This window comes from Macrotis lagotis, chromosome 1, assembly GCF_037893015.1.
Source record: "Macrotis lagotis isolate mMagLag1 chromosome 1, bilby.v1.9.chrom.fasta, whole genome shotgun sequence".
NCBI classification, from domain to species: domain Eukaryota; kingdom Metazoa; phylum Chordata; class Mammalia; order Peramelemorphia; family Peramelidae; genus Macrotis; species Macrotis lagotis.
The window spans coordinates 298,679,314-298,804,545 of NC_133658.1; the positions used below are offsets into that span (position 1 = coordinate 298,679,314).

Here is a 125,232-nt window from a genome sequence, read left to right on the forward strand (position 1 = left end):
GTTGAACAATATTAATCTCCTGCATTCCAGTTCTGCAGGCCTTCTGACTATTCTGACTATTGTTTCAACTTCCATCATTGGGCCTTAGTATAAGTTGGCCATTATGATTTTAATGTCCTTCTTTCTCCCTTCTGTTTCTTAGAATTCCATTGTCCTTTCTTCCAGCTTCAGCTTAAGTAGCTACCACTTACTATTCTAGGCTTCTCCTGATCTCTTAATTTGCCAATATCTTTTCTTCCACACACATGAAAAATTTTATATTTCCTTTATATAGTTTTTGTAGCATACTTTCTAGACTATTTCTCCAATTTATACTTGGATAGAACAGTTCAGGTTTTCTGGGGCTTGCTACTTTAGGTATTCTATAGTTCTGTGATCCTAAAACTATAAATCATGATCCTTCACTAGTAAACCTGCCTTTAATAATTGGCCAATAGACACAAGTAACTCAAAATAAAGTAAAATAAAGAAAAGAACCATAAGAATATTTGCAATGAAACATTCCCTCCATAAACCTGGGATACATTCTACAAATATACACAGCATTAGTATAAAGTATACTAGGAGTAAAGTACACATGTTTAAGAATAAATGTGACCAATTTAATTCAGGCTTCTGTCACTGGGGGGCTTTGATTATCTTTCCATGATATTCCCATACTTCTTCCTTTTGGGCATAGCACCTCCACTGGTCAGGTTATTCAGCCAGATTTTCCAGAGTAATTCTTTATCACTCTACTCCCAACAGTTAGGGTTTCTTTTCTTGATTCTGTCTACTACATCAGCTTATCATTGTCTATTCATTTCTCAAGAGCCCGAATTTCTTCTGATACTGTATTTCTGGCTGAGGTGGCAATGGACTAATGGATTAACCCAACCAAGGATTATATTTGCTTGTTGTTCAGTTGTTTCAGTCTTGTCTGACTCTTGATGACCTTATTTGGGATTTTATTGGCAAAGATACTGGAGTGGTTTGCCATTTCCTTCACCATTGCATTTTACAGATGAGACAAATAGGATTAAGTGACTTGCCCAAGGTCACACAGCTCATAAATGCCAGATTTGAAGTCAGGTTTTGACTCTAGGTCTAGAGTTCCATCCTTAGTTCTACCTAACTGGCCCATCTTATTAATAAGAGTATGTATATTTATATAAACATGGAAGTATATGTATATTATCATGTAAACACATAGCATGTGAGTATGTATTCATGCTCACTTTCCTCATAATAACCTGTGAAATAAATAGTAGGGGTGTAATCATCTCATTTTACTGAGAAGGAAGTTGTGATCTAGAGAGGAGAAATGATTGACAGCTCAAGGTCACTTAACTGATGTATGACAGAGATAGTTAAGTATTCTGAAGTAAGATCAGTGTTCTCTCTACTACACCAAATTGCCCATAGAGGGGAAATTTCTCACAGAGGTAACTTTCCAAGTCTTAACCACAAATGGTAAAGTCCATGTACTTTGAGACATGGGGATCCTAGATTCGGTTCTGGAAAGGATTTTAGAGCCCATCTAGTCTAACCCCTTCCCTCTCATTTTACAGGAGAGGAAGCAGAGACTCAGACAGATGGAATAATTTGCCCAAGGAAAATATGCATTCCTGTTCCTAAGCTGTTACTCTTCAAAGTAATTGGGAAGGTGGAGAGGTAGAGACACTGGGAAGTCAAGCTAGCTTGCCTTGGATACAGAGAATGTACCACCTAGCCTGTGTGTTACCACTGAGGAGGAGGGCAGGCAAGTAGGGATAGAAGAAGGGAGTGTCCATTCATTTATAAGGCCTACTTACTCCACATCCTTACTTCTTTAAAACCAAAACTCCTTTGAAAGTGAAGAAAGTACATAAAGAGGTGGCTATGAATTTAGGCTGATTTTTATATCTGGTTTGACCTAACTAGATGGACTGATTGTTCCTTTGTTGGAAAGAAATTAAATAAGTCTGGCTAGAAGTCAGGCCTTCTAGTCTTACCCCTTCTTTGTAGGAGGAATATAGTATTGAACACAGAATATGTTGTCAGGCTCTTTTGGATGTCTTAGTTAATTTCGTTGAACTATTTCCCTTCTTCCTCCTTTTTTTTCCCTATCCTTTCACATAATGACTGACTGACTCTCTGTGAGGGGGTTAAGTAAGGATATATTAGAAATTGTAGATGATTAAAAAAAGATTGTAATAAAAATTTACTTAAAGAAAGTAAGATGACTGGTGGAATACAGAGATTTAGAAGGGATCTCCTATCAAAAGGGAATAAAAAGACTCCAGCCAAGTCTGGGAGAGGCAGTGTGCAAAAGGTCTTCTTAAGCTATAAATGGCTCTCTTGTTTACTCCAGAAGCAGTTGGCAGTTTATTAGAGTTTATTGGAGTTTTGGACTTAGACTGGGAAGGGTTAGGCATGGAAAGGTAAACAGGAAACTAATCCACAGAGAAGAATGAGAATATTTCCACAAGAAGCCAGTGTCATGTCACTCCTTCACTCAACCCTAGAACCATAGGCATTGGCCCTATAAATGACCCCAGTCTACACTTCACCCTGAATGGAACTCTGAAAACAGATACACAGAATCAAAGAATTTTTGTTGTTATTGTTTCAATCCTCAGGCAAAGGAAGGACCATAAGGATTCATATCCTCCATTTGGATCTTTTTTCCTCTTGTAAAATGAAGGGTTTAGACTAAAGAGTCTCGAAAGTCCCTGCTAGCTCTAGCTTTTCAGGGACTTAACATCTCCTGAAGAACAGGTTCATGTGTGTTAACTAAAGTTCAAAAGAAAAGGAGAATGGAAGATAAGGAGTCTCAGATTCCTATCTTTTCTCCTATAGGATCCATCCCTGTCCAAGAGTCTCTCACAGTCATCAAGCCTGACTGTGAATTAAGCCCCATTAGAGCTGTCCAGAGGTTTGGCACGTGGCCCTGAGGTACTTTCCTCTTTGAGCCAAGTTGAGGGTATGCCAAAGACACCAAAGGTTAGGACCCAGTCAGCAAATTAAGGCAGAGAAAAAAATATAAGGAAGAGTGACATCAAGATTGAGCAGCTTCTCTAAAAGAAATTGATTCCCAGACAAATACTACTGATAAAGGTCTTTTTGTCCATAGAAGGGAGCAGAAAAATATCTGACAGTTTAGAGAAGTCTTGGTTTTCTTCAAGGCATTGGGTTTAAGTAGCTTGCCCAAGTCCACACAGCTAGGTAATTACTCCAGGGCCGGTGCTTTATCCATTACACCACCTAGCCGCCCCTTATCTGGCAGTTTAGAAATGAAATTTTGATCCTTTGTTTTAATTCAAACAGTTAATTCACAAAGACTTGGATTCAAATCCTACTTCATACACCTATTAGCTGTATGACCCTGGTCAAGTCACTTAACCTCTAGTTTCCTCATCTATAAAATGAGGGAGTTAGACAGGGTCCTTTCCATCTCTAAATCTATCTTTCTTTGAATTTCTTAAGTGATTCTCCAACCTTCATGCAAACATTTTGCAAATCACTGGGCTAGAGAGCTCTCCCCTATGGGCCACTCAACACATAGCCAAATCCTCTCCTGTAATTTCCAACTCTTTTTCAGTCAAGATTCTTTGTTGTTTTCTCTCTTGCCAAAAAACTGAATGAAATTTCTCATTCAAAAGTTACTTAGACTTATTAGTGTCAGTCTGTCATCTAGTGGTATTTATGGAAACTACATCCATACCATTGCAGGTTTCCCCAGGAGCACAGTTTGTTCTACTGGCCTAAGTCAATGGGAGAGGTTGTCCTTTCAAGCTTCATGGCACCTCAGCCACCCCATGCAGTTGAGGACTAGAGCTCTATAATTTTTCTCCTCTCTTTTCAGGTTTATCTTCTAACTCCCCATTTAATAAATGCTTCCTTAGTTTTATACACTGTCAGAACTGGAAGATAGAGTTGAAATTGGTTGAGTTTTATGTTTTTTGAACCTCTTTCAACAATGGAAAAAAGTGTTTTGAACCCCTAGGGCATTTTAATATACTACTTATCATATTTTTTAGTCTTACTTATTAAATATGGCCAGCTAGATGGCCCAGTTGATAGAGTAGTGGCCCTGTAGTCAGGAGGACCTGAGTTAGAATCCAGCCTCAGACTTAATGCTTATTAGCTGTCTGACATTGGGCAGGTCACTTAACCTTGATTGCTTTGCACCCAGGGCTATCTTCAGTCATCTTGATTCATATTTGGCCACTGAACCCAGATAGCACTTGAGGAGAAAGAGAAGTTGGTGACTTAGCACAGCACTCCTCACTCACATCCAATTCATGTACTTGTTATGGTGTCATGATCTTCAAATATGAAGGATAACACATTATCATATAATAGTTTAATATTGTAATACCCTGAATAAGAAAATGAAGTTTTCTTATAAGTAAGTTCTCTCGAGCCTGTATGAGGATGTGCCTTCCTCACGAATTTACCTCCCCCCCCCACACCCCATAGGTGATTTGGCTGCATTCCAAAGATTCCAGGAGCCAGCCACTCCTTGGAATATACAGGTAGTACTGGGGAGAACTGCCTATTCTCACAGTATTGACCTTATTCAAAGTAAAATCTTTAGTCCCCCCTATGGCATTTCCTTGAAGTCTTCAAACTGGTAGACTTGTAGACTTTTCCCAAAGTTCTGTTAAAGGAACTAAGGGAATCCCTCCCAACTAGATTAGCAACTACCCTTCTTTGTTCTCCACTGATAAACTGGTATACTTGTAGGCTTTTCCTATATTACTGTTAAAAGAACTCCCTCCCAACTAAGGGAATCCTCCCAACTAAATTAGCAACTAGCCTTCTTTGTTCTCCACTGATAAATACTCTGAGGCTCCAAGCATTGGCAGGAATCTCACCCATGGAGAATTGATTCTGCCTGGGGCTCTTCTCTCTCTCTCTCTCTCTCTCTCTCTCTCTCTCTTTCTTCCCCAATCAGGACTCAAAAAAAAGACTGAAAAGAACACGGGATTCCCCCAGCCATGGACTGTTCAGAGTTGGTGCTCCCCCAATTGGTGATGTTATCTTTATCTTTTTCTTCTACTTTGATTATAGTATTACTAACCCATTGTCTTTAATGTATTAGTTGCTGTATTGGATGTTATTGTAATCAATCTATTCCTTGTGTTGTGTAATTAAAATATTTTCATTCTCACGAATGTCAGCAAGAGTGTCATTTGCAGAAAGAATCCGAACCTCATTTAAGATCACAATACATACCCTTTGTCCCCAAAGCTCTGAATTAAAATTTGTTATATAATCATAATTATAAAATGTAAACTTTTATTTTACCTATAAGAATGAAAACAAGTCTTTATTAAGTACCTAGGCATTGTTCTAAGCACTTTATAAATATTTCATTTGATTCTCACAACATTCCTTTATAGGAATTGTTATTAGTATCTTCATTTTTCTGTTGAGGAAACTAAGGCAGATAGAATGTAAGTGATTTGTCCAGGGTCACACACAACCTATAAGTACCTTACCTGGGATTTGAATTCAGATACTCCTGCTTCCAGACCCAGTACTCTATCCACTCTAATTCTCTAATAATTACAAATATATTATGTGCTACCTTCTGTAAGAATGAAAAGTAATCTAATGAGAATCATATTATCTGCAAGACTTCATACTAAATTTTTTTCCTTGAATATAAAAAGCATTTTGGATTAAATAAGTTGGTAGCCTAAAAGAATTTTGACGTAATCACATATAAACTTAATTTTGACTTCAGATTTGACTTCAGATTCTTCATTTGAACAAAAGTTTTCAGTTTTTGACTCAATATCAAGTGCAATCTTAAATCTGACTTTGCATTGAGTTTATTTATACATTTTTACTTCAAGCAATTATATAACTCAGTTCATTTGCATAAGGCTCTCCTCTTTAGTAGAGGCTGTTTACTTAATGCTCTAGGCTTGTGAAGGGAGAACTTGATGAGAGTTTAGGAGGAGAGATCCTGGTATTCTGGCTTTCAGCTTCAAGAGAGATTCTGTTTCCTTTCAGGAGAGCAATACGGAACTATGCCCAAAGAACAATAACTGTTCATATTTCTTTGCCCCAGCAATTCCAATTCTAGGTCTATATCCAGAAGAAATTGTAAAAAATGAGAAAATCGTACATGATCCAAAATATTCATAGAAGTTCTTTTTGTAGTGGCAAAGAACTGGAAATTGAGGGGATGCCCATCAACTGGGGAATGGCTAAACAAGTTATGGTACATGAATACTATGGAATACTATTGTTCTATAAGAAACAATAAAGGGTCGGACTCTAAAGAAGCATGGAATGACTTACTGGATCTGATGTTGAGCAAAGGGAGTAGAACCAAAGAAATAATGCACACATCAACAACATTATGAGATGAACAACCTTAATGGAAGCAACTCCTCTCCACAGTCCAGAGAGCTAGGACAACTATATTTGACTGGTTATCGACTATATTATCCCCAACCAGAGGAAGAAAAACAAAATACACAGAAAAACACCCAAGCCTTCAGAATCTGATGAACACTTTATAAAAATTACCTTTTATGAATCTCTTGCCCTCAATCCTAATTCCTCATGCCAAAAATTACTAATTTGTGAATATGCTTAACAAAATATGTATGTAAAATACTAACCTGACTATTCCCTGTTGAGGGGAGGGAGGTGGGAAGGGAGGGTGGAGGGAAATTTTGTAACTTAGAAATATGCATGTACAAATGTATGAAAATAAATAAGTAAAAATTTAAAAATAGAGAGATTCTGTTCATATTGTCTTTATCCCAGAGTCTTTCTCTTCAGGGACCTCTCCTTGAAGAGAATTTAGAAATATTTGTCTTCTCTTTTGAAGCCAGAAAAAGATCAAGATTTCTGCTTGTAAGTAGTAATCAATATAGGTATAAAGCATCACTCTCCACCAGTACAGGTATGAAGTAATAGTCAATACAGGTATGAAGCATCATTCTCCACAAATAAAAAAAAATCACATGCAAAGTGGTTTGAGATGAGAATTATAAAAAAATGAAATGAAATTTCTTGGTTATATAAATATGTGATAGAAAATGATAAAATAATTTTACAAGTTCTCTTATAGAGATAAATTCAGTTTTAGATTTTACCTCCAAATTTACACAACTGAAATATTTCACTGATGTCTGTAGTTCATTATCCATTGATATGTCAATTAAATATTTTTCATCCATTGTTAATTGAGCATCTAGAAATGTGGAAGGCATATCAAAGAAGTTGCAAATCCAAATCTAATATATTGAAAATTCAGGAAAATATGCACTGAAAGTAATTTCTAAAAATTTCATGTGATCACTGATTTTTTCTTGACAGCTTAATGAAAAGATTGCTTCTATTCTAATAAAAATTATGCAATGTCACAAGGCACTCAGTATCATACTCAGTTATGTGGTTTCAAGATTTTAGTATTTTAATCATACTTTTTACTTTGTCATGAACATTGAATATGTTTGCATTTGCACTTGGTAATGATGTGTTGAATTGGTTAAGTTTTGAAAAGATATATGCTAAATGTACTTATCTTTGTAGTCATGTCATATTATTTGCATAATTATTTTGGTGAAAAAAATGGTCAGTGAAAAAGACAACTAGCTCTTTTCTCACTTCATAACTCTAGCATGGGAAAACCATCAAACAACTCTGCTCACTGCCTATCTGCATAAAATAGTAAACAATTAAAAGAGTTTGTGGGTCTTTCTTTTACAAAACTAATTATTTTTGACAGCATTATCTAATATACTTTTAAATTTTGATGGCAATTTTTAAGCCAAAATTTGTTTGCATGTGTTGTATAGTATATTTACATAAAATTTTTTGATATATGAAACAATGTTTTCAAATTTCCCAGATATTGATTTTGTTCCATCTGTGCAAACTGATGTGGAACAAGAGGATAAATTGTTTTCCTTCATAGTATGACTTAATTAGATAAAAATGCCTTCCCTATTTGTACTTCCTGACAAATGATGACCAAATACCATTTTTTTTTTGGCTTTTTTTTTGCAAGGCAATGGGGTTAAGTGGCTTGCTCAAGGCCACACAGCTAGGTAATTATTGTGTCTGAGGTCAGATTTAAACTCAAGTACTCCAGATTCCAGGGCGGGTGCTCTATCTACTTCACCACCTAGCCGCCACTAAATACCATATTCTTTTTGCACTTTACTGAAGCAAATCTCTTACAAATATAATTAAAATGGCTGCTATAAACATCAATTATCTTATTTCAAAGTGTAAATGATACTTTTAAAAAACATTCCTATAATTACTGATTAAAAACCACTAGACATATTATATGTATTCAGAGAAACAGGCATTTTTAGAGGCAGGCATCTCTAATTTTTTTTAAAGCATCTTGATTTTTTAAAGCATTGATTACTACTTCATATCTGTATTGATTACTTCTTAAGAGCAGAGATCTTGATCTCTTTCTAGCTTCAAAAAAGAAGACAATTGCTTTGGCAATTATTAATGGCAAAATTAATATTTGATAGTGTCTCAATTTTTTTACAATTTGATAACTTACAATATATGAAGCTTCAATCGCTTTTTTTATTTTTTCATTTATTCACAGAAATAAATGAATTGTATTTTTTTTAGGTTTTTTTTGCAAGGCAAATGGGGTTAAGTGGCTTGCCCAAGGCCACACAGCTAGGTAATTATTAAGTGGATTTGAACTCAGGTACTCCTGACTCAAGGGCTGGTGCTCTATCCACTGTGCCACCTAGCCGCCCCAATAATTGGTTCTTAATATAAGAGGGAGATAATCATCTTTCTCACAAGCACGAGCTGAAAGGTCTCCTGGAAGATCAAGATAGAAGTCTATCAACCAATGAGACTGAATTTTATTTTTCCTCTTCTATATCATCTGTGTATCAGACATGAAAAAATAGACTTCCAGAAGAGGGGGCATCTCTAAGACCTTTTAACAAAGTGATATTGGCTTGGAGTTGTGCCTCAATTTCTTTTATTGTAGACTGGACAATTTTGTATCCTTTGTCCCTGCCCCCCCCAAAAAAAAACACACCTTAGGACTCAACAGTTTCCCAATTAAGGAAATAAGAGATCATCCATTTCTACTTTTAAATGTCTTGGTTTTGAACTAATTGTATTCTCTGGATGACTAGAAGAAAAGTAAGCACATTGATAGGAACTTGTTTTGCATTGATTATAAGATTTAGAGATGAAGGATCTTAAAGATCATCTAGTGGAACTCCATCATTTTATAAATGAAGAAACTGAGGCCCAGAGATATTGTGACTTGCCCCTGGTCACAAAAATAGTAAGTTGTCTACCCAGAAGTTGAATCTTATCCTGAAAATCTAGCATGTTTTCCACTATATGATGGGGGTACATCTTTAGAGTACCTAGAACCTAGGATGGTTATTCTAGATACTTCTTCAAGGTGAATCTCTAGGTGTAACACTGAAATAGTTATAATTATAATTAAAATTCTATTTTTCCAGTAGAATTTAAGTTCCTTGAGGTCAGTGCTTTCCTTATACTAGGGTTTGGTTTTTTGTTTTTTTTTTTTTTGAGCCTGAGTCTATCTCCCAGGCCCAGTATATTGCCAACTGGCACAGAAGCTTTGGTCTGCTCTGTTTTCAGTTTCCCCTTTGGCAGAAATTCAGTACTTTCAGAGACTCACAGTTTTGGTACTAGACTAAGTGGGGATATTCCTTTGGCCTAGACCATTATAGCTCATGATTTTTGAGGGCAAGTTATCTACCAATATGTACCTCCCGGGCAGAGGCATTTCAAGTGTGTGCATCTCAACCTGGATTCCGCTTGCATTTTAATTAATTAATTATATCTGTTCTGTTTTTGTACTTCCAGATCACTCAACTTTCAGAAACCATTGAAGGATGAGAGCTGGGACCTAATCTACTGAATTTTGCTTCCTTCACCTCAGGGCAGAGCTCTCTGGGTGGATGAATTATGTGTTATGATTTATGTAACAGTTTCCAAGCCAGATCATATTTCACATACCATCCACACAGCATCTTCATGTCATCTATTTTCCCTGCCTGACTTTCTATCTCTCCCTATAACTGATAATCAAACTGATATCACTGCCACGTTTGGAAAGGAATGTCGATGTACCCCATTTACCATCCTTGTGACTTCCCAGAAGTGGTCATTCTTGGCCTCTTGGCCTCATATCATAGACATTACCTTAGTCAACCTGTGACTTGGGATAGATTTAGCTTTAAAAAGCCAAGATCTCCCACTACATCCATGTCATCTCCAGGCATTCTGATTCATATCTCCAGTTGTCCTGATTCATATCTTATTCATATCTAGTCAACCATATTCATATCTGGACCCAGATGACTCCAGAGGAGAAAATGAGGCTGGTGACTTATCACAGCACCCCCTTATTCAAATACAACTTACTTGTCATGGCATCAGCTTTCTGATGTCACAGTCTTCTTTTGAAATGAAGGATCAACAACAACAATAACTTCCCAGGCCAAGAATAAATATTCCAGATGTTGCCTACCTGCTCCAGAATGTAAGTTCATTATAAAGAGACTCTCTTGTTTTTATATTCAGATCTCCAGAGTTTAGCTCAGTGCTTGTGGCAAAGTAATGACTTAATTAAAGCTCTTCATTCATTCCTTTATTCAATCTATCCTTTCATTCATTAGGAAACATTCAGAAATCTTTTTTGATTAATTTTTACCCCCTGGTGGTGACATTAAGGAGGGGGGAAATCAAGCCTACTGTCTTTGGTAGCTGCTGGTCATCCATTGTCAAAACAAAAGATAGTTGATGTGTTTGAAGTTTCATGTTATATTACCTTCTACTGGGAATAGATGAGAACCAGGAATCTAGCAGGATGAGATAACTCCTCCCCATGCAACCTCACCAGTAGTGGGGATCAGCATCTGTAGTAGGACTGTTCTCTTCACCAGGGGTGTCAGACACTATACCTTCAAGCACCTTTTCAGACTTCACCCTTGGTCATATTGCCTTCTAGGTCTGTCTTTCTCTCTCTCTCTCTTTTATTGACATGGCACAGAAATGTTCACAAAAGGATATTGTCTGACTACCAAGTGGCAAATAATGACAGCATTGTCACCAAGGTACTATCCACCTCAGAATTAAAAATTAGAAATTTGTGCTCCTAATGTTGCCTTTTCAACTACTCCTGAATTAGAAAATAGGACAAAAAGTCAGGAAAATGGTTTGAAGCAGGCCATCAGGTCTTGAGCATTCTTTTTTTTTTATTTTTTTATTTTTTATTTTTTATTTTTTTTGAGCATTCTTCTCAGGTTCTTTCACAGATGGGCCAGTGCTAATCTGACTAGTGGGCTTTGGAGTCACCGCTGGCTTTGGGATGGATGCAAAGCTGTCCAGGCTCTCTCTCTAGTCTTATGGAGATGATTCTAAGTCATGCATATTTTTGTTTAGAATATTTGAAGAGATGAAACTTGATTTTTTTTTTTGTTTTTGCAAGGTAATGGGGTTAAGTCACTTGCCCAAGGTCACAAAGCTAGTAATTATTAAGTGTCTGAGGTCAAATTTGAACTCAGGTTCTCCTGAATCTAGGGAAGGTGCTTTAATCTAACTGAGCCACCTGGCTGCCACCTGGAAATTTGATGATGAAAGTGACTTGGGTTTTCTCATTCCTAGTGCAGACATGGTCATGATTTTGCTTATTCCCAAAGATGGCTGTCTTGTTGAAGTTCCTATAATACAGGGAAGGTGAACTTGCATATTATCCTTGTTGGTCACTTCTGACTCTGAGGGATCTTTTCCCACCAGTTTTAGGTACAATAATTTATCAGTGACTCTTGAGGTTACATTCCCTTTCTAAGGTGGAAAAAGCATTCTTCCCATGCTTGGTTAAATATGTAGATTTCTTGTTAGGATTATCTTCATCTAATGATATTGGTGAATCTGGCTGCTCTGGCTGCTTTTCTGAGTTTTCGTTCTGGGCACTTTCCTTTTTGGCATTTTCAATTAGTTTGTTTACAGGATCTTGTAAGTTTTTCCACATAGTGAACTCTGTAATTCTTATGGATGACTATCATGATACATGAAATTTTCTCCAGAAATAAAGGTGGTCTGATACTTCATTAACACATGAGATAGCAGGTCACATCTGCTTCCTTGAAGAAGATTCATTCTTTGACTCACACCATTCTTTAATTTGTCAAATTTGAGCACACTTGGGCTTGGACTTTCTGAAACTTTGCCATCTCCTTGATGGGTCAAAGTCTTGAGACATGACTTTCATGCTCAGTAAAGCACTCTGTATTCTGTCCAGTACTGTCCCATGCACTTATTTAGTCAAGTTTCAAGGTTGACTCAGTACCAAAACATCTTCATCTCCTGGCAGATGTGACATGAAGACTACAAGGCCAGATTGTGCAGAGAAGAGAAGTAGAGGCTCTGTATCTTGCACCATTTTTCCCTGCATAAGTTTTATCCTACGACTTCTGGGAGTGAAAAAATCTCAACAATTTGTTTTCTTTTTTTTTTAGGTTTTTTTTTTTTTTGCAAGGCAAACGGGGTTAAGTAGCTTGCCCAAGGCCACACAGCAAAGTAATTGTCTGAGGGCGGATCTGAACCCAGGTACTCCTGACTCCAAGGCCAGTGCTTTATCCACTACGCCACCTAGCCGCCCCTAACAATTTGTTTTCTATGACAAATCCTGTTCTGATGTAGTTCAATTATTTTGAGAAGCTCTATGCAGGTCCTCTAGATGGAGAGAAACAGCTCAAGCTTGGTATCCAGGGATTCATTCAAGACCATATAACATGTTCATCTGCATTTTTCCCCCCTGTTTCTTTGATAAGGGCTTACTTTGTTTTCCAATATTTCTGATGCATCTTATTTGCAACTGACTTGTCTTTTTTATTATTTTTATTTTTAAAAACTGATTGTCTTGACTTTTTAGGGCACATTAGTAATAAAATTTCTGGAATAACATTTATATCCTTCCATTTTCTTTCTTCCTTTTCTTCCTTTCTCTCTTTTTTTTTCAGTTGTTAATTGAAAGTCAGGCAGGAAAATAGCAGGAATGGATAAATGATATCACCTGGCCAGCCCTATGCTGCTCAGTCTTCCATTCCTCTGTCAGTCCTACTGGAACTAAAGCAGTATGTAGCAGCAGCTACAGCAGCCCCAGGTCCCACATAGAGAAGAGAGGGAGGAGGACATGAGGAAGAGGAGTAGGAAGAGAAGGAGCAGCCCTGGGTTACTCTTTTTTTTTCTTTAGATTTTTTGCAAGTCAATGGGGTTAAGTGGCTTGCCTAAGGCCACACAGCAAAGTAATTGTCTGAGGGCAGATCTGAACTCAGGTACTCCTGACTCCAGGGCCGGTGTCCTATCCACTGCACCACCTAGCCATCCCTAGGGCTACTCTTTTGATGAATATCCTCCTTCTTCATTCACAACCCCCATACACTCCACTAATTGGTTCTGGTTAAGTCAAATAGGATTTAATAAGCACTGGGGTTGCATAAAGAGGCAAAAATAGTTCCTGCCTTCAAGAAGCTCACAATCTAATGGGGAAACCACATGTAAACTAGTGTGACCAAAAAAGATTATATATATATATATATATATATATATATATATATATATATATATATACATACACAAATACATATATATGTATATGTACATATATATGTATTTGTATATACATATATGTGTGTATATATACATACAGGATAAATTGGAGATAATTTCAAGGGGAAAGCACTGGGTTCATGGAAAGGCTTCATGCAGAAAGAGAGATTTTGCTGAAACTTAGAGGGGAAGATGAGGAGGGAGAGGCTCTAGGAAGGGTGCTAAGAATACTCAAATGGATCTGGGATCTCATTGATAGGAAGGATCCCTCCAATGATGCAGATTGAAACCTATTCATATCTGATCATTTTATGCAATGCTTTTCCATATGCTCCTATAAATTAGCTACTGGGGACTCACCCATGGTATTAGGGACCTTGCTTGACTTCCCTGTGTGTCAAATACCATATGTGCTATCAGTCATCCCTTGGATCTTGCCACATGATTGGTCCATCTTTTTCTATCTTACAATTCCTTGATGACATTGTGTTGCCTCTTCATCCTATCTTAAGCATTATGTTTAATTCTTCCAAGGCAATAGTGTTCTATTCAACAGATCTTATAGGGTGTTGGTACTCAAAAAATGAGTCTTTCTTACTGGTAACTAGGACACAAAGATATATAAAGCAACTTCTGCCCTTATGGGTGTCACCCTTCAGGCAGTTTCCCTTACATCAGCTCTTAATGAATTTCCTTTCTCTGAATCTCTGCCTCACAATATGGTACTCACTACATATTATCTTGTTATTTTTCACCTGTGGTTCTGTGTGTGTCTTATCTCCCAAGAACAACCACCACAACTTAAACTTCTCATTACACTTTAATGTTTACTTACAAATATAACAGCAGCCCTTTGAGGTAGGCAAAAATGAACAGAGCTCTAGAGCTAAAGAAGAACTTTGAGATCATCATGTCCAGCCCCTTCATTTTACAGATAAGACAACTGAATCCCACAGAGGTTAAATAACTCTTGACCTCTGACTTCAGTATCCGTGCTTTTTTTTCATTCGATCGAATTAGTTCAAGTAGTATAATTTCTATTTTACAGATGTTAAAATGAAGTTCAGAGAGGGCAGCATGCACAATGAAGTTCACAAGGTAACAAAATAAGTTAAAGAGTTGGGACTTGAACCCAGGACCCCTCCTTTAGGGAAAGTTTACATTACTGGAGGGTTTACAGTGACAGAGAAAGTCAAAAAATAATGCCTATTTTTTATGACTTTACATTTTCCAGAGGACAAGCCAAAATGATGTGCAAACAAGATATTTATAAATGCTTAGGAGTTGAATAAAAGGGGAAGGGGAAGCCTAGAAGATGCTAGGAAGAAATCTAGATTCATAACTTAATACTATAGAGTAACAGAATTTCAGAGGTAGAAAGGACCTTAGAGATCATCCAATCCCCTTATGACAAAACATTTCTTGAGCAGCACCTGGGAGGAAGTGACTTGCTGGAAGTCACATGTGTAAATGGATGAGAGCATTGGGTCTAGAACCCTGGTCCTCAACTCAGCAGCCAGTGCTTGTTTCTTTATGTATATCACTTACTAGGATCAGTGCTTCCCCCAACCCAACCAAAAGGTCTAGTTCTGAGGGATGGAGTGTTTCTCAAGTTCAGTCATTCTAGGAATGAAGTAAATGCATGCCTAATAAAATAATAATCATAATAGTAAGACAGAGCCCAGATCAAATGGATGGCAACAAGAAGCTGGTTATGTCTCTGTCCCTGAATTGCATCATATTTTATACTCCATGTTACACAATGTATTAAACACAATGGGATTATGTAGCACTTCCTCCATTGCAAACAATTGGATCATAAGTGTAGGCGAGGAAGGGAATCTCTTTTTTTTCCTTTTTTGTCTTTTGTGGAACAAGGGGGTTAAGTGACTTGCCCAAGGTCACACAGCTAGTAATTGCCTAAGATACAGTATTAGAAGTTAGATTTGAACTCTAGGACCAGTGTTCTTTCTATTTAGACTTTTAGGCCTCCAAAATGTTACAAACTGAGGCCAGAGAGTAAGAAAAACTTGCTGAATTTCACCCTTAAAGGCAAGGTGCCTGCCTTGTCCAGTCCAAAGTAGATCCCTTTCTTTAGGGATGTTGCAGGAGTGGAGGGGTCTGTCTGGTGAGTTGCATACATCAAGGACATTTCAGGACAAAGAGAGGATGCTTTAGTAACCTGGGTGGGGGACAGTCCTGTAATCTGCTTGACTCTCCCCACCCCCCCTGCAAAAAGGGCATCCATCCACCCTAAGTGGCTCTGATGAGTCTAAGGGAGGAGTCTTGGAGCTCCATTGAGATTGGTTAGGAGAAGTTCAGTCTTGGATCCTGGTCCTGGAGCAACTGGGCTGTGTCCTTGGGGACTGGATTCTTCCAGAGGCTGCAAAGAAGATGGATGGGGAGGGAATCAGAGGCCACTGAGTTCTATATTGGCATCCCCCAGAGATCAACATAGAATCAAGCCTAGAAAGGAACCTATGGGTCTCCCTCATTTGGGGGCCCAGAGAGGTTATAAGGTACTTGGCCACACAGCTAAGTGGCAAAACCAGAAGTCAAATACAGGGCCCCTAATTCCAAGCCTGGGGTTCTTTACACCATACTTATCCCTAGATGCTAAAAATAGGGGCTATAATGTTCTTTCAGTGGAGCCTCTCAATTTATCCCTTCTGCCCCATTTTTTCCCTTCTCTAAGGACACCATTTTTCTGTGGAGCCTGACTTTCTCTTCTTATTTAGTGGAGTCCTTGTATTTTTCCCAAAGGAACTTCCTTCTATTTGATAGTCTTCTCCAAACTCAAAAGTCTTATCTCACATCAGGCCCTAGGAGGAAGGATGACCAGGAAACTAGAACCCATGCTTACCATATGACTTGAATTCCTGGACTCTTGGCTAGCCCCTTTGCCAGCAGTTGTGCTCCCAGGGTTCTGATCTGATTGCCCTCCAAACTTTCCAGAAAGTAAGAGAAGAAACAGAGATAATGGGGTGAGGGCAGAGGACAAGAGGTAGGAGAATGAGGTTATGATTCCTATGTATCATCCTAGACTCTGGACCAGCTAGGAAGGATAAGGTTCTTCTTCTTGGTGGGTTCCTTCTCTGACAAGCAGACCCCTACAGAAACAGGGGGCTTCAGTGGGATAAAGAATACTATAACAGGGGTGGCTAGGTGGCACAGTGGATAAAGCACTGGCCTTGGAGTCAAGAGTACCTGGGTTCAAATCTGGTCTCAGACACTTAATAATTACCTAGCTGTGTGGCCTTGGGCAAGCCACTTAACCCCGTTTGCCTTGCAAAAATCTAAAAAAAAAAAAAAAAAAGAATACTATAACAGGGGAGACCTGCCTAAGTGTCAAGGCAAAGAGGCTATGGGACAGTGACTCAGGGAGGCTGAAGGCACCTTTGACCTGGGAGATTTTCTTTTCTTAGAGGCAAGTGGATAAACCTGAAGACCCTTCATTCCAGCCTATCCCAGGGCCCTGCTCTTTCAATTAATCTTCTCTGCCTCTCTCTGGTGAATTGGACACTGCTTCCTTTCTCCGGTACTGCTTCCCCATACTTACTCCAGTTTCTTTAACTGGTTCATCTGAGGCAGGACATAGGCTAGCTCAGTAGCTCCTTCATTCCCAAGGGAATTCCAGGCCAACCTGTGGAGAACCTCAAAAATCAGGGGGAAGAGGGAGGGAAGAAGGGAGCAAGTACTCATTGGGAAAGGGAGTCTTCTACATGAGAAAGAGTTCTGATGCAAAAACAGAAAGATGGATTTGGAGAAAGAAAGGTGGGGTGGAGGGTGGGGCAAGGAGGGTTCAGACCCAGTAATCTGAGGTTCAGGGGATCCCTCTCTCTCTCTGTTCTGCTCCTCCAAGTTTACATTAGCAACTTAATAATCACTCATAACATAGGAGTTAGTAAAATCCCTCTACAATGATGTCCTTAATGCATTCTTACACCATCTACACTAGGGAAGCAAAACAGGGTTTATTAGTTCCATTTATATAGGTAAAAAAATTAAGGTTCAGAGACAAAGTGACCTAACCAAGATGCAGTCAGGGTCAAGAGGCAGGCCGAGCACTCAGGTCTCATGCCTTCCAACTCTGGATTTTTGGTACTCACAATATCTCTTCAAGGTCATGACAGAGCACCAAGCTGCTGGCCAGAGGTTTGGTCATCTGGTCATTAATCTTGCAGGATGTGAGGCTGGGAGAGAATAGGGGGAATTTGATGGGGGAAGCCCTGAACAAGGAGACCCTATCAAACTCCTCTAGGCCTGCTCACCCACCCTATCCCCCACCCTAGTCTTTGGAAGTCACATTTGGGATGCTGGTAGGGTTCAAAGCAGGGTAAGCTTCTGGAATTCCTGAGGGGCTTCCCCTCTGAGCTAGGCAGTGCATGGGGCTCATGGTCCTCAGGCCTTGACCAGAGTGAGAGAAGAAGGGATCCTGGACTTATGACCCATACAAGGCAGGTCTAGGCCTTCAGGATAATAATAAGGAACACAGCCTTTCTATCTAGAAGAAGGCAGGGAGACTTACTTAATCTTTCTGAGCTTCAGTAGTCCCTCCGAGAGAGGCAGAATCCCTTCAGCAAAGATATTGTCTGCCAAGCTGCCAGGCAGATGAGAAAGGTCAATGAGCAGCTGTACCTCAGCCCATCTCCTCTCTCTCTTTCTCTCTCTCTCCCTCCCTCCCTCCTTTACCTGATCTCTTCTATCTGCTGCCACCTGGCAAGGGCCTGACCCAAGCTTAGTGTCCCCTTGATGCCAATCTGGTTGGAACAAAGGCTGAGTGGGTAGAAGATACAATGTATTAGAGTCACCAATGGGACAGCTTGTAGGGTGAGGGATGTCCAAGTGCATGATAAAGGACAGCTTATGGGCTTTTCCACTTTTAGTTGTCCATCAGCTAAAACATTTACTGCCCCCCCCCCCCCCAATGAAATCTCCCAGACAAGATGAATCCCTTGTGGAAATTCCATAGACATAGTCCTTTCACCACGCCCCTCAGGTTCCCCTCCTCCCTCTCAGGCACACTCTTAGGGCCGAGGAGCTCTGACTGCTGTGCCCCACTCAGGCCAAATAAGGAGGTGCCCATAATTAACTAAAATCATCTAACTCACATTTCACCACTTGTAACTAGTATTTCCACCTGCAGCACTCCCCACACCCTCCTCACCCCACATGCTATTTTTTTTTTTTAGGTTTTTGCAAGGCAAATGGCGTTAAGTGGCTTGCCCAAGGCCACACAGCTAGGTAATTATTGTCTGAGACCAGATTTGAACCCAGGTACTCCTGACTCCAGGGCGGGTGCTTTATCCACTATGCCACCTAGCCGCCCCATCCCACACTTCTATCTTTCATGCCACTTTCCCCAGGAGTTGAAGAGTTTCCCTTCCCATTCCCCCCAAATACTCACTATAAGATTTTCAGATGATATGGCAGGTTCTGGGCCAGCTTTATGGCCACCAGGTCCCCTATTTTATTGGCCCCTAAGCTGAGAGGGAAGAAATAACTCCAAGTTACACAAATACTCTGACCTTTCCACTCTGCCCCATCATAAGAAGCCTAAATCACAAAAATCAGGAGGGGATGGGAGGAAGGGGCAGACTGGGTTGGGGATGCTGGTAAAAGAAATAATTTTCCCATTCCCCCATTTTCCAGGTGTCAAAACTTACTGTAACTCCTCCACCTGGAAACAGAGTGCCAGTGCCTCAGCTAGATCCTTGCCTCCTGCTGGGCTGATGCTGTTCCCTGAAAAGCTAAAATGTCCAGACCCCACCCCCCAGAAAGAAGCCATGTCACATCTATGAAATCATACTGCATAATTTGGAGAAGAGAGGACTCAGGAAACATGAATCATTTCTTGTTCCACTCTCCCCCATCATCCAATCTCTTCCCTATCATCTCTTCCAACAAGGAAGTTGGATCTTAGGGTAGAAGGTTACTTTCTCCTCCAACTTCAGGTTATTCCAGGCACACACCCCAGGACCCTTAGAGATGTTCATCTTAGCCATCATACTGTCCACCAGTTACCAACCCCTCTATCACCAAACAGTTCTCCTGAGCTCCTTAGTCAGATTTCAGTCTTGAATTCCTGTAATTAATCTGGGGTGATATCCAGGCTGTTCCCTGGTGCAGATCTCAACAGGGCTCTCCTGCCAAGAGTCAGTCTGCCTGAGTTCTGGGGAAGGGTCAGGATAAAAGAAATGTTCATGTTTCCCCGTGAATCTCCAGGTTACTCACTCAATCTTTCTGAGCTGTGGCAATGTGGGCAGGATGGCTGATAAATGCTGTACCCCAGCATCTTCCATCTGGTTGTGACTTAAGCTTGGAGATAAAACACAGTACAAAGGTAAGGACATGTCATGAGCTTTAGCTCTACTGTGGTACTAATTCTATTCAGTAGAAGTGTGCTGTTGGTCACCAGAGGACCAGGAGCTTTAAAGGTTATATAGAAGAATAGTTACAAAACCTGTAATGTTATTAAAACAGAGTATTTCAGGGGTGGCTAGGTGGTGCACTGGATCGAACACTGGCCTTGGAGTCAGGAGTACCTGAGTTCAAATCCAGCTTCAGACATTTAATAATTACCTAGCTGTGTGGCCTTGGGCAAGCCCCTGAACTCCATTGCCTTGCAAAAACTTAAAAAAATATGAAAAAAACCCCAGAGTAGTTTCAGGAAGGAAAGGGGGAGGAAGGAATGAGGAAAGAAGGAAGGGAGGAAGGGAGTTAGAAAGAAGGGAAAGAGAGAGGGAGAGAGGGGGAGGAAGAAAGAAGGGAAGGAGGGAGGAAGATGGGAAGGTTGGAGAGAGGAAGGGAGGAAGGAAGATAGGAAGGATAGAGAAAGGGAACAGGGAGAGAGGAAAGGAGAAAGGTAGGGGGAAGAAGAAAGGAGAGAGGGGGAAGGGAAGGAGGCAAGGATGGACAAAAGGAAGAAGGAAGAGAAGAAGGAAGGAGGAAATAAGGGATGGAGAGAGGAAGGAGGAGAGGAGAGTGGGAGGAAGAGGGGAATGGAAGGAAGGAAGGGGAAAGGGAAGAAAGAAAGAAGAGAGAGAAAAAGGAAAGAAAGGAGGTTGAAAGGAGGGAAAGATGGAAAAAGGAAGGGAAAAAGGATGGAAGAAAGGAAAGAAGAAAGGGAGGAGGAAAGGAGAGAGGGAGGGAGGATTTATTAAGGAGCATTTATTATGTGCTCATGTGCCAGGCACAAGGTTAAGTGTTGCCAGTTATTATCTCAGTTTCTCCCAGATCTACACTAGCAGGTCAGCCCTTTTTCTGCAATTTAAAATCTTAAAGAGTTGTTGAGCACCAAGAAGTGACCTAAGATATGCCAGAGGCAGGACCCATTTCTACCCTGACTCTGAGCCCAAATTTCTTCCTTTTTATTGCATCATATGCCCACACTACCCATGAGGCATAACAGCATCATGTGTGCAGGTGGATCAGTCAAGTAATTATTAAGCATCTGCCCTATACTCAGGGAGTTCAAACTCTGCATATATCTATGTGTATGTATATGTATGTATGCAGAATGCAAGTTCATATATATATATATATATATACACACACACACACAAGTAGACATGAATATAAAGGGATTACAAATTCCTATATATATAGACATATTTACCTATAAACATATATTCATGAATTTACACATGCATACACATATATAGCATATATATATTATAAAAGAAATTAGATATATATGAAATAAATTATATGAAATAGTTAATACAAGATAGCTTAGGAAGGAAACATTAACAATTGGGAGGACTTGGAAAGGCTTCAGGTAGAAGGTGGGGTCACTCAGGAAAAGAGGATCTCAGAGGTGAGTAGGCTGCTCGTTCCAGTATGTGGACCACCAAGGCAAAGGCACAGAGATGAGAGAATATTCCATCAAAGTGGGAAGATTGTTTGGGATGGGGGCAACTAGATAGCACAGTGGATAGAGCACCAACCCTGGAGTCAGGAGGACCTGAGTTCAAATGTGGCCTCAGACACACACTTAATATTTACTTAGTTATGTGACCTTGGGCAAGTCACTTAACCCTATTGCCTTACCCCCAAAAAAGATTGGAACAGATTGTAAAGGGCTTTAAAAGTGAAAATTCTTTAAAAATTAAGAGTTCCTATTTGATTCTGGAGTCAATACATAACCATTAGAGTTGGCTGAATAAGAGAATCCCAGGGTCAGATATGCATTTAGAGAAAGTTGACTTTTGTAGTCAAGTGTAGGATGGACCAGAGTGGTGAGGGTTGAGGCAGGGAGACTACTTAGGAGGCTATTGTGATAATCAAGGGGAGAATGATGAGGATCTAAACCAGCGTGATAGCTGTGCCAGTGAGAACACCTTTCTTGTCTGTTTGGGGTTTTGTTGGTGATGATTCTTCAGTCATGGACACTCTACAAGTTCCCATAGTCCTTTAAAGCTCAAACTTAATTCCTCTGTTTCCCTCTGAGTCCCTTTCCCTTATGCCTTCTCTTTAGGAGAACATACTTTCCATACATTTTCTAAAGATCCCTATGGTGCCCACTACTCCTTGGATCCCTGTTGTGCAAATGAAAGAATGTGGGAGGTGATAAGAGGGGGCAGGAATCAAAAAAATGACTGGCCTCTATTCCACACCTAACATTTTTGAGTCTGAGAGACTGGAGAAAGGAACAGATAGACTTACTTCAGATCTTCTAAACTGGAAGCATCCCGGAGGGAATCTGATAGGTAGGAACAGCTACTACTGCTGCTGAGTCCACTGTTGCTCAAGCTGTGGAGATATGTAGGAAAATATTCCCAGTGGCTGTTAGTTGGGGCTTAAACTTGGGTGGTGAAGTCCAGATGAGAAGACTGGGGATAGGGCAGGAATTTGAGTTGAACAAGTATTTTGCTAGGGGTGGGGGTGGGGTGGTGGGCATTATAAATTTTCATGATGTCAAGCCAGTGGATGGAGCTTTGGGAGCCAAGAGACAGATGACAGTAAGGAATTGTGGAAACCCTTGAAAGTCATATCCCTAAGGGCAGGATGGAGAGGGAACCTAACAACCTCTGTTCTCATATCCTAAGAAAGGGCTTACTAGATAACTTCCCAAATGTTTGCTGGAATAAGCTGATTCTATATTCCAATTCTTCCCATTGCATAAATACCTGGAGGACATAGCCAGGAGTGGTGGGTGGAGTTGACTTATTAATTAAGGGCATTTGGGGATTTTAGGTTTGAAGGAACCTTAGGATCTAAGAAAACTCTCTTATTTTACAGAGGAGTAAACTGAGGCACAGAGTGGCGAAGTGACTTGTTTAAGGTCTCACAGGTGATAAATAGCAGATTCAGGAGTCAAATGTGTATTCTCTGATTTCAGATTTATTTCTCCTTCTGCTATACATGGCTTCCTGTGGTCCATAAAGATTATAGGGTTAGGGAGGTTGAGGTGGCCCCACTCAAAGTCCTGAAGTGAGATAAAGACAATGAACTCACTCAAGTCTCTGCAAGAAGGACATTCCTTGGAGACTCTGGGCTAGTATCTTCAACGCCAGGTCATCCAGCTTCAGGTAACTGAGGCTATGGGAAGAGGAACCCAAGACAACTCAGACTGAGAACTTAAGGAATATGTGAGATGACAGTTTAAATGCTGTTTAACCAAAGTCGGTTTTCTTTTAGAAAAGTGTTTTAGCTGAGAATCTTGCAGTTCCAGACTCTAGATCAGAGGCAAATTGTAAGAGCTGTTCTTGCTAAGAGAACATTTGTTCTATGCCCTAGGAAAAGACAGGACTTAAGCATCAGTCCACTAAAAATATTATGTAACAGTACAATTTGTGTTTAATTGAGATAGCAGGTCAATATTCTCATCCTCTCCTTCCCTATCTTGCCTTCACTTCTACTCCTTTAGACACACCCTCTACTTACTTCAGACTCCTAAGTTGGTTCTTCCCTTTCAGAGCTTCCATCAGGATTCTGGTACCTTCCACACTGAATTCATTCTTGGATAGACTGGAAAGAGCCAAAAACAGAACAGTATAGTCATATCCTGACCCCTTCCCCACTTCTCTGGGTCCTCTGGGGACATCTTTGAAGGTTCTCCTCTGGATAAGATCTCCAGCTCTGAAAACAGAACTCTTGACCTCCTTGTAGGACCAGTTCACCTCTCTGGGCCCAAGATGAAGGGACTGTTACTGGCTGCTAAGGGCAACCCTAGCAAGTATCTGAGGATGTGAAGGAGACTATGACTGGGCAAACAAAAGGTCTGGAGATCTGGTACCTTTTGTACTCTGGAATCTCCTAGCAATATAGAGTAGGAAGGCAGACTTAGATCTCAGAGGATCTGGGATGGGATTAAGGAAGGGGAGGGTGGAAGTCCCCAGTTGACCAGGTATCAAGCAAATATAGAGGAGCCAGAAATGAGAGGTTGACATACAAGCATGCAGGAGGGGCAGGGGATGAATGTTCTCTTTTTAGAAATGGTGAAATAGGGGCAGCTAGGTAGTGACTATATAGAGCACTGGCCCTGGAATCAGAAGGACCTGAATTCAAATTTGACCTTAGTCACTTCTTAACTGTGTGACCCTGGGCAAATCACTTAAACTTGATTGTCTCAAAATTAAAAAAAAATGGAGAAATTGAGGGCCAGTAAGGAAGAGACTTGTCTAATAGGGTTACACAGCTTTTGTAGACATTTTCTTATAGAATGTTTCACAGCATTCTTATGAGGAGAGCTAGGAAGTTATCATCTCCATTCCACAGATGAAGAAACTGAGTCTGAGAGAGACTAAAGATCATAAAGTAAATCAACGATGGAGTTAGTACTCAAGTTTTCTGATCCCCAGGCACTTAAGCTTTTTTGCTCTACAACTTCCATAAACTATGCCAAGGAAAGACATAATGCCAAGGCCTGAGGTTATTTTTAAGTGCTTTCAGCTGAGCTAGAAAGCCTCCATTGACATGTTTTCAAATACTCCTTCCTCAGAACCTGCCCCATCAGCATGATAACCATATCAACCATGTCTTTGGCATGACCCATATTACTTACTCTATCTCTTCCACAGTTTGGCAGTGACTCAGCCCAGATGCCACTTGGCATACTCCCTCAGGGCTCATTTTGCTGGCTGTGAGTCTGGCAAGGAAATAAAGATAGCAACCTTTGGTTCAGTGTTCTCAAGCATGGGGAAAGAGGCTGGGGGATGGGTAGAGAAGGGATAGGGAGCAGTAAGGGATATCAGGAACTGGGAAGACTCTAAACAGACTTTCCATTCCCAACTTTCCTTACCCATCTTTCTAGGATCATTCAACTTTAGACAGTCTAAAAAGTAGGAAGTGGACTAGATGATTTTCAGTCCAAGTGCTTGGGAATAATAGAATATGACTGATGTGGTTGAGTCAAACTGTGTGGGGGACATTATTTAAAAATAATTCCATGTCTTACCTGAGTTTCTTCAACTCATGGAGAGAGGGAAGAAGAGTCTTGAGTAGCTGGATGCTGGTATCACACAAGTGAACCTGAGACAAGCTATAAGAGAAAAGAAATTGTTCAGAAAACATTAGAGCTAGCAAGGATGTTGAGGTACAAACCCTTGTTCTAATGGATGTAAGATGGAAGCACAGAGAAATAATGGAAGGCCTAAAGATTACCCAGTGAGTTAATAGGGTATATGTAGAGGAATCTGCTGCAATCTGAAGCTTTAGCAAAGTTGTTAAATTTTTGTAAAATATAATAACAAATATGAACTATCATTATTTTATCATCTGCCTCTCTCACATTGCCCCAAATCACTCTGGCCAACAATAGGTCCTTGTTGGGCCCTTAGGCTCAGAGTGTCTAAGAGAGAATATAAGAAGTAATTGTTTCTGTTTGGGCCAGAAACCTTGAGGGTCTTCCCTTTGCTGATTGATGTTTTTTTTGGCTACTCAAAAGAGATCATTCTTCGTTTCATTATTTTAAAAAATCTGCCTTAATCACTGAACGGGCATTGCCTCAGCCAGTCTAAGATCTGTTAAAGATTTTAGCTCAAAAAGACCAAGGTCTTCCACTATATCCAGGGCCATCTCTAATTGGGAACTTTGCACAGCCCTCACTCACTAAAATCCAATTCACTTCCATGTCATAGCATCACCTCCCTGATGTCATGGTCCTCTTCGAGAATGAAAGAAAAACAACAACATAGCCCAATTTATGGGTTTTTACTTTCAAATTTCTGATTCCATTGCATCTTCACACTATCCTCTGGAAGTTAGGAGGGGCAAGGGTAAATCTATTTGAAAAATGGGGAAACTGAGGTCTAGAATGGAAGAACAGAGTCAAGGGGGCAAAGCCAGGACAAGAACCCAGTCTTTTGGGCCAAATCTATTGTCCTTTCTACCATCCCACCCTAGCCTTTGTTGTTAAAGTGAACTTATGCCTGGGTTCCTGAGTGCTGCCTTCCAAATCACAGATTTTTATAGTTGAAAAGAATCTTGGCAGCTATTGAATCAAACCCATATCCAAAGGAAATTTCTACTATAACATATTCAATGAATTAATATATACAAATTGGATACAGGCAGTATAAATTGGGAATTGTTCTTCCTCCTTTCTCAAAGAGGACCAATGACATCAGGAGGGTGATACAACTTGTGAATGTATTGGATTTAAGAGAGGCAGGATTGTGCAAAGTCATTAGCCTCCTTCTTTCCTTCAGAGTGAGGATATAGGTAAAGATTACTGGTGATAGTCCTGAGGAAGTGGGAGGCTAACTTTTTAAGCTCAAGTCTTTCCTAGGTCTCAGTTTGTCTGAGGCAAGGCCCATTCACTAATTAAATGCTAGGTAAGAATGGAGGCAAAAGATGACCCTTCACAAAAGAATCAATCTGGGAGGGGAAGACCCTTAAGGTTTCTGGAAGATCAGAGACAATTATGATTTACACTCACTCTGAGCCATCAAAACTCAAACAATGAGCAAATTGGGAATAATTAATAGAGGGAAAACTAGAATTTAAGGGGATCCGGCAGGGATCCTAATGAAATGTTGGATTTTAGCTGAAACTTGAAGGAAGCCAGGGAAGTCAGGAGGCCGAGTTGAGGAGGGAGAGCATTCAGGCATGTGGAAGAGTCAGTGAAAATGGTGAGAGTCTGGAAATGGCATATTTTGTTCAATGAACAAATTGTTATGGAGGCCATTGTCACTGGATTTTAGAGGATGTGAATGAAAATAAAGTATAAAATGATTGTAAAAGGTGCAAAGGGACTTTTTTTTAATTAATTTTATGTTTTAGGTTTTTGCAAGGCAAACGGGGTTAAGTAGCTTGCCCAAGGCCACACAGCTAGGTAATTATTAAGTGTCTGAGACCGGATTTGAACCCAGGTACTCCTGACTCCAGGGCCGGTGCTTTATCCACTACGCCACCTAGCCACCCCCACAAAGGGACTTTAAAAGCCAAACAGAGGATTCTATATTTAATCCTGAAACTGATAAGGAGCCCCATTTTTCCCATGTAGTCAAGTATTTTTTATTAGAAATGGATGCTGTGTTTTGTCAGGGGCTTTTTCAGTATCTATTGAGATAATTGTTTGATTTCTGTTGGTTTTTTGGTTGATATAGTCAATTATGCTCATAGTTTTCCTGTTAGTGAACCAACTCTGCATAATACCAGGTGGGTATAAATCCCACTGATCATTATATATTATTCTGGTGATAAATTGTTGTAATCTCTTTGCTAAAAAACAAAAAAAACAAATCAACCAGTTCCAAATCCATCAAATTGTTTTTATAATCTTGTCCTCTTTTCTCCATCTTACCTACAAGATAGTATGGCATACAATTTGTTAAAATCTAAGTGTTCGGGGTGGCTAGGTGGCGTAGTGGATAAAGCACTGGCCCTGGAGTCAGGAGTACCTGGGTTCAAATCCGGTCTCAGACACTTAATAATTACCTAGCTGTGTGGCCTTGGGCAAGCCACTTAGCCCCATTTGCCTTGGGAGAAAAAAAAAACCTAAAAAAAATAAAAAAAATAAAATCTAAGTGTTCAGTTGTTTTTCAGTTGTGTCTGATTCTTTGTGACCCCATTTGGGGTTTTCTTGGTGAGGACACTGGAGTGGTTTGCCATTTCCTTTTCCAGCTCATTTTATAGCTAAGGAACTGAGGCAGAGTAACATGACTTGTGCATGTTACTCAGCTAGTAAATGTTTGAGGTCATACATGAACTCAGGAAGAGGAGTCTTCCTGATTTCAATCCCATTGCTCTATCCACTATACCACCTAGCTGCCAAAATTTAAGTAAACTACACCTAGAGTATTCCCTTGATCCTGCCAAAAAGGAAAATGAAGTTAGTCTGGCATATTCTGTCCCTGAGGAACTGATGTTGGCTCTTCAGGGTCACTGTTTTCTTTGATGTTTTCTGACCATCTCTTAAATGATCCATTCTAGAATTTTCCCAGAAACCAAAGTTCACAGACATATATATATATATATACTTTGCAGATTCAATTCTCTTCCATAACATATACCATTGTCCAGGACATTACATCTCCTATTTACCATAATTTTAAAAAATAATTATTTTTTCAATTAACAAAAAATATATTTTCTCTTCTATGACCTTACAGATATCATCAACAATGACTTTTCTACCTGAGGATATAGCCTGACTAGTTCAGGTAAAATTCATCAATGTCAGCTAGGTCCTAGCTCCTCATTGGGGGAGGAGAGGTATCAATTCTTTTTTAGTCATTTTTGTTCTACCCTTGCAAAATGCAAATTAAAAAAAAAAACGAAGCTCCCAAGGCCAAAACAAAACCCAGAAGTAAAATGAGAGACTCAGTCTTCTGTTGTCAGTTATCATTTTACCATCCACCTTGGGATATGGAAACAGACCATGTAGGTGTTCCTGAGCCCAACCAATACCTCTGATCTCTGATACCATATCAGGGAGAGATGGATGGAATTTGTCCCAAGACCCAGATCACCTAGTTTTACATAACTCAGGGGCAGAGAGATAAATGGGGATAGGTCTCAGACATATACTCACCTAAGTTCCTGTAGTCTGATGTACTTTTCAGCTACCTGCCTGATGAAAAAGGTCTGGCTAGCTCCAAGGTCACACTGGACCAGTCTGTAAGGAAATTGGGGGAAAGAAGATTTGGTTAAAATTATGCAAGATACCTACTATGTGCTAGGTGGTGGATAGACAAAGACAAAATGATAGTCTCTGTCCTCAAAATACTTTTATTTCTACATGAAATCTATAAGCCTATGCTTCTCTCCAGCTTTTCTCAGCCTTAAGAAATTTTCACTTTCTAGAGGAGGTGATTGATAGAAAGACTGGGGGGTCATATTGAATTCAGGAAAGTCCCAAATTCATTTTGAACATGGCTATTATTAGCTTAGTGTTAGGATACTTAAATGGGGATCAGGAACTTATTTTTTTTAAATTTTTATTTATTTAAGGCAATGTGGTTAAGCATGACTTGCCCAAGGGCATACAGCTAGGCAATTATTAAGTATCTCAGGTCAGATTTGAACTCAGGTCCTTCTGACTTCTGGGCTGGTGCTCTATCCATTGTACCACCTAACTGCTCCCATAAACTTGCTTTTAAAATATTTTAATAACTATATTTCTTTTTTTTTTTAAAAAAAGGTTTTTGCAAGGCTATGGGGTTAAGTGGCTTGCTCAAGGCCACACAGGTGGTTATTATTAAATGCCTGATGTGGGATTTGAACTCAGGTACTCCTGACTCCAGGGTCAGTGCTCTATCCACTGGCGCCACCTAGCTGCTCCAATAACTATATTTCAATGTAATTGTTTTCCTTTGCAATCCTATGCATTTTATTAATTAAAAAAAAACCCATGAAATTGAGAAGGGGTCTACAGACTTCAAAAGTCTGCAAAAGGGGGCCAAAACACAAAAATGGTTAAGGATCCTTCAATTAGTGATTTTAAAATCAATTTCAGGGCGACTAGGTGGCGCAGTGGATAAAGCACTAGCCTAGGAGTCAGGAGTACCTGGGTTCAAATCCAGTCTCAGACACTTAATAATTACCTAGCTATGTGGCCTTGGGTAAGCTACTTAACCCCATTTGCCTTGCAAAAAACCTAAAAATAAAAAAATTAAAAAAAATCAAGTTCAGTATGGCTGGGCCAATAAGCTCCAGATGGACATGTCAGGTTAAGTATTTACTAACAGGATGTTAGGGGGTGACTCCCCAATATAGCAGCCAGAAACCTTCTGGACTTTGTTTTGAAATTGAAAGGGGTCCGAGAAGTTCCAATTCTGCTCTGGAAGGATAAAACTGAATTCAGTATAATTCCATAAGTTGGAATTCAGCAGTTCTGAGCTGTTGTAGGGTCAAAGCATTAAGTCCTTCACCAATACATGTCATAGTATCACTTATTCCAGAACAAAGACAAATGAGTCATTGGAACTGGGGAAAGGGGGTATAGAGGAGAGGGCTGCCAAAGGAAGGGCAGGATCACCCACACTGGAAATAGAGCAGGTCAGAGCTTTTGGGTTGATCGGCAATAGGATTTACCATGAACTGTCACTACACTTCCAGCTAGTGAGAAGAGAAGGAAGGAAGAGAAGTAGGAGGAGAAGGAAAAGAAAGAGAAAGAGATGGAGGAAAAGAAAGAGGGGAAGAGAAGGAGAACAATGATGAAGAAGAGAAGAAAGAGAAAGAGGAGGAAAGGGAGGTGGAAGAGGAGGAGAAGGAGAAGTAAGAAGAGAGAGAGGAAGAGGAACAAGGTTAAGAAGGAAGAGAAAAAGAAAGGAGGAAATACTGTAAGAGAAGGAAGAAAAGAAAGGAGGACAAGGAAAAGGAGGGAGAGGAGAAACAGGAGATAAATGAAGAGGAGAAGAAGCAGGAGGAGGAGGAAGAGGAGAGAGGGAGGAGGAAGAGGAGGGGAAGAAAGTGAAAGAAGAAGAGAAGGAAGAGAGGAAGAGAAAGAGGAGAAGGAAAAGAAGAGGAGGGGAAGGAGCAGAAAGAGCAAAAGAAGGAATAGAAGGAGTAGGAAGAGAAAGAGGAGAAAAAAGGAGGGGGGAAGGAGGAGGAGAAACTGAAGAGGGGTAAATTTAGAAAGAGTAAGAGGTTCTGCTTCTCATGGGAATGTAATCCAAGCTAAAGATGTAAGTACATTCTTCCTCTATGACAGACCCCTCCTGGGTTGTTTTTTTTTTTTTTGCAAGACAATGAATGGGGTTAAGTGACTTGCCCAAGGCCACACAGCTAGGCAATTATCAAGTGTCTGAGACCAGATTTGAACCCAGGTACTCCTGACTCCAGGACCGGTGCTTTATCCACTGTGCCATCTAGCCGCCCCCTTCCCCCCCAGGGTTGTTAAATGAAACTGTTTAGAATCTTTCCCTTCTGTACTTGTTATATCCTATATTACATCTATTGTATTTATGTTATGTGCATCTACTAGACTATAAATTCTGTGAAAGCAGAGACTGTGCCTCACTTAAATTTTATATTTTTCCCAGAACCCAGCTTAGAGCTCTGCATAGAGTAGCCACTAAATAATTGTTGAATCGAGTTCCTTGATTTATAATTCTGTTCTAGAGACTGCTACCTCATCAGTTGCCTATTGGTAGGAAAAGAAAGAATGTGGATGGCACCATATAATCCCTTCCCACTACTTGAGAAAGTACTCAAAGCACATGACTAATGGGCTAAGAGAATCATTTTGATATGGTAAAATGCCTATCAGCTCTACCCAAGGCAGAAACCTATCTGTATAACTCTGAAACATAGTACTTAATATTGTTATGGTATATCAAGTTAATATTGATTTAGCAGATTTAGCAGATTAACCAATCCAATCCTTATACCATAGGGCAAGCAGGATTTCTATAGAGAGCTGTGGGATGAAATTAAGGAATCTGAAAGATTTATGTGACATTCAGACCCAGGTCCATCCACTCCACCAGCCCTAGACACAACTTACAATCTGGGGACACAGAAGACCCACTTGAGTACTGGAACTTACCTGAAACTTGCAACTGCAGAATTCTCTGTCTGCTGAGGAAATGCCTCTTCAATATGGAGAAGAGACTGTGGACTGGAAATGCTAGGAGAAGGAAGAGGGTTATGCCTAAGGGGAGGGGATGTTGTAATTGAGGGAAGCTGAAAAGGTAGAGGGAGGAGAGCCTCCTGTCTGCACCTTTATAGTTACATTATCATAGAATCATAGATTTTAAGCTGGAAGAGGTCATGAAGTCTAATTCTTACTTTATAGATGAAGAACTGAGCACCAGAGAGGTTAAGGGACTTGTCCAGAGTCACAGTTATTAAATGTCTCAGATGCTATTCAAACCTAGGTCTTTCTGGGTAATCTTATTATACTATGATGTAGGTAAGAATATATCAAGGACTAGATGATCTCTAAAGCTACTCCTAAGAGTTCTACAAGTCATTTTTCCCTCTTTTAGTGTATGGTCTTTGGCTTCCTAGAACCATGAAAGAGCTGGAAGGAACTTTTGAGATCTTTTAGCTCAGGGAAAAATGATTTGCCTAAGGTCACAAAGCTAATAAATTGCAGAACTGAGTATCAGTTCCAGGTTTCCTGACTACAAATCCTGGGCTCTTTTCACCAGAATTCCTTGCCCACCTTCTAGATCTAGTGATCAGATAGTTAAATTGAAATTTTCAAATTTGATTGCAAATCAGTCTATTTTCTTTTTTGATAATGGTACCAATAAAAGGGTAAAAGGTTGTTCTGGATCATCTATAATTTCCAGTGCTTTCTGTGTCCCCAGTTATTCTCTGTCCCCAAAAGGGGGGGAAAGAGAGAAAGAGAATCAGAGATGGAAGGAGTCTTGGTATTTCTCTAATTCACTCTCCTCATTTTACAAATGAGGAAACAAAGACTTGTCCAGAGTCAGCTGTTGTTTAGTCATCTCAGTCATGTCTGAACCTTCATTATCCCACTGAACATTTTCTTGGCAAAGATACTGAAATGGTTTGCCATTTTCTTCTCCAGTTAATTTTAAAGATAAGAAATCTGAGGCAACAGAGTTAAGTGACTTGCTCAGGAAAACACAGCTAATAAGTGTATGAGATCAGACTGGAACTTTTCCTGATGACCTGGCACTCTACACTTTTGTGCCACTTAACTGCCCATAAGCAATAAACCAATTTCCAGATCCAGCATTCTTTCCACTGTACCATGTCTAAAGCCCTGTAACTCATGGAACCATTCTCAAAGCTGACAGGAATAAACTTTTGCCCTATGCTCATGCTGGGGATCTGATTTTAGAAACCAGACACCTTCCCAGCTCCCTTACCTTATCTTGGTGATGTTGCCTGAAGTCTGGACACTTGCCTCCATCAGGGTAGTGACACTGGCTGTGGCTACCCATGGTTCCTCAACACTGTAATTAGAAACAATTATAGACTTCTCAGAACAATCAGGAGACAAAGAAAACCTATAGCCTATTTAACACTCTTTTCTTTTAGTTCCTTTTTTTTCCCCCCTGTCCTCAGTCTATTTTCCCTGGACCTATGTCACAGTGCACAGAATCTGAGGAACAGTTTTTGGGGGTAGTAGTGGCAATAGATTTGTCAAAGAAGGTTCCAGGTTGTTCAAAAGAACTGTTCTAAATACACAATTAACAACCCAACAACTCAAAAATAGTTCTGGACACTAAAACACAAGTCATGAGCTTCCATTTTCCATATCCCACCTCTGCCATATATCAAAGACTTGCCCAAATTTGAATAAGTCTGTGTGCAGACATACCTGATTCTCAGTATCCCTGATGTCATCCTCACTAAATTCAAAAGAAGTTGCAACCCTGGTAGTGATACTGTGTACTTGGCCAATCTAGGAACAAAAAGTTTTGGAATGATGTCCAAACCCAGGCTGAGCATAGGGATTGAAAAAAAGGAGAACAAATTCTTCCCAGGAAATAATAAGAACTACCCCAGGGAGTTACAGTCATCTGAGAAGAACGGGGGAAGGAGACGGATATTGAGGCAGTGGTATTTCTTCCTTGATTACTTGGATTTGACCCCAGAATGAGATACCCTAGAAGGAATTCTGGTTATTGGACAATGGGAAGATGGATAGAAAGTAGTGGCGAGAGCACTGGACATCTAATACATACTCTGCCTGACCCTCTGGTGATATCGCTTAGGACATTACCAGTCACAAAATAATAATAATGACAATATTCTTATGTGTGGATACTGCTATGCTTTTACCTATAGAGTTCTTTCACATAATTCACATACAATACTATTTTAATTTTAGAGCAATCCTACGTGGTAGACCATGAAATCACCCCAGTTTTACAGAGGAGGAAACAAGCTCAGAAATTTAAGAGTCAGCACTGCTTTTCCATTTACTGGCAAAACTATTAGATTTCAATCATGGGATTGAACTCTTTAGAAAGTGATGGTAATCTATGGAGACCTAAAAATATCAGTTATTCAATGATACTGCAGGTAGGAGGATGGCAGCTGAAACCTTGAACCAGAAAAATCATTCTATGGTGACACTACCTTGAGTGTATGGATATAGCTGCCCCTTTAGGAAGGTGTGTGGATTTCTAGATAGGGTGCCAGCTTAAACCTCAGCTCTGCTACTTATTACCTCTGTGACTACCTGCAAGTCACTTTCCTTTTCTGGACCTCATGGAATCATAGATTTAGAGATGAAAGAGACTTTAAAGGTATCTTTATTCCAACTTCTTCATTTTTACAGATGAGGAAACTGAGGTTCAGAAAGGTTGATTGTTTGCCCAAGATCACACAGCTAGTTAAATAGTAGAGCTAAGATACAAACTAAGATTCCCTGTCTCCAAATCCAACACCCTTTTAGGTAAAATGCCAGGGCCAGACCTCAGGATGCCTTCTGAGGAAGGAACAGCCCTCTCAAGGAACTAGGCTCTTAGGGACAGAGAATCTGGGACTCAGCTTATGTATCACTCTGCCTACCTTCTCTTCCTCTGTAAAGTGAGGCATATAATCTTCCCTTCTAGTTCTAAATCTTCTGCTACCAAGGATACATAGAGTGTCAGCATCAGAGTTGGGACTAGTGCTCAAGGGTCCTGACGAATTCAGAATTTGTTTTTTATATCACATGGCCAGGCAAATCCCTCGTTCTGGGATAAATTCAATACAATTCCACAAATATTTATTCAATGCCTACTGTTTACAGGGTCCAGAATAAGTTAATAATAAAACCAAGAGGAAACAGGACAGAATCCATGCTTTTAAGATATTACTGAAGTGTTTGGAGCCTGAGAGCTCCTATTTCCCTCTCAACCAGCCCCATTGTCCCTTGCTGTGTCCAAGATGCTGGTCTTAGCTACTTACATGAGATCAGTCAGCATTGGCACTTGCCCCACCAGGGTAGCCAGCTTGATGATGTGCTGCTGCTGAAGATTCAGCCTGGTCAGCCTGGGGGTGGGGGGAGAAGTGAGGGATGATGGTCAGGCTTATCAGAGGGGCTGACTCAGCGTGAGCACGAGCTGAGGGTTAGCACTGGAAGGAATACTCATTGTGGGCAAAGACCTGAACTAATATTGAGGTTGGGACTAAAGAAGGCAGGGAACAAATCAGTCCTTGCTGTAAACTGCAGAGATTTCTAACTTGAGGTCTATGGACTTGTTTTCTAAAATGATTTTGATAAATATATTTCAATATAATTGACTTCCTTTGTTATTTTCTATGTTTTATGCATTTAAAAACATTATACTTGAGGTGGGCTCCTTAGACTTCACCAGACTGCTAAAGGATCCATGGCATAAAAAGGATAAAAAATTCCTGATCTAATGGAAGAGACATCAACATTGACACAACAAATGCAGCAAAAAACTAAGACTACCATGATCAATATGATGACAATTCATGATGCCAGAAAATACCATTACAGAGAGGTGATGGATTTAAGTATAAAATAAGACATATATATTTTTATATCCACTATGGAATTTGTTTTGTCTATGCTTATTTATTATAAGAACTTTGTTTTCCTTTTCTTCTTAAAGGGATGGGCAAGTGGGAGGAGAGAAGCACATTTCTGTTAATTATTTTTTTTAATAGAGAGAATGGATTGCTTATAGATAAGAGATGTTGTATCTGTTTCCAGATGAGGGTACTATATTATTAGTTTTAATGAATTGTTTTATATTTTTAAAAGACTTCTCACAAAGTAGTAAGAATCTGTAACTGTATGAAATGAAAACAAAACACATCAATAAAACTTTTTTGAAAAAACTGAAATGAAAATGGTTTGAGGTGCACAAGGATAGAAGCAACAAAGGACAATGAAATGAATGATTCAAGTTAGAGAGCAACAAGCTAAAAGAAATTACAGAACCAAAGATTTGGAACTGGTGCAGATCCTGAAGTCACAAGGTTGTGGGAATTAACTCTCATTTTACAGAGGAATAAACTAAAGCCCAGAAAAAAGGAAGGGAATTATCTAAGATCATCTATTTGGCAAAAAATAGGATTTGAACCCAGATCCTCTATCTTTCAATTCAGTATTCTCTTCATAATACTATGTTGCCAGGATATTTTGAATGAAGAGAGATATAGTTGGTGGAAAGGAGAGGGATTAACTATGAAAGGAGAGAGTTCTAATTTCTCTTCCCCTCTCTGCCCACCCCAATCTGGCATTACCTCAGGGTCTTTCTGGGCTCTTCATGCTCTGTGAATTGTATCAGAAACTCCTGATCTGGATTCAAGCTGCATAGAGAGAAGTGGGTGAGCACAGGATAGAAAAAGTACACAATGAGCCCTGATCATAGGGAACAAGGGATTTGGAATGGTAGGATCAAAGTGGACCACAGGACTTCAGATCTTTGATATCATCTAGTCTGTCCTATCATTGAATACATGCAAAAGCTGAAATACAAAGAAGGAAAAGTACTTCTCTAAGGTCACAAGGCAAGTAAATGTCAGAGTCCCAACTAGAACTCAATGTCAGTGCCCAAAAAACTTTGGGAGAGTGAAAGGAGTAGGTGTTATCCTTCCCCTTCCCTGCTGTACAGAAGAGGATGAATCACTCACCTTACTGAGACTTCACAGGCCTTGCTGCAGGTGGTGAGAGCCATAATGAAGAGCAGTGCACCCTCTTGAGAGATGTTATTGTGGCTAAGACTGAAGTAGAAAGGAGAGAAGGGACTGGGGCTGTGAGACTGAGACCTTGGATGCTACTGTAAGGAGCACATCCAGGGGGACTTCCCCTCTGTCCCCTCTCCCTCTCCCCTATAAGATTCTTGGAATCAAGAATGCTAGTCCCTGAGCTCCTCCTCATTGCTCATTGCCATAATAATAATCACTAGCATTTATATATTTATATAGGGCCTTAAAGTTCCCAAAGTACTTTATATACATACTGTCATCTTAGTTCCACAACAACCACAGGAGAAAGGTACTACACGTCTTATCCCATTTTGCAGAGGAGAAAACTGAGGGTTCAAGATGTTAAATGACTCACTCATGGACACATAGTAAATGTATGAGGTGGGAATTGAACCTAACTCTTCCCAGCTTCAAATCCATCTAACCTTTACAAAATTTTGCATCCAGTTGCATGCCTTCGGATTACCTCTGTGTCTCCAAAACACCACCCACCTTCAGGAAGGGAGGGGGATTTGTCTTCTACTGGGATCAGATCATTATTAACTAATATTGCTAGGAGTCCATTAGCTCCATCTTAGGTTCAATTCCTATAGGGGCCAATAAGCTTTGAAAAAAAGAACTACCATTTATTTATTTCAGATTATTACTTTCTCCTTCATCAACCTTTGCTAACCACAACTTAAACCAAAGGAACTCAGATGAGAACTGTATGTGGCTACTGTAACTCCAATCTCACATAGCTCAAGGTAAGAAGTGATACAGACTGAAGTGAGATTTCTGGATTATTTGTAAAATCTAATGATCCAGATTTTCTTTGCTATCCATGATTATGTACAGTCAATATTACAACAGAAGGGATGAATAGCAGGAATGAGACATTTAGCTCTGGTCAATGTCTTGTTTAGCAATATTCTACAAGGATTCTTTTTTTTAGTCAGTGAGTAAGAAGAAGAAGGGATAGGAAGGACCTCAATTCTTTCTGAAGAGATACCAGAATGATAATTTTTCTTTTATCCATCCCTTTTTATAGCAGAATTTTTTTTGTTCTCTTTAATTTCTTTTTTTTTAGGTTTTTTTGCAAGGCAAATGGGGTTAAGTGGCTTGCCCAAGGCCACACAGCTAGGTAATTATTAAGTGTCTGAGACCAGATTTGAACCCAGGTACTCCTGACTCCAGGGCTGGTGCTTTATCCACTGTGCCACCTAGCTGCCCCATTCTCTTTAATTTCTTGTCCTGAATTAGGTTCTTGGCCAAAAAATCTTGGGGTTCCTGTCTAAGGATTGCTCAATATATGCCTTCAGTTGATGGTTTCCTCGTACTTTTACCAACTTCAACCACTTCTCTCCCTTTCTTCCCTCTTTGCCCCCCCCCCCCCCACATTCCTGTTGGACAGTTGCTTCCTTACTTGAGTAAACCAGAGAGATTCATCTGAGGTAAATGTTCCAAAAGATATTTGAGCCCTTCATCACCTAGAAAATTTCCTGAAAGACTGCACAAAATGGAAAAAAAAAACCGGTTACCTGGCACCTATCGGTGGTTCATTTTCATTATCACTATCACCCCATCAACATCCTTATCCCTCTGCTTCAGTAAACACACCCAAAGATCTTGGGAATTTCCCTCACTACTTTTATCTTCTATCTCTATGCATTACACAAACTGTCTCCCATGTTTAGAATGTATTACTGCCTCATCTCTCTCCATCTTCAAAGCTTAGTTCAGGTATCATCTCTATCCTCTCCCCAAAAGTTGTTCATGCTCTCTCCTCCCTCAATTTACCTCCTACTATATAATTATTTGTGTATTTATTATATCTTCTCTAGGGCAAGGATTGTTTTTAATCTTTGTCCTCTAGCACCTAGGATATCTATCTTGCACATTCTTCTATCTCTTAACTGTCCACTGGCACCAACTTACTCAAGGTGACTCAGATCTTTGCACTGCCTTAGTGTACAGCACAGTCTCTCCAAATTCTCTTGGTTGATGCAACCATCTGTAAGCCTGTGGAAGGAAAGACAGGTAGAAGATGTCTACAACAGTAGGAAAGTCCATATCCTTGACCTCTAGTCTCTGTGCCCACAGGTGTGCCAGTCCTCTCTCAGGTTTGCTAATGCTATAGACATTAACAACAGCTAACATTTGCATGGTACTTCAAAGTTTGCAAAACACTATTCACTTGATCCTCATAACATCCCTGGTAAGTTGGTGATATTATTATCCCCATTTCAAAGATAAGGAGATGAGGCAAAGAATGGTTAAGTGGCTTGCCCAGAGTTGCACAAGTCGAAAATATTTGAGGCCACATTTGAACTTGCGTCTTCCTAATTCAAGGTCCAGCATTCTATCTATGGCATCACCAAGCTTCAGGATGCTATCTCAGATAGCAATATGGGTACCACATCAAAAATTTTTGGGAGGGGGCGGCTAGGTAGCATAGTGGATAAAGCACTGGCCTTGGAGTCAGGATTACCTGGGTTCAAATCTGGTCTCAGACACTTAATAATTACCCAGCTGTGTGGCCTTGGGCAAGACACTTAACCCCATTTGCCTTGCAAAAACCTAAAAAAAAAAATCTTTGGGAAACTCCTGATAATCAGCCAAAATACTCCTGTGTAGTTTAAACTAGCCTTACAAGTCTTCAGGGAAGGATCATTAGGAGACTTTGGGTACAAGAAGTTTCCTAAGGTACAAAAATATATAGCAGAGACAATCAACCCATGATTGGTGAGACCCCATTCAAGGTCTCTTTAAGGGATAGAATGGGTTAGCTCAGAAGGTCACAGTATACTATCAAAATGATCTTGGCTATTTCCCTACCATAAGTTATGATCCTAACTCAGGTTAACCAACAGACAAATGAAAACTATTGGTCCCAAGAGGGTGACTTGGAAGAGGAAATTTAGATGGTTTTGGTGAAAATCTATCCTACTTGATAAAGATATAACTCAAAGCAAGTGTTCTTTTGAGGGAGACTCCACTTTCCTGCATTATGGTTGACATTATTATCTCACACTCAATAGCACATTTTTTTTAGTTTTTTTTTTGCTAGGCAATGGGGTTGAGTGGCTTGCCCAAGGCCACACATTTAGGTAATTATTAAGTGTCTGAGGCCAGATTTGAACTCAGGTACTCCTGACTCCAGGGCCGGTGCTCCATCCACTGCACCACCTAGCTGCCCCTCAATATTACATTTTATTTCTTTGATACCAGTCATCCTATCCTGGGTATTTGAACCCCCAGGGCTAATAAAGTTAGATAGACATCAGCTGAGTCATCAATCTTGAGGCTCAATATAGAAACACTGAAATAGGTGTGTCAGAGCTTTCTTACCTACAGGATACTCCTTTCCTCTTGCCAGGAGTAAAGTGTAGACAAGCATACTTCTGGGACCTGAAATATATTTAAGCATATATTTAAGCCTCCTCCTGTGGCTCTCCTTGACAAAGCCAGATCTCATTGGGGTAGAGACAATCCTCTCAAGGGACTTGCACAGAGAGTCTAGGACTCTCATCTCAGAGGATTTGTTTTTCTCATGGGATATGTTTAGGATGATCACATACCTGACTTCCACATTTTGAATTTGTTCACAAAGGTTAATGGCACTAGTTAGCAAGAAGATGCTATTTAGAGACAAAATGGTCTGGCTGAATCTGTGAGGGACAAAAGCAAAGAAAAATCAATCACCAAGAAGAAAGTTAGACAAAACCCAGGAGTTCCCTCATCTTAGTTGTAATGTGGCATCTTTCATATTCAAAGATGGTACTATTGACTTCATTCACTAATGATGGGGAGACTCTGGGTGCAAGAAGTTTCCTGAGGAAGATGACTTAGCCATATTAAGTCTTAAACTGTATAACAAAGCAGTAATCATCAAAATAACCTGATCTTGATTAAGAAATAGAAGGGTGAATTTGTGAAATAGACTAGGTACAAAATACATAGTAGTAAATGACCACAGTTAATTAGCATTGATAAACTCAAAGATCCAAGGTTTTGGGACAAAAACTACTGGGAAAACTAGAAAACAGTATGAGAAAAACATAAGTCTACACCAGTATCTTATAATGAATATCAAGATAAAGTCAAAATATGTACATGATTTTGACATAAATGGTGATATAAAAAAATTAGGAGAGCAAGGCATAGTTTACCTTGCCATCTCTATAGATTAAAGAAGAATTTATGACCAAACAAGAGATAGAATTTCAAAATGTAAAATTGAATAATTTTGATTATACTTAATTTAAAAAAACAAACAAAACCAATGCAACCAAGATTAGAGGAAAAGCACAAAGCTGAGAAAAAATTTATAGTAAGAATCTCTGATAAAGGCTTCAGATATATGGAATATTGAGAAAAATTTATAAGAAAGAAAATCATTCCCTAACAGATAAATGACGAAAGGAAATTAAACAAGCAGTTTTTCAGATGAAGAAATCAAAGCTATCTATAGTCATATGAAAAAATGCTCTACTTCACTATTGAATAGAGAAATGCAAATTAAAACAACTCTGTGACACTCCTATCAGAGTGGCTAATATGACAGAAAAGAAAATGATAAATATTGGAAGGGATATGGAACACTAATGTGCTTTAGTGGAGTTATGAACTAAAAAGTAATTTGTAACTATGCCCAAAGGGGTATAAAACTGCACATACCCTTTGACTCAGCAATACCACTAATTAGGACTGTATTACAAAGATGTTAAAAAATGGAAAAGTACATATTTGTACAAAAATATTTAAAGTTTCTCCTTTTTTGTGGTGACAAAGAATTGAAAACTGAAATTGGAAATGTCCATCAATTGGGGAATGGTTGAATAAGTTTTAATATATGATTGTAATGGGGTAATTTTATGCTATAAGAAATGACAAACATGCTGATTTCAGAAAACCTGGGAAGACTTACATGAACTGATGTAAAGTGAAGTAAGGAGAATCCTGTACATAGTTACAGCAATATTGTGGGATGATCAATTATGAATGATTTAGCTATTCTCAGCAATACAATGATCCAAGAAAGTTCCAAAGAACTCATAATGAAAAAAAATAGTATTTTTCATCATGAGTTCTTTGGAACTCTCTTGGATCATTGTATTGCTGAGAATTGATGGAGTATTTGATGTAGATGGAGATGTAGATGGAGAATTTGATGTAGATCAAAGCATATTAATTTTCTTTTTTTTGAAGTTTTTTTAACCTGTGGTTTCTTTCACAATAAATATGATTAATATGGAAATATGTTTTACCTTTATTATACATACATAATCTATATCAAATTGTTTACCCTCCCTGAGAAGGTGAGGGAGAGGAAGCAGAGAATTTAGAACTCAAAATTCATTTTAAAATGAATGTTAAAAATTGTTTTACAAAAAAAAAGGGACAGGGGCGGCTAGGTGGCATAGTGGATAAAGCACTGGCCCTGGAGTCAGGAGTACCTGGGTTCAAATCCGGTCTCAGACACTTAATAATTACCTAGCTGTGTGGCCTTGGGCAAGCCACTTAACCCCATTTGCCATGCAAAAAAAAAAAAATAAAGTGTTAGGGTCAAAAAAAAAGGGACAGCTAGGTGACACAGTGGATAAGAGTCCTGAGTCAGGAGGATCTGAGTTCAAATCTGGCTTCAGACACTTAAAAATTACCTAGCAGTATGACCTTGGGCAAGTCACTTAACCTCAATGCCTTGCAAAAAACCCCCCAAAATTGTTTTACATGTAATTGGGAAAAATAAAATATTAATTAAAAATGTTTCCTGTGAATTGAAAAGAACACTAGACTTGGAGTCAGAGAATTTAGTAGAACTTAGTTCTAGTCTGAACTCCATCAATTACTAGCTGTATGACCATAAAAGAGTCACTTTATCTTTCATTTTTCTGAGTCTCAATTTTCTCAGTAGCACAAAAGAATACTTACTTTCCTTGCCTTGCAGAATTGTCATGGATACCAAGAGATAATGCATAGCATTCATTCTCTGAGTCTCATCTACTGAATGAGGATAATTATCCTTGCATTACCTTCTAATGACAAACTGCTATTTCAATAGCTCCTAGAGCTAGAGCCAACCCACTTATTTTATAAATGAAGAAATTAGGGTCAAGGAAGATTAGGTAGCTTGCCCAAGGTTATACAGATAGTTAATCATCAGAGACAGGACTTGAACCTAGGTCTTTGAACTGCATAGTCAAAGATCCACTCACAGTCTTTTGGCTGATTTCCCATTTATGAAAAGACCATCTATGGTTAAGGGTATAGCCTGTGCTCATAGGATGGAGTGAAGCTAATTAGCTCACCCAGGGACAAAGTAGGTGTCCTTGACCTCCTTACAAGTATAGTGGAGCCTGTTGAATTAGTCAGCCCTTCCCCTTTCCTGCCAGAGAGGATATTTGACTAAAAGGAGCTGGAAATGTGACAGCTTTTTAGGATTCTTAGAAAGAAGGCTCTATAGAAATCTAGAGAATTATTATTATTTTTGTCATTATCATAATAGTTTAATCTTCTGTCATATTTTTCCAGTCCAGCTGGCTTGGGAGGGGTTCTCTGCATATTTTCCTCTATCCCTCGGTCCTCAAGAAAATATTTAAAATAAATCTTTTCATTTGAATAAGTCCAATCTGAAATTGGAAAACAGAGTTATAAATACAAATGAGGCCATTGCTTAGAAACACTTTCCTTGTTTAAGCCTGATTGTGACCTTTATAAATCCCATCTGAAACACTGCATCTGGAAATCCCTGTTTCCCAAGTCTTTTCTTTCCAGGTACCACACTCTGTATTTAAATTATTTCCCAGTGACCTTAGAGATGATAATAACAATGATATCTTATATTTCTATAGCCCTTTGTAAGTTCCAAAGTCCTTCTACATTCATTTTCTCATTTGATCCCTCCCAACAACCCTGGGATGGAAGCAAGACAAGGATAATCATCTGTTTTTTAAAGATAAAGAAATGTAGGCCTAGGAAGGGAAAAAGACTCATCCACATTAATAAAGTAAGCATATGGTGGAACAAGAATGAGAATATAAATTCCCTTAGCTTTACCTTTTGAAACTAGGAATTATTTATTTTTTTATTTTTTTTATTTTTATTTTTTTAGGTTTTTGGCAAGGCAAATGGGGTTAAGTGGCTTGGCCAAGGCCACACAGCCAGGTAATTATTAAGTGTCTGAGACTGGATTTGAACCTAGGTACTCCTGACTCCAAGGTCGGTGCTTTATCCACTACACCACCTAGCCGCCCCGAAACTAGGAATTATTAAAGAGATGATATATCATATTGTTTTGCCAAGAAAGGTTACATGCAATCAATGAAAAGAAAAGTCTAAAAAACTTACTGTAACAAGTTCAGTTGGTAGAGATGGGGTAAGTGGTCCAGTAATATTTTAATGCTCTGATCATTAATGACAACATGGGAGAATCTGTAAAGAAAAAAATCAGTAGCAATTATATTATAAAGAACACCAAAGAGAAGAATTGTGTGTGACACAAAAGTGCAAAGGAGGTAGGATGACTAATGTATTGTTACAGCTAGAGAATTCAATTCAACATTTACCAAGTGCCTGCTGGTGAGGCAACTGTCCTAGGTGCTGAAGATAAAAATATTAAATATGTACCTTGTCTATGAGGAACTTACATCATTCTGAGGACACAACACAATCACATGTACATACAATAATGTTAAATTGAGAAAAGAGAGAACATAAGCAACAAGAAGGAGAGAAGGGAAAGGGAATCAAGGAGTTTTATGACATGAGGAGATGATACCTAAGCTGAGATTTGAAGGAAGACAAAGATTCTGAGAAGAGATGAAGATATCTGGGATATTCTAGACAAGAGGGACACCTTATGTGAATCTATAGAAATGGTAGACAGAGAACAACCTGCAGATTAGGTTGATGTAGCATAGAGTTCATGATGGAGATAGTATCAAATAAAACTGGAAAGATAAGTGGCAGCCAGATTACAGAATGCCTTAAATTCCAAACTGAGTGTGTATTTTATCTTGGATGCAATAGCAATGGGATAGCCAGTGAAGATGTTTGGACAGTGAAGAGACATGGTCAGACCCTTTCTTGCCTTAGGATAGATGATCTTAGTCACTGGGTGGAAGATAGAGAAAGCAAGTGAGATGAAAGATCCCTAGTCAGATGTGCTTGACTTCTATTTGATTCTTTCTAGAGGTCTCTTTGAGACTTGCTAAAGGCCCTCAGCTACCCTAATCTGAATCTCAACATTAGAAATCAAAGAATATAAGACCTAGAAGGGATCTCAGAGGCCCTCTAGTCTAACCTACAATTAAACAAGAATCCCTTCTAGCCTCCTTTCAAAAAGTAACCATCCAACATATGCTTGAAGGACTCTGGTGAGGAGAACTCACTACCTCCCAATATAGCCCAACCCACCTTTGAGCAGATCCAATTGCAGAAAGTTTTCCTTTATAATGAATCTAAACTTTTCTCTCTGCAAATTACACCCCTCTATAGTAAATCTTCATCATTTGAGGTGAAGTTTGATTTTTCATTTTTGAAAGGGAGAAAAGTCAATGAGAGCCTCATCTGGTGAATAAATGAGGTACTCAAGAAGGTAAAATTCTTGTCTGAAAAATTAAGTGTGATGATAAAATATTTATCAGCTGCTTCTGAAGAATTTAGTCATAGCATTTTACTTTTCAAGACTTAGCAGACTTCCTCACACACCTAAGGGCCCTTTCAGCTATAAATCTGTGATTCTAAGAAGACAATATTCAATGGGAAGTTCCCAGACTGCTCTGAGAAATGGTAGCAGCAATTTTAGAATAAATATTGAACCCTTCAAGGAGATCACTGTAAAGGATAGCACTTATGTGTTAGAAACAAATCAATCAATCAGGATTGTTCTTATAAGTTCAAGGGGTAAATATAAGATAGTTATTAGGCCTTGAGGAAGAATCTATGACTTGTAGAGTGTGTCTATTACCTATCTAAAGTCAAACAGAAATAAAATTCCAGGAACCTAATTTGCAAAATGTGAATGGATATGTACTGCTCCCATTTGACCTGCCAAGGGAAACCATGGCTAAATTACAGAGTGATTTGGGTATGATGAAGAGAGCAGCTACCCCAAAAATGTCTATGTGCCAGGCAGGTCAGGCCACCACTACCACCCTGACCACCATCTCTTCTTAAATAGTGAGCCTAGGATCCTGAGCCCAAGAGCCTTGGTATTCAGTGCTCACAAGATGTGGCCTGGGAATTGCTCCTGCAGGTGCTACAGTCACATGTGTTTAAATCTCAGAATAGAAAGTTCTTGGCACTAAAGTCTTTAACACTGTCAAATGGTTCAACATCAGAAACTGATATATACATATATATATATATATATGTATATATATATATGTGTGTGTGTGTGTATGTGTGTGTGTGTATGTATATATATATATATGTATAGATAGATATATATGATGATGATGTTTGTCCTTTGTTCTCTAGGAAGAACATAACATCAGAGAGGTGTTGCCATAACAAGTGAGTCAATTGGATTTGAGTGAAGGGTGCTATGCTAAGTTCTTGACAAGAATACTAGATTTATTTGCCATTTCCTTCTCTAACTCATTTTACATATGAAGAAACTGAGGCAAGTAGGGTTAAGTGACTTGCCTAGGGTCACACAGCTAATAAGTATCTGAGGCTAGATTTGAGGTCATGGAGATGTCTTCTTGTCTCTCTAGGTCCATCCCTCCATCCACTGTACCACTTAGCAGTCCAGTGTTTTAGTCATGCCATAATAGGAATTCTTACTAAAATAGCCTGGGTGGTTTTGCAGAAGTCTCCATGGGGATGGTAGAAAAGGAGCTGTTTGTGCATAAAAGTTGCCTTGTGAGAAGAGAAATCTTTTTTTTTTTAGGAGAGAAGAGAAATCTTAGTTAAATAGGGTTCCTGGTCAGTAGACTATCTCTTTTCCTTACTGCTAGGATAGGATCAGAACCAAGACAATGACCCAAAGCTAACTATTCCCTGAACTAGTATAATTGGAGGGGCACCAAATAGACTTCCCTTTGCCCAAAATCACCTTCCATTGACTTTCCATAAGACCTTTGGACATAGTGGGAAAAATTATAGGTTACTTACAGCATTTTCCAAGAGGAGGAAAGGCTGTGAGTCAGGCAAAGCCTGGATGAGGTTGGACCATTATTTATCCAGGTAATCCCTCTCAGCATAACATTTTGAATCAGGAGACTTAAGAGAAAGTGGTTAGAGGGATTGTGTTGGCTATGATGTCTGTGGGATAGCATTAAATATACTGGAATTTAGCAGTTATTACTGGACCCCCAAAACTTGTGGAACTGGCCAAGTACAAGACCACTTTGCATCCCACTCAGAAATCAGCATTTCTGACCTTCAAGAAAAGGTAAAATTAACCTGAGGAAGGCATTTATTCTTCTACTCACTTGATTTCCAGTAGTCCCTGGCATGTCTTCAGAATCTGGAGCAGCTTCTCTAAGTGTGGGGGGTCCATTTTACAATCTCTGAGACTGAAGTGAAAACAGCAGGGTCGGGGTCTGAAGTGGTTCCAGGGGTTGTCCCAGCTACCCTTCTGCTACTTCACCTCACTACTTTGCTCATCCTGACACGCTTCTCCCATTGGGTACAGTCTGCAACTGCAAATATGTCTCCACCCCCCAAAACTTCCTGTCTTTTGGGAAGACCTTAATCTATCACGGTTTATAAATAAAAAGGATCTTGGAGACCATCAATCCCACTCATCTCACTTTTCAAATGAGGAAACAGGCTAAGAGGTTAAGTGACTTTCCACAATTCTATCCATTGTGCCATCTGAATGCCTTCTCATGTCCTCTTAGCAAAGATTCACTTGAAGTTTAAGAGGTTTCTGGGTCCCACCCCTTTATCTTTTTCAACAAAGGGAGAAGTCAGGGTAGATGAAGAGGGAGAGGGACTATACCAAAAGATCTTGGGAAAGTGTCCATCCTGCTCTAGGGATTCCTCATGAGTCGTCTGCTTTGCTTGTTGTTGAGAGGTATTTTGTTCCCTTGGAGAGAGGAAAACACTTTATAAGAAACGCTGACCAATTATTCTTCACCAATTAAGTAAAAACTACAGGATGTTAGAACTAGAAGGAACCCTAGAACACAGACATGGAATGTTAGAGTTGGAAGGGACCCTAGTGGTCATCTAGTTCAATTCCTTTGTTTTATAGGTGGTCAAACAGGGGTTCAGAAATGGAAAGAGAATTGCTCGAGGTCATATAGCTAGGCAATATAGGGACAGAGTCAGTATTGTCCTTTCACATTTGACCAGTCCTGATAGACCCTGGGAAGATGATAAGGCAACAGCCTCTCCCTCTCTCTACTAGCCATGACTTTTGATGTGTTATCATTTACTTCTGTGCTAGAGTTGCCCCATGAACAATTCTCTCTCTTCTGGATCTTTGAAGGTCTCCAGTATCATGTTTCATATTTGGCCTTACCCAGACCCACCCTAGAAGTAGGAAACTCTGTTTCCCCATATTGCAATGCCATTTTCCATTCTTTGGCATATGACTGTGTCGAACTCTGGGCATATCTGACAAATACAATTAAACCTTTGCCATGACTTGTGCCAAGAGAAATGGGATGTGTTCATTCCTCGGGCATTCTGATGAAGAGTTGTAGTTGACTTCAGTTGGGTTTACTTTTGATTTTAGAGTATCATAACTCTTCCCTCCTGACTTCAAAAGCACCCAGTTGAGAAAGGGAAGACTGGCAAACAAAAGTTACTATTTGCTGTTTGCTGCAAAGTTGTGGACTCATTGCTCTTTGCTTCTGAGATGCCATAAGAAAGTTACAGTCAGAATGTGAATGGGTAATGAACTTGTACATGTAAATCACTACTGTTTGCCAAAGTCTCAGGAGACAATAATCTAACTTTTCTCCTCTCTCAGCAGAATAGTACATAAAGACATTCTGACCATCTATAATGGTGAACTCAGGCAGCATTCCTGTTTACTTTTCTGGACAATAGCCTTGTCAGAATATCAGAAGTGTTGCTTTTAGGCATCTAAAATGATCAAATTTCATACTATGTATACTAGCAGAATCATAGCACCATAGGTCAATCTACTGATCCTCTGTTTATGTGTTTGTGTGTGTACATGTGTGTGTATGTGTCTGGGGGGGCTCAGTGTTGATGAGCTTAGCCCTTACCTGTCTCTCCCAGTGCATTTCACTTGGATGGATTGTTGACTTCCCAAGCTAGAATTCAATTAAAGTAAACATTACTGAAGTACCTACTATGGACAAAGCACTGTTTTTGGCTTTGGGATGAATATTAAGTTTCTAAGACTTTTTCTTTGCTTTTTTGCAGAGTTGGGTGGCAGGTGGGTATAAAACACATGACTTGTAAACTTAAAACTATGATACAAAATTGAAACTAAAAATAGAAAAGAGTCACATAAGCAAAAGCAGATGGGAAAGAGGGGCTCTTGGAAAGGTCAGAGAACTCTTTCCCTCAGATAGCTAAAAATTGATCCCTAAAAGTAGAAGTAGAATAGTAATTATATTTTGTCATTTATATTTGGTTGATACTTTGGGAAAACCAAAGCAGTGTGAACTCTGAAACTGAGAAATAGAAGGGATCTTTTGTTAAAACAGACTAAGATGGGGAAGTGATATGATCAGGGACACATAGAAAGGTGTGACACTGTATCACACTGAACTGAGAACCTAGGCTCTCTAATTCCATTACACCATGCCATTTTCTCTACTTTTTAGTGATCAAACTGTCATAATACATTAAGATGGTGCCCATCACCCTACTAATACCCTTTACGAAACATGTACTCAATCTCCATTATTCACATGAATAGAGTATGCATCTAGGTACAACTAGCTAAAAACTACAAATAACCCAAAACCAAACTGAATTTAAGTCATAGTTTTTTGGTTGCAAGTTTCCTTTCCTAAATTGCATTGGCTCAGGTTAATATAAACATTAGTATGTGTTTCCTGAGTACACACAAGCTGTATTGCACTGCCACACAGATAATCCACAAAGTGAATAAGTGAGAATTGATCAAGTTCTTACCTGTGTGATATTTGGGAATTTAAATTCCCTGCTGTCCTTCCAGGATTACCTTAATCAAAGGATCTCAAATAAAGAGAAGAGCCAGAGAGCCAACTCACCTGATGTCTACTTCATGGATCCACTCCAGGTCAGAGAAAAGTGAAGCTAAGGAGAACACGGCTTTCAAAGATGCTCCATTCTCATTCAAGCTGAATAAATGTAGAAAGGAGACCATTAAATCAGGTCTATCCTAAAGGTATATTCTTTGTATATTCAGAGCAAAATTTTTTTAGAGGTTAAAAAAAAACCTTGCTGTCAGAATTAAAAAGGACATTTGAGATCATTTAGACCAATTGATTCATTTCCTTGGAACTGTTAAAAAATAAAAGTAATAACATCTTTATTTTTGGTATCTTCTCTCCTTCACTCATTAAGCTCTTTATTGAAAGGCAGAAAAGCAATTAAGCAAAATCACCTAACTCAGTGAGAGTACCTGGCATCCTTTGCAGCATTCTCTATCCTCAATCAAATACCTCTCTATTGAAAGGAGTGAGGTGACTTTCCTGATCTGTTCTCCAGGGCCAGTGTTAAAGATGACTAAACTGAGGCCCAAAGGAGAGTAACTTGTCTACAATCACAAAGTAAGTCAGGAATAGAGCCAGATATAAGAAATCAGATTTCTAGACTACCAGAACAGTGCTTTTTCCATTTCGTTAAGATGTTACATCTAAGGAACTCTCCCTCCCCACTTCTATTTTCCCACCTTATGACTTCCCAAAAGTAATGAGAATTTCCCTCATCACAAGATAATTCCCCCCACACACTACTACATCTCTAGATTCCAGGCATTTCTATTGGTTGCTCCTCATGTCTGGAATATTCTCCTTCTTCATGTCCACCTCCTGTCTTTTCCAGCTTCCTTCAAGTCCCAGCTAAAATTTTACTTTTGGCAAGAAGCCTTTTCCTTCTCCCCCACCAATGCTGATGATATCCCCCTATTGCTCCCTCTTGATTCATCCCATATCTATCTTATTTGAACAAGTTTTTAAATGTTGTCTCTTCCATTAAGTAGAGAGTTTCCTGAGAGCAGAGACTGCTTATTTTTCACCTTTCTTTGATTCCTCAGTGCTGAGCAGTGTGTGGTATAGAGTAAATGTTTAATAAATGTTTATTGACCAACTGTCAGACTTCACAACAAGAAAGAACCTCCTCCAGGGAGGGAGTTACTCTTATCTTTAAGAACCCATCCACTTCTAAATCAATGAGCCTGAGGTTTATAAGGTCCTAGCCCCAGGTTATCCACTATGACCTAGCACCTTATTACAGGGATTCCAACACTGGGTTCAATCAGATCATCCGAAAGAAGCTAATTAAACTCTACTACTGAGATTAGCCAGGCTTCTTCAGTCATTCAGTGGATCTAAGATGTCAACTCTTTAACTAACTCCCTTGAGGCAGCTAGGTAGCGCAGTGGATAGATCACCAACCCTGGAGTCAGGAGTACCTGAGTTCAAATCTAACCTCAGGCACTTAATGATTACCTAGATGTGTGGCCTTGGGCAAGTCACTTAACTCCATTTGCCTTGCAAAAACCTAAAAAAAAACTAACTCCCTTTTCTGAAGCAGAATGAAATCCAGCCATATCTTCCCTTGTGTCTGTTTTCCCATAAAACCTTCATAGATGACTAAAACTGTAATTATATAAAATGTATACAATATAGATGAATATACATTGCAATGGAAGATGAAAATAGTATAGCAACATGATATAGTAGGTCAGTCATGGAGTCAGGGAGATCTGGATTTGTCTTGCCTCAGACACAAACTCTGGTTTTGTGACCTGTAAAAAATAACTACTATTGTGCTTCCACAAGAGGTCATTCTTACCACAACAGTAAAAACTACAGCAAGAGTCATTCAAGCAGGAAAATAAGGGGAGTGGAGGGGGTGGATCATTAAGAATAAAGTCAGCATCCTCTTTGAATCCTATTTTTCTCCTCAAGGGGCTAGAACCAGCTCTAGCTGGTCTTATGTAGGATAAAGGTTAATTTTAAAATCAGGTATACATACTTAATGAACCTCATACAGAGTAACTGACACACCCCATATAAAACTAGAAGCTCATGGGCAGCTAGGTGGTACAGTGAACAAAGCACCAACCCTGGAGGAGAAGGACCTGAGTTCAAAGCCAGCCTCATACACTTATTACCTAGCTGTGTGACTTTGGGCAAGTCACTTAACCCCATTGCCTTGCAAAAAACAAAAAATTAGAAGCTCATTAACTGATAATTGTTGTATGATGGGGGGGCAACATGTTAAGGAGAAGCATGGATAAGGAAGATTGTAACCCAGAAAAGGAACAATCCAATTGGGAAGAGCTGCATCATTCTAATAGTATAAAGCTTGCTCTTGTTACTGTATTTGATGCCCCACTCCATTTGGAGAAGTACCTGTTTCTTGCAAGAACTGTAATTAGAGATTCTTCACTTCCTCTGGGCTTGGCTTCATTATTTAGTTTGAGTTATCAATGAGAGGGTTTCAACACTCCTTTTTTTTTTTAAGATTTTTGCAAGGCAATGGGGTTAAGTGACTTGTCCAAGGCCACACAGCTAGGTAATTATTAAGTGTCTGAGGCCAGATTTGAATTTAGGTACTCCTGACTCCAGGGCCAGTGTTCTATCCACTGTGCCACCCACCTAGCCGCCCAAGGGCTCCATTTCTAACATGACCTAAGTTAGAGTGTAGCTAAACATTTAGTCTCTCAGTGAACCCCTCTCTATACCCCCCCCCACACAAAATGCTTTCACACTATTAATTACAGACAAGACTGATTGGCATTGGTGGATAGAGTTTCTATGCTAAGAATGAAATCACAAGTTGGGGTCTCTTTCTCTCCTTTTTTTCCTCTTTCCCTTTTCTTTTCTATATCTACTTCTATCTATCTATGGAAGGAGAAGTAATAGATCATATTCAAATATGCTTAAAGTTTTTTATATATACTAATCTCATTTAATTCTCACAAAAACCCTGGAAGGCAGGCAGGACAAACATTATTATCCCCACTTGACAGATGGAGAAATGGAAGCTTAGCAAAGTAACTTGTTCAAGACCACACCATTGGTAAGATAACAGACCCCAAACAGGTCTCTTAATTACAAGACTTTATCTGTGACTAAAAGCAAAAAATAATAGGGAGGCTTCCTAGAGGGATCCCTGCCTCCCCCTCCTCCCTTTCTGGGATTCTGAGCAGAGGAATCTACTGAAAAGTTTCCTGCCTCAAGTTGTAGCAAAACACCCCAACCTACCAAATACCACTTACCTCAGGAATTTCAGGGACCTCAGGCCTGGGAGGAGCTGAGCCAGTTTCTCCATGCCTTTGTTGCCCAAACAGTTGTTGGATAAGCTGGGAGAGGGAGGATGAATCAAAAGGTAAGTTTTTTTGGTTTGTTTTTTTTTCAGAATAAAGACTTTTATATAGAACTAGAAGCAAAAGGGTAGTAAACTTCCCTCTGTCCTAATTCTTAAAGTCTAACTCTGAGCAACATTGCTCATGGCTTAAATTTCACATCTGGATAGGTTCAATGTTTCTTAAGTCTGGGTATAGGTCTGGATCTGGGTCTGAATCTTAAAAAGAAAAACCTAGCCTTCTACCCACTTTTGCACTTGGCTTGCCAACCCATACCAATGATCCATGGCCCACGGCCTACTATTGCACAAGTGACACCACAGATATTGAGGAGATGCCTTATAATGGGTGGGGGGAAATTACTGAGAAATGTTTATCATTTCCCCTTCCTGAGTAACAGAAAATTCATTTTTTTTAATGTTATTTTATTTTTTCCAGTTGTAGGCAAAGATAGTTTTCAACATTCATCTTTTTGTAAGCTTTTGAGTTCCATATTTTTCTACTCTCCTCCCTTCCCTTCCCCTCCCCATGGCAGTGAGCAATCTGATGTGAGTGGTACATGTACTATCATGTTTAATATATTTCCAGAGGGTTTAATTAACAATAATCTATCACATCTGCCTAGCCCTTTTAACCCTCAAGATCATATTCAGAAGATTATTTTATTTGGTCCTAGGAGATAGGCAAGGTTGGAATTATTATCTCCATTTAACAGTTGAGGAAAACTGAGACTTTTTGAAGTTAAGAGACTTGTCCAATGTTGCATCAGGTAGCAGTGGCATAGTTAGATCAGGTTGCTTGATTCTTTGTGTTAAGACTATTTCCAGCTATGACAGCAATCTGCTAAGAGACTAAAAGGGACAGAGACTTTGGTTTATCAATGGATGGGGTAGCTGAGGTAAGAGCTCTTGGTGTGGAGAGGAACCCCTCTCAGACTGGGTTGCCTTGGGATTGGGTGATTTAAAAAACCAGCAACTATGAGAAACAGAGCCCCAAAGTATGTAGTAGCGTCTGCTCCTCAATTTGGCAGAACTGCCATTAGTGCTACGGCTCTTCCCAGCCTTAGCAGGTTGTGGTCTGATGTGAATAAACACACTCACTCAACATGGTTGAAGTTGTTTAGCTCTGGGCACAGCTTCTCAAGGTCCCTGGACTGGAAACCACAGTGTTGAAGTCTGCACAGAACAAAGAAGAAATGACACAACTTTCACTTTCACAAAGAGACAGGAAGGGAGTGAAGCAAGAGAAAGAGTTCAAGAGAAAGAGATACAATAGGAAACGTGGATTGTCAGAGAGAAAAATAAAAAAACAAAACAAACAACAGACAGACAAGGAAATAAACCAGGGAGACAGGTACATAAGACTTACATTTTGGGGGGTGGAGGGGACTATCCCTAGTTTCTCTCTCTCTCCCAACCCCTCCTTCCATTAAAAAAGAAAAGAAGCCTTATAACAAAATCCAGTTATGCACTTTGCAGCAAAAGTAAGTCCCAGGGGGTGGCTAGGTGGCGTAGTGGATAAAGCACCAGCCTTGGAGTCAGGAGTACCTGGGTTCAAATCCAGTCTCAGACACTTAATAATTACCTAGCTGTGTGGCCTTAGGCAAGTCATTTAACCCCATTTGCCTTGCAAAAAAACCTAAAAAAAAAAAGTAAGTCCCAGGGGGTGGCTAGGTGGCACAGTGGATAGAGCACTGGCCCTGGAGTCAGGAGTAATCAAATCCGACCTCAGACACTTAATAATTACCTAGCTGTGTGGCCTTGGGCAAGCCACTTAACCCTACTGCCTTGCAAAATAAAAAAAATAAATAAATAAAAACTAAAAAGTAAGTCCCAAAGCACAGAAAGTAAGTCCCACAGCCCTAGAGACAGAATCAAGAGCTCTAGGGAAAAGAATGAATTTCAACCTTTCCCTTGGGGTTCTGGTTTTCTCTTAGCAACAAGGAAGGTAAGCCCTCTCACTCCTTCCCCCACCCCCATATATTTCTTTTCTACCAAAAACAGTAGCAATGCTCTCCAACCCTTTAGATATATAGATGGCAGCAACAAATTGAGATGTTTTCAGGTTCTGGGGGGAAAAAAAACCTTCAGAGTGAATGATGAAATGGGCTCATCTCTCTAAGACTGTATAGGGAGACTGAGGAGGAGCATCCCAAGAAGGTAGCAAGGGTTGTGTTTAGCCTGGGGGCTCAGGGCAGAACTTGGTGTGTGGACCACATCGACATGAAAGCACCTATGGCTTGGGCTCCAGACAATAGTTTGACCATAACTTGGGTAGCCTGCCGAAGGGATATATTTGCTATCACTGCTGCTTCTCAGTGAAATTTTAAAGAGGAGCTGGGTTTCTATTCTGACCAGTGACCCACCCACCTGTCCCCTAGATTTGTGAAAACAAGGATAAATGATTAGAAACATTACATCCAGGGGAAGTGAATAGAGCACTGGTCCTGGAGTCAGGAGGACCTGAGTTCAAATCTGACCTTAGACACTTAATAATTATCTAGTTGTGTGATCTTAGGCAAGTCACTTAATCCCAATGCCTTGCAGAAACCCAAACAAACAAAAAGAAAACCCAAACAAAACAAAAAGTACTTCATCTTTCCAAAAGTTCTACCTGATCACTCTGTCAGAAAGGGATGATGGCTCAAGCATGTTCCTGGATAGCTTGATATTTGAAATTGTAGATCTAAAAGGACAAATACAGAAAAATGAGCTACATAAACTCTTTAGTCTGATATTCCAAATCCTCCATGATCCAGTTCCAAACTTCCTTTCAAGGCTTGTCACTACTTTTCCCTGACACATACTACACACTTCATGCAAATTGGGTTCCCTGATAGTCTTTAAACACACAAAGAATCTGTATATAGAAGAGACCATCTCTTCTTTAAGATTCTCTGTTTGGGGTGGCTAGGTGGTGCAGTGGATAGAGCACCAGCCCTGGAGTCAGAAGTACCTGAATTCAAATCCGGTCTCAGACACTTAATAATTACCTAGCTATGAGGCCTTGGGCAAGCCACTTAACCCCATTGCCTTGCAAAAACCTAAAAAAAAAAAAAAAAAAAGATTCTCTGTTCATCTCCCTGTAGCCTCTCTCACATTTTACTCCTCCTAGGCCCTCTCTTTTTGACTAGCAAAGGGAAGATGCAGTCCTAACTTGGCTGTGTGATTTGAGAAACAACTGTGAATTATGTCTGACCAGAGAAGTGGTCATATTTCTTCAGTGATTTCACTGTGGACAAAATGTGTACTCCATGGCCAAGATCAGGAGCTTCATATCTGCTGTGTGAACTTGCTAGATTTCTCTTTAAAAGCTGAGAAGTTGGGAAAATCACTTGCCTTACTGCTACTGAGGGCTGTAGGTAAAAGGATCTGTCTAAAAGGGCAACAGCAGCCAGCCTCCCTTGCTGAGCTCCCTCTCACAGTGGGAGACCTACTCTAGTAGTAGAATAATCTTGAATGATACAAAGGAAGATAAAATTGCATGTGCATACACACCCACACATAGACACTCTCTCTCACACACTCACATACACACACATACACACACACACACGAGAATAGCAGTAGTCACAGATCATGAAACAATATTTGGGCAATACCTGGACTGGGCTTGATCCTTGTCCTGACCCTCAGCAAATCTGAAGATGGCAGTTTTGGTTTTCAGGCTGCAAAAGAAAGGGAAGCCAACGCATGTAAAACTACTCTATGCAAACTTCTATTTAGCACTTTTTTTCTTAAAGGTAGACAGAATCCTCCTTCATAGGTCCTTTGTAGTTGATCTAAATATTTATATTACTCAGAGTAGCTTAGTCATTCACAGTTATTGCTATGAACAATATATATATATATAGAATTCTCATTTCTTCTCATTTTACTCTTCATTATTCCATGCAAGTTTTCCATATTTTTCTAAAGCCAACCTGCTCTTTATTTCTTATGAATCACAATCATATACTACAACTTGTGATTCTTAAATATTTCTTTATTTCTTTGATAGATGAACCAATATGAAGGTCACAACCAAATACCTGTAATCACTCAACTAGCCGATGGTCTCAGGAAAGTTCTTTATAATTATCTTAAATCCAATATGCATTTGAAATTATGTAAAAATTGAGACTAAAGTGCCCATATCCTTTGACTCAATGCTTTTACTGCTAGCTATATGCCCCAAGATCAATGACCAAAAGAAAGATGCCATATCCACAAAAATGTTTATAATGGCACTTTTGGTGATATCCTAGAACTGGAAACAAAGTAGTTGTCCTTTGATTAGAAAATGCCTTACTTGCCTATCATGGAATATTCTTTTTCTGTAATAAACAAGGAATATGATGAATATAGAGAAGCATAGAAAGATGTATATGAAATGATATAAAGTGAAATAAGAAACACCAAGAAAACAACATATACATGATGCTTATCACAGTGTAAATGGGAATAAGAGAAATAACTCATTCAGCAAAAGCTGAATGTTACAATATTATGATGACAAGCTTAACATCAAAGAACACATACAAAAAGACATCTTCCCCTGTTTCATGATTAAAGTAAGGGATTACATGTTTGGAATACTGCATTACGACAACTGTAATATGTTGGTTAGTTTTGGTTAGTATAGTTTGGTATAAGGGATAGCTCTCAGAGAGACCATTATGGTGGAAAAGATGGATGATCTGAAAATCAGAGACATCAATAAAATGTATTTTTGAAAATCAATAAAATCTTTTAAATATCTCTCATATTTATTTAGACATTTTCTTTTATTCAATACTGAGAATCTGAGTTTGCCACTCTCCTCCAGATAACTATATGACTAGCTATGGGTTTTTCTATTCTAACTACAGATAGTCACTCTTTCTGATCTGAAACTAGTTTTTTGAAAATAGGGTGTCCCACTCTACAACAAAAAGAGTTTCTAAAAATCAGATTCTTGCAAATACAATCCTAACTTGAATACCTAAGAGAAACTGTAAAACATCATGCACTAATTTATCTATTTTGTGAATTTATATTTTCAAATACTTTGAGTCTGCTTATAGCAGATTCTGTATAGAAAGCTATGCTAAGAATAATGTGCAGCTTGCCCTGACACCAACAAGATGTCCCAAACAAATTGGGTGGGGTTCAAAGCCTAAGAGAGAAGTTCAGCAGAACAAGAAAGAAGACAGATGTGAAGTGAGAAGACCATCACAGAGCTAGAGCTGGAAGGAAACTTAAAGACTGCCTCATCTATCTCTGCCCTATTTTACAGATAAGGAAAATAAAGTTCAAAGAGGTCAAGTGACTGCCCAAGGTCACGGGGGTAACAAGTAACAAGTCCATTCTCTTCTGCTGGACCACATTGTTTTGGGGTTCAACTTCAGGCTTTATTACTTGCTGCCTGTGTGGCCTTGGATAAATTTTCTCTCCTATAAAATCTGAGGAGAGGAGCTGGACATTTTAAGCATACTGGAAGGGATTGTCTGGCAGATTTGATCCTGTCTTGATAAGAGACTCCTGGCCATGGGATGAGATGGGGAAGGCTAGAGTAGTTTCCCACAGTGGGTTCACATCACCTGATATCCAGCTCCACCACATTCTTGCAGGCATTGGCTGAAGTTACCAAGCAATACACACCAGACTTGGATAGCCCATTATCACTGATGCTGCAAAAAGAACACAGAAAGTCACCAGTCTCTCTCTTGAAAGTACCTCTCAAAAAAGACAACTGAGTGGCGTAATGGTTAGAGCACTGGCCCTGGAGTCAGGAGGACCAGAGATTAAATTTGGACCCAGACACTTGATACTTACTAGCTATATGAGGTCACTCTACCCTGATTGCCTTGCAAAAATAAATATCTACTAGAATTTTTGTAAATATGTTTAACATGACTCTACATATATAACCTATTTCAGAATACTTGCTGTCTTGGGGTAGGAGAAGGGAAAGGAGGGAAGGAGAAAAATCTGGAATTCAAAATCTCACAAATATGAATGTTGAAAACTATCTTTATATGAAATTGGAAAAAAATAAAATACTTTTAACTGAAAGCATCTCTCAGTTTATGAGCCCTCCCTCCCAACCCTGATCCCTGTTTATATCTATAGCTACCTAGCAGAAAATGCTCCAGATTGGACTGTGAGCATCTTGAAGGCAGGACCTATGGATCATTTTCCTTTGTATCAATTACTACAGAAAGTCCAGGGCAGGTGCTTAGAAATATCAAAGAATCAGAGTTTCAAAGGATCTCAGAGACCCTCTCATCTAATCTTTACCTCAGAGGTAATTCCTGTTACAGTGAATGATTATCTAGCCTTCTCCAGAAGACTTCCTGTGAGAGGAAACCAATCACCTCCTAAGGCAGCCTTTAAATAACTCTAATTATTATAGTTTATACATGCACTCACATGTATATATTTACATATACCTGTAGAAATACACACACACACACACACACACACACACACACACATATATATATAAAATTTCCACACACATACACATATCATCTATCAGACTTGAAACCATTCCTCTGAAAATTCTGCCCACTGCTTCCACTTCTTTTTCTAGGAAGAAACAAGAGTCCCTTTAAATACTTGAGGTCAGTTATCATGATCTCCACTGAAGCTTTTCTTCAGGCTAATCACTCCCAATTCCCTAATCCAGAGTCTCCTGTCCCCTCAGTGCCTTCCTCTGGATGTGGTCTAGTTTTCTTACTGTCCTTGAATGTGTCTGACCAGGGTAGAGGATATGGGAGCAACTACTTTTCTTCCTGCTTTATCTCTCAATTCAGCCTTGGATTCCAGGAATTTTTATAATTGTCATTTCCCCACTGTTGACTTATGTTAAGCCTACAGTTCAGTGCACTCCCAGATCTTTTTTGTCAGAACTGTGGTTTAGTTATACTCCCTCAAGTTGAATGTTTGCTCACTGAATGTATGAATGATGAATTAACTTAGGCAGAGATAGCAAAAACAAGAGCTAGTTTGTATTATCTATATCATCTATATCTATATCTACATCTATATCCATATCCATATCTATATCTATATCATCTATATCGATATCTATATCTATCTCTATATCTCTATATCATCTGTATCTATATCTATATCTATATGTTTGTAAGTACTATACAAATATTATCTCATTTGATCCTCACCATAAAACTGTGTGGTATTATTCCCATTTTTACAGATAAAGAAACTGAGAAAGATAGAGAGTGTGATCTGACTTGCCTCAGATCTGAGGCTGGATTGGAGCTCAATGGAGACTGTGTAGAAGAAAGAACACTGGGTTAGGAGGTAAGCCTCCCGGATTCTAGCCTCAGCTTGGCTGCCAAATCTAGGTGTTCTTAGTTATTTTTAAAACCATAAATCGGACAAACATTGTCAAACATGAACATTTCTTAATATACTCACACATGAGAATAGAATATTATTTCTACTGTGCTCCAATTAAAAAAAATCAGATTTAATATGTTAGTTCCAACTCTGCTTATCTGGGTCCCCTTCTGAACTTCTTTTTTGCTCTCATCTGTGCATTTTTTTTGTGAGGCAATGGGGTTAAATGACTTGCCCAAGGTCACATAGGTCCTCTTGACTCCAGGGCTGGTGCTTTATCTACCTACTGTGTCACCTAGCTGCCCCTCTTCTGTGTATTTTCAAAAGGACTATTTGAAGCTATTTTCTGTTTTTTTTTCCTGGTATTAATATTACTTATACTTCCATGACTTCCCTCCATTCCCAAACAAAGGCTCTTCCTTGTACCCTTAGGAAAGATTTTCCCCTTTTCTAAGCTTCACTTTTCTCTTCTGAAAATGGAGATATATGTGATTTATAAAGGACCTTTCAGCTGTAACCCTAATCCAGGCTTGTCCACAGTTGTTCTAATGGTGCTTCTTCTTCTTTTTTTTTTTTTTTTTTTTGGTTTTTGCAAGGCAATAGGGTTAAGTGAATTGCCTATGATCATACAGCTAAGTAATTATTGAGTGTCTGAGTTTAGATTTGAATTTAGTTCCTCCTGACTCCAGGGCTGGTGCTCTATCCACTGTGCCATCAAGCTGCCCCTTTTGATGACTTTTAAGGTTATTTCATTACATGATGGTAGCTCTAATAAAAGGTAGGTTTCTCAGAGGCAACAAGCAAAGAACAGACCTTGAGAATTGTATATTTTAAATACACCCTTTGCTCTTAACCAAGGCTCATTCCATCTTCTGCCACCATTACAGAACTTGCCATGGGACCTACTTTAACTGTTTAGTGATCTGCACATCAGACAAGATCTCTGCTAGCTCCTGGCAGCCTTCATCTTCCAGATGGTTTCCTGATAAACTGAGACACAGACATGTGGAAAATGGTTAGTACCTCCCTCTGAGAGAAAGCTGAGGGACTTAGAAACACTTGTTCATCTCCCCTGTAGCCATAACCTCCCTATCTGTCCCAGCAGCCCCAGATAGATGTGGAAAGATCTACTTTCTGCAGGATTCCATAGCAATCAGGCTCTGTGTGATCACTAAGGAATTCTCCCACCTCTTCCCATGCCCTGTTCTAAAAAGGGAAGGAAAGCATTTGAGCCAGAACTAAATTATCTAGAAAAGTATTCTCTCTTTTGCTCCCAGATTGTACTTTCCTTGAGAAAGGAATGGGAGCCATTACAAATCAGTCCCTTCACTAATGGGAGCCAGGGGTCATTCAAAACTCTATCCCTCCTGATATGATATGGTACTCCATTAATCCCAAAGAACCATCCATCCCTGGTGGCCAATAGCTCTCCCCTCCCCATCCCCACCCCAGACAAACAGCTTGGGAATCAGTCTAGTTTTTTGCTGGAAGATTGTTCCACCTTAACTTAGGGAGAACATTGATAAAGTATAGGGTGAGACTAGATTGTTGTAGACTGGAGAAGTGGAGAGAATTGCATTCTGCTCCTTCCTCTCCCCTCCCCCTTCCTTTCCTTCTTCTTTCTCTTTCCCTTCAACCTCCCCTTCCCCTCTAATTGAATAATGTGCTTAACTTGCCTCGAATCTAAATTTCTAGATCATCAGGTGAGATATTCTCAAATAGTTGGAAACCAAGGTATTACCCCCACACATCACCTTCTCAGACACAGTTGCTTACTCATCCTGTCCCCTAATCTGGATCAAAATCAGGGATCCTGGAGCAGCAGTGTTACTAGGGCCACCTTTCTAATGCCATTGTCTAGTCTATAGTACAATATATAAAGCAAAATGGGCCCTTACAACCTACCCCCTTTATCATTATGCAATTCACCTCTGACTTCCCATCCTTATCTTCCTCCAACTTCCCCACCTCACTCAGCCATTTGGAGCCAATGGGACTGGAGGAAGAATTAGAACTGGGGGGTTGTACTCACTCTACTTCTTCCAGATAAGGTCTGTGTTTGAGCATCTCAGTTAGTTCCTTTGCATGGTGAACAGTAAGGTTGCATTTCTGAAGCCTGGGGATTTGGAGGGAGAGGGGAAGAAGGAAAGGGAATCAGTGAGGGAAGTCTCCCCCCAAGCCAGGTAGAGATAATGTGTCTGAGCCAAAACAATTCACACAAAAACTGGTTTCTCATTACTCATACCTTACTGAGTCCAATCAGCATTATACAAAATGCTCCCCAACCCAACTACTTCTCCTACATAACTTCTTCTCAAGATACCACCCTTTCCCTATTTGGAAGATTATCTACTAAGACCATGTAAGATTTGGTATATACTTAGGTATGGAGGTGCTGAGGTCTTTGTGAAAGGACTATACATACTGATGAAATCACTGATTTTTGAATTATCACTCATCAAATTATCAACTTCACCTTTCTTACCTGAATGTTAGCTTTCTGGACTGATTATCTGGGGGCTCATTTTTTTTCCCATTCTGGGACCTTTAAAAAAATAAATATGAGATGTTAAAAAAAAAGCCTTTAAAGTATCTTCTAGAGGTCAGAAAACATTAAACAAAATAACCCAGATCTGGACCCCCAACCAGCCAACTTGCCAGGATATTAGGCATACAAAACCCCAGTCATTTTTCAAGCTTATGTTGTTAACAGAGGGGGGGAAATTAAAAAACTTGGTTTAGGAGTTGCAGGACTCTACCTCCAGAAGGTGACTGGAATGAATTTTCTGAGTAAAATAGTAGTAATATTGATATTAACACTACCAATCATAACTGCTTACATTTACATAGTTAATTATTAGTAGGAGAATGGTTGGTGTTAAATTTTAAATAAAGAAACCAATTCAGTCTGAAGGAAAACTCACATCTAGGAAAAGTTTCTTCAAAGATTCTATGATTTATTTTGGATAACCATGGAGAAGTAGTTACTTGTACTAATCTTTCAAGGGAATGATTCAAAATAGCACCAAAGATGAAGAAAATAGAAACCATCAGTTAGTAAGATGATGTTTCCAACTGGCCATGAAAAACTCCAGCTAAACATTTAGAGCTGTCAGGGCCTGTAGAGATCATCTCTTGAGACTATATTATGTTAAGACAAGACTATTTAGTGAAGGGACTGATTTGTAAAAAACAAACAAATCAGAACTTATCAAGGAAAGGTCCTGTTAAGTTACTTTAATGAAATAGAAAAGGGTCACTTATAATTAATGCATTAGTTAAAATAGGCTATAAATTCTAGATTTTAATCTAGTTCAGCCCTCTTATTTTATAGTTGAGGAAACTGAGGTTCAGAAATGAAGTGAATTCCTTAAGCTAACATGGGGCAATAGCACAGTTAGGATTTGAACCCAGGTCCTCTGACTTTAGATCTAATGTCCTTCTATAATCCCCCCCCACCAAAGTATACAAAAGTTGCCTCTTTGAGGCCTGCAGTCACTTGGAAAAGGAATATCAGAATTATCTATGTTCTTGTCTTACCGAGGCATTTCCAAAGCCTTTCCTGAGGGAACAAAGAAGAGAATAATGATCTGTGCTTGCCTGTGAAGAGGAAATAAGAAAGGAAAAATAAAGTCTATAATAAAATAAAGCATATAGTTATAATAATAATGATGATAATAGTTAACATTTATCTAATGCTTACTATATATCAGGAACTGTGCTAAGAGCTTTATAATTATAATCCAATTTGATCCTCATAAAGGGGAGTGGTGGGTGCTATAATCATCCCCATTTTCCAAATGAGGAAACTGAGGCAAACTGTAGTTAAGTGACTTGCCCAGGATTATACAGCTAGTAAGTATCTGTGGCTAGATTGTACTCAGATCTTTCTGACTCCAAGTCAAGCACTCTAGACCCGGCACCACCAGAGCTGAAATAAAGGAATTCTTCATGATGCCCCTGAGGGATCAACTTTGTCATCCCTAAGGTCCAAAGCCCATGCATATGAAACTTGGGGAGCCATATCATCATCAGGTATTACCGGTCAGCTTCTCCCTCACCTCCACCCTCTTGTCCTCTTAATTTCTCCAGCCTCTGAAAATGGGCTCTGGCTCAGACCATGTGACTTACCTAATCTCCAAGGTGGCAACTTGAGAGTAAGACACCGCTAACTTCGCCAAGGCAAGAATTGTTTGGACAGAAACTGCATTTCGGCTTAAGCTATGAATTTGAGGCAGAGAATCAAAGTGTCAGCTGAGATTTGCAAAAAATGGACAACCAGAATGGAAGTTCTGTCCAACCCAAACTTTCCAGTATTACCTCTTCCTCCTGTCTATTTTCCTACCTTCCCACCTTAATGCATTAGTTGTCTTAGATGAACTTTGCATGCCTCCTTCTCTGCAGTCTCCATGTCTCGCTTTTGACCCAGGATACTACTGCTTGGACCCTGCCCCTGAGGCTTGGCCAGGAGAAGCCAGAGAGCTCAGAAAGGTCACCCAACCCAGGTCCTGCCCCACTGATTCTAGAATCCTGCCTTGGGATTCAAAGACAAACCCTAGTGAAGCCTGATACCTGATTGGGGGTACTGATCCTACTTTGCTCCAGCATAGATTCCCTGTCTTACCAGAATGGATTCTAGAACTTTTTAAAGTTTGAAACACACCCATAAGTGTGTACAAACACACAGGTGGGACTTTAAAATAACAATAGGTCATATTTATGTAGTGCTTTAGTCAATAAACATTTATTTAATGACTACTATGTGCTAGTTAAATGATGGAGATTCAAAAAAAAAAAAGTCAAAAGGCAGTCCTGCCCTTATAGAGCCATAATCTAATGGGGAGACAACAAGCAGGTTGGTACTTGTGGTTGGTGGTGGGGAGAGAGAGAAAGACTGCGACAAACTGCCTAAGATAAGCTATGTCTACCTTTGCCTAAAATGAATTGGTGGTAGCTACTCACTCAATTTTCTGTAACTGTTGCATCTTGTGGAGTATCTCGATGATCTTTAGACATGAAGAATCATTCAATCTATTGTCCTGCAAGCTGAAACACAACAATATGCCGTTACCTTGGGGCTGTCTGACCTTGGAATCCTCCTTGAGTACCTCAGAGCACTCAACCAAGTTCAGACACCTACCACAACTCTCTCCAATAGAAAACCCAAGGCTTAGAGAGCACAAGTGATTTAACTACTCAGAAAGCAAAGGCAGAGGAGGTGATTCCTACCTCTCCCTTCTGGACTTTGTTTTTCTCCCTGTCATTGGACTCAGCATTCTCCCCTTTTCAGGTTCAGTGGGAGAGTTTCCACTGAAGGATTTATCTCTTTCCTCAGGAGTCTCACAGCCGGTCCCCAGGGTCACAGTGCCACAAAGTAAGCGCTTACAAAAGTAAGATTGCTGAGCATCAGGGATCTATCTAGAGGCTGAGTGAGGCAGGGTCGGAAAGGCAACATGACAAAGAAGCCTCGGTTCTGGTCTGAACTCTGTTACTAACTAGCTCTGAGCTTCTGAGCCTCAGTTTTTCCTTCTATTAAGGAGAAGCAATAACTCCTTCCCCAATTGCTTTAATGTAATGTTGTGAGAATTAAACAAGATAAAGATGCAAAAGCACTTAGAAAAGCCTAAAGCTTCAGTACCTATGTAAATTATGGTCATTTCTGTGTTTCCTAGGCTATCATTTTCAAACTTTTTTTTGAGTTTGAAACACACCTATAAATGTGTACAGATATACTGGTGGGACTTTAAAATAACAATAGCTCATATTTATGTAGTGCTTTAATTATTCAATATAAATGTATTAAAATGACAACTATATTGCTAGTTAAGTGATAGGGAATCAAAATGAGGCAAATGGCAGTCCTTGTCTTTATGAAGCCATAATGTAAAGGGGGAGACAAGTAAACAAAAATGTACCCCAAAAAACTACATATAGGATAAACAGGAAATAGTTCAAAGAGGGAAAAACACTAGAATTAAGAGGAACTGGGAAAGCCTTTCCATCGAAGGTGAGATTTTATCTGGGATTTAAAGGAAATGAAGGAGGTCAGTAATTGGAGTGAGGAAGGAGGTTTGAGTCACTGAGGAGAGGGAGCAAGGTCAAAGAGCAACATCAGCAGAAGCAGCAGCAGCAGCAAGGAGCAGCAGCAGCAGCAGCAAGGAGCCTCACGGCAGGAGGCCTGCAGGGGAACTCTAAGCCGTGGCAATCCACCATCCAGGTCCCAGTCTCCTGCAAAGTAGCAGAACTCTGGGCAAGTGAGCAGTCTATGCAGAATAGCAGGGTCCCACCCCAGAGATCCCACTCCCAGCACAGGTCATCAACAAAGCCTTTTTTAAAAAAAATGTATGCATGTATGTATGTATGTATGTATTTATTTCCATCCATATGCACATGTATATTTTTGAATTACAAAATTTCCTTCTACCCTCCCTGCCCACCCCCTCCTCTTAGCAGAGAACAGTCAAGTTAGCATTTTACATATACATATATATGTATATATATGTATATGCTTTTGATAAACATGTTTATAGATTATCATAAACATATTTACAGATTAGTTAACCAGCAAAGCCTTGATTCCATGGTCATAGTGAAGCCCTACCCTGGGGTTGGCCATCAGAAAGAGACTCTACTCTGGGGCCTGCCTTGGGAGAGATGCTGTTTCTATAGCAATCCAGCAGCAGGGCCCTACCCCTGGGGCAGACTAGCAACAAGATCCCTTCTTCAGGGTCAGAAAGGCCAGCAGCAAGATCCCATCCCTCGGGCAGACCAGCTGCTAAACCCCACACTCAAGTGAGGCTAATAGGGAGGCGCCACCCCTCAATAGAAACAAATGGGAAGCCTCCTTTAGAGAAAGCAAGCAGCCAAGCCCTGAAGCCCAGTGAAAGTCAAGTAAGACCCTGAACCCTGCACATAAAGCTTATGATATAATGCTTATGACAATTTTCACATAAAAATACCAAAGCATAAAAAAGTCCAGAAAAAAAGAGCAAAAAAACAAAAAAGTGTTTGACAATAGAAAGTTACTATGGTGATAGGGAGGATCAAGATATAAACTTAGTTGTGAACAAAAGTATCAAAATGGCTAGATGTGAAACCTCAAAGAAAGATGTAATTTGGTCTCAGGCCAAATAGGATTCCTGGAAGAGCTTAAAAAGGATTGAAAAAGAAAATAGAGAAGTAGAAGAAAAATTGGGAAAGAAATGAGAGTAATGCAAGAGAATCATAAAAATAGAATTAGTCAAATGAAAAAGGAAGTGCAAAAACTCACTGAAGAAAATAATGCCTTAAAAATTAGAACTGAAGAAGTAGAAAATAATGATTCAAGATATAATAAAACAAAATTGAAAAAAATAGAAGAAAAATATAAACAACTGATCTAGAAAAGAGATCCAGGAGTGATGACATAAGAATTACTGGACTATCTGAAAGTCATGATGAAAAAAAGTCTGAACAATATCTTTTAAGAAATTATAGAAGAAGGGGTAAGTGGATGGAGCACTAGGTCCTGGAGTAAGGAGAACCTGAGTTCAAATCCAGTCTCAGATACTTAATAATTACCTAACTCTGTGACCTAGATCAATTCACAACCCATTGTCTAGCAAAAAAAAAAAAAGAAAAGAAAAGAAAAGAAATTATCAAAGAAAACTCCCCCAATATATTAAAACCAGAAAGCAAACTAGAAATCAAAAGAATCCACCAATCACTGCCTGAAAGATAATCTAAAATGAAAACTCCCAGGAGCATCAAATTCCAGAACTCACAGATCAAGAACAAAATACTTCAAGCAACCAAAAAGGATTCAAATTTATGAAGCTACAGTCAGGTTTACACAGGATTTAGCAGCTTCCATATTAAAGAATCAGAGAGTTTAGAATATGACATACTAGAAGGCAAAGGAGTTAGGATTATAACCAACCACTATGAAAAACTGAATATAATTTTTCAGGGGAAAATGGAATTTAAGAAAATGGGGGACTTTCAAGCATTTTCAATTAGAAGACCAGAGTTGAATTAAAAATTTGTGATCTCTAAATACAAGATTCAAGGGAAATACAAAAGGTAAAAAAAGAAATCTGAAAGAAACCTGTAAGAAATTCAGTGAGGGGGCGGCTAGGTGGTGAAATGGATAAAGCACTGGCCCTGGAGTCAGGAGTACCTGGGTTCAAACCCGGTCTCAGACACTTAATAATTACCTAGCTGTGTGGCCTTGGGCAAGCCACTTAACCCCATTTGCCTTGAAAAAAAAAAAAGAAATTTGGTAAGGTTAAACAGTTTATATTTCTATGTGGCAACAGGCATGGCAATGGGCAGCTAGGTGGTGCAGTGGATAGAGCACTGGCCCTGTAGTCAGGAGCACCTGAGTTCAAATCTGGCCTCAGACACTTAATAATTGTCTAGCTGTGTGACCTTGGGTAAATTACTCTTTTTTAAAAACAATTTTTGGGGGGCAAGTTACTCTTTTTTTTTTTAGGTTTTTTTTTTTTGCAAAGCAATGGGGTTAAGTGGCTTGCCCAAGGCCACACAGCTAGGTAACTATTAAGTGTCTGAGGCCGGATTTGAACCCAGGTACTCCTGACTCCAGGGCTAGTGCTCTATCTACCGCGCTACCTAGCCACCCCTGGGTAAGTTACTCTTAATCCCACTGCCTTAAATAAATAAAAAAAAATTTAGATTGTATATTTAAGATAATACTTGTAACTTTTAACAAATTTTAGTACTATAATAATAATTAGGAGTTTATGATGACACAAGGTATGGATATAGGGTGACTTTATATGGGCTGATCCCCTCCCCCCCAAAAAATTAAAGGGTTGAGAAAAAAAATTTCACTGGAAAGAGGAGGAGGAGAGAAGATTGCATGGGATAAATTATCCCACATAAAAGAGGCATGAAAGAGCTATTATAATGAAGGAGAAAGATTGGGGATAAACAAGTGAAAAATAGCATCAAGGTAAATACACAGTTAGCTATCATAACTATAAATGTGAATGGGATGAACTCACCCATAAAATGAAAGTGCAGCAGAGTGGATTAAAAAACAGAATCCTATGCTATATTGTTTACTAGAAACCCATTTGAAAGAGAGACACACAGAGGATAAAAATAAGGAGCTGGAGCAGAATCTATTATGCTTCAACTGAAGCAAATAAAGCAGGGGTAGCAATCATGATCTCAGGCAAATCAAAAGCAAAAAGAAATCTAATTAAAATAGATAAAGAAGGAGACTATACCTTGTTTTCATTGAAAGTAAAGTCATATCAATACTAAACACATTTGCATTAATGGTATAGCATCTAAATTTCTTTAGATGCTAAATGAGATAAAGGGGGAAATAGATAATAAAATTATACTAGTGAGGGATCTCAACTTTCCCCTCTCAGAATAAACAATAAAGAAGTTAAGGAGGTGAATAAAATTCTGGAAAAGTTAGACATGATAGACCTCTGGAGGAGAGTAAATAGGAATAGAAAGAAATAAAAACCTTTTGCTCAGCAGAACATGGCACCTACACAAAAACTGACCATGTATTAGGATATAAAAACTTCACAATAGGGGCAGCTAAGTGGCACAGTAAACAGAGCACTGATCCTGGAGTTAGGAGGACCTGAGTTCAAATTTGACCTTAGTCACTTAATAATTACCTAGCTGTGTGACCTTGGGCAAGTCACTTAACCCCATTGCTATCGATAAATAAAATTTTTAAAAACTTCACAACCAACTGAAGAAAAGGAAAAATAGTAAACATATCCTTTTCAGGTCATAATGCAATAAAAATTAATTGAATAGTGGACAATGGGGAGATTAAAAACTAATTGGAAATTAAATAATCTAATTCTAAAAAACAAGTGGGTCAAAGAAGCATAGAAAAGAATAATTTTATTAAAGAAAATGACAATAATGAGACAACATACCAAAATTTAAGATTTAGCCAAGGCAGTTCTTAGGGGAAAATTTATATTTCTAATTACATACATCAATAAAACAGAGAAAAAGTACATCAATGAATTGGGCATGCAACTAAAAAACTAGAAAAAAAACCAAAATAAAAATATTCAATTAAACACCAGATTGGAAATCCTGAAAATCAAAGGAGAGATTAGCAAAATTGAAAGCAAAAACCCCATTGAATTAATAAATAAAACTAGAAGCTGGTTTTATGAAAAAAATCTTTAGTTAATTTGACTATAAAAAAGGAAAGAAGCATCAAAGATGAAAGAGGTGAATTCACCATCAATGAAGACAAAATCAAGATAATTCTTAGGAGCTGTTCTACCCAATTATATACCAATAAATTTGACAATCTAAATGTAATAGATGAATATCTACAAAAATTTAAATGACCAAAATTAACAGAAGAAGAAGAAATAAAATACTTAAATAACCCAATCTCATTATTATTAGTATCTCTATGATATTTACAAAAAAAATCGAGGTTCAGAAAATTAGAGTGATATGCTCAGGATCACATAACTTGTGAGTGGCTGAGTTAGTTTTCAAATTTAGTTCTTCATCCACACCACTTCATGTATCCCTTCTGTCATCTTGTTCATCAACCTGTCCTTACTTCCCCAATTCCATACATACAATACATATATGTATAACAATGACCTTTCCACCACAGGTCCCATTCTCTTCACCTCCTGATTACAAGTTGGACAGGTGAAGGAGGAAGTCCAGGCTAGCTTGATGAACATGCCTTAATGGTCCAACACGTTGCCACAAAATCAAGGCCAAAAATGAAAAAAAAAATCTCTCCTCTCTTCCAGGGATATAACTGCCCTCTGATCCCGTCTTATTACTCTTAACACCGTGCCATTCCCCTTTGGGGATTGATTACAAGCTTTGATGAAAGAAGCATCCTAGGCCTTTTAATGGGGTTGGAGAGGATTTAGGATAATTTCAGTCACCTCCAAAGTCCTGGATTGAGCTAATACTATCCCATTGAGCCATACTCACTTGATCTCTTCCAGCTGAAGACACTGTGTAAATGCTTGTGCCAGGTGGTCAATGCCTTCAACTGAAATGTTATTTCCAGTTAACCTATAGAAGAACAGACACAGATCTCAGGTTGGAGACTGAGAGAATGTATTTCCATTGGACACCAAGAGAGGACCTACCCACAGACCAAGAGGTCTATGGGTACAATGCTTCATGGTATGTCCAGGGATAGGCCTAGTTAGCTAGTGGAGTGTTGGGTTTTAAGAAAAGAGCTCACTCAAGTTTCTTCAGATTTCTCATTGTTGGCAATGTCCTGGAGAGGGCTTCTGCAAAAGCATCTCTGCATTTCCTGCTTCTAACCCTATAGGAGGCGCAAAAGAGAAAGCAAAGTGTGAAAGGATTTAAGGACTGAAATTATATAGATTACATTTAAATGTATTAAATGTATTAAAGAAAAAATTTTACTTCAAAATCATATATAATTATTGAGTAAGAGATGATAAGGAAACTGAGGCCCCCCCTAAAAGAAAAATTCATAGGGGTCAAAGATCTAAAATTTGAAGCAGTAATCTAGGCTAAAGGTCATCTAGACCAATCTATTATACAGATGAAGAAACTTGAGATCCTAGGAGATTAGGAGACTTATTTGAGGTCACATATATATGTTAGGCATCAGAGATATTATGTGGATCTAGATTCTCTTGTTCCAAAGGCTGTATTTTCTACTGCACCACATCAATGCCTAATATTAATTTACATTTCTGTCACTTTAAATTTCATGACTTACACAAAGCAAATTAAGAGCTGAGACCAGAACTCAGGGTCTCTGACTTCTAGCCTAGAGTTCTTTCTACCATACCACAACTAGGTTCCTGATTCCTTAGACCACGGCTTATTGTTTTCAGTTGACATATGAGGAAAGGAGAGATTTAGTGATGAGGACCAAGGTTAATAAGAAAATTAGATACAAAGTTAGAGCTCCCATGTTCAAAACTTGTTCCCAAGAGTCCACATATTAAAAGCTAGGGTTAGGGATGATGCCTGTGACCACAGAATTGAGAAGCAACCCCGCCATCTCCCCACAATGATGGAACCCAAGGTCATGGCCTGGTTAATACCACCCCTCTCCAGCCTACCTTATCCAAGAACCCAGTCCCAGAAAGGTCATGTCTCCCTTAATACATTTGTATCCCTCACTCACCTAAGACTTTCAATTTTCTCACAGCCAGCTAGAGCATTGAGGCACTGGGGCTCCAAAGAGCAGCCAGAAAAGTTGAGATGTAGTGGAGCAGGAGCGTGGTTGATGAGAGAGGTCAGGGCAGTCAAATCAGTGTAGTTCAGGGGGAAATTATGGAAGTCCAGACTGAAAGGAAGGTGTCCCCCAGTCTGCTTCACCAACTCTGGGTCCTGTGTCTCACTCACACAGTGGCACAGCTCTACCATCTTGGGGCCTGTCAGGCTTCGGGCTGCCAACCTCTGTAACATTTGCCGGATTGCCGCCTGCTTGCTACCCACCCAGGCTTCATCCTGTTGTGATAACTGACTCAGAAAGGACTGAAAGATCTTGGAAGAGAAGCCAGACAAAAAAGTGTGGAAGCGATCCAAGAGTTCCGTCTTGGCTTCGGTCCTCAGAGACCACTTGGACTTAAGGAAGAAGTGGCGGCACAACTCAGTATTATCTATGGTGGGGTTCACCATCAGATAAAGGGCCGCAAAGAACTCCTGTAGGCTGAGATGGACAAAGGCATAGCATGTCTCTTGCTGCTGGGCTCCTGTCCTTACCCTGAAGGAGGATAGGAGGTTATGGGTAGCTGCAAAGGCCACTACTCGTTCAGGTATATAATGTGGGTAGAATACTACTTCATTGGCCTTAAGTCCCTTGAAGGCTAGTTCACTAAGGTCCAGAAGAACCTGGGAGTCCCTGCTCAGCCAAGCGCCCTTGTCCCCAGAGGCCCCCTGCTTCCGACTGATGAAGACATGGAGCATTTTCATATAGAGCTGGGTGACTGTTGTAGGGAAGTTAATAGTATTGCCCTGGAGCAGGAGGTGATAGAGACAGATGCAGATGATACAACAAAGAGCTGGGATAGAACATAGACTCTGGAGCCGAACATTGTCCCTGAGTTGGGTAAGGACCATATCCCTGGAGCTCAGTCCATGGAAGAAGTTGCTGACATACTTCTCTATCTGCAGCCAGTCAAAGCCCCAGACTTCAAACACTGAGGTGGCTGTTTCCAGCACAAAGTCAGGGATCTTTCCAGGGCGTGAGGTGGTTACCACCCAGCAGCCTGGCAAAAGGGATCCTCTACAGAGGTTAGAAAACAGTTTAGGGACTGGCAGAGGCTGGGCAGGATCTAAGGAGTTCTCAACACCCAAACTTTGACTGGACCAGGGGGATAAGAACTCATCTAGTCCATCGAAGATCAGCAGAACACAATGAGCATTCTCTTGCATATTCTGGAAGATGGCATCAGGCTCATCCTCTGGGCTGAGGTATAACTCAAAGAGGAGCTGGGGAAGGGTCAGCCCCTGTTTCACTAGATTAAGCTGGCGGAATTCAAAGAGGAAGACCTTGCTGAACTGGTTCAGCTCACCATTTGCCCACTTCTGGCAGATTCGATGCATCAACATGCTCTTCCCTATCCCTGGCTTCCCAAGAAGAACTGTTACCTTGGTGCCTTCACCTGATTGGCCCTTGAATAGGTCCTGGACCTTCAAATTAGTCCCATCCTCTACCTCAAGAGATCCTGTCAGAACATCAGCCTGGGGTTTCTTTGGGCTTTCTTTCAGCCAGGTTACTTTGCCCCGATGAATGACTGGATCTACAAAGGTCTGGCTAAAGGAGAATGGCTGTCCTTGCTGGGGCATGGTAGTTCTTCCTTGTATCCTTCCATATCTCTGCAGGGTCAAAGTCCTCATCCGCTGCTCATACCTTTTGATCAACTCTACATGAGAACCAGGGTTGGGAAAACAAGGGAACTGATGATGAGTTTCAGTTTCCCCTCCAGCCATCCCCCGCCCCTGCCAAATATGACTTTTGATTCTTCCAGGAGATACAGGTAGGGGGAGAAAGTGGGAGTGAAGAAGGAGAGGGAGAGGAAGAGTGGCACAAGGGAAGATAAATCTACTTCTTATTAAGTTGCATTTGAGAACTGAATTTGAGTTGAAAAGAATGAGTTTTTTTAGGGTTTTTTTTTTGCAAGGCAATGGGGTTAAGTGGCTTGCCCAAGGCCACACAGCTAGGAAATTATTAAGTGTTTGAAGCCGGATTTGAACTCAGGTACTCTTGACTCCAGGGCCAGTGCTCTATCCACTGCACCACCTAGCCGCCCAAAAAGAATCTTAACACCCATTTAGTATAATTAATTCACAGCCCCAAAAGAATCCCTATTACAATGCATCTGACAAGTGGTATCTGAGCCTCTATATAAAGATCTCTGATGATGGAAGACCATTTTGCCCCTTTTCAATTTTTATTTTGGTTCTAGACTCTCCCACCTCAGTCAGTTTGCCCCTAGGCAGGAGTGACCTGGAATCAACTCCAATCAGCTCAAGAGGGTCAACTATTAAATTTTTAGTTGGAACATTGATATCTTGGAGTTTTGCAAATACTACAAATTGGGCCTTGTTTTATTGTTTTGTTGAATGTCTAGACTTAAGAAAGTCTAGTCTTAAGAAAACCCTCCCAAGGACACATCTGACGTAGTAAAAGCTATTCCCTGTTCTTTCCAAGAATCACTCTTGAATACTTTTTAAAGTCAGGGGGGCTGACCAGTGAATACATGCCTCTGGCAAGTGCCTTTGATAGAAGATGATCTGGGAGCTCTAGTTTGTCCTCCTTTGTCCACTAACATATACTCACATAGCAGATAACAGAACTGAATTACCTCTTTGTTGCTGCCTGGACCGTTTTTGATGAGGTGAGGAGCCTATCTCAGAGGAAGGTCGCTTGAGGCCTAGGAAAGAAAGGGATGGAGATGTTGAAATGCAAGCCATGAACCTGGAGCTATGAAGACTCTCATGAGCATCCCTTTGGACTTCCTCTTTTTCCTGGAGTGGGAGGAAGTAGGGCATGGAGAGAGAGGAAGCAAGGGATAAAAGCTTCCAAATAAAAGATTGTAGGTCCAGAATTCTTCAAGAAATCAGGTGAGGAGCCAGAAAACAGCAAAACCACTCTTCTTGATTTTGAGTTTGCCTACAGGAATTGGGTCTGAGCTGTAGAGTGGGAGGTAACCCAGTATGTCTGTGATAGATAGAGATCCATGTCCTAGCTAGGCAATTAGAGGAGACCATAGAGGGTCACTATGAATGAGGGACTTGGTTTGGCAGATCCTACAGACTCCAGGGCTTGTTTCTATATGCCCTCCACAGACCCACAAAGAGCAGAGCCTATAGGCAGGAGGATGAGATGTCATATTATTTGACAGTTTCTTCAATCAAGGCCATTGTTCTCTCTCTCCAAGTCTCATGAGGTTTAGAGCAAGGAAGAAATCTCAGAGGGCACTTTTAAAGCTCTAAATGAACAAAAATCCCTTAACAAGTGATCATTCAGCCTCTGCTTAAAGACTTCCAGGGTAGGGTAATCACCAGAGCCTGGAAAGATCACTTTATTTTGAACAATCAAATAGTAAGTTTTCCCTTACATCAAGTCTAAATCTTCCTCTTAGGAACAGTTCAGGGATCAGGGAGTGATGTGTGTTCAGATTTGAACTCAGACACTTCTTAGCTTTGTTTAACCTCTCTGCCTCAGTTTCCTCAACTGTAAAATGGCAATGTTATTAGCACCTACCTCCCAGGGTTGTTGTGAGATATTTTATGAGATATATAAATGAGATGTTTGTAAAGCTCTCAGCACACAGTAGAAGTATAAGAAATGTATGTTTTCTTCCTTCCTTGTGCTGAAGCCTGTCAAGGTTTCTTTTTGGTCATGACTGATTCCTGACTGTCATCCAGTGTATGAGCTACCTCTACTCAATTTGTGTCCTCCACCTTCCAGGTCAGAATCTGTCTCTGACAGAGCACTGACAAACAGACTGGAGACACCAAACATATGATTGAAACATCCCTATTTTCACCTGGAAAAACTTGGAACTAATGCTGAGTGAAGTGAGCAGAATCATTGTACACAGTTATGGCTATATTATATCTCAGCAGTTCAGTGATCAAAGACAATTATAAAAGACTTGTGGCATCCAAATCCAGAGAAAAAACTGTGTGATCTTTTTTTTTTTGGCAAGGCAGTGGGGTTAAGTGGCTTGCCCAAGGCCACACAGCTAGGTAATTATTAAGTGTCTGAGACTGGATTTGAACCCAGGTACTCCTGACTCCAGGGCCGGTGCTTTATCCACTGCACCACCTAGCTGCCCCCAGCTCATTTTACAGATGAGGAAAATGAGGCAAATAGAGTTAGTGACTTGCCCAGGAACCAGGAAAACAATATAAATAATGACTATAACAATGCAGATGTAAAGGAGAACCACAAAACAATCAAAACTGAATGCTGAGAAAGTAAAAAGAATAGATTTTATCCTTAAAAAAGAGATATTAGAAGACATTTCCCCCTACTTCTTTGCAGAGGTGGAGGTTTAAAAGATGTGAAATACTGCATAAAATGTCAGATTTTTTTTCAACATGCTTTTTGGTTTTGCTGAATTGTTTTCTTATTCCTCCTGTTAAAAAAAATCCTTGTCAGAGGAAATGATTCTCTGGAAGGGAAGAGAAGGAAAAATAAAGGAGGAAATGTAAGCTATATAAACAAGATATATATATATAATTTTAAATACCAACTCAACCTACTAAACTGGCTTAATTTAGTGAATTCTAATACAAATAGTATCATATCAGATAAAGATCAGATATAAGTCTAATACATACTGCCCAATGGAGCAGTGATTAAAGGGTATAAACAAGCAATTTATGAAAGAAGAAATATAAAAAATTAAAACCTACATGAAAAGATGCTCAACCTTCCTACTAGTTAGAAAATATAAATCAAGACAACCTTAAGATGCCACAGGAATGGCAAAAATAATAAGTCCAGTGTATTGAAAAGATAGGGAAATAAGGACTCAAATATCTCATCAATGGAACTTCAGATTGGTACAAACATTGTGGGGAGCTCTAGGATAATACGCAGTGAGGGTCAAAAAATGGCATAGTTTTTCTATTCTATTGCTATGACTCTGTCCTCAAAATATCATTAAATGGAAAAAAAATATCTATCAATATAAAAACATTCATAGATGCTCTAGTTATAATAACAGAAAAATAGTTCCAACAATTAGAGAATAACTAAATAAATTATGTTATATTTATGTAATGGAATATTAATAATTCTATTTAAAAATAAATATGAAATATATTAAGAAATAACTATATGAGGGGATACGGAGTTAAATCAGCAGAACTAAACTACATAAAACTTAACTACAAATATATACTTTTTTTTAGTTTTTTTTGCAAGGCAATGGGGTTAAGTGGCTTGCCCAAGGTCACCCAGCTAAGGTAATTATTAAGTCTGAGGCCGGATTTGAACCCAGGTACTCCTGACTTCAGGGCCGGTGCTCTATCCACTGTACCACCTAGCCACCCCTATACTTTTTTTTTAAGTATTGAAAAAGAAGAAAAGAAAGAAAAAAAACAAGTTCAACAGTAGTAAAATTTCTTACAGGCATAGAAAGAGAAGTAAAATAAATATTTGTTTGCTATTTGTTAATTCTTTTGGTTCCACCTCGTTAAAGTCAAGAGGGTAAGATTGATTGATTTGTTGATTATTAAGTTTTTGGTTTAATTAAAAATAAAGGCTAGAAATAAGATTGACTTATATTCCATTTCTCTCATCTAATATATCAATATTTCATCTTATTTCTAGTTAGTCTGGCCCAGAAGAAAATAAGGTTAGTCTTCCTTATTCCGGATGAACCCATGCTTACTCTCAATAATAGTTCCATTTACTATCAGTAACTTAACAACTATTTGCATTTAAATTAATTATTTCAACAAATTAAGTCTTATTAACTTTTCAATCCCTTCCTCTAAATCCCTATCAGGACTCTATACATTCTAAGTTGGTCAGCTATAATTCAGCTGCTAGCTGATGTTCAATGAGGTCATCAATTGACCAATCAATCTTGGAAGTCAGCTACCCAATGAAAAAGTTATTCAGATGACTAACCTTTAATCAATGAGCTAACCAGTAAGTATTTGAAAAAGCTGGCCCAGTTCAGCTTGTACTCTTATATTCAAGTTTCCTGGAAGTCACTTTCTCCCTGTTCTTGCCCTGAGGTTTAGTGACAGAAAAATGAAAACTAGTTTCTCCAAGTGAAACCAGACAGGGAAATTCTGGAGGAACTGTGACTAAGGGAAATAGTTTAAAGTCCAGAAGATCCCACCTGTGCCCTGAGGAAATGCTGGGATCTCTCAGATTTCTCAGAAACTTTTGGGCCCATTCCAAAAGACTAGCCTGTGCATGCAGGGACCATAAGGCAACAAGTTTTATGCTTTGACACAATATTCTCTTCCTCTCTGTTTTTTCTAGAATCTGTCTGTGTAGGCAGAAAATTCCCATTCTCAACAAATAAGATGCAGGTACACCTATATTCTTTACAGTCAAGTCATTGGGAATTCCCCTCTAGTCTGAGTGAGCCTGGAAGCAAAAAGATGGGAGAAAGGAAGATGGGAGAGTGTCTTGTCAGGGACAAGAAAAAACAACAGAAGGATAATTGTTGTAAATTCTTGAATAGCTCTGTTCTCCAGTGGGGAATTGGCTCTTCTGAAGGCTCATGGGACTTAGATCTGGTCCCTAAAGATCATGGAATTGAAATCTCTGTTTTTTCAGATGCAGAAACTAAGATTCAGAAATGACTTGCTCAGAGTCACACAGGCAAAAAATTAGATACATGAGATCATAGTCCTAGTGCTGAAAGGATCCTCAAAGCTTATATTTTCCAATATCTTCACTTAACAGATGAGTAAACTGAGACTATTTGACATTCTAAGTGCACATGATTAGAAAGCATCAGAGCCTGAACCTGAACTCTGGTCATCTGACTTTAAATTCAATGCTCTTTCTCCTGTACAGATTTTGGTACTTTAGTGTATGAGGAAACTTCTCGACTCCTCCATGGTCAACCCCCTTGCCACTTCAGACTCACCTGAAAGAAGGAACTGGGACTCAGGAAGGACATCCTCACAGAGGTATCTGTTCTGGTTTGAAACCTCTGAAAGAGTAGAAATATTAGGCAAATGTCTATAGAAACAGTAGTGAATTGAAACATAGAGTGCGTTCTTTCTCCAAAATGAACATTTTCTCTCCTAAATATCTCCTCTGCTCCCTTCTTTTGGTGGGATGATACCCATGAATTTTCTTTTCTTTTTAAAAAAAATTTTTTATCAATGAATTTTCAAAGGCTATGCCAGTACAGCAAAAGTTCTAGTAGGGTCTGATAAATTGATAGGGCCTCAAGTCAGGATCTGAAGATTAACTCTGTGTCTGTGATCTAAGGATCAGCCTGGTTAAGCTTGAGAAGTCTCTCCACTAGAGGTTTGACTTCAGTAATTTATGAAGCACTCTGCTAGGTCATAAAAAAGGCTGTGATCTGGATTAGTGACCATGGAAGAAGAGGAAGTGCTTACATTGTTAAAATTATGGGTTCTCCATAACTGGTGAGCAAAGGACTTACTAAGTCTTTTGAGTGGACACCATAGGGGAAAATGACAAAATGCTAAAGAAGCAAAAAATACTGGACTTGGAGTCAGAGGACTTGGAGTCAGAGGGTCTGAGTTCAGTCCTAACTCTGCCCAATACAACTACTTATATGATCTTAGGGCAAATCACTTAAACTTTCTGACCCAAGTTTTCTCTTTGGTAAAATAATATAGTGCTGTTTTACATGGTCCCTGAAGTCCCTTCTAGCTCTAAATCTTTGAAACTGGAATAAAGGTAGAAACCAAGGAAGACTTGAGGATGCTTAATGAGAAGAGCCTGGAGCTACTTTCTCTTTCCTTCCTTAAGTGGAATCAGTAATACTCCCTTAAATGTACATTTTCTGAAGAGTAATTAAATATAAATAATATTCAGAAAATTTGAGGGAACTGAATTCCTGAGGTTGCTGACATAAGAGAGCTCCTTCTTGCATACTCATAATACAAATAGGGTATCTGAGCAACACAATCATGAGAATTTATTAAACCCTTGTCCAGGAAAGACTCTGGAGATCACCAAAAAAATAATAGTAATGATAGCTAACATTTATAGATCACCTTGAGGTTTGCAAAACACTTTATAAATATTATGCCATTTGATCCTCACAACCTTGGGAGGTAGAGGTGAATTATTAGACCAATTTTACAGAAGATGAAACTGAGGCACAGAGGTTAAATGACTTGCTCAGGGTCACACATCTGAATCTAAGCATGTGTCTAAGTCAAATCTGAACTCAGGTCTTTCTGATTGTCAGTGAGACACTCTATCTACTGCACAATCTACTTGCCTCTTGTCCAACCTTAATCTCCATCACTCAAAGTTACACAGATGATAAGTAGTAGAGCTGGGATTTGCATCCTGCCTGATTTGAACTCTAGGGTTCTTTCCATTATACTGCCCTGCCTCCATTAATGTGAGATTTTCTTCAGGTTGACATAGATGACAGAGCCCTGGGAAGTCACTTGGAAGTCAAGAAGATCTAGATAGCTATCAGCTGTTTGACCCTACACAAAACTTCCAATTTCCCTGAGTCTCAGTTTCCTCATCTGTTAAATGGGAACAATAATAATGTCTACTCTACAGTGTTGTGAGATTCAAATGAGACCATGAATGAATGCTCAGTGCTCTGTGAAGCTGAAAGTGCAATTATAAATGTAAACTATCCTTAAGATACGATTGTCTTTATTGTAATTTGGGATGCAAAATAGAGTTGTGGGGCCTCTCAGATCTGGGGGGATTAGAGCAAGAATCCCTTAAACCCCTCTAGTAGTTAGTGAACTAAAAGCTTTAAGAGGAGCCCACCTTAAAATATGAGTCCAGGAATCAGCCACTCACCACCAAAGCATGGAGATAAATTGCCAAGAGCAGGATAATCATGGATAAGTGATGCAGGGCATGGCAGTATGGGATAGGAGAAAGGCTTCCTGGCATAGCTTAGTAATGCATAGCTTCCACCCCACAGCACATTATCAGCCTGGAGGGCTCCTAACTTATGTATGACACTGTCAGTAGAACTCCAGCCACATATCTCTCCTCTCTGTTTCTAAAAGGCAAAAGACCTTCTGGGGGCAGCTAGGTGGCGCAGTGGATAGAGCACCGGCCCTGGAGTCAGGAGTACCTGGGTTCAAATGCGACCTCAGACACTTAGTAATTGCCTAGCTGTGTGGCCTTGGGCAAGCCACTTGGCCCCATTGCCTTGCCCCCCCCCCAAAAAAAAACCTTCTGGATAGATGGGATAGAGTTTTAGTAGATAAGTCTCTATAAATTTTCCAACTAATTGGATAAAAGCAAAATTTGGCTCCTGATAAACAAGGAATATATTATAAGAAAACCAAATTTTTTTTTACATTTTTTTCAGGGCAAATGGGGTTAAGTGGCTTGCCCAAAGCCACTTATTAAGTGTCTGAGTCTGGATTTGAACTCAGGTACTCCTGACTCCAGGGCCGGTGCTCTATCCACTGTGTCACCTAGCTGCCCCCGAAAACCAAATTGTTAATTAGAAAACTTTTGTTCCAAGTTCCTGATTTACTATGGGAATTTGGGTAACTTAATCACTCTGGGACTCAGCTTCTCCATTTGTAAGATAGGAGATGAGTTCTAAAGAACAGACTAAATGAACATTCTAGCTCTACCAATCCATGTTCTATGATGCATACCAGTTCTGATGTTTTATGTTCTATGTTCTAAGGTTCTGTTCAGTTCTAGTATCCTATGTCATGTCCAGCTCTAATATCCTATGTGATATTCTAAGGCCTTTGCCAGTTCCTTTAGTATATCTTCTCATAGAAGGCTACTTCCAGATCTGATATTCCATGTTTTATGGTGAAGATCAGTCTAACTCTAATATTTTGTGTTTTATATTCTAAGGTTCCACCTAGCTATTCCATCCTAGGTCATGTTCTAAGGTCTTTGCTACCTCTGCTATTCTTCTTTCTGATCTAAGATCTCTTCCAAGTCTGACATTTTCTATTCTTTTCTAAGGTTCTTTCCCTTATAATTCTGCCAGTCTAGAGTACTTACCACTGCCTTTACCCCAGACACTCATAAGCATGGTTTCCAGGCTCAGGGGCATAGTAGTATGTTCCATGCAGACACAATGGATAAAGGTCCGCCATGTAGAGGAGCTATGGGCTCTCAGTTTGCCAAGGAGCAGGGAAGTTTTCTGGGTGGGATCTGAGATCTTGTCCACAGGAGTCAGGTCTAGTTCAGGCAGGAAGAACTTGACCTTTGAGATCAGCCATTCAAAGTTCTCACTGAGCAGCCCCACCAGGTCATGCTCCAGACTTTCCACATCAACCTGCAAGCTTAAGGAGTCCATCTGGATTCAGCACTAAGGGGACCAAAGAGTGATAGATTAGTTGATGGAGGTGACAATACTACTTGAGCATGGAGAAAATCCTTGGCCTGGAACTCTTCTTATTTACCATATATGAGAGGAGGTGTGGTAAAGTATGCCCCCCCAAAAAACCAACAGCGGTCATGAAGAGTCAGACACAACTGAAAAGACTTAACAGTAAGTCTTACAGTGATATCTGTGTAAGTATGAGCAATGAGGATGATGATGATGATGAAATGACTTGTCTAAGCTTACAAGAGAAGAGAGAGCAACAGAGGAAACAGGATTTGAATACAAGTCCTTTGATGACAAGTCCAGTGCTCTTTCTTAGATTCAGCAATCAATTATTGATCCACTAAGTGCCCCATGACAAGCACTGGGCAATGGAGGGTTAGTAGGGGTACACAAGGAAGAATAAATAGCATCTCTTGCCCTAAAAGAGTGCCCAGTCCAGTTGGAATGGCACATAAGCAACAAAAGAGTGCTCCAAGGAAGAGAATTGATAGTCTGTGCTACAGGGGACCAGAGCAGGGGAATATCACTGCAACTGAGTCTGATATAGAGGGCTTCCTGGAGTATGTGGTCAAGGAGGTAATTTCTATTTCTTAAAATTAACTCCATTTCTAAAGTCTCTTTGTGGCTGGTCTAAGGATGGACAAGGGGATGGACCTGGGATGGGGTGGGAGACAGGTTTGAAAGTCCTACCTTGTTTGTAAGATGATCAGATTCATCATAAATGTTTTAAATATTCCTGCTGAAGAATGGTAAGATCGAAGTTCTCAGGGGCATTGGAGCCTGGGTTCCATTTCCTGAGTGTGTACTAGGACATTGTATTCTGAGAATCACTCCACTGAAGAGTGTCCTAAGGAGAGAGAGAAGAAACAGAGTTGGTTCAGTCCAGAGGCCAGGGAACTACAACAGTTCCCCTCTCCTTTTCCTCATTCTTATTCCCAACAAATTCCTCCCCCATCAGAGTCAGGTGCAAGTCACAGGTTGGTGGTTCTGGGGGGGAGAGAGAAGTAAGGAAGAGGGGCTTTCCCAGTGGGACTTCCCTCCTTCCCCCACCACCTTTAGCATAATGCCTGATGAATAGTGGGTGCTTGATAAGTGCTTGTTGATTTAATACATTTAAGTTAATTCATTTTAGGACATAAAATATGATGAATTTAAGCAAATTTTTTTTCAGTTCCTTCCTCAGAATTCTTATCAGGAATTTTTTTTGGTCCATTCTCATCTTTTTTTTTCATATAATTACCATTAATATAAACTACAGACTAACAGGCAAACATTCTATACTTTTTTCTCTCACCTAGAGCTCCCAAGGGAGCCTTTAGTCATGAAAGCCTATTTACCTTTCTTAGTTTTAAGCACTTATTTTGTCTTTTTTCAGTAGAGTTAGCCTTAGATATTTGCAGTGGAGGGGGGAGAGAGAGAGAACATTTTAGATCATTTTGTTATGATTTCTCAGAGCAAAAATGTTTATTTATCTATGCAATAAGTCAATAGCAGGGTAGAGATGAGTGAGAGAGTTGAACAACTCTTCTTTCTCCCTACCTGATTCCTGCTACATGTAAACAACAATTTACAAATCTTGAAATGTTGTATGAATGTCAATTATTATTTATCTTTAATTATTACCTCAATTAAGATTGTTTATCTTAATACATGAAATAGCAACTGGGCTTTCAAGGAATAGCTTCTTAGTGGACACCAAAGGAGCTTGAAAAGGAGGGGGAGAAGAGAGAAATGAAGAATGTTACCTTGAATTGGCACTACATACAGGGCAAAGCTCTTACTGCCCCTAACCTTTTTATTTTTTTGTGGCCCTCACTGACTTCTTTAGAAAGTCTTTTGTCTTTTTGATTAAGTGATGGGGAAGAAATTCCTGAATCATATTATATTTTAGTAAAAAGAACATTGAATATTGGGTTCCTAGTTCAGGTTTTGCCAATAATTTACTGGAAATCTCTGCCCTTTTAGGGGCTAAGGCTGCCTACCTGTCCTGTCAACTCTGAGCTATTATGGGGATCAAATGTGACATTAAATATAAAAGCTCTTTAAAGAATACAAGGCTCTGAGAGACACTGTGTTATGATAAGGATATGTCTTCAGTATCAATAAAGTTCAGGTTCAAATCCTACCTTTTAGACATACTAGTTGTATGACCCCAACCAATCACTTAACCATAACATGTCCCAAATTCCCTAATAGGAATACCTGCTGATCTGTATTCACAGGGAAAATTTCTTCACTGGGAGTTCCCTAAAAGAATGAAAGTTATATCTTCCCCGCCCCACCCCAAAAAAGGATTTGTCCACTCATATGTTGACCTTAAATGTTATCGTAGAGGGGAAATTTTCACATCATCTATATGGTTTTGTGAAAAGAGAACCAGACTAAGAGTGGAGAAATCAGGGTCTTGAGTGCCAGTTTTGTCACACATGAAGTGAACACAGAGATTAGTACTACTGTTTTTATGAGGTGGGTATCAGTATCTGTTGGGTTATCCCCTAGATTTTCCTCTAAAGTCATGGGTTCTATGACCTTAATAAGATTAGAGAATGAGGATGAACAAGCAAGCACCAAGATGAAAAGAGAAAGCAGTGGGTGAGTCATCAGGTGCCTCTCCCCTTCAACGACTGGCGAGCAGATGTAAAGGATGAATATGTATTGAAAGAATTTAGTAATTGGGGAGATAAGAAGTCTTGGTACAATTGAATCATAAACTCGGAGTTAGAGATCTTAGAAGCCATCAAGTCCAACTCCTTCAGTTCAAAGATGAGGAAAATGAAGATCACAAAGGCAAAGAAATAAATGGAGAGCCAGGACAGGAAGTCAGGACCTCAGTTTCCAAGTCAGCACTCTTTCCACAGTTCCATAAGGTGGCAAGTGCACAGAATAAGACAGTAGAAAAAATATGAAATGGGAGAGAAGTATCCTACTGCCTCAGCAGGGTGATTGGAGACTTCCAGGGACACCCCTCTCATGATTGATCAGAACCCAATAAAATGCCCATACGACTGCTCCCCTGATTCTAAATCCTTATTCAGAAAGGAAGTTTTAGCAGAATATTAGTTGACATATACAGAGGCATGCAAAATTTTTTACAAATTATATCTCATTCAAAGCATTATATTGTTGTTTAGTCACTTTCAGTCAATTCCTTATATTAATGGCAGTTATTATATGGAAATCTTTGAGTCAAGATTCTCCTTCACTGAGAAACTAATTTGGTATGGAAGTGACTTGGTCAGCTAGTCAGTCATTTAATTAGTACCTATTAATTTCCTATTATGTTCTGGGCAATGTGCTAAAAAATACAGGAAAAAAAAACCCCCAACAAACCCAGCTCAGTCCCTGTTCCCAAGGAGTTCACCAGATTAGCTCACAAGATGAACTCACAAGTCTCAGAAGGAGGACACTAAGATTAAGACTTTTTAAAAATTTTTTATTTATTTAAGAGAATGGGGTTGCCCAAGGTCACACAAGCAAGGCAATTATTAAGTATCTGAAACAGGATTTGAACTCAGGTCCTCCTGACTTCAGGGCTGGTCCTCTATTCATTGTGCCACCTAGCTGCCCCAGACTAAGCCTTCTTCTAGAACTGAGACCTAAGGTAGCTAGAGAAACCAGGAGGTACATCTGAGAAGGGAGAAAGCACCAGGCCTAGGTATCAGTTATGTTTCAAATCCTGGAGTTGAGGACCACATGTGTCTTATGTGAGGATCAGCAAGGAAGCCAGTGATGCTAGAATGCAGAGTAAGTGGAAGAAATAAAATAAGAAATAAGAAGACTGGAAAAGTGGGTAGGGGGCCAGATTATGAAAGCTAACAGGATCCTGGAGGTAATAGGAGCCATTGCAATCTAATAATAATCTAATAGCAAAGGCTAGACCTTTGTTTTGGGAAGATCAGTCTGACAGCTGAGCAGAGGATGAACTGGAATGGCAAGAGACTTAAGGCAAGGAGACCAACTAGCACTGTAATTGTGTATGTGTGTTGTTGTTGTTGTTAAAGGAGGAGAAATCATAAGTGCCAGATGAATATGAAAACTTCAAGCAGAAATGAGGGCAGTTGAACTGAAAAAGATCTGCAGGTATTCAAATTCAGGATGACTCAGTCTATAGAGTGATAAGGCAATCAAAAAGGCAAATGTGATCTTTGTTCACATTAAGAAAGGTCCAGGGGACAGCTAGGTGATGCAGTGGATAGAGCACTGGCCCTAGAGTCAGGAGGATTTGAATTGAAATGTAGCCTCGGACAATTAATAATTACCTAGATGTGTGACTTTGGGCAAGTCACTTAACCCATTGCCTTGCAAAACCAAAAGAAAAAAGACAACTGAAGGTTAATACACATTTAATCTAATTATCTTAAAAATTGCCTAGTTGTGTGACCTTGGGCAAGTCACTTAACCCTTAAATAAATAAAATTTTTTAAAAAGAAAGTCCCAGCATCTAAGTGGAGAAGCTAATCATCTCCCTTGATCACCTTACATGCTTTCTGGGCTCACCTCTTTAAGGAAGGGCATTCACTGATAACCTTTCGAGCACTAAGAAAGGGAACAACAGCAAATAGGATAGTGAAGAGTCTTTGAGATCACGTCATAAGAGTTCCATTTTAAGGAACTGGAGATGTTTAGCTTATGCTAGCTGACTTAAAAATATTTGAAGCTTCTTTGTGTAAAAAGAGGAAGTAGATTTATCTCTTGGGGTCTAGAACCATGAACAATGGTTACAAGTTGCACAAAGACAATTTAGATTTGACTAATTATGGGGAAACCTTTGTTAATAAAATGAGCTATCCAAAGTGGGAATGGATGACTTAAGAGGTAATAGATTCTCTTGAGGGGAGGTCTTTTTGGTATTTTATTTTTTCCAATTACATGTAAAGATAGTTTTCAACATTCATTCTGTAAGATTTTGAGTTCCACAGGCAGACTTTCAAAAGGCTTACATTAGCTGATGCTGAGTAAAGTGAACAGAACCAGGACATTGTGGACATTAACAGCAACATTGTGTGATGATCAAATTTGATGCCCTGCTCAGCAGTATAAAAATAAAAGACAATTTTTACATAAATATTTTATATGTTTCCCAATTATCTACAATAGTAGTTTCTACCTATCATTTTTTGGAAAGGTTTTGAATTTTACGCATTGCCCCCCACCCTGCTTTCTCTATCCCTTTACCTCTCCCCCCCCCCCAGAAGGAAGTCTGATAATCTTTACATTGTTTCCATGGTATACATTGATCAAAATTGAATGTGTTGAGAGAAAAATCATATCCTTGAGGAAAAATATAATATTAGAGATAGCAAAACCATGTAGTAAATAAGACAACTTGTTTTTTTAATTGAAGGTCTTTGTCTTTAAACTCCACAGTTTTTCCCTAGATATAGATGGTATTCTCCATCCTAAATATTCTGAGATTGTCCATGATCACTGCATTGATTGAATGAGCAAGTTCATTAAGGTTGATCATCACCTTCATGTTGCTGTTAGTTTGTACAATGTTCTGGTTCTGTTCAGAATCAGTTCATGCAAGTCTAAAAGACTTGTGATGGAAAATAGCATCCACATGCAGAGAAAGAACTATAGAGTCTGAGTGCAAACTTTTAAAAATTTGTTTTATGCTTTATGGGGTTTTTTTTGTTCTGATTCTTCTTTCACAACTTGACCAATATGGAAATATGTTTAGTATGTGTGTGTATGTGTGTGTGTGTATATATACATATATATATATGTATATATATACATATATATATATATTTAACCCATATCAGATTACTTGACATTGAGGGGATGAGGGAGGGAAAGGAAGAAGGGAGAAAAATGTGAAACTCAAAATCTTACCCCAAAATGAAAATTGAAAATTGTCTTTCCATGTAGTTGGAATAATAAAATAATTAAAAGTAAAAATATTTTTTCTTTTAAGATTTTATTTATTTTGAGTTTTACAATTTCCCCCCAATCTTCCTTCCCTCCCCCTCCCACAGAAGGCAGTTTCTTAGTCTTCACAATGTTTCCATGATATACATTGATCTAAGTTGAATGTGAAGAAAGAGAAATCATATCCTTAAGGAAGGAAAATAAAGTATAAGAGACAGCAGAATTACATAATAAAATTACGATTTTTTTCCCCTAATTAAAAGTAATAGTTTTTGGTCTTTGTTCAAACTCCAAAAATAAAATTATTTTTAAAAAAGATTTTGAATTCCACATTTTTTTCCCTTCCCTTCCTTCCTTCTCCCCTCCGCAAGACATCAAGTAATCTAATATAGGCTATACAAGTATAGTCATGGTAAACTTATTTCCATAGTCATGCTGTGAAAGAAGAATCAGAACAAAATGGAAATAACATTAAAAAAGGGCCAGCTAGGTGGTGCAGTCAATAGAACATTGGCCCCAGTCGGTCAGGTCAGGATGACCTGAGTTCAAATCCGACCACAGACACTTAATAATTGCCTAGCTGTGTGATCTTGGGCAAGTCACTTACACCATTGCCTTGCAAAAAGTCAATAAAAATAAATTTAAAAAATATATGAAAGTGAAAATAATACGCTTTGGTCTGCATTCAGATTCTGTAGTTCTTTCTCTGAATGTGGATGGCATTTTCCATTAAAAGTCTTTTAGAATTGTCTTTGATCACTGTATTGCTGAGAAGAGTTGTCTACACACAATGTTGCTGTTAATATGCACAATGTTCTCCTAGTTCGGCTCACTTCACTCAGTATCAGTTCATGTAAGTCTTTCTAGATTTTTCTGAAATCTACTTACTTATGATTTCTTAGAGAACAATAGTATTCCACTACATTGTTCAGCCATTGCCCAATTGATGGTCACCCCCTCATTTTCAAATTCTTTGATATCACAAAAAAGAGCCGCTGTGACTGTTTTTGAACATAGGGGTCCTTTCCCCTTTTTAGTGATTTCTTTGGGATACAGACCTAGTAGGTGTATGGTTGGATCAGAGTATACATAGTTTTTTTTTGTTGTTTTTTTTTTAGGTTTTTGCAAGGCAAATGGGGTTAAGTGGCTTGCCCAAGGCCACACAGCTAGGTAATTATTAAGTGTCTGAGACCAGATTTGAACCCAGGTGCTCCTGACTCCAGGGCCAGTGCTTTATCTACTGCGCCACCTAGCCGCCCCAGTATGCATAGTTTTATGACCCTCTGGGCAAAGTTCCAAATTGCTCTCCAGAATAGTTGGATTAGTACACAATTCCACCAACAGTGCATTAGTGTGCCAGTTTCCCCCTCATCCCCTCCAACATCCAGCATTTTCCTTTTCTGTCATATTGCCAATCTGCTGAGTGTGAAGTAGTACTTCAGAGTTGTTTTTAATTTGCAGTTTTCTAATCAGAAGGAATTTAGAAAATTTTTTCACAGAACTATAGATAACTTTAATTTCTTTATCTGAAAATTGCCTATTCATATTCTTTGACTACTTATCAATTGGAAGATGATTTGTATTTTTATAAATTTGTCTCAATTCTCTGTTTTATTTTATTTATTCTTTCTGGGTTTTTAGAAAGGTTTTATTTTGAATTTTACAATTTTCCCCCTAATCTTGCTTTCCTCCCCCCACACCCCACAAAAGGCAGTCTATTGGTCTTTACATTGTTTCCATGGTATACATTGATCTAAGTTGAATGTGATGAGAGAAATCATATCCTTAAGGAAGAAAAATAGAGTATAATAGATAGCAAAATTACATAATAAGATAATGGGTTTTTTTTTTTTAAATTAAAGGTAATGTCTTTGTTCAAACTCCACAATTCTTTCTCTGGATACAGGTGGTATTCTCCATCGCAGATACCCCAAAATTATGCCTGATTGTTGCACTAATGGAATGAGTAAGTCCATTAAGGTTGATCATCATTCCCATGTTGCTGTTAGGGTATACAGTGATTCTGGTTCTGCTCATCTCACTCAGCATCAGTTCATGCAAATTCCTCCAGGCTTCCCTAAATTCCCATCCCTCCTGATTTCTAATAGAACAATAGTGTTCCATGACATACATATACCACAGTTTGCTAAGCCATTCCCCAATTGAAGAACATTCACTTAATTTCCAATTCTTTGCCACCACAAACAGGGCTGCTATGAATATTTTTGTACAAGTAATATTTTTACCCTTTTTCATCATCTCTTCAGGGTATAAACCCAGTAGTGGTATTGCTGGATCAAAGGGTATGCATATTTTTGTTGCCCTTTGGGCGTAATACCAAATTTCTCTCCAGAAAGGCTGGATGAGTTCACATCTCCACCAACAATGTATTAGTGTCCCAGATTTCCCATATTCCTTCTAACATTGATAATTGTCCTTTCTGGTCATATTGGTCAGTCTGAGAGGTGTGAGGTGGTAGATATCTCAGAGTTGTTTTAATTTGCATTTCTCTAGTAAGTAGTGATTTGGAGCAATTTTTCATATGACTATGGATCGTTTTGATTTCCTCATCTGTAAATTACCTTTGCATATCCTTTGGCCATTTGTCAATTGGGGAATGGCTTTTTTTAAAAATTTGACTCAGTTCTCTGTATATTTTAGAGATGAGTCCTTTGTCAGAAATACTAGTTGTAAAAATTATTTCCCAATTTTCTACATTTCTTTTGATGTTGGTTACAGTGGTTTTGTCTGTGCCAAAGTTTTTCAATTTAATGTAATCAAAATTGTCTAGTTTGTTTTTAAGATGTTCTCCATCTCTTCCTTGGTCATAAACTGCTTCCCTTTCCATAGATCTGACAGGTAAACTATTCCTTGATCTCCTAGTTTCCTTATAATATTGGTTTTTTTTATGACTAAGTCCTGTATCCATTTTGATCTTATCTTGGTATAGGGACAGACATGGGGTACCCAAGCCCAGACAGAAGATAAACATGCAGGATTGACATGTGGATAGGTTGATGAAGCAGGGCAAAGGTTTCCTTATTTAGAGATTCCATAGGTCACTAGCCAAGCCCCTTATCTGATGGTGGTAGTGATGGCAATCTTTCTCATCTGTCTACTCTTCTGCTTTCACTTGGAGTGTTTTTTTAGTTTTTAGGATTTTTTAAAAATTTTGTTTTAGCACTGGCCCTGAGTTCTAATCCAGCCTCAGACACTTAATAATTACCTAGCTATGTGATCTTGAGCAAGTCACTTAACCCCAGTACCTAGCAAAAAAACAAAAAAAAATTTGTTTTAGATTTTGGGGGTGGTGGGATGATGGGAGGCCATAGAGGAAGAGCAGGAGAAAGAGAGGGAGTGTGCAAAGTTGTTACTGTTCCTTCTTCATTTTTGAAGGGGAAGCTTTCACATGCTTGGGGCAAACATCCCCTTGACTTGCTGATGGGCTTGAGATCTGTCAGTTACCCTCAACTTGGTTTAGCCAAGGATTGTCAACCACACTGGGTTTAACTGGATTGTGGCTGATGAGCATACTCTAATTTCTGGGAGTGACAGGTAAGAGTTGAATGAAAATTGATCACCATAGGTTGAAAAGCAGTCCTGAAAAGGGTTTGGCAACCATCACACCAGAGATGCTTGTCCTCCCTGATCATATACCCTATAGAGTATTCTAAGGTAAAGTTAACATACATGTTCTTTTGGAATACTCACTATGACTAAGTTGGGTTTATATGAAAATTGATCCACACACAATACTCCCAAGTCCTGTGTCATGCATTTGTATTCTATATGTACATATAAATAACAAGTCTTCTGTTAGAATTAAGCTCCTTGTGGGCAGGGACTATCATTATACTTTTGTTTTCGTATCCCTGGCACTTAGCACAGCATCTTTGAACAAAATAGGTGCTCAATAAATGCTTATCGATTGAATGACACAAGATAATTCAACAATAGAAAACTGATAAAGTCATATTAAAAACATAGAAAATCACATGATTATATCATCAGATATGGATAAAGCTCTTGACAAAGTACCATGCTCATTTTTTCTATAACTCAACAAAGTATAGGCAGAGAAAAGTCTTTTTTAAAAATATGTATCTTGAGGTTCTTGCACAAGTGCTGATTCCCTCAACTTGCTTGCTTGATTCAGTCTCTCTACACTGGAAGATGGCTTCCTGGAAAATCATGATGAAGTATAAAGCAAGTCTATTGAAGAGACTGAGACAACTAAGTGGTATAGTGGATAAAGCAGTGGGCTTGGAATCAGAAGACTCTTCATGAGTTCAAATCTTGCCTCATACATTTATTAGCTTTATTACCTTGGGCAAGCCATCTCATCCTGTTTGCCTCCATTTCCTCATTTATAAAATGGGCTAGAGAGGGAAATGATAAACCACTCCAGTCCCTTTGCCAAGAAAACCCCAAATAGGGTCATGAAGATTGGAACTTGACTGAACATCACATTGAAGAAACGATGGAGGTTTCACAGACATTCTGTCTATGATTCTACTTGGGAAATCATGCATTTGGGAGGAGCCTGTTGATTGACTGAATAGCTAAAACTGTTAGTGTCATTAAAAAAAGCATAAGTTAGGGGCGGCTAGGTGGCATAGTGGATAAAGCACTGGCCCTGGAGTCAGGAGTAACTAGGTTCAAATCCAGTCTCAGACACTTAATAATTACCTAGCTGTGTGGCCTTGGGCAAGCCACTTAACCCCATTTGCCTTGCAAAAACCTAAAAAAAAAAGCATAAGTTAGCTTCTATCTTCTCTTTGCTTCATTCATATTATATGAGTTTCTCGTGACATCTGCTAAGAGATTGTGGTAAGGGTAAAGTCTTTAGGGTCTCCCCTAAGGTCATAAGACTCTTAAGAAATTGGTTTTTATTCCTGATCTCTTCATTTGTTCCAGGTGTAGAGGATGAGAACCTCACAACCCAGTGAGCTTTAGAGGTTGTTATGAATACATGCTGTGGTGGTCCCAGGCTCCATGCTGCAGTCATTCTATAAGTGATGGCCTGAGGAAAGAAAAGTGACCTTCTGGATCCAGCAGCAATATCACATTTGGAAATAATCTTGATAACATGCAAAGGAGTTTTCAACATTCACCTATTTGCAAATTTAAGAGTTCCACATTTTTTCTGGGACACTGATGCATTGTTGGTGGAGCTGTGAACTGATCCAACCTTTCTGGATAGCAATTTGGAATTACGCCCAAAGGACAATGAAAATGTGAATACCCTTTGATCTACTGGGTCTGTACCCTGAAGAGAACATGAAAAAGGGTAAAAATATCACTTGTTCAAAAATATTTATAGCAGCCCTGTTTGTGGTGGCAAAGAATTGGAAATTGAGGGGATGTCCATCAGTTGGGGATTGTGGTATATGTATGTTATGGAACACTATTGTTCTATTAGAAATCAGGAGGGATGGGATTTCAGAGAAGCTTGGAAAAACTTGAATGAATTAAAGCATGAATTGATGCTGAGGGGTAACTAGGTGCTGCAATAGATAAATTGATGCTGAACAAGATGAGCAGAACCAGATCACTGTACACCCTAACAGCAATATGGGGGTGTTAATCAACCTTGATGGACTTGCTCACTCATCAGTGCAATAATCAGGGAAAATTTCAGGGTATCTAGGATGGAGAATACCATCTGTATCCAGAGAAAGAGCTGTGGAGTTTAAACAAAGACTAAAGATTATTATCTTTAATTTTTTTTTTTTTTTTAGGTTTTTGCAAGGCAATGGGGTTTAAGCGGCTTGCCCAAGGCCACAACAGCTAGGTAATTATTAAGTGTCTGAGGCCAGATTTGAACTCAGGTACTCCTGACTCCCGGGCAGGTGCTCTATCCACTGTGTCACCTAGCCACCCCTATTATCTATAATTTTTTAAAAAGTTGTCTTATGTACTACATAATTTTGCTATCTCTAATATTTTATTTCTTCCTCAAGGATATTTTTTTTCTCAACACATTCAAATAATAGATTTAGCAAAATAGCAAAGTACAAAAAATTCCTTCCAACAATTTATAGAATTTCTAAGGAGTAATTTTTAAAATGCCAGAGGAAATAGTCGAAAAGAAAGTCACATTCAAGAAAATCTATAAAACTGATTAAATATCTGGAAGTCATTTTCCTAAGGTATACCCAAAACTTATATAGACACAAATACAAAACATTTCTTAAAGAAATAAAGAAAGGGGGGCGCTGCTAGGTGGCATAGTGGATTAAAGCATCGGCCCTGGAGTCAGGAGTACCTGGGTTCAAATCTGATCTCAGACACTTAATAATTACCTAGCTGTGTGGCCTTGGGCAAGTCACTTAACCCCATTTGCCTTGCAAAAACCTAAAAAAAAAAGAAATAAAGAACAACTTAAATAATAGTGCTCATAGCTAGGGTACTAATCTATTAAAAACAAAAAGCTTAAACTTAAAATTTTAAATTTTAATATACATTTAATTTATTTAAAAAAAATAAAAATAAACACTAATTTGTTAAAAATAAAAGTACTTCTTATGCTAATCTATATACCAATCAAACTACAAAGGGAATACTTTATAGAATATGGCAAAATAAAAAGGAGAGAAAGACACACAGAAAAGGCAAGGCTTTCCCCTCTGTCTTATTGGAAAAGGATCAGAGGAAAGAGATCCATCCTTTTATGGCAAAATTTTCCAAACTTTTTTGATAAATTTCTCCCATTGTTTAATTTTCTTGTTTTTTGATTATTCCTCTTAACATTCTAGATATTTTATCCCTCCAAATTAATTTCATTTTTATTTTGCTTGATCTATAAAGCATTCTCTTTGTAGTTTGGTGTATAACACAAACAAACCCAATACGTTACCAAAAAAACCTTGAAAAGGAAGAGAATACTAACAGCTTAAGGAATCAAGAGAGTAAAAATCAAGAAATTTTAGTATATAAAAGTGGAAGGATGGGATAATGTGGTATAACATAAAGATTAATTTTAGTATATAAAAGTGGAAGGATGGGATAATGTGGTATAACATAAAGATTGCCAGTTTTGAAGTTAGAGGATCTGGGTTTGAATCCTGTCTCTGCCACTGAACCTTTCTGGGGCTGCTTTTTCATCTGTAAAATGAGAAAGTTGAAGCAGAGGGTTTGTGAGCTTCCTTCTAGGCTGGCAATCTTATATTCTTTTTTTTTTTTTTTTTTTTTTTTTTTTTAGTTTTTGCAAGGCAATGGGGTTAAGTGGCCCAAGGCCACACAGCTAGGTAATTATTAAGTGTCTGAGGCTGCATTTGAACTCAGGTACTCCTGACTCCAAGGCCAGTGCTCTATCCACTGCGCCACCTAGCCGCCCCAATCTTATATTCTTTAATAGAAGCTAAGGCTTTCATGCTCAGATACTTACTAATTGTGTGACCCTGGGCAAGTCACTTAACCCTGCTTTCATCAGTCTCATCATCTGTAAAATGAACTAGAGAAGGAAATGACAAACCACTCCAGGGTTTTTGCCAAGAAAACCTCAAAGGGGAATATGAAGAATCAGGCAAAACAGAAATGACTCAACAGGAAGGCTACTTCTGGCTGAAGTTTGGAAGATAGTGTGTTCCAGGGTTCTGCTCTCTCCCCATACCCAATGCCAAACCCTGGAATTGTCATTCAGTCTATTCTCTCTCCTACCTTTGGAGTTTCCCTTCTCACCTAAGAAGTTGTCCTTTACACAACAAACATCAAACATTTGGAAACAAGTTCATTTAATTCATCTTCATTTTATAGAGGAAGAAATTGAGGCACAGAGGAGAGTGATTTTGCCAAAATCAGATATGAGTGAACAACAAAAACTATACAAGAACCTAAGTTCAAGTCTCTAAATTTTTCCAAGAATACTATCCTGTCATCTTAAGGAATTTAAGTTATGTACTTTAAATTCTGGATTTCAAAAATATTTTGCAAAGTTTTCCCTTCTGTCCTACTTCTATCTATCAATGCCAGAATCACTTTATAAAGGAATCCTTCCTTTTATGAGTATGTCTATACCCTGCCTGGGCTCCTGGGCTGACAAGTTATGGGGTTAATCTCATCTGTTCCTGGGCTGTGAAATGACAGTTAGTTTATCTCAGCTACCTTCAAGGACCATAAATGAATTTCTCTCCTTACCTTTATTTTAATCTCCCCACAATGTGCAATATCAACTTCCTCCTCAGGTCTGAAGAGGAGATAAAGTGAGGCCAACTGCCCAGGGCAGTGACAGTAACAATGGTGGCTTGGCAGAGGGACGTACTCAATGGACCCTCTTCATGGTGAGGGCAAGAGAGTAGCTGTGGCATGAGCCCACTTTGCTCAGTAGTCTGACTCAAAGGACCATGACTTCCCATCCCAATCTGATGTTCCAATCTATTTCTCTCTAGATAATTCAGATTTCTGGATCTCTTAAAAGATTTAAATCCATCAGCTTTTTTTAATTTTAATTTTAACAATCATCAGAGTGAACATTTCTACATATATAGCAACTCAGAGGGAAATCGTTCATGAAACTAAATATTATATAGAGCTTGCTTTTTTTAAAGCATACATAAATTCAATTTATTGCTCTCAAAAAGATTAGCTTTTTTTTTTTCAGTTTTTGCAAGGCAAATGGGGTTAAGCGGCTTGCCCAGGGCCACACAGCTAGGTAATTATTAAGTGTTTGAGGCCGGATTTGAACCCAGCTACTCTTGACTCCAGGGCCAGTGTTTTATCCACCTAGCTGCCCCAAGATTAGCTTTCTCAATACCAGTGGCATCTCTGCCCAAACCCTGGAATTCCAACTGAATTTTCCTCTAGGGTCATCATCTTGGATATACTTAGTCTCCTTAGAGAATCAATAACTCTCATTCTAATTACTACTGACACTCCTTAAGGGTATGGCCTTGAAGGTTCCTCAGGAAGTGGCCTGTTCTGGGCCAACAGTCAACGAAATGACTTTCACTGCTAACTAATCGCACCCCACCCTTCCACAATGGAATAATATATTAAATATGGCAACTGGTATTCACAAGATTCATTAGAAAACTTTGCTTTCATCTCTGATTTTTTGTCCCAGCTATTATAATGTAGCCCTCTTCTCCTGTGCTCCTCAAACCTAAGTCAAGGGGGGAAAAAAACCAGTGAGAATGAAAACTTATTTAATTACTTTGCCCCAGATCTCCAGCTGCGGATACTTATTTGGAAAGTTTCAGATAAAATTAACTGAGATTGTGACAAATTGAAAGATTTAGGTGGAAAATAGAAGATGGAAGAGGGGGAACTGAAGGCAATGGGCCAATAAATGAGACTGAGTGGAACCTTTGCAGATTAAACATGAGGATTAGAACCTGACCAACCATGATTCAATGAGAAGTTTTTGTGGCTTCCTCAGGACCCTGAAACAACTTCTACTTATTAACTTTGCAACATAGCCAATTGTCTTTTCCCTCCATCACACTCTTCCCAGAAGGAAACCCTAAGGGTGCATTTGGTTCCCATAAGTATTTCTCACCTTGAAATAGTCAGTACTCACTCTCCAAAAGATGAAGAAAAGGAATCTTTCTGAACTGGGCCTTCAGCTAGACAGTCTGCCAAGTACCCTCCAATAGCTCTGAGCTCTGACTGCCTTAAACTCCAGTTTATTTTTAGCCCAGGCCCTGCCAGCTTCTTTAGGGACATAGTGACTTGGTCAAATTGAAAGTAAAAGTATTGGAAATCCCCTTATTAACAGAAGTCATGGACCAGGAGCTTGCAGGAATTTCGGTCTGGTCAGTGATCTTCAATGAGATCTACTCAACTATAGAGGGGCGATGGGTCTTAAGCCTAAAAACTGAGCCCCCGAGTGAACCAGGTGAATCCTGAAGAATCTTGAAAGTCAGGTTAGTAACCTCAAAACCTGGAACCATGAAGTAACATTCTAGAAATGGAATTCCCAAGGTGAGGAGAAAGTGTCTGTCAGTCATTCTGAAACACATAACCTGCTTCTAATCCCACAGAGACTGCTGATCGGATGAATGGGGCTTTAAACTTTCCAAATTCTCACTTCTTACAACAACCAAGACTAGACAATTTCCATCCTTGTTGCTGAGAGTTGGGAGAGGTCAGGCTTTTATTTATAATCACATAAAATTTTATTTGAATGTTTTTTTGTTGACAGTATATATACTTTCTCTTTTTTTTAAGTTTTTTTCAAGGCAAATGGGGTTAAGTGGCTTGCCCAAGGCCACACAGCTAGGTTATTATTAAGTGTCTGAGACCGGATTTGAACCCAGGTACTCCTGACTCCAAGGCCAGTGCTTTATCCACTATGCCACCTAGCCGCCCCAGACAGTGTATATAGTTTCAAGAAAAAATTTTTAAATAAGACTGATTGTACTAGATATGTTCTTTGGTTCCTTTGGGAACAGGCTAAGGTTGTGTATTTACTAGAATGAATTTTCAATGGAGAAAAGAAGACAATCTTCTCTGACTAAAAGAATCATGCGCATCAGAAAATGTGAATTATTTTCCCAGCTCTGCCATAAATTTGCCATATTAACTTGAGTAAATCATTTTTAAAGCCTCCAGTTTGCTCATCTGTTAAATGGAGATAATAATTCTCATTCTACTATCCCAAAAGAGATATTGTAGAATAAAAGAAACTAAGACTTGTGTAAGACCTTGAAAAAAATAAAAAGTGCTAAATGAGTCTTAAGTAATCACAATCATTTTAGTTATTTGGCAAAGAATCATAGATTTAGAGCTGGAAAATATTGTAATGATACTTTTCCAGGAGTTTTAAACTTTTTATGTGTGTGGGTCTTGAACCCTTTTGGTGATTTTGGTGAAGCCTATGGAACCCTTTCAAAACAATATTTTTTAAGATGGATAAAACAGTATTCTAAAAATCATAATGGAATATAGTTATACGTATATGTATGTATGTATTTAGGTATAGTATATAGTTATATGTATCTAAGATTAGGTTTCCCTATCTTGCTTAGCCTGGTAGAAGTAGTCATTTTTTTTTTAGGTTTTTGCAAGGCAGATGGGGTTAAGTGGCCTGCCCAAGGCCACACAGCTAGGTAATTATTAAGTGTCTGAGACCAGATTTGAACCCATGTACTCCTGATTCCAGGGCTGGTGCTTTATCTACTGTGCCACCTAGCCGCCTCAGAAGTAGTCATTTTCTGCCCAATTTCACTACTAATTGGCAGGAAAATTATGGCCCACTCTCTTTTGTTTGCTACTTGGGTCAATGGGCCCTTCCTTAGGCAGACTGGTGGTCTTCATTCTCCCAGGACTCACCATATTGGTGCTGACTTAGTGAGAAAAAGTAATCAACTTTATCTCCACTGTAGCTCAGAACTCAGAGATTAAGTACCATCATACCCAGTCAAAATATTTTTACTTTACATTTTTCTTCTAAAAAAAAGTCTATTTTATTATTTTTTTAGTTTCCACTACTATTCATAGAGAAGGCAAAAAAGACAAAACCTACTACAAATATGTAATAATGGAAAACAGATTTCTGAATTAGTCATATTCTGGGGGATAGGAGTGGGAAACAAAAATAAGAAAGAAAGAGAAAAAAGAGGTGTGTTTCAATCTGCACTCGGTCTATCAGCTGTCTATCTGGAGGTAAAAACTATAGTGTTGCTATTTATGTTGTTTAGAGTTACTAAGTCTTTCATAGTTACCATATTTCTGTAACTGAGTAACAGTAATTCTCTAAGTTCTGTTCACTCACTTTAAAAGTTCATACAAGTCTCTCTTTCAAAACCAGCTCCTTCATCATTTCTTATAGTATAATAGTATTCCCATCATATTCATATAACAGATATTTTATTTGTTCTTTCAACTATATACAATAATAGTTTTTACCAATCACTTTTTTGTAAGGTTTTAGTTTTACAGTTTTACAGTTTTTCTCCCTCCCTCACTTCCCTCCCCCCTCCCCAGGACAGAAAGCAATCTGATATAGGCTTTACAACTATTCATATTACATAACTTATTTAGCCATTCTTCAATTAGTCATTCTCTGATGAGCTATCCCTCAGTTTTCAATTCTTTGCCACAATAAAAAGATCTGAAACACACATATACACACATGTGTATACACACACACTCTTTCTTTGATATCTTTGAGTTATAAACCTAGTGACAGTATTTCTGAATCAAATGATATGCAAGCTTAATTACTTTTTGAGTAGAGTTCCAAATTGTTTTCCAGAATGGTGTGACTAGTTCATAGCTCTACCATAGAGCATTGCTTTACCTATATTTCCATAACCCTAAAATATTTTTTTTAGTTTTTGTAAGGCAATGGAGTTAAGTGACTTGCCCAAGGTCACACAGTTAGGTAATTATTGACTGTGGTCAAATTTGAACTCGGGTCCTCCTGACTCCAGGGCCAGTGCTTTATCCACTTTGCCTCCTAGCTGCCCCCTAAAATATTTTTCAAAACAAATCCACATAATCCAGACTAAGAACCTCTAATTCTAGTCCAACATCCTCATTCTAATGATGAAGAAATGAAGGCAGAAAATGTTTAAATGATTTGCCCAAGAGTATATTGATGATGTCAGAACCAGTACTAGAAATCACATCCTCTGACTTCAAATTGGTGTTTTTTTGATCACACCATTCTAAGTTACTATGATGAAGATTTGGGGACAGTTTCATGTACATTTGATTCCCAGGGTCCTGGGATTCCTCCCTTGTGTTCTGACACTAAATCAGAAAGTGTAATATCCACATATCCCTCAAAACATTAGGAAATTTCTATTATTGCAACATGGAGAAATTTCATTTAAATGGAAGACTCAGAAAATGAAATTGAGTAAATTCATGAAGAAACTAACAGAAAAAAAAAACCTATGGCATAGATAGATTTAAAAGTGAGTCTGAGGGACAGCTAGGTGGCGCAGTGGATGGAGCACTGGCCTTGGAGTCAGGAGTACCTGAGTTCACATCCGGTCTCAGACACTTAATGACCTAGCTGTGTGGCCTTGGGCAAGCCACTTAAACCCATTGCCTTGCAAAAAAAAATAAATAAATAAAAATAAAAAGTGAGTGATCAAATGAATTAGATCAAAAGAGTGACTATTACCTATAGTACACAAATTATTCTCGAAAATTGAGAGAGAAAACACTCTACCAATCTAATAGTCTAATAACAAAACCAAAGTAAAATACAAGAGAACCATAGCTTAATATTGAGGCAAAAAAATTAAATAAAATCCTAACAATAAATTTAATAACAATGATGCACTCTGAGAGAGTTGAATTTACATCAGGGATGCCAGGATAGTTCAACCTTAGGAAAACAGTTTTTATAATTAATTATATTAAAAACAAAAAGACAAACCTCATGATTACACCCCAAAATGTAAAAAATAGTTTTGACAAAGTACAAAATTCATTTGGGATTTTAAAAAAATCATTACACACCATACATAGAAAGAATATTTTTCAGTATATTAAAGAAATCCACTTCTAAACTTTAAAACTAGCATTATTTGTAATGGGGAATCAGTAGAAGATTTCTTCCACTCTACCTTATTTGATATAGTTCTAGAAATACTAGTGTAACAATAAGACATGAGAAAGGAATTAAAGGCAATGGAAATATTTGGAAAAGGAAATGAAATATTTTTATTTACTTACAATATGAACAACATCAAAATTATTTGCTACTGGTTAAAAAAAATAGAAAAGCAGATCAAGAAAATAACAACTCTAAGTTTAGAAAACCTTAGAGAATCAACTAAGAAACTAATCGTGACAAGTAATAGCTTTAGAAAAAGTATCACTATATAAAATAGATCCAAAAATCATTACATGGTAACACAGGGGTTTTTAAGGTAGGGGCTAATGAATTTAAAACAATTTTATTTGATCATTGTATATTAAGGACATTCTGAGAAGAGGTTCATGGATTTCACCAGATTGTCAAAGGGGTCTGTGGCACAAAAAAATAACTATTAAATGTATAAAAAATCTTAGGGTCAATCTATTAAGATAGTAATAATAATTATAATAATAAATAGCATTTATATAACTTTACAAATATCTGATTTTTCCTATAACAACCCTGACAGATCCTATTGTTATTTCCACTTTTCCAAATGAAGAAAGCAAATCTAAGAGTGGTTAAGCAACCTGCCCAGGGTCACATATCTAGTTAGCAGAGTGGGCTCAAATTTGAACTCAGGTCTTACTGACATCTTCTGGTTGCCAGCAGTGTTCCATTGCTCAAGATATTCATCTATCCATCCATCCATTGACACATATATGTGTATAATATACACATTTACACATTTTAGGGCTATATCTGTATGTATGTATGTATGCACGCACATACATACATATATAGAACTGCAAAGCACTAAAATTATTTTTATTGATAATTTGTTTCTCCATCTCTGAATATTTCCTATTACATTCCACTATTCAGTGAGTAAACCTTTCTAACAAAGATTAAAAATAAAAGTTTAAAAAAAACCAGTTCAGGGGGCGGCTAGGTGGCGTAGTAGATAAAACGCCAGCCTTGGAGTCAGGAGTACCTGGGTTCAAATCTGGTCTCAGACATTTAATAATTACCTAGCTGTGTGGCCTTGGGCAAGCTACTTAACCCCACTGCCTTGCAAAAAAAAAAACAAACAAAAAACCTAAAAAACAAACAAAAAAAAAACCAGTTCAGTAAACCTAACAAACACAGAAACCATTTCTGATGATACATGTAATATGCTTTGCATCTGCAATGTGAAGAAGGAAAAGGAAGAAAATTTTCTCAACTCTTCTCTGTGGTCAAATTTGGTCATTATAAATTACGCAGCTTTCAGTTTCCTTTTTAAAAAGTCTTTCCATTTCCATACAAAACATGCTTTAAAGACTCAAACAAGGGAATGGATAGTCTTTGCTTGAGGTTAGGCAATGATATAATACAAATGACATTACTATCTAATTTATAGACTTACGGTTATTTCATAACAACATGGGGGTATTTTCTAGAGCTAGGCAAGTGTTTTTAAAAGCTTTATTTGGAGGAAAAAAGATCTAGACTCATCATTTAAGAAAGGAAGAACAAAGAAGGAATAGCAATCAGAGACTAAATTTATATCATAAAGTAGCCATAGTCAAAATTATTTGATACTGTTTAAAAAAAAAGTAGAAAAGCAGATCAGGGGAACAACTAGATCAGATTGCATCAGAAATATTTAAATTCCATAATCTATCATTCAATAAATCCAAGAACATAAATTACTTGAAAACAGACTTCTTATTTGACAAGAACTTCTGGGAAATGTAGGAAACAGTTTAGAAGAAATTAGATTTAGAACAACAGCTTATATCATATACCACAATAAGCTTGAAATGAATACACCATCATGTCACAATATTTTTTAAAATGACCAGAGAATAAAAATCTTTTACAGTCATGATTAGGGGGAGAATTTTTAATAGAACAAAGATCAACAATGATCATAAAAGAATTCCAAGTATATGAAAATGACAAGTTATCACATAAACATAACAATGCCACTAGAATAAGAAAGGAATGTGTAACTTAGAAATCATATTTATATCATAAGTGTCTGATATCAAAGATAAGGAGAAAACTAACACAAGTATACAAAACCAGGAGCCATTCCCCAAAGAATAACTGATCAAAAAAAATCACTAAAAACTTCTTTAGAATTGCATATTAGAACAACCACATAAAAGAATGCTCCAAATCACTAATAATAAGAGAAATACAAATCAAAACAATTATAAAGTTTTATCTCATACCTAACAAAGTCTCAAAGATGGAATAGTCAGTTTTGGAGGGAATACTGAAAGACAGGTACATACTAACATATCAATGTTAATGGAGCTATGTTCAATTATTTTACATGACAATTTGAAATTATATAAATAAAGTGATTAAAAGGCTAATTCTCTCTGCCCAGAGATTCAACAGGGCACATATCACAAGGAGGTCAAAGATAAAAAGGGAAGTCATGTAGAGCCAGGTCAATATTAATAATATGTTCAAGTAATATGAAATTCAATTAGTGTAAATTATAAAACAATACCAGGTTGTTAAGGTGAGCCAAAATTCTATTAATGCAATGTGTTTAAGGTTAGTTCAGGGTTTTAATATGATGCTATATCACCAATGTGCATTCGCTTATTGTCCCATGTGTATGTGGCATATTTCTTTAAACCATATTACCAATAGTTGTGCTGATTTTTTTAAGAGTTTGTAACAAAATGAACAAAAAGTAGTTTACTTTCAGATGAAAACACTACTAGTCAAAAAAATGCTTACTGTTACATTAGAACAAAAAAAACTGATATAATTGAATGTCATGAATGTAATTAAAATAACTTTGTAGTTATAATAACATTGGAGAATCTGAACCTATGATACATAATATTAATAAATTATGCAGGCAAAATGACAGAAAAAGGCAAAACTGTACCAGTTTTTTTCCTGTTTGCAAAAAGCATAGGGAATAGAACAGTATTGTAATAATAGAAATACTGCATTTTTAGCTGCATTGATTGAAGATTGTAATCCAAAATGTATTTCTCTAAACATAGTAGCTATTCCAACAAAGACTTTCAAGGTTAGGTAAGACAATGAAAGAAAATGGACATAGGTAATACAGAAACTTTTATGCAAGTTTTTCTTGGTCTGATCACTTTTAAAATTGACTTTAATTGTATGATTTAAAAAAATTTTTTTTTTATTTAAGGCAATGGGATTAAGTGACTTCCCCAAGGTCACATAGCTGGGCAATTATTAAGTGTCTAAGGCTAGATTTGAATGTAGGTCCTCCTGACTCCAGGGCCAGTGCTCTATCCACTGTGACACCTAGCTGCCCCTCAATTGCATAATGTCAAAATTAGCAGAAGAGAACAGTACAGATGAGGACTTGGCAGTTCAGCTCTATTGCTCAGTCATTTTTCAGTCGTGTCCAACTCTTTGTGACCCCATTTGGGGTTTTCTTGGTGAAGACACTGGGATGGTTTGCCATTTCTTTCTCCAGCTCATTTTGCAGAATGAGGAAACTGAGAAAAACATGGTTACGTGACTTGCTCAGAGTTCCACATTTAGGACAGATTTTAACTCAAGAATAAGAATCTTCCTGACTCTAGGCCTAGTACTCTATCCACTGCACTACCCAACAGTTAAAAACTGTATCCTGATATTTGGAAGAGAATAATTGAAGAAGGCAAATACACTAATCAAGAAATTTTTAATGTGTTTGAAACAGGTTTATTCTGAAAAAAGTTACTTTCCAGAAAATATTCCATGAGGATTTAAAATGTCTAAGGTTCATGTAACACTTTTGCTGGGAAGTAATACAGTAATACAAAAATCATTATATTTTTATTGGTCCTGAAATCTTCAAACTCTGAGAGGTTACAATTAGCAATCATTTTTGGGTCTTTGATACTCACAAAAGAAAGTAGAGATAAAGAACACAGTTCTTGAATTCTGGTTTTCAAGTTATTTTACTCCTGGAAGAACAATATCAGACCTAAAATATCACTGATTTTCTTTTTTTCCCCTTAATAGTATTTTTATACAATTACAGCTAAAGATAATTTTCAACATTCATTTTTGTAAGACTTTGAGTCCCAAATCTTCTTCCTGCTCTTTTTCTTCCCTCCCCACCCCCCAAGATAGCAAGCAATCTGATATAGGTTATACGTGTACAATCATGTTAAACATATTTTCACATTAGTCATGTTAGCACTGATTTATGATAATCATTCAACTACATTTGGTGAGAATATGAGCATGCAAATTCAATGAGATGTGTATAAAGATCTCTGCACTTACAGATGCATTAAGATTGAAAGAAAGAGAAGACAGTTCAGTCTACACTGCTAAAATATTTTTTAAAACTATATTCTCATATGTCAGTAAAGGTTTATTTTTAGGGATGATATTCAGTAATTTTTTATTTTTAAATTATACTTTCTTTAACAATTGTTCAGAAATATATTTTCTTAGTATTTGTTGTTGCATTAATAAAATATTTAAAAATTTATTTTAAATTATTCATTTCATATTTTCTTTCGACTAGAACTAATGACCATATATTAACTCTAGACATTATGATTTTGAATAATATGACCATGATAATACTTCATGGAATTTATTATTTGCACTAATCAGGATTTTGTATATACCCAAACTATTCATAGCAGTACTTTTTGTGGGAATGACTAAGTAAATTGGACATGCTATTTTTTTAAGAAGTGTGGAATATAAAGAATTCAAGAAGGCTTACATGAACTGATACTAGATGAAATATGTAGAACCAGGAAAACTCTAGGAATGACTACAACAAAGTAAACAGAAACAACAAAGCTCAGACTCAATACCACAATGGTCAAATTTGATCCTAGAGAAAAACTGAATAAATGTCTAGGGAGGCATCCTTCTTTGTAAAGGTGGGAAATAATGAACATAGTATATTGCATTTATTGTCAGACATAGTTGTGTGTTTGGATGATTTTATAAATGCCTTTTGTTTTCTTTTTACTTTTTTTATTTCAAGTTAGAGTTCCATAGGTAGGCGAGGGGGCTAGCACATATTTGGAAATGAAAATTGGATATAAAAATGTTAGTAAAAATAAGACTCACTATTTTTTACATGGAGGCAGAGTATTAGAGAATGTCAAGATTTGGGGAAAGAAAAGAGAAAACCAGTGAAAATAAAACTGAGTAAAGATTTAAAAACCAACTTTCAAATGGCATCCTGGGATGTCAGCAAATATTCAACCCAACTTTTATCACCCTTCCCATACTCAGAAATGGTGCTGGATGATGAGGGTTCAAGTCTAGAAAAATAACTTCAAATCCCTCCAGGTTTTCCGGCTTTCAGGGTAATCTCTGATATAATATTGTCAAAGGAGCCTAATCTACAAACTAGATTAATTAAAATTCATATGTTAGAATGAAATACACATCACGGTGTATGTATGTATATAGAGTTGATCAACCTTGAGATTGGATGCCACTCCTTTCAGAAATTCAGAAAGCTAGAAACAATGCTAGGAGACCAGCTATGGGCAATACTATCCACATCCAGAGGAAGAAAAACAAAACAAAACAAAACAAAACAAAACAAAACAAAAAATGCTACTGGATCTGAGTGAACACCACATTCACTTTTTAAAAATTTCTCCAGTGCTTCTCTTTCCTATCTCATGGTTTTCTTTCTTTTCCCTTAATCTTAATTCCTCATTTGGAAAATGACCAATCTGTAAACATGTTAAACACAAATTTTATATATGATATTCACTTGATTGTTCGCTGTTGAGGGGAGGGGGGATTGGGAAGGGAGGGTGGAAGGAAATTATATAATTTAAAATATGTATATGCATGTGGATGAATGTTGAAAAACTTTCATAACATGTAATTGGAAAATTTAAATAAAATGTCAATTGGAAAAAAATTAAAAATAAAAAAATCACTCACTATTACTAGCTTTGTTGAGTGTGTGGAATTTCACAAGTTTATGAAATCCAAGTGGTACATCTGTTTTTGGTGTTGCAAGGCTTATGGACAATGAACCCTAACCCTGTGAGAGCATATTAGCATTAGTAACTATCACTGTGAATGTATCTAGGTGTGAATGTATATAGGTCTGATCCAGACTCTTGGAATAAACTCATTTGTGAAAAAAATTCACATGTTAGTAATGTATGCTGAAACAGGAGAAATCTTCTAGGTGCTGTGTGTCAAACTTTTGTTCCTATGATTTGTAAATTCCAGACAAAATCCAGACCTGCATAAATCTAGACAAGTACAACATCATAAAAGAATTATTAACTTCGGGATGATGACTTTGAAGTTTTACAAATAACTGAGGTGATTTGATTATGTTTAATGGACTAACTCCAATGTGGCACAGAAACGAGTTGGTTTACTACCTCAAAAAACCCTATTGAAAATGACCTCAACCTCCTCTGAACCTCTTCCATCTCCATCAGGTGCTGTTGCAAACGCTCAACTCTAATCCATTTTTACATGGGTGATAGCCATTCCCTATCCATCCTCTTCCCCTTGCTCCCTTCCTTTACTATCTTAATCCCCATCCCCCCTGCTGCCACTACTTCAGTAGCTACACTTTTCATTGATTGTCTTTTTACTTCCTTATGCTATTGATCCTTACACCTGTTGTGCCTTATTAAAGTGTGATTGTCACCCTTTTCCTGCAGTTAATAACGATCTTTCCCAATGAAAACCCAAAGAACAGGGCCCACCTGCCCCATTTCATAATTTTGTGAATTAATGATAAGCTCCATTATTTGGATTATTCTTATGTTTGTAACAAAAAAGAGACTTGTAGTTAATCTTTGTATTCTCAGAAAATACAATTTCCATGCCTACCGAATATTCTGTGGCATGCAGAGCTTCTCTACATTTAGCCAAACTTACACTGCGGCAATGAGTTTATATCCAATTTAAAAAATTATAATGACATTTGTGCTTTCTAGTCAGGGAAAAGTGTGGGTTTTTTTTTTAACGAATACTACTGATCATCTAATAATCTGATAATTCACCTTTGTTTAATGAGTTCAAACTCCTCTGTCTAGTATTCAAGAATATCCACAATTTGGTACCATCTTCCTTTTCCAGATGAATTCCAGATCAATCTTTTCAATATAGTCTATACTATGATCAAACTCTTCCACTGTCTCCTCTGACTACCAGATGAATCTCTATGATTCCATTCATTTGAGCATGATGCTTCCCATACGTTTCTCCCTTCTTTACCTGCTGAACTCTTCCCTGTCCTTTTATATCCAAATCAACTTCCATCTCCTTCAGAAGCCTTTCCTTATCCCACCAGCTGGCAACAATCTTTCTCCTCAGAATTCACATGGTTCTTTCCTTTGGAACTCTATCATCACTTGTCATGTGATTTTTTTAGATTTTTTTTTAGATTTTTTTTTCAAGGCAATGGGGTTAAGTGGCTTGCCCAAGGCCACACAGCTAGGTAATTATTAAGTGTCTGAGGTCGAGTTTGAACTCAGGTACTCCTGACTCCAAGGCCAGTGCTCTATCTACTGCACCACCTAGCTGCACCCATGTGATTTTTTATAGGTATATTTGATAGTATCTCTGTCTCCCTCCTAGATCATAAAAATCACACTTGTTACAATGAGCAAGCTGATGATGTTTGTCCTTTGTACTTGAAGAAGACTATGACATCAGGGAGATGATGTCACGACATGCACATGAATTGTATTTGAGTGAGGGGTGCAATACTAAGTCATTAGCCTCAGGAACCCTCTGCGTCCACTGGCTAAATATGTATCAGGATCATTGGGAATGACTCTGGATGCAAGGCAATCAGGGTTAAGTGACTTGCTCGAGGTCACACAGCTAGTAATTATCAAAAGTCTGAGGCCAGATTAAAACTCATGTCCTCCTGACTCCAGGGTTGTGATCTATCCACTGTACCATCTAGCTGCCTAATGAGTAAGCTTTAAGTCATGAATTACTACATTCTCTTGGAAATTAGAAATTACTATTGCTCAGATGATAATGGAGAAATATGTGATGAATATGAGCAGACTGAAACATGTAACAAATAAGGAATAGTGAAGAGAATTGAAGTAAAGCACATCACTTTAAAAAGGTACAATTAGAAAGGATGGCCTGGTGCATGGCAAGAGTAAGGGATAATATGTTCCACTGCTATCTTCTCAACATCAGGAGAAATTGAGGAAAGTTCTCTGGAATATTTGACCAGCCTTTTGTAGTGAATGGGAGGAAATGGGTAAAAGAAGTTTATTTTTTATAGGATGGGAAGGCATGGATGGATTATGAATCTGCATTTCTATGCTCTTGTTTGATCACATATTCATTTGAATATTTGAAACTACTATTTCAGAACAGGAACAAGGTCTTATTGCAAGTCTATATTATTCTTAGCTAGGGTGACTAGATGGCACAGTAGATAGAGCACCAGGCCCAGAGTTAGGAAGACCAGAATTCAAATCTGGTCTCAGACCCTTACTGTGTGACTCTGGACAAGTCTCTTGACTCTTTTGCCTCAGTTTTCTCATCCAAAATAAGCTAGAGGAGAAAACTACTCCAGTATCTTTGTTCAGAAAACCCTAAATGAAATCAGGAAGAATCAGAATGAAATGACTGAACAAGAAAATCATTCTCAGAATCTACCACAAAAATCTGTACATAGTTTTATTAACAAATGTTTACTTTATAAACATTTACCATATCAACAACTCATGAGGTCATATATAATCTTACGTGGACACACACACACATCTTACACATTTCCCCAGTTGTATAGATGAGAAAACTGAAGTTCAAAGAAAGCACTAGAATTCAAGCCTCAATACCTAGTCCAGAGAAGTCTTTCATATGCCAGCTGATGCAACCCCAGCTTCTTCTACTCTGGACGTTACAGAATAAGCTTACTGTTACCTTGATATTTGTTTCAGTCTCCCAACTGCCCACAAGAGCACATTTCTCTAAGGGCACACTGGGGAAGGAGAGGGAAGGATGACTACCTGTGACTGGTGACTGACCTTTTCCATAGGAAAGATAAGAGAGTGAGAGTTATGACTATGGAAGTATCTTCTAAAAGAACCTTGGGAGAACCTAAGGAATTTTATGTAAATTTTCCTTTTTTGATTGGTTTATTCCAAGCTGGCAGAAGAAAGGATAATATGTGGATTACTTTAAGTGTTGTATAATATCTACCAAATATTAAAAGAAGTAGAGTTAGGCCTCAAGAGAATTGGGCAGGTCCTTTATGAAAATTTTATTATAATAATAATAAAATTCATTATTACTTTAAGGTTTATAAGGCACTTTTTATTCATTAGTTCCTTTGGTCCTTCCAGTAACCCTCTAAGATAGGTTCTATTATTATCCCAATTTCACAGTTGAGGAGACTGAAGTTCAAAGGTCAAATAAATGCCTTTCCCAGCATAACATGGTTGGTAAGAATCTGAGGTGGGATCTGAACCCAGATCTTCCTGGGACTTCATGCCCAGAATTCTATCCACTATGACACCAAATTGATGAAAAGTGACCAAAAATGATCCAAGAAAGGAAGTGGATAGGTTGTGATTTGTCTTGGTGATGGCAGTACCCATTTAGATGAAATGATGGTTCTATCAGAGTTTAGTAGGATTTATTCATAGATCAGGTGTCCTTACAAATCCTATCTTCTCTGCTTCCTTATTCTGGTAACACTAATGCCAACACCATGACTTACCCATGACCAACTACTCTACTACCTGCCATCTTCAGTCCATTCCTCCAGCTCTGATTTCTCCTCTTCTTTACAAATATAATAAATCTAAAACCACAGACATCAAATTCTAAGTCATTCTCTTGATAAACACCTCCAAGCAAGAAGGTTATACAGTCATCCCTTCCTTGTCACAGCAGTTAGAGGTGTGGCACCCCAACAATCTGGAAATATGCTAAAATATTTTTGGCCTTCACCTCATCAGAGAAGTTTGAATTATTGTTTATTAAAGATAAAATTTGTTAATATTATACAATACTAGAAGGATAGATATTTTTGAGTTTCTAAAGTTTTCCAGTGTTATCTGCTCATATCTTCTGCGGCTTTTTTGCAAAGTTCCCCATAATTCTCATTTAATTTCATATGCCAATCCACAATATATCTAAACTACTATGTGGAAAGGATCATTTTAGCCAGAGCTGGGTCCCAGATTTCACAAGCATACAACAAGGTCAGTACAATGGCTCCTTAAATCTTCAGTTCAGTAAGCCATTCTGTCTAAAGATCCTTTCTAACTCCCTTTGTTCTGTAAAAAGAAGTTGATAACTAGATAGCTAACAGAGTAATTTAAAGTTTGCAAAAGGTTTTACTAATATCATTTATTTGATTGTATCGATTATATTGATATTTACAAAACCCCTTTATAGGGGGCTATTATTATAATAACTAATTTTAAAGAGAAGACAATGAAGGCCAAAAGAAGTTAAGGGTCACACATGCTATAAATGTTTGGAGGAGGGAATTAAAATTCTGGTCTTTCAGATTTCTAATCCTCTATCTACTACTTTAGGTTATTGGCAGTCTTCCAACTCTTAGATTTTGTCTTCTAAGGTCCTTTCCAGTTTGATAGTCAGTATTTTAAGGTCCCCTCCAACTCTGACATTCCGCTTCTAAGGTCTCTTCCAGTGTCGACTATTTTTCTGAGCCTAAAAAAACCCAATTATGAGTATTTCCAAAAGTATTTTTTTCATCCTTAAAGGGGCTGGATTGTCCAGTAAAAGAGAGGAAACTTTTCTCTCTTTGTCGAAATTTCACCTACTTGCTTCCTTCCTGTTCTCACCTCTTTACCCAGGTGGCACTAAAACATAATCTTTTAGGGACCCCAAAATACGAAATCAGAAGAAAGGACCTTTCGAGATTCAGCTCGAAGAAGCCGAAATGTTAGCTCCAAGTCACATAAAAGAGGATAAAAGCGGAGGATGGGGACTCGGTCTCTACTCTGCTCCATTGTGCTCACACTTGTGGCGGCTTCAGAGGGGGCCGGCCAAGACGCGCTGCGCTTCCAGATGCGCCCTCACAGTTGCTAAAACCACTCTTGTCAGTGCTAAGCGGTTCAGAAACCTGAAGTCCCTTCCAAGAAACACTAGAAATCGCCCCGCTAACCCCCCAGTTCCCCACCCCGGTCCCAGCCCAGACCCTCGACCCGCAGAAAAAGGCTCTCCAAAGTCTCACTCTGGAAATGTTGCTTTCCTCGGAGAACTCTGAGCATCTCTTGCCCCCCAGGGCCGCCTCTACGCGCAAGTGTCCCCCCCAGCCCCGGTCCTGTCGGGAGAAAACGAGGGGGACCCCACTGGTGGGAGGGGAAAGCGGGTCTCAGAGGAGGGGGCGCCCGGGTTCCAGGGCGGCCCCTCGCCCCCCGCGGCGGGACTCACCGAACGCGCCCCCTCGGGCTTCCAGGGGCTCGTCCCGCCGGGTCAGCATCGCCCCCAGCCGGGACCCCCGCGGCCGCAGACACAGCACCTCCAGCGGCTCCCGGCTGCAGAAATGAAACTTCGCGGCTCCAGAGCCGGCTCCGGGCCGCAATCAAAACCAGCCAGTTGCCGAGAAGTCACGTGAGTTCTTCTAGCCGGCCTCCGCGCTGCCAGCCTCCGCAGCCGCTGCGGCTCTCACCAGTTTCGGCTGACTGGTCCCGGCGCCCTCTCCCCGGCTGCTTCTACTTTCTGTCACCTGGGTGCGGCTAGGAACCCTTTCTAGAGGGTAGGACCGGGAAGACACCTTAAGTGTGCTGGGAAAAGGAGGCTGCAAAGCCTAGGAAACTCATTTCTCAGCTCTGCACCTCAGTTTCCAAATCGGTAAAATGAGGAGAATACTTGATCATAGTAGATGTAAACTGGAAGAGACTTTAAAAAGTCAACCCATCTGCATCCTCATTTCACAGCCGCGGAAACAGGGGCCCGTAGAGGTTAAGAGATCCTTGAAGGTCTTGAAGATAGCAAAGAACAGAACCAGGGTATGAACTTGGGTCTTCTGCCCCCAGATGCAGAACTTTCTCCTCTATATCATATATTTTTTTATTTTTTTATTCCCCCCCCCCCAGTCTTACTTCCCTCCCCACCACGGAAAGCAATCTGTCAGTCTTTACTTTGTTTCCATGTTGTACATTGATCCAAACTGAGTGTGTATAGCATATATTTTTTTTGAGGAAAAGTGTTTTTATAATGTGAATTATTTTATTTATCTGTGTCTAACAAATGTGTGGTGATTGTTATAACAAGAAAACACTACATTTGCACACCTTTCAAACTTCTTTCAAAGAACTTTCATTTCCCTTTTATATGTCATTTGATCATCACTGTAACCTAAAGAGATGGGCAAGCCTTCCTCCACAGTCCTCATCAGGGAAACCCCAGATCCTTGAAAGTTATGCCAGAGCAGCAAAATTCCTGGCAGGTTCCACCAAATTGGAAAGGATTTGAATATAGGCTTAGTGATAGACTGTAGGTCTGCTGTCTGAAGACAGTTTTAACTAACTCAGAGAGGCTCTGGCAAGGGGTTGATCATTGGGTGATGAATCTGGGGTCTAAATTGACTCTGGAGAGCTGTTGACTAAGTCATGGTGGGCTTGAAGTTTACCCTGGTCCACACTAGTAAAATTGTGCATCCTTGAAATTTTAAAGTAGGAAAGGTTTGGCATCATTTTTGAAAGCATGGTCTGTGCTGAGCTGAGATCTGCTTATTTGGGGCCAGTTGCTGAGTTACCTCTATCTCAATGTTCTGAGATAGCAGTTGCTCATTTGCATAAGACTGCTGCTGATTTTGGGAGTGAACACAAAACAGGAACTCCTTGACTGTATGCTGCTTCAGAGGTGTATGCAAATCGGAGAATTTTAAAGTTAATAACTGGGGGGGGGGGGGTGGCTAGGTGGTACAGTGGATAGAGTACCGGCCCTGGAGTCAGGAGTACCTGAATTCAAATCCAGCCTCAAACACTTGGTAATTACCTAGCTGTGTGGCCTTGGGCAAGCCACTTAACCCCATTTGCCTTGCAAAAACCTAATTAAAAAAAAAAGTTAAGAACTGGGAAAATATGGGCACCAGAACTTTTGGTTTATAATTGTGAGAGATCTTCTCTGTAGCTCAGCACAGACCAAGAGTTTGTTAGTGTAGTCTAGGGCAGATCATAAAAACACCTTGACTTAGTAGACAGCTCTCCAGAGTCAACGTAACTCCCAAATTCATCACCCTGTGATCAGTCTATTGCCCGAGCCTCTATGAGTATTTTATTATTATTGATCAAATGTATTTTACTTGATTATGGCTTAGTGACAGAAAAATGAATATTTAGTTTCTGTGAGATAAAATGAGGTAACTTGCAGAGAAGACCCAGGTGATGAATCTGAAAGGTAAGTAAAAGAACAGACTTCAGGGATTTGTCCAAGAGATTGTCCAAAACAGATCCACAGTCACTTGGAAGACAGACATTTTGCTGGTCAGAGAAACTGAACTTTTCTCTCTATTGCCATCTACTACTTAAAAGAAGAGAACACAAAAAAGATATTTACATTGCTATCTGCTATTACTGAAAGATCAAATGGAAAAAGAATTTTGGCAAAAATCTTGGAGAGACTTTTGCTAAATTTAGAAGAGCTGTTGAAGACCTTTGTTTTTTGAAGAGGCCTAATGAAGATTTAAGTGAGGTAGAGTTGTACAAATTCGTTAGCCTCCCTCTCTCATCCTGAATCATCAAAATCTAGAGGCAGGACAAAAGTCAAGAAGACTGTCCAGTTCCCTGACCAAGGTCTAAGTGCTCCAAGAGTGTCTGCTTCAACCACCTTAGTGGATCTTGGAACGAATTGTTCTCATCTGTACATTGCTGGGGAAAGTCTTCACATATTCAGGATAGACATCCCTATAAGTCAACAACACCTTTGAAGCCTGCCACTTACCTTCAATCTGTCTGCCCATTCCTGAGACAGTTTACCACCAGGGTGTGGCTGCTGAGTATATTGCACGTGAGAGTTGAGTGAAGGTGGACCTCAATGGTAGATGAAAGAACACATGAGGGGTGGCTAGGTGGCACAGTGGATAAAACACCGGCCTTGCAGTCAGGAGTACCTGGGTTCAAATCCAGTCTCAGACACTTAATAATTACCTAGCTGTGTGGCCTTTGGGCAAGCCACTTAACCTTAAAAATAAAAAACGCATGAAAAAGACTCAACAAGCCTTTATACCAGAGGTGCTAGTCCTCACCAAACACTCCAAAAGTCCCTGCTAAATTTAGAAGCATACAGCTAGTTCAGCAGAACACTACAAGATATTAGCCAAACTGAAAATACAAATTCCTGTCTAGGAGCAAAAGAAAGACTTAGAAATAAACCACGGGGTGGGGGGGGGGGCAAGTCATTTAACCCCATTTGCCTTGCAAAAACCTAAAAAAAATAAATACATAAAAAAAATAAACCATAACATATCTCATTCAGCTGAGAAGCCATAACCTATGAGATAGTCCTGCATAACATGGATTATCTTAGTTTATTAATGGAAGTATTTCCCCTCTCACTTCCCCCAACACACACTAAAACTCTTCTCAGTAAGGAACTTATGGAGAATTCTTGAGTCAGAAAAAGGACATTGAAGCCCACAGTTGCAGGGTTTTTGAATTGTTCTGGTCACATGTATTCTCTACCCATATTTTATACCCTGGAACTTTTAAGTTTATGCCCTCTCTCCCCTTGGATACTGTATGTATTAATGGAAAGGTGTAATGGGTGAAATGTCATGCAAATTCTATGTTTGATTTGTATTTTAAAGTAAATGTTTTAATTAAGACTAATTGAATGATAGTGACTGATTTGTCCATGAAAAACATACCAATGAAGGCTGATGAACTACCAAGTTTGTAGGAAAAGTTATCCACAAGGCTATACCTAGGACCCTAAGAATAGTGCCTTCTTTCTGAAGAAATCCCAATATGTCTTAAGGAGGCAGGTTGAGAGAATATGAACTAAAGAAAGAGTAAGTCCCTTTGCATGAGAATGTGAGTAAAAGTACCTACTATACTGTCACAGAATTAAACCACTGTTGTAGGGGTTGTCTCTTCTAAGGAAGTGTCATTGTGTCACTCAAAGGAGAGGAAGAATAGATATTTCTAATCTCTCACCATTCTTAAAGGAAGATGTTACTTCCTGTCAATAGGGGAAACATCATGTTGAAGTCATAAGCTGCCATTCCATTCTCCTCAGAGTGAGAAGTTATCAATTAGAATTATATCTATCTGCTCCCTTAAATATTATTAGTCCAGGAGATATAGTCATCGAGTTCAAGCTCACTTCTGGCTAACATTAATAGAGGAAACAGGACCTCAAGTTTTGTATTCAGTGTTTGAATCCCTTCATATATACCAGTCAAAATAGAGCAAGGTAACTTGACTCATCCAAGAGAGTCCTAAATTTCATCCAAGGGAAAATTCTTCAAATTCCTCGAAGTTTCTAATCGATCAGAAAATGATGGAGATTGCCAATTCCTCTAATGCTGACTTCTTCCCAGAGTCTTTTCCATCAGCAACCTGAAATGGAGTTGGAAGCCAGAAATGCCCAAAGTGTGCCAAGACTATTGAGCTTGAAGAGAACTCAAGAATGATTCTGCCATTCTTACTAACTCTGCCCTGTCCCTCCTGCAAACACAGAGCATTCATATCCACCAGTGAGGAGGGAATTCCATACAGATGGCCTTTGGGCCTGAGGTACCATATTCTATTAAAATTATTTGTTGGACCCACATAATCCACACACAAGTAATTCACATGGCTCAAGTGATTGTACATAAGAATGGATTGAAGAAAATGGGTATGTTTAGGGAAATGACACCAAGGACCATAATGTCATCTCCTTTCCCTTGATCTTTGCCATAACTGACAGTACTGAGCAGTTTGGGACTACCCCTCTAAAAGCCCCAAAAGGAAATCCAGGAAGACAAGCTGAAGATTTGGGGAGACAAATCACTGGAAAATTCCATAGTTAAATCATTGACAATTTTCTTTGCATTTTGACTATATTATACTTCAGAACATTGAGTGATTGAATTCTCTGAATGTGGGAGCCAGTCTGAACCAGATTCAAAAATGGTGACTGAATAGAGACAGAGCCAAAGGCTTTCCTAAAATTTTGCAATAGTTTTGAGTCAGATGACACATTGATTTGTAGTCATGTTATATGCACCATATTTCCCCAGGTATAAGACACAACCTTTTTCAAAAAAATTGCTATCTAAGGGGGCAGCTAGGTGGTACAGTGGATAAAGCACTGGCCCTGGAGTCAGGATTACCTGGGTTCAAATCCGATCTCAGACACTTAATAATTACCTAGCTGTGTGGCCTTGGGCAAGCCACTTAACCCCATTTGCCTTGCAAAAAACCCTAAAAATAAAACCTAAAAAAAAAAGGGGGGTCTAAAAACTGAGAGCATCTAATTTAGTGGTTGTAGATTTTTTTACTTGTATTTCCTGCTTTTTCATGCTTGTTGTCTTTGTACTCATTGTTTTGCATTTGTTACTAGTATATTAGGTTATATTTTGCCACATTCTGCCTAGAGATGGCTCAGAAAAGATTTTTGTACAGTGCTGAATTCAAGTTAAAAATGATTCACTTTGAAAAAGTGAATGGAAATCGTGTGTTTGAAATCTTCTGGGGACAATTTGACACCAGAAGGAAGAGTGAAGAAACCAATCATAGGAGAAGTTTGTACCTGGGTGATAAGATCCTGGGATAATGTCAAGATTGAGATCGTTGTCAAGTCATTTAAGAAGTGTGACATTTTAAATGCTATTAGTTGGAACTGAGGACAAGGCAATAGATGAAGACAGTGATTTATCATCAAATATACCTGAGGACAAGCTAATGGATGGAAGTTTTGACAGTGATAAGGAGTTGTATGAATTTTTATGATGAATAAAACTTGAGTTCAATAACTTTATGTGATACATTTTTTTTTTTAATTTCAGGTCTCCAAATTAAGGTGAGTTTTATACATGGGAACATCTTATACATGGGGAAATATGGTATTATATTATATATGTATGGGTAGATACATGCATACAAATGCACATAACACACACATTTATAGCATAAATGTACACATATACACTATATATGTATATATACATACATACATGTATAAATTGTTCAGAAGATTCTTTTCTGGCACTGCCAAGATTACTGGTGATTGAATTAGCTTGCCACCTAGTGGACAAATTACATTTCACGTTCCCTCAGTGATGGTGAATTAATAGAGATCCTTTACACTTCCTTAAGTCTAGGCTCACTAGTGTGTCATATAGCATTCAAATTACCTTGACAGTTATGTCATTTTTTTTTTTACTTTTTGGTTTTTTCAAGGCAATGGGGTTAAATGACTTGTCTAAGGTCACAGAGATAATTTTTAATTGTCTGAGGCCGGATTTAAACTGCTGATTCCAGGGCTGGTACTCTATCCACTGCACTATCTAGCTACTGCTATGTCTGTTATTTGTTTGTTTGCTTGTTTGTTTTTATTATATAAATATGTTATTTCTTTTCCAATTACTTACAATTATAGTTTCTGTCAATCATTTTTTTTGCAAGGTTTTGAGTTTTATAATTTTTCTTCTCTCCCATCCCTCCCCTGCCCTCCAAAAGAAGGGAACCTGACATAGTCTTTACATTTGCATTCATGATAAGCATGGGTCAAAATTGAACTTGATGTGAGAGAAGATTCAGATCCAAAAGGAAAAAAGAAAACATAAGAGATAGCAAAATTTATGTCATTTATTTTTGCAAAGCACTTTACATATAGTATATCATTTGAACCTTATTAAAGCTTTGAGGGATAGGTCATATTGGTACAATTTCCTTTAGGAATAAAGGAGATAACATTCCAGCTGATGTGGACTGCTACTTTTCTTGCGGCATCTCAATTGTCCCATTCAGTCTACACCTGTGTCACATAGTCTAGCAGTCTAGACAGAAGAGAAGCATAAATCTAAATATAATACAAATTAGAATATAGTAAGCACAAAAGATTATAAAATGTTCTAAGTCAGAAAAGAGATGATTTTCAGCAAATAGGGTTAGGAAAGACTCCCTGAAGGAGATGGCATATGAATTCGGCCTTGAAGAATGAGTAGATGGGGGGTGGGAAGAGGGAATCAAAATTAGAGGAAAAATTCTAAAATTAAAAATAAATAAATTTAAAAAAAGATGAAGGCTTAGATGAAGAGAAAGAACATACTAGAAGCAGGAACCAGCATAAATCAAGACTAAAAAACAGACAGTATGGTTGATTGGAGTTGACACATGTAGAGAAGGCTATTCAGGAAATGGTTATTACTTTTTACCTTGTGCCAAGTGGGCTGCACTATGGGAAATAAAAAAAGATTAAGATGACCATATCTTTGTGCTCATGGAGTTTGGAGGAGCTAAGAGAGATACATATGTAGAATATATATAGTGGAGATACTAGTCCCAATTTCTACTATCACGGATATGTTAGACCCTCTGGAGCAATGTTACATTTCCCCCTTGGAGTTCCAAGGGTACTTCTGAGGTGTTGGGAAATTTCTTCTATAATGAATTGGCTAAGACTTCATTCTGGTGTGTCCTTCCCAATGTTATAACTGCCAGTTTCAATTTGTATCTTTCTTATATATTGATACCTTTCTATGATCAGTACTCCAGTATCATTTAACCAATTAGTTTTACAAAGAGATATTTATTGAGAAGATATGGTAAGAAATACAGAGTATTCCCTGCCACCACTATCCACTAACATCTGATGACACACTCTCCCCTATATCATCTCAGTCCTTGGGGGAAGTAGACTCAGAGTAAAGGCAGTTACTATGAATAGTCATTCCATTAAATTCACTTCCAAATGCAGAGTAGTTAGTTAATGGACAAAGTAACTCCTGGAAACTTTGCATCAGTTGCTATGTCCAATTTGCTCCTGGGTTGGGTCCCTCAGGTCATTCTTTAGATCTTTGTTGGTGCTTTTAATGTAACATCTAGTCCTCTGGTCTTTGGAATCTCACAAGGATGCAGCCCTTTGATATTCCACCAATATCAAAAAAAGGAAGCAAGGAGCAAAAAGTAGAGAACAGAAGCCCGTCTGTATTCATTAAATGACTTAAAAGGGGAGATAGGCAACTGGGAGCAGTAGGCTGCTGTCTCCACCACTGCCACCTTTCTCATCAGCAGAGCCATGTTCTCTTGGCATCATGGCCACTTGGGGTGAGAGAGGGACTTAGGCTCCTCTGCCACCTGGAGGAGGCCTGAAGCAGCTGATCCTCCCTCATTGGAAGGAAGGTCTCTGTTGCTCTTGCCTGCTTGGAGTCTTTTGAATGCAATCCCACTCCTTGCTCAATAGTCAATCAAAAGTCTCATCTCTTCATCACTTAGCTAACAAACCTGAAATATTCGCAATTGTGCATGCCCTGGAGTCCTCATGGGGATTGTGTAGCAGAGAGCACTGCACATACTAATGAGGATTGGGCTCAGGGACTAGTTCCCATTATACATAGGAAAGGGTACTTATGCCACGTGATTTTAGAAGAAGAAGAGATCTTACAGGTTTGGTTGGAAGTGGGAGCTTTTCTGACAAGGAGGGATTAAGATTGGATCTTAAAAACTAGCTAAGAGGGGAAGCTAAGTGGCATAGTGGATAGAACACCAGCCCAAGAGTCAGGAGACTCTGAGTTCAAATCCGGCCTCAGACACTTAATAATTACCTAGCTGAGTGTCACTTAATCCCACTAGCTAAGATTTGCAAAGGTAGGGTGCAGAGTGAGAATGTTCAAGCCTAAAGTAATAATATTGATAATGATGATAATAAGCATTTATATAATATCTACTATGTGTACTAAGCACTTTACAAACATTATCTCATTTGATTCTCACAACTGTGGGAGATAGGTTCTTATTTTTATTTTTATTTTTTTTAGTTTTTGCAAGGCATTAGGGTTAAGTGGCTTGCCCAAGGCCACACAGCTAGGTAGCTAGGTAATTAAGTGTCTGAGGCCGGATTTGAACCCAGGTATTCCTGACTCCAGGGCTGGTGCTCTATCCACTGCACCACCTGGCCGCCCTAGATAGGTTCTAATTATTACGATTGGCTAATAAGTGTCTGAAGCTGGATTTGAACTCAGGTCTTCCTGACTCTAGGTCTTGCATTTCTTCTATTTCACCACATAGCTGCCTAAGAAATCTCAAGTTGGGAAGGAGATATTGGGACCAAAGTCATATAGATCACAAAAATATAAGACAAACTTGAAGAATAATTATAAGGACTCTCTGGACAAAGCAGAAGGTCATTTAGGGAAGGAATAAGAGGAAAAAAGGAGAAAGTAGGAGGTGAAGACTTTCATTTTCTCCTACTCTCACTATCCCTGAACTACCCTTGGGAAGGCAGCTAGGTAGTACAGTGGATAGAGCACTGGCCTTCATAAGGAGTTCGAATGTGACCTCAGACATGATATTAAGTAGCTGAGTGACTTTGGGCAAGTCACTTAATTTGAATAATCATAAAAAGTTGACTTATGGCACATTTGGAAAGCACTGGGGCACTTTGTCCAGCCCCTGGATTTGTAGAAGGATCTTCCATGTCTGGCTAGTGCCCATAGAAAGAACACTAGTTTATGAACTCATCATATCTAAATCTGGTTTCTGTTGGTGGCTGACATCAGTTGGGAACCAATAATGATGAAGTTTTTGTGGGGATAGGAAGGAATCTGAATCTTTTCATTCTTTGGTGTAAGAATTTTTATCAAAAAGCTCCCTCTACCAGTTCAAATTGACAGCTGCTCTTCAATTTAGTCTTGGATTGTTGTCGAGATCATTGAGAGGTTGAAGTACAGTATGACAGAAAGACAAGTCTTGAACCCAAGCCTTCCTGATGCATAGGCTGGCTTTCTATTCAGCATTATTCACTCATAATGAACATTTATAGTATGCAAGGCAAATAACAATTATTTGATGAGAAGTAGGGGAGTTCCTGATTCCTCTTTCAATCTTTGAAAGACTGAATTTTTCCTATTGTTAGGAACTTAAAAACACTTAGGAGATCTCTAGAACAGTACCCCTTCTTTTTGGATATTGGGTTAGAGCTTTGATACAGAAGGGTTTCCACTTTGGTCAAAAAAGGAAACAAGTGTTCCTATTGTAGAGGCAGAACAATGCCCATAGAACGGAATAATTTGGAGATGGTTACCAACTACCCAAAGTGCTTGTCATGGAAATAACTACTACTAAAGTAGAGGAATTCTACTTTTGCTATGTGATTTTTGGACAAATCACTTACATTCTTTTTTTAAAAAATTTTTTCACTTACATTCTCAAAATCAATTTTCTCATCTCTAAAATGAGAGATATGAATGATTTTCTCCAAAGTCCTTTCTGGCTCTAAATCTATGCTTCTATGAGGGCTATGATGGTTTCTGAGTTATATGTGCAGTGGTGGGGTTCAGTCGGTTTGCATCGGTTTGGTAGAACTGATACCTAATTTTATGTTGAGTTTGGTTAACCAGTTGTTAAAATCAGGGTTCTTTCTAAGGTGAGTGCCTGGTCAGCAGCCCGATGTGGAAATCACAAAATTACATTCCTTACTGTTTTTTAACATTCATCTGCCCAATAGTGTTTTCTAAGCACCTGTAGTAATATTCATTCCATCTATAGGTGAAAAAAATTGATGGAAATATGCTTGTAATATTTATTTATTCATTTCTTAAAACTCATCATACCTTTGATGAAATGCATTTTAATTCCCCCATTTTTGTTACTTCAGTAAACAAACATATAATGTAAAGCAAAAAGGGGCCAAATAGCCAGTGGGTGACAAGCTGTCATTTATTATGCCTAAAATTCCCCTGAGATACTTTGAGTGAACTGGTGTTCCCTGAACTGTGAAATCAATAGGAAGCTGGAACACAATGAACCAATAGAAATATAGATTTCAAGGGTTTTCTTATTGCCCATTTCAAAAGCCATGTAAGTAAGAAAAAGAGAGAATAGATAAATAGTTTTGGTTCTGTATATGTTTCAACATTGGCTGCTGTGGTCATCACATGGCTGCTTTCACTCCATAAGGATACATTTGCTTATGGTGAGTAATATAACATAATCTAGTTTTGTGTATTTCTTTTATTTTTCTTATTTGAATATTAAATGCATGAAATATTAAACTCTTTTTCAGTATTTTTTTTGTATATTTAAGACAGTCATTAGAACAGGTGGTTAATTTGTTGGAATCCTACCACTGAATATGTGACAGTCATAACTACTTTTGGGAAGCTATACAGTACTATGGGTAAAGGGCAGCTAGGTGAAGCAGTGGACAGAGTATTGACCTTGAAGTCAAGAGGACCAGAGTTCAATTCTGACCTCAGTAGCTAAATAGGTGTGTGATTCTGGAAATTACAGTGCAAAAAGCTTTATTTTAGACTCAGAGAACCTGAGATCATATCCTACCTGATGGGTCCTTTGGTAAGTCACATAGTTTCCTTTGACCTCAATTTTCTCATCTGTTAACAGAGGGGGTTGAAATAAAGACCTAAGGTTTCATACAACTCTAGATCTATCATCCAAAGAGAAAGAACTACCTGAGTTTTTCAAAACCATCTACTCCTTTTTCAGCAGCCTAGAGATAATGCCTGCTAGAAGCCCAACTTATATGTCACTGAGACCCTACACAGGCCAAGACACAATGGGTATTCATTGGAAGATGTCTTTATTTTCCATGAACTTCACTATGAGTTCTATTTAGTTTCCTACAAAAAATTGACATTCTGTTTTTTTTTCTTTTTTTTGAACTTTGTGGGAAGTCAGCAACAAAATATTAGGTGAGATCATATAGTGTTTTTCAGATTTTTGGTGGGATGGAGGATGGGGAGGTGGGAGTGGATCCTATGAATCAGAAAAGATTCTATTATTTCATGGACACTATTGTCAATTCTCA

At 38.7% G+C, this 125,232-nt stretch overlaps 1 protein-coding gene and 1 pseudogene across 2 annotated transcripts; both read right to left on the reverse strand.

Annotated features, from left to right (window-relative positions):
• Positions 1-10,449: 10,449 nt before the first annotated feature.
• Positions 10,450-13,942, reverse strand: LOC141493916 (islet cell autoantigen 1 pseudogene; annotated as a pseudogene).
• Positions 13,735-113,771, reverse strand: NLRC5 (NLR family CARD domain containing 5). 2 transcript variants are annotated; one of them, XM_074211262.1, is made up of 49 exons: positions 113,686-113,771; positions 83,577-83,733; positions 82,556-82,865; positions 79,485-79,550; positions 75,219-75,287; positions 72,533-74,276; positions 71,609-71,692; positions 71,350-71,433; positions 65,353-65,436; positions 64,522-64,611; positions 63,931-63,990; positions 62,876-62,935; positions 62,423-62,506; positions 61,297-61,380; positions 58,623-58,712; positions 56,664-56,729; positions 55,676-55,747; positions 54,163-54,237; positions 52,976-53,059; positions 49,776-49,865; positions 48,798-48,845; positions 47,558-47,644; positions 47,046-47,129; positions 43,954-44,037; positions 40,185-40,274; positions 39,955-40,014; positions 38,542-38,625; positions 38,030-38,113; positions 36,550-36,639; positions 36,160-36,225; positions 34,849-34,932; positions 33,269-33,352; positions 32,814-32,900; positions 31,517-31,597; positions 28,559-28,642; positions 24,980-25,063; positions 24,587-24,670; positions 23,467-23,550; positions 23,038-23,121; positions 22,246-22,332; positions 19,813-19,896; positions 19,245-19,328; positions 18,986-19,063; positions 18,271-18,354; positions 18,107-18,178; positions 17,688-17,771; positions 17,138-17,221; positions 16,442-16,525; positions 13,735-15,961 (listed from the first exon to the last, which is right to left on the reverse strand). In XM_074211262.1, the coding sequence occupies exons 3-49, from the start codon at positions 82,851-82,853 to the stop codon at positions 15,886-15,888; spliced, it is 5,634 nt and encodes a 1,877-aa protein (XP_074067363.1). In that variant the 5' UTR covers positions 82,854-82,865; positions 83,577-83,733; positions 113,686-113,771; the 3' UTR covers positions 13,735-15,885. The 2 variants fall into 2 exon arrangements, with proteins under 2 accessions (XP_074067363.1, XP_074067364.1); XM_074211263.1 differs by lacking the exon at positions 113,686-113,771 and adding an exon at positions 98,260-98,920.
• Positions 113,772-125,232: the final 11,461 nt, after the last annotated feature.

Excerpts from the sequence above, each read along its gene's own strand:
- NLRC5 (XM_074211262.1), bottom strand. The coding sequence starts at position 82,853 with ATGGACTCCTTAAGCTTGCAGGTTGATGTGGAAAGTCTGGAGCATGAC. Across the intron at positions 53,060-54,162 it reads AACAACTTCAACCATGTTGA|CTTATCCAACAACTGTTTGG; the intron begins GTGAGTGTGTTT and ends TCCCTCTCCCAG. Across the intron at positions 23,551-24,586 it reads CAAACTGTGGAAGAGATAGA|TCTATCCAAGAATGAATTCA; the intron begins GTAAGTAATATG and ends GGCTCTTTCCAG.